General features: G+C 34.0%; 13 protein-coding genes, 1 long non-coding RNA gene and 1 pseudogene across 19 annotated transcripts in view; 10 read left to right on the top strand and 5 right to left on the bottom strand.

Annotated features, from left to right (window-relative positions):
* Positions 1-4,974, bottom strand: part of LOC103869044 — a 5,009-nt gene extending 35 nt beyond the window's left edge. Inside the window, exons 1-4 of the long non-coding RNA XR_633105.3 lie at positions 3,336-4,974; positions 3,136-3,240; positions 2,801-2,971; positions 1-2,490 (exon numbers count right to left, since the gene is read on the bottom strand). The exon at positions 1-2,490 is cut by the window's left edge and continues 35 nt beyond it. This is a non-coding gene — a long non-coding RNA (uncharacterized LOC103869044). The remainder of the gene's footprint in view (positions 2,491-2,800; positions 2,972-3,135; positions 3,241-3,335) is intronic.
* A 13,936-nt stretch (positions 4,975-18,910) lies between these two features.
* On the top strand, positions 18,911-25,564 carry LOC117134241 (annotated as a pseudogene).
* Positions 25,565-33,216: 7,652 nt separating this feature from the next.
* LOC103869043 (linoleate 9S-lipoxygenase 5) lies at positions 33,217-38,867 on the top strand. Its single transcript, XM_033291688.1, has 10 exons — positions 33,217-33,293; positions 33,324-33,670; positions 33,803-34,101; positions 35,043-35,286; positions 35,375-35,713; positions 36,419-36,504; positions 36,617-36,724; positions 36,809-37,113; positions 37,207-37,470; positions 37,870-38,867. Exons 2-10 carry the CDS (start codon positions 33,421-33,423, stop codon positions 38,636-38,638), a joined length of 2,664 nt encoding a protein of 887 aa, XP_033147579.1. The 5' UTR covers positions 33,217-33,293; positions 33,324-33,420; the 3' UTR covers positions 38,639-38,867.
* Positions 38,868-40,717: 1,850 nt separating this feature from the next.
* Positions 40,718-45,602, bottom strand: LOC103869041 (phosphatidylinositol/phosphatidylcholine transfer protein SFH4). Its single transcript, XM_009147083.3, has 7 exons — positions 43,616-45,602; positions 43,403-43,520; positions 43,211-43,299; positions 43,088-43,134; positions 42,592-42,683; positions 41,725-41,858; positions 40,718-41,579 (listed from the first exon to the last, which is right to left on the bottom strand). The coding sequence occupies exons 1-7, from the start codon at positions 43,688-43,690 to the stop codon at positions 40,929-40,931; spliced, it is 1,206 nt and encodes a 401-aa protein (XP_009145331.1). The 5' UTR covers positions 43,691-45,602; the 3' UTR covers positions 40,718-40,928.
* A 12,212-nt stretch (positions 45,603-57,814) lies between these two features.
* On the top strand, positions 57,815-63,118 carry LOC103869040. 2 transcript variants are annotated; one of them, XM_033292299.1, is made up of 2 exons: positions 57,815-58,837; positions 59,096-63,118. In XM_033292299.1, the coding sequence occupies exon 2, from the start codon at positions 59,141-59,143 to the stop codon at positions 59,348-59,350; it is 210 nt and encodes a 69-aa protein (XP_033148190.1). In that variant the 5' UTR covers positions 57,815-58,837; positions 59,096-59,140; the 3' UTR covers positions 59,351-63,118. The 2 variants fall into 2 exon arrangements, with proteins under 2 accessions (XP_033148190.1, XP_033148191.1); XM_033292300.1 differs by lacking the exon at positions 57,815-58,837 and adding an exon at positions 58,871-58,958.
* A 20,916-nt stretch (positions 63,119-84,034) lies between these two features.
* Positions 84,035-86,913, top strand: LOC103869039 (serine/threonine-protein kinase WNK2). The gene is made up of 7 exons (XM_009147082.3): positions 84,035-84,354; positions 84,435-84,472; positions 84,624-84,851; positions 84,946-85,166; positions 85,260-85,417; positions 85,651-86,017; positions 86,091-86,913. The coding sequence occupies exons 1-7, from the start codon at positions 84,280-84,282 to the stop codon at positions 86,810-86,812; spliced, it is 1,809 nt and encodes a 602-aa protein (XP_009145330.1). The 5' UTR covers positions 84,035-84,279; the 3' UTR covers positions 86,813-86,913.
* Positions 86,914-90,176: 3,263 nt separating this feature from the next.
* Positions 90,177-92,293, top strand: LOC103869038 (imidazoleglycerol-phosphate dehydratase 1, chloroplastic; the record flags this gene model as incomplete). The annotated part of the gene is made up of 8 exons (XM_009147081.3): positions 90,177-90,594; positions 90,709-90,830; positions 90,993-91,097; positions 91,206-91,298; positions 91,376-91,450; positions 91,536-91,598; positions 91,714-91,823; positions 92,014-92,293. Coding segments are annotated over 8 exons (1,014 nt in total), but the record flags the coding sequence as incomplete, so codon positions are not given.
* Positions 92,294-94,689: 2,396 nt separating this feature from the next.
* LOC103869037 lies at positions 94,690-98,863 on the top strand. The gene is made up of 3 exons (XM_009147080.3): positions 94,690-95,802; positions 97,261-97,568; positions 98,253-98,863. Exons 1-3 carry the CDS (start codon positions 94,937-94,939, stop codon positions 98,606-98,608), a joined length of 1,530 nt encoding a protein of 509 aa, XP_009145328.1. The 5' UTR covers positions 94,690-94,936; the 3' UTR covers positions 98,609-98,863.
* Positions 98,864-103,603: 4,740 nt separating this feature from the next.
* On the top strand, positions 103,604-104,527 carry LOC117134374. Its single transcript, XM_033292671.1, has one exon. It carries the CDS (start codon positions 103,604-103,606, stop codon positions 104,525-104,527), a length of 924 nt encoding a protein of 307 aa, XP_033148562.1.
* A 3,917-nt stretch (positions 104,528-108,444) lies between these two features.
* LOC103869036 (probable prefoldin subunit 2) lies at positions 108,445-109,887 on the top strand. Of its 2 annotated transcripts, none has more exons than XM_009147079.3 (2): positions 108,445-108,881; positions 109,274-109,887. In XM_009147079.3, the coding sequence occupies exon 2, from the start codon at positions 109,284-109,286 to the stop codon at positions 109,731-109,733; it is 450 nt and encodes a 149-aa protein (XP_009145327.1). In that variant the 5' UTR covers positions 108,445-108,881; positions 109,274-109,283; the 3' UTR covers positions 109,734-109,887. The 2 variants fall into 2 exon arrangements, with proteins under 2 accessions (XP_009145327.1, XP_033146774.1); XM_033290883.1 differs by having other exon boundaries at positions 108,700-108,881; positions 109,196-109,871.
* Positions 109,810-111,002, bottom strand: LOC103869035 (late embryogenesis abundant protein 31). Its single transcript, XM_009147077.3, has 3 exons — positions 110,641-111,002; positions 110,251-110,556; positions 109,810-110,168 (listed from the first exon to the last, which is right to left on the bottom strand). The coding sequence occupies exons 1-3, from the start codon at positions 110,956-110,958 to the stop codon at positions 110,004-110,006; spliced, it is 789 nt and encodes a 262-aa protein (XP_009145325.1). The 5' UTR covers positions 110,959-111,002; the 3' UTR covers positions 109,810-110,003.
* A 240-nt stretch (positions 111,003-111,242) lies between these two features.
* Positions 111,243-112,938, top strand: LOC103869034 (pre-rRNA-processing protein TSR2 homolog). 3 transcript variants are annotated; one of them, XR_633103.3, is made up of 4 exons: positions 111,243-111,828; positions 111,910-111,998; positions 112,077-112,207; positions 112,318-112,938. XR_633103.3 is itself a non-coding variant. In XM_033290884.1 (4 exons), the coding sequence occupies exons 1-3, from the start codon at positions 111,591-111,593 to the stop codon at positions 112,134-112,136; spliced, it is 387 nt and encodes a 128-aa protein (XP_033146775.1). In that variant the 5' UTR covers positions 111,243-111,590; the 3' UTR covers positions 112,137-112,176; positions 112,318-112,938. The 3 variants fall into 3 exon arrangements, 1 of the variants encoding a protein (XP_033146775.1); XR_004457913.1 differs by having other exon boundaries at positions 112,306-112,938; XM_033290884.1 differs by having other exon boundaries at positions 112,077-112,176.
* A 1,101-nt stretch (positions 112,939-114,039) lies between these two features.
* On the top strand, positions 114,040-116,978 carry LOC103869032. Of its 2 annotated transcripts, none has more exons than XM_009147074.3 (4): positions 114,040-114,280; positions 114,394-114,485; positions 114,977-115,512; positions 115,589-116,978. In XM_009147074.3, exons 2-4 carry the CDS (start codon positions 114,421-114,423, stop codon positions 116,770-116,772), a joined length of 1,785 nt encoding a protein of 594 aa, XP_009145322.1. In that variant the 5' UTR covers positions 114,040-114,280; positions 114,394-114,420; the 3' UTR covers positions 116,773-116,978. The 2 variants fall into 2 exon arrangements, with proteins under 2 accessions (XP_009145322.1, XP_018514779.1); XM_018659263.2 differs by having other exon boundaries at positions 114,046-114,280; positions 114,398-114,485.
* A 1,243-nt stretch (positions 116,979-118,221) lies between these two features.
* Positions 118,222-119,165, bottom strand: LOC103869031. The gene has a single exon (XM_009147072.3). The coding sequence runs from the start codon at positions 118,970-118,972 to the stop codon at positions 118,394-118,396; it is 579 nt and encodes a 192-aa protein (XP_009145320.1). The 5' UTR covers positions 118,973-119,165; the 3' UTR covers positions 118,222-118,393.
* Positions 119,166-132,198: 13,033 nt separating this feature from the next.
* LOC103869029 lies at positions 132,199-137,972 on the bottom strand. Its single transcript, XM_033292050.1, has one exon. The coding sequence runs from the start codon at positions 136,438-136,440 to the stop codon at positions 136,114-136,116; it is 327 nt and encodes a 108-aa protein (XP_033147941.1). The 5' UTR covers positions 136,441-137,972; the 3' UTR covers positions 132,199-136,113.
* Between the last annotated feature and the right edge of the window lie 6,207 nt (positions 137,973-144,179).

The raw sequence follows: 144,179 nt of genomic DNA, 5'->3' as shown, positions 1-144,179 counted from the left end.
TTTAGTTTTCAGATTTAAAAATGTATATTTATTTAGTTTTCAAAAAGTATAGTCACATTCAACCATATTCAAATGTGCTCTACTTTATAATCGTTTTTGTTGTTTGGTCTTAAACATGACTAATTATATATATTAGACACAGAAGTTGGACTAATTGCTTGAATGGTTTAGGCAAGCAGTTCTGTTTTCTTCTCTTACATAAATTGAAAAAAATTGAATTTAATATTACAACAAAATCAAGGTCTAATCAATGTTCCGGCAATGACCATGAAGACAATCGGCTTAAATTTAACGCCATGGTATTGGAATCAACAGAGAATATTTCAAACTCAGAAATAAATATAAATAACTACCTTAAAATTTTTTTCCAAAAATACCAAAAACTAAAACAAATACTAGAGCTAGACCCGGAAACTGTCTTTACATAGACGAGGCTGAAATGAAAAAGATAACAAATGAATTAAAAAATTAAAAAATGGAACCATACATACAAAATAAATATTATGGCCAAAACACAAAAAGAAATAAATAAGATGAACCAAAAGTTTTTTTTTTGAAACTAAGATGAACCAAAAGTTAGAAAAAAAACATTTAAAATTGGTTCAAATAAAGAATTTAGGCAACAATTAATGACAGCAACAAAATAATAAACTACAATAAATATACTCCAAAAGTTAACACCAATAATTAACACAAAAATCATATAATCACATATTAATCATTGTTGTATCAATCATTCCCACAAAATAATTACATACAATAACAACAAAAGTAACGTTAATATACAAGTGAAACATTAAACAACAACATGTATCCACAAAAAGCTGAACTATAAACACATAAAACAAGCAGTCGAAAAAGAGAGCTTGACAAATATTCTTATGTGATACATGAGAAATCAATATGCTAAGAAACAATTAACCGGCTGTTTAGAAGCGTTAATCCAACAATATATAAATGTATGTTCACAGCAAATGAAATCTTACTATCAATTACATTACATTAAAAAAAACTATCAATTACAACACATTTAAAAATGAGAAATCAAAAAAATTACTACACTTTTATAGTAGGAGCAAAATTCTACAAACAATAAGTTGTATCCTGTGGTTCAGAAGAATATGAACTTCGGAAATATAAATATCATATTTAAATACAATACATAACTGTACATGGACATTAACTTTAGAAGAAAATAAAATGTTACATTTATTGATTTCAAAAATGCATTTTCTCATATACATAAATATGTTATAGTATTCTTGCAACCAGAAACATATATTATTCAAATAAAAATAATACTCTTTGTTGAAATATATATATCCTCTTTATAAATAAGTGTATGTTCTTTATTCACCAAAAGATAAACATTTAAAACGAAAAGGATACACGAATATCTGACACATGAGAATAAAATGATTACAAATAATAATACATTGCAAACCAGTATTACAACAAAGACACACACAAAATCCAATTTAATTTACCATCTACTACATATTTTAAAACCAATCAAAAATAATGAATAAAAATTAGTATTCACCTGCAAAAGGGGGTGTGGCTTCTTTTTGTTTCCATTATAGTTAGCGCTAAATTTATATATAAATACACTTAAATCAAATATTAGTTACATGAAAATGGCTATATGTTCCATATCAAATTTCTTTTTGTATTCGCTCCTCCATGACATAAAAGATAAGCTGATTTCAATACCATCTTCAGTGTGTTCATAAAATATCGACATATCATATGACCAAAGCTAAGTGGTACATATATCAAATTTTTTAAAATTTCTAAATTTATAGAAAACAAAAACGTAGAAAAAATAATAGAAAACTGCTAAAGATACTATTAAACATTAAAATTAAATTAAATACAAAGTAAAAATATTCACATATTAATAATAATTATGAATAATATATTTAAAATTTATATTCCGCGCGTAGCGCGAACAGAGGATCTAGTAAAAATAATGAATGCAAATACTAAAAAATTCGAGCTTCTAAGACTTCATATATTATTAACTATATTTTGTCTTATATAGCAATAACAATATACTTGTGTAGAGTGACCTTAATATATAAATATTCCTTACATAATTGGCTAATTCTAAATTTCATTTCCAAGCTATACTAAGTTGTCTGAACACAAAAAAAACTGTATGAAAACAAAAAAAAGGCTATACTAAGTTGTCCAAAACTTTGTCCTCGTTAAAATACCAACCTGCATCACATTCCTTCGATTTTTACCATTTGATAAGGCTTCAAGATTTTTGTTGTTCAAAAATAAAATAGCATAAGATGGTTACCTAGTTAGTGCTTCAATCAACTAATGTACCCGAGTGCAAAGGATACAAAATTTTACAGAATTGGTGAGGAAGGAAAATAGCGAGAGAAGTGATCACCACAAAGCTCCACATCATCAATCCTCTTGTTAGTGTGAAAGTACCCAACAATACTCACACCTTAGAGCCACGTAATGCTCCACTATCTAAACACAGATAAATAGCAAAAGAATTTATGTTTTTTGCATCGAAAACACATTATATACACTAAATCTCTCTCAAACACAGCTATAGAACAATGTTGCGCTTGTGGTTAAACCCAAAAAAATCCAAGATCTAAATTTTCTATTTTAAAAAGACACACCATTTAGATTTTACTCACAATCAAACAACATACATAACATCAAGGAGACAATTTAATTTCGTAGACGAACTAAAACTCCACAATCTGTAATCCAATATCAAAGTTCAGTTTCAAAGCTGATTCAAATCATAAGATGAAGAAGAGAGATTGACCATGATGAGCAAGAACTCGAGAGGAGGATGGAGCACAAGGTTAGAGTGAAAGGTGGTGAGACGGTTGAGACGTCCTCGATTCCGCTAACAGTGAACAGAGTACCCGCCTTGAGACGGTGGTGCTGGAAGGTATTCAGATATTGACATTACGGTGGCTGGCATGAGCGTCGACTGAATCACATGTGAAAAAGAAAGCCTAATCACCAAACAGTTTCAAGATTTCTCATTCAAAAGAGTTTAAATCAATATCTGAATACAGAAGTTTGGATAATTATGAGTTAAAACGTCCATGTAGTTTAAAAATAAGCTGTTAAAGAGTTTTAAGAATGAAATACCTTATCATCGAAGAGGATTATGTCAACTCCCATCAACTCGTCACGCTTTTCAGTTTCTGAGCAGCCGCACCTTGACGACGGAAGCTCAACAGCCGAATTTCAATTCTGCAAGTAAAACGGAATTTAGTCATTATATATAGAAAGGAATTTTAGAATGCAATTGGAGTTGTGAGGATGATTCTCATGAGATGAAGTCTTACCTTTTATAATGGGAGATCCACCGCTAGGAATAGGGATACGAACCTAAGAGGAGATGAATCGAAAACAAAACGACGCCGACATAGACATAGAAATGTAACGAAAGTAATTATCTCCATGATTGCAGACGGAAGAGACTATGAAACTTGAACAACCTCTATTAGCGACTAACTTAATCACAGCTTAGAGCGAAGATGTTCGAGGAAGACGACGGCGTGAACACATCTTGCTTTTAGGTTTCAATTAAGGCTTTAGGCTGAATTAACTTGAATATATTGAGGGGTCCATATAATCTTTGAACAGAATCGTGAAATAAAGATCATAGAAGAAAACTTGAAACGGCTGAGAAGTTGGATAGAAACACTGGAAAGGCGTTGAAGAGGAAGAAGGAATCGCCATCCTAAAGTTAGATTTTTTGTTTACTAAGCTGACATGGCATCCACTGGATTGGCTTGAATTTATGATCCTACGTGGGTGGATAGGCTCAATGGAGCTTATATCCTCCTTTTAGTATAGTATAGATATGGGATTTTAGGTGGTAGCTCGAAGTTTTAACATTATCATATACTGAAAATACAGTTTTTCTCTGTGTGAGGAAATAAGACATGTAAGGAGAAAGCACAATCTCTAAGGGTTTTTATATTTTATATATATAAGGTTTTTTTATATTTACAATCAAATTACAACTGCTTCACTGATTGCAAGTATAAACCTTTTTTCAGTCTTTGCATTTGTTATATTAAAATTCTGCTCTCTAGAGACTCCTCATATCCCAGTAAGCAGACCATTATCAACCAGTTCTTTATTCTAGTTATACATAAGCATACATTAACTGATCAGCTGCTATGGCTCTGTTTAGCGGTAAATCGTTTATAAACAAGATTTAGCTATGACATGTGCTATGCATCACTAAAATGTATCTTGTTTATAAACGATTTACCGCTTATAGATACGTTAAACTGATCAGATATAAGAAAATTTCTATAGGTTTAACGTATCTATAAGCGGTAAATCGTTTATAAACAAGATTTTTTAAATAATATTTTAAAATTTTTTTATGCTGATCAGATATAAGAAAATTTCTATAGGTTTAACATATCTATAAGCGGTAAATCGTTTATAAACAAGATTTTTTAAATAATATTTTTAAAAAATCGGTATACATGTCTGTCTAAGCACTAATCTCTTTATATATTAAAAGAGAATTATTACAATATTTTAGCTATGACATGTGTCATGCATCACTAAAATGTTTTTCAAAGCCTTAAGAAAAATATGTTGGTCAACTAAACATATAAAATATGTGTAACTAAACTAACCATAAATTAATTAACATTCCAAAATTAATATTTTTTTTATTTCTTTCCTTAAATAAAAGTTATGAAATTACCAAAAGTGAATTGAATATATTTGACAATTACTGATTTTAAGAACAAAGATTTGATAACAATTTACATATCCACAATTATTTTTTTAATGTTATATTATTAAAATAAACTAAATAAACATATTATCATTTAATAAAAATTTATATTTTTTCGTATATGTTATATTTTGAATATTTAAAATTGACTATAAATTACAAAAAGTCTCACACTGAAAATTTTGTGATTAATGGTTTATTTTTATTTTTAAATTGAGAGGTTAATATTTTAATTTCAAGATTTGCGTTGAATTTTTTTGAAAGATTATAAATTATTAAAAACATTAAAAATTTTAAAATCCCGCACTAACATTATTTTTATTAATGGTTTAATTTTTTTTTTAAAATGCAAATGATAATAAAATCATATGATTAGAAAGTTTTGTTTAATAGATAGTCATATTAAAAATATTCTATATCTCCATGTTAATATTATTTATATTTAATTACATACAAAACAAAATAGAAAAACATAATTGTTTAAATTTATTTACCACAAAATGATAGTAAATAAATAAAAGTGATTTCTTTATTTATGTATTTGTATCATTTTAATTATTCATGTAACAATTAATATTTTTTCAATATATATTTATTAATTTGTTTCATAATATGTAAAAAATGTTAAGCAAATAATTATACATAAAATAATATGTATATAAAATATTCATTCCGCGCTTTTTAAACTAGTCACATATTAAACACTTAAGTATCATTTAGCTGTTTCTTGAACAAAAGTAGATACTATAAATCGACAATAGAGGAAAAAGAGCAATAGCTTTATATACTCTTAGGACCCTCTCTCTAAGCATGTATTCTTTTTATTGGTTTTAGTTTTCTAAAAGCATTTAAATTATATGAAAATCTATATTATAATGGGGTGTTTTTCAAAACCAATCCCTATTTTCAAGTCAAACCCAAAACCAACCCTTTTTTTTTGTCCATGCTATTCATCAATAAAATTTCCATACTATCCTTATGTTTTTGAATTATTCACAAAATTGCTATTTTTATTTATTTTTTTATTAATTTCGAAATTAACAAAAAACCAAATACACCCTAACCATTTCTTCTTATTTACAAAAATGCCATCATCATGAATTTTTTCAACCACCATGAACCACCATTTTTGAGCTCTAAAGCTCTAGAATTCAATTCTCAACCACTTTTTTCTCATTCTAACCCAAAAAACTTCATTTCCTCTCATCTCCTCTACATTTCCATCTAAAAAACTCTCATAACTATCATTTTCATAATCACAAACTTCATATTTTCGAGTTTCTTCATTAGTGAATCGTTAAAGATGCTTCTTTTTGCTCATATTTGGAGTTTGGACGGTTGAAAAGGTTGGAAACGAGCTTTACACATGAAAAAGGTAACAAATTTACATGGTTTTCGTTCTTTTTCAGATCTGTGTCGCGACGGTAGACTGTTTTGTATGTCTACGCCTCCGTGGAGACTTACGATGCAGTCTATTTGTCAACGCACGGGTTAGTTTTGCAATTGACCAGACAAATTTTTTTTCTAACGCAGACTTCCCCAGTAGTCTCCGTCTTTACCTTTGACAACAAAAATAAAAATTTCGGTAGACTTACTAAGAAGTCTACCTAAAAGAGGTTAGATTTTCATTTGACCGAACTTTTGACTTTTCAAAATAGACTTCAACGGAAGTCTACAAAATGTAGACTACCAACGAAGTCTATAAAATGTTAGTTTTGCATTTGACCAAAACTTTGACTTCATGGAATAGGTTAGTTTTGTGTTTGACCAAAAAGTTTAAAAAGCAATCAAAAATTTATTAAATTGTAGACTTCATATGCAATCTTCTTATCTTAAAAAAAAATGTAGACTGCATATAAAGTCTACTTTTTTTATTTTGGTCAAATGCAAAACCAACCCGTCGGATTTGAGAGTAGACTTCACAAGAAGTCTACACACCCGTAGACGTTCATTTCAATCTACTAATTTGAAGTCAAACTTGGTCAATTGCAAAACTAACCTCTTTCAAAAAAATTCAAACATGTAGACTGCATATGAAGTCTAGTTCTGAAAGTCAAATCTTGGATGAATTCTGGTCAATTGCAAAAAGTAACCTTTTTAAATTGTAGACTGAAATGAAAGTCTACATGTACAAAATCACAAATTTTATTCAACTATAGAAAGCAACCCGTAAAATGGTCAATTGCAAAAACCAACCCAAAGAGTAGACCTATTTGACAGTCTACGTCTGTAAACTGAAAAGAACGTCTACATCTTCAGAGACTGAATATTAAGTCTGCATAGAAAAAACTATAAAATGTGAATTTGTGTATTATACATTAATTTTTTTCTAGTTTTTTTGTTTGACAGTGTGTGTTAGTTAATCCTAATGGGTTTGAGTGATTTTGAAAATAAATGTTTTTATAATTATGAAGGTATAATTCATTTGATTTGACAATGTTGTTAGCTAATAATTATAGACGTATTTGTATGTCTTCGTTTATAGTTTTGCTAGTAAGGCTGAGCTTGTTTCAAAGCTGAAGTCAGTGACTGTGGAATATAAATTTACATTCTCAGCATATAAGACAACGAAAACTCTGTATTTGGCTAAGTGTCGTGTTCAAGGATGTGGTTGGAAACTTAGAGCGAGTGTGAAGCATGGGCCAAAGACATTTTGGGTGATAAAATATTCGAAAAGGATGAAGAATCGGAAAGGTTGAAGAATGTTCCTTATGCATGATGGCTGTACACATGGTAAACTTCTTGAAATAACACAAGAAGATTATGATCTGGACAACAAAATTGAGAAGATGGTGCTAACCTATTCCTTACCAAACATCATTTAAAACAAATGACTCCGAATAGGAAAATACTCCTCTTATGCCTGTCACGAATAATCGACAAGTACGGAACTTGATCGAGTTATCTAAGACATACTTTGTACGCCTTTGTGTATCAAGCATGCGCCAAAAACACTAAAAAATTTTGGATTGACTATATGTTAGATAATAAGTGTAGACGTTTTTGTAAATCTACAAATGTAGACTGCAGTTGAAGTCTACGTCGTAAATTCTATTAAAAGTGTATTTGTGTATTATTCATCATATTTTTTCATGATTTAATTATTTTACAGTGTATGTTAGTAAAATTTTAATGGTCTTGGATGAATTTCACAATTTAATGTGTTATAATTATACACTTGATACTTATTGCAAATTGTTTTGATTAGTGTTATTCTTCAAAATTTTTGGAAAAATTTTGTATAGATTTTCTTCTTCTCACATGTGTGTTAGTTATTATTTTAGCTTATGGTGGTTTTACTTGTTTGGTTGGTTAGATCTTGTGAAAAAATTGATATCTAACAAAAAATTAATAATATCATACAAGTGAAAACAACTAAAAATGAATACAATGATTATTATGCATTAAACAATTATTTAAAAATTAATATTTTATCATGAAAGTTATTACAGAGCAATATATTAAAAAGTATTCTTGAGTATGTTTGATTTTTTATAATCTTGATGCTTCAAATAAAGTCTTGGAAAAAGTACCTGCAAAATAAGATAGAGTTATGAGAAAAACATAAGATAAAAAATAAAATCATATTTTAGTAGACTTTTTATTAAGTCTACGTAAAGTTATTCTTTAGTAGACTTTAGTTGAAGTCTACACTAATGGAAAATTTTCATATTTAAAAGTGTGCATTTAGAAAATTTGAAAATATTTTGTTCTGAAAAATATTTCAAAAATGATTTTTTGTCATCCTTGTAACAAAGCAAAAAGATAATGTATGAATCTATAAATTTAGTTCATTATAAACAAAATATCTTATAATGAATATATGGAAAGCTTACATTTTTGGGAAGATGATTTGAAAACATTGGAAGAGAATACCTGCAAAATAAAATAAAATTATAAAAAATAAGATAAAAATTAAAATCATATTTGAGAAAACTTCTAATGAAATATGCTTAAAAGTCAAGGCTAGTAGACTTCATTTGAAGTCTACCAGCCGTAAGTTTTAAGTAGATTTCAAATGAAGTCTACTCTATCAAAAAAAAAATAGATCTGAAAAAAATATATTAAAAATATAAAATAAGTTTAAATCTAAAAAACTTTTAAAAATATGATTTAATAGACGAAATAGTTATAAATTAAAGACATATTAATATGAATTTTAATATGTAACTTTATTTGAATATAAATACTAGAACACATATTTTAAATCTATAGATGTAAACCTTACATTTCTAGGAGGAGAAGAGAACAACTATGGAAGAAAATACTTGAAAAATAAGATAAAATTATTAAAAAACATAGAAAAAAATTAAAGTCATATTTTTGTAGACTTCCAATGAAGTCTGCTTAAACTTTGTGGTTTAGTAAACTTCATATGAAGTCTGCAAACTTTAGTAAACTTCTTTAGTAGTCTACACTGTCTGATAATTTTCAGATCTGAAAAAATCTATATATTTTGAAATGTGAAAATAATTTAAAATCTGAAAATACTTTACATAATAGAATTTATAAGGTAAACTAGTAGCAAATTAATGTAGAGAGCTTGATCTATAAATTTATTTGAATATAAACATGTAAATATATATTTAAAATCTATTAATCTAAAACTTACATTTTTAGAGGAGATGATGAAATCCATGAGTGATAATACCTACCAGAAAAAGATAATATTGTGAGAAATAAACATAAAAATACACAGTTAAAATCTATAGATCTAAAACTTACATTTTTTAAAGGAGAAGATGAAATCCATGAATCATAATATCTAAAATGACAAGATAATATTGTGAGAAAGACTTAGAGAAAATTTTAGAGAGAAAGAAGATAATGAGAGAGATTTAGAAACAATTGAGAGAATTTTAGAGAGAAGAGAGAAAGTTTTAGAGAGAAGGGAGAGAGTTTTAAAAACTTGTGCAGCCACTTTAGAGAGAGATTGTATAAATTTTGTTTATATAGGGAGACAAAAATGTAACTAGGTTAAAATTTACGATACTGTAGACTTCGTTTGAAGTCTACTAAAATTAAAATTTTGGAGTAGATCTTACTATAACATAGTAGACCTTTTTGGAAGTCTACTATAATAATTTAATTATTGTTGTTTATTCTTTATTATTTTAATAATTTTAATATATGATTTATTAAATTTATTTCTTTATTTTTTAATAGTTATAGTATATGATTTCACTTTTTTATTCGTAAGGAACTTAACTAAGTTTAAATATAATGATTTTTTGTAAAACAAATTGAAAAATATAGACTGAAAAAGACGTCTTCAGATAAATAGACTTTATTGTAGGTCTACGAAACCCTAAATCACAAATCTCAAACCCTAAATGTTTTGCTTGATAATCAAAAAGTCTCATTTATACAAAATATAAACTACTAAACATTAATCTGCAGATTTAAGTTAATAAAACAAAAAAAAAAACAAAATCTAAAATCTAACCCTATGAAATCAACTACTAAAAGACATAACATGTTAGAACCTTTTGTTTCTAAACTATGAACATAGTCTAACACATGATAACCAAATTAGTATATATTCTTCAAAATTGTTCGATTATATGAAATTTTAATTTATTTACTTCATATTATCCATTATATTGATGATTAGTTAAAAATATCACAATAATTATTTTTATACATTTTCAAAATTAAATTATTAGATCAAATTAGAGTATAGACTACAAAACAAGTCTATAAAGTAGACTTCGTATGAAGTTTATATATATGTAGACTTCTTTTATTACGTGTAGACTTCCAAAGGATAGAAACGTAAAATACATTTCTGTTTTTTGTTTGGTCATAAGGGTTAAATAGTAGTTTCACTACTCCTTTAGGTTGGTTTTGCATTTGACTGAAAGTAGGGTACACTTTTACATTTGACTTGAATATTTGGGTTGGTTTTAGCAAATGTCCCATTATAATGGGACAGTTTAGTTTCTACTAAAGGTGTTCACGTCAGCACCTAGGAGTGAAGTGAGTCCCGCAGGAAATTTAAGTCGTGAATCCATCGTAATGTTTAACGAATGCTTAAAGGATTCATTGTTGATGTAATGTGGGCTTCAAAGGATATGTATAGCCCAGTCCGCTTTTTACTTGGACCAAATCGTGAAGAAAAAAATATCTCTTAGACCACCCACAATGGGAGTGCTGAAAGTGGGTTTCAACTGTTGAATACCATGCAATGATGGTGTTGGAATATTATGTTTATCTATGTAGATTTAATATTCGTTGGAAAATTTGAACATGTTGATAAAATTTTATGTGGGCCAGTTTTGTCATTTGGCATAAATTGATTAGATAAAAATGTTGTGTAGATTTATTTTGTTTTTATTTTCAATAACTAAAACTCATTTATCATATAATATTTTTATTTTTGAATAATAAAAATTATGTCAAAATTCATAACTTTTTACAATCTATAAATAAATACTACTCTCATTTCATTTGGACACAGAAAAACGTTATTTGTTCCTATAATTAACTATTTTATTGTTTTAAACTATTTTTGTTAAATAAATCCTAATAATAACTTTTTTAAAATTCAAAATTCTTCTTAAAAGTTACATTATTTTAGTTTTTAAGTTAATTAGAATCAAAAATATTATTTATATATAGTTATTATATTATAAAGATAAAAGTATGAATTAAAAATGGTGGGGTATAGTGTTGAAATTTTGTTAAAAATGAAGAGGATGTTTAATAAATTAGGTGGATGAAAGATAAGATGATGTTGAATGTTAAAAAGAGAAAAATAGAGTGTTGAAAATGATATGGATGTTGAAACCATTGTACATGGTCTTAGTCGCATTATCTTCCTCTCCAGTTTAGATTTAGGGTTCCTCCATCAAAGCACTACATACGTTACTCTTTCTACTTCTCAAATTATATCCATAAACTGTTTATTTTCCTCATTTATATATCTACGACGCCCTCCCACTTGGTTGGATTTCTCAGTTCACCGTATCTCACATCCTCAGCTTCTGGGATTCGCTTAACGTGAAGAAAAACGGTTAATTTATGAGAATCACCGTTCTTCTTCCTTGATGAAAAGATATCATACTCTTTACTCTCTCACGAATCACATAGTCCAAACATGTGTCATGAAAGCCTCAAAATCATGTCTGATTTTACTGTTCTGTCTTCATACCAATTAGACTAGGAAACACTCTTGCTTCGGCCACTATTCGGCCACTATTTCTGCCATCAAAGAGTTCATAAGCAGGTGGCAATACAGACTGTCTTGGCTTAAACTCATCTCCAAAGGTATGTTAATATTTGTCTAACATTTGTGGTTCTTGCAGTTTGGACAATGCAGCAACAGAGGTTTACCTTGTGTAGATACCATAGAAGGGATCAAAAAGAAATAACTTGTGTTAATTGGAAAACTAAACATGTACATCTCCAACTCTAACGACCAGATAACACTACTCAGTCTTTGAACACATATTTGCGGCTTATGTGGATAAAAAATAGAAACAGTAAATGGTTACTTTGTTGTCTCTGTTAAGACACATGTAGCTGGTTTTATTTGGGTCCTCCAAGATAATGGATGGTCATCTGTCGCTTGCACCGGATGCAGCAGGAAGTTGGACAGATCTGACACTTTCCGTTGGTGCAACAGATTTTCTTCTCCCAACGTTACGGGTATGGATGTTAATATGGGCTACCCGGGTCCGTTTAGGCCTTGTCCGATTAGACACTGCCCGTTTAGGTCTGTTTAATGTCAAGTCCATTTAGACCCGTTATCTGTTTAAACCCGTTTAATGTTAAGCCCATTTATGTTGATAGTATCCGTTTAGCCCGTTTAGACCCGTTAATTTTTTTTTTTGTGAATTCTATTTTTGTCAATAATCTTTTGTCATATCTTTGTATAATTTTAATAGTTTTTATTTGATTTTAAAACTTATAATAAATAGAAATTCCAATTAAACCAAAATTTGGAAAAAATACTTTACTTTTATTAAATATTAATCAATTCATCATATCATAAAAAACATCAACAAATTTTAGTAGGTTTTAAACACAATTATAACCTAAACTTTTTCCTAGAAAAAAAACACACAAACTATATATATTTGTTTTGTAACACAAACTTCATATAATATTACTATTTTGTTTCAAAACAAAAATTATAAAAAGTAATTTTTGAAAATATAATTTTTAAATATGATTTTTTTTTTAAAAAAAACTCATAAACGGGCTTAAACAGATACCCGTTTATTTAGCGGGTATACCCGTTAACGAGACGGGCCTAAACGGGTATAAATTATATCATAATAAACGGGTTACGGGTCCGTCCGTTTATACTAAAGCCAGTTAGGCCCGCGGGGTTATCAGGTACGAAGTGCATAATCCTGACCCATATCTAAAGGCACATCGTTCTCTACCTATACGCTCACCTAAAAGCTTTCTCTTATTCCAGGTTCTGTGTTGAACTAGAAGTTGCTGACTAAGATATGACTAAGATAACCAAGAAAGATAGCTACTCTGGCTCTTGAGCAGGTATGCTTGTCGCTCCTCAACTCCATTTGTTCTACGTTTAAAATTCTCAATGCATGCATACCTCAAACGTACTACAGATGAATGGCAGTGGAGGGCATGACCTACCCATCTGCCTTGAAAGAGCTAGCTGGAAAGGACTACGTTTTTCAAATTCGTTTCACTCCATACAATATATCACCCTCAACCACCGTACCTTTACCGTTTCTGCAGTTAGTGATGATAGCTTCTTTCTCACTTAGGCAAGTATGATTCAGATTAGCAGCAACAATCAGTCTCCAGTCATGTACGTGGAATGTGGGCAAGCGCCAGATGCGGTTGAGCCGGCTAAGATTGCAAATGAAGCTGATTAAGCAAAACCTCTCGGCTCTGAAGGCAAAGAAAAAAAGGCAAACTCCCCCGTTAGTGATAGTTTCAAGACCATCAAACCGTTAACCCAACCTTCATTTCTTGTCTTTTTATAAATGTTAAATTCCTATTTTTTTTTCCTATTTGAATTTGGGTTGTTTTTCTATTGTCTACAAACCCCCTCTCCTAAGGAGAAGAATAACCTTAATTTAAACTAAATGCATCAGTACATGTAAACATGGCCTTCACGTAAACACGACATAAATGTCGGCTCTGTAAACATAGTAAACGACAACATCGTCAACAATACCTAACGTCCCCATCACGCAACAAAAGAGGTAAGAAATGCTACACATATCAAACTAAAATCTTATTCAATTATGTGTTATTCCTAGGAAAAAAAAGAATCCCACACATTGCAGGTCAATTAAGAAGACGCAACGGAGCAACGACTAGCGGTCACCGAACACTGTTCAATCACTTTCTCCTCATAAGTGGGCTACTGGGCCCACTTTCATTCCTCCCATTTCAAACTTTACCAATGCAAAACTTTTAAACTCATATTTTTAAGCCTCATTAAGGCCCAGCAAAACCAATAACTAACCTTATAACAACTTCTAAACTTACGTTATCGGAAAATCAAAAAATATATTCCAGCGTACGGGACTACAAATTTAGTAATTTACCGATACTATACGTAGTATTTATTACAACTGATATTTATAAAGAATAATAAGAACATAAATTAAAATTATAATAACAAAATATAAGAATAAAGAAGAATTACATAACTGAGATAATTAATCTCTTTCCTTAAATTTTTAAATATCCCGTAGTGTACAGTTTCATAGCGCTCAGATTTCCATGATACAACTGCAGTATTGTTTCTGTTTACCATTACCGAAAAACAAAATCTATCGAACCTAATTTTGTATTGTACTCTCGAACACAAAAATAAAATAAAAATAAAGCATCACTATTGAACATGGAAGAATTGTTTTCTTATTTGTAAGAATTATATATAGAATGAGAAGAGCAATGACTATTATATAGTCCACTAACCAAACCTTAAGTTTTTCATAAACCAAACCGTAAACGTTGGCAATAAAATGGAGATTCTCATCATAATTATATGGATGTGCATTTAGATGTAGGTTACAAATTCAGAATCAATTTTGCTTTCATACCTTCACTGCTTCACGTTGACCCATTTAATTAGCAAATATTTTTTTTCTTTATTTTATTCAAACTTTATTTACCACAAAGTTTAAAAATAAAGACAGATAAATTAAGTAAAGACTAGACTAACAAGTCTAACTTCTTTATTAATTTTTTGACCCGTTTACCAAAATTCAAAACCTGAAATTTAGGTTCGGTCCAAATATCTTTCTTTCTCAGTATAAACAAAGTTTTAAGCTTTGCTTTATTTTTTCCATTTTATACACAATAGGACTCTCACCTCATATTTCTAATATGGATATTTTACGAATACTTCCACATTAGACTTTCATTTCTCATTCAAAACCAACTCCGATTTTGACATACAAATACACTACTCATAGTATCAAACATTTGGTTATTCCGATGAACGTCTTCATCCGAAAATTTATACCGAAAGATAATGTAAAACCATTTCGTCAAAAAAACAAGTTCCAACACTATATACCCCCTCAAACACGCACTAGGTCAACAGTCCCCACACAAAACGTACACAAGGCTAACACAGTAAACCTCTCAGCAAATCCCACCACCCCACGCCTCTTAAAATTTAAAATTCTGCAAAGCAGCAGCACAATTATAAAAACATCTAAACAAACATCAGTTTCTCCTACAGCAATATCGATTAAAAAACTATCATGGACCCAACCCCTCGCTTCCGCGGACCTCTGCCCCTAGTACTAATAATAAACTAGTTTAGAGATGTGCTCTAAGAATTAGAACATGGGTCGGGTAGAATTAGAGATGGGCTTTAAACATATATATGGCTTAGTTCGGCAGGAAAAGAGTGAAGAATTGATTTTAGTAATTGTGTTGTTTAACGCGACCGTGCGATATATGGGCTGTATTGAATTAAACCGAGCAGACGTAACAGACAATCGGGATTTTTGCTCAGAAAGCTCTTTGTTAAGAAGTCGTCATCATCATCATCATCATGTTTTGTTGACCAGGGATTAATATTAGATCATGGTGATAAGCATCCAATCTATCTAAGGGCTGTTCGTTTCACCGTCTGTCATCTTCATTTAGATAATCCATTTATATGATCTATTCAGATGACCAATTCACATTTGTGGGACTGTTTATTTGTTCATGCAGATGGTTCATCTCGATGAATCATCTAAATGAATTTTATATTTGTTTCTTTATTTTTATTTCCATCTAAATGAGTTTAGTAAACAAACTACCAAAATACTTTTATCTTGATTTAATCACACGTTAAAATTTACTCAATAATAACTTCTAATAAACAAAAAAACTGATAAACATGCATTTGAAAAAAAAAACTTTAGAGTTTCAAACTAAAAGAGTATTAATAATAAATCGACTGTAACTTCGGTTTTGGCGGAAAATGAAATTTTTTTATTTTGACGGAAAAACAAGATTTTGGCGGAAAAATAGTTTTTTTGGTTTTGGCGAGAAAATGCATTTTTGCAGTTTATGGGGGGTGGGGGGACGAGATTTTTCGGTTTAAGCGGAAAAACACGTTTTTCGGTTTTGGCGGGAAAACACGTTTTATCGGTTTTGGCGGGAAAACAAGATTTTTGGTTTTGGCAGGAAAATGATAATTTTTGGTTTTGTCGAGAAAACACCTTTTACGATTTTGGCAGGAAAACGCGTTTTTGCGTTTTTGGCGTGAAAAAATATTTTTGACGTGAAAACGCGTTTTGTAGTTTTGGCATGAAAATGTGTTTTTCGAGTTTTACGGAAAATGTTTTTTGATGGAAAAATATGTTTTTGTGGTTTTCACGGGAAAATGAAAGAGAAAAACACATGTTCATGATATTAATGCATGTTAATTCCATACCACATGTAAATTAGGGTGGAAGATCCAAACTTTTCCTAATTAAATAAATAAAATAAATATGAAGAGTAAAATATATGTTTTCGTACGAGTTGGATCTTGAATCCTCAGTAAGGGAAGTGGACTAGTGGAGTGACGGTATTGACTTATTTGTACTCTTAACGCACAAACTAGATTTTGATCCGCGTTTTGAAAGCGCGTTTTTCTTTGGATTATATACAAAATTTGTGAATTAATATTTTGAAAATGTTGTAAATTATTATGTTACAAAATTATATGATGTCAAAAAAATAATTTATTTAAATTATATAATTCATGAATTAATTTATTTAAGATTTTGTATGTATTCTTTTTTTGTTCAAATATATGTACACTCTTATATAACTCTCTCTTAGGTATGAACATTTTACCAAACCTGTAAGTTGTTAAAATGCTTTGATGAAAACACTAATTTGTTATATTTTTGTGATGAAAACACTGACTCATTTAAATAATAGATATCTATATGGTTCATTAAAGTTTTGTTATATGAGGTATAATGTTGGTTTATAATAATGTCATACCATCATTCGATACAAACATATTATATAAACATTACTAATAGAACAATGGTTCATACAAAACCTACGCACATATTTAAAAGGCTATAGGTCGACAGTTTAGATTATAATATTTAAAGTCAATAAACAGTAATATGTTTTATTTAAATGTAGGAGATTTTTATTTGGTTGCTATAAAATAGGTTGGTTATAAGATTTAGTTATATATAATAGGTTGGACTAAAAAATGAAAGAGTCCAAACAACCTTTATAAGTAGATTTATTAAGACTGCTTCCCCTTTAATAGAATAGATATGCGATAATCTATACTAATAAAAGAGATCTTCTAAGGTTCTATATAGCGTTCACATCAGCAAAAAAAAAAATTTCCTGATAGATGATATGTGACATTATTACCAAAAAAGTAAAAAAAAATTAAAAGTAAATACATATATATAAAATAATAATAAGTAAACATACAATTTAAGAAATAAAAAATACTACATTAAACATCTATCTGAAAGAATATATAATAAAATAAATAATAAGTAAATACAATATAAGAAACTTACATTAAACATATATCGTACTATTACAATCTATACTTATAAAAGGGACCTTTTGAGGCTCCATAGAGCATCCACATCAGTGAAAAAAACTTTTTCCGAAAGATGACACGTGGCATTAGGGGTGGGCGTTTGGGTACCCGTTCGGGTTCGGGTCGGGTATTTTTGATTTTTGGGTATTTCGGTATAGAGGTGTAAAAGCCGTTCGGGTATTTTTGTACTTCAGGTCGGGTTTGGGTATTTTTAGTTCGGTTTCGGTTATTTCGGATCAGGTTTGTATATTTTGATTTTGAAGAAAAAAAAATGAAAATTTTCATTTCTCAAATTTCTTGTATTTAAATATATAACTTTTACTTAACTATTTTTTTTATTTTTAATAGATTGAATGGTTAATAGATTTGTACATAACATTTTCAAACTAAAAAGACATTAATTTTGTTATTGTTTTTCAATTTGGATGTAACTTTTTGCTAATTGTTGAAATAAAAAGTTTGACATACATTTTAAGTGAATAGCAAATCATCTTCTACGTAATTGTATGTATATCATATGAATTTAAAGTATGTGTAGTATCAATATAAATATTTTATATAAAATGAAAGATGTAAACTAGAAATATAAGGTTAATTATACATATGTTCGGTTATCTTCGGATATCCATTCAGGTTCGGATATTACCAATTTTGGGTTCGGATATTTCGGATCGGGTTCGGGTGACACTTCGGATTTCGGGTAAAGTGTCCACCCCGACGTGGCATTAATACCAAAAAATCAAAAAATAATTTAATATAAATATATATAAGGAAATATACAATATGAGAAATAGAAATATTACATTAAAAATCTATCGTAATATTACAATTTTGATATAAAATCAAAACAATTAGAATAAATTATTATACTACATAAGAAAAAATAAATAATAAGTAAATATACAGTATAAGAAATAGAAATATTATATTAAACACTTATCGTATATTAGAATAAATAAATATACAATATAAGAAAAACTAAATATTAAGTAAATATATAATATAAGAAATAGAAATATTAAACTAAACATCTAGTGTAATATTATTATTTGACATAAAAGCAAAAGATTAGAATAAATAAATATACAACATAAAAAAAAATAATCAATAAGTAAATATACAATATCAGAAAAGGAAAAAATAAATTAGACATATATCTAAAAATGTATACTAAAATAAATAATAAGTAAATATAGAATATAAGAAATAAAAATAGGTGGATTTGCCAAATATGACTCAAAACTTGATTTTAAATACAAAATTATACCCAAACTTGAATCAAATGCAAAACTAACCTAAAAGCCTTGCGAAATTACAGTCAGCCCCTTTTGACCAAACAAAAAATAGAACTCATTTTTACGAATATAGCCTCGGAAAGTCGTATGAGTCTTCTGAGATACTATAAGTCTCCTGGTGTAGTTGATCTTAAAAATAATTTATAATTAAAAGAAAAAAAAATTTGACAAGTGAAAAATTAAGATCATGTAATTATAAACAGTTTTAAGTAATATAAATTAAGATATAATAAAATTGAATAGTTTTCAACATAGATGAATGAAAATAGTTAATCATGATATTTTTTGGCTTAGGGTTTGACAATATATGTTGTAGTATTGTATGTATTCTTAGGGTTAGATTTTGGAAAGCTTAAATGTTTTTTTGAAACATTAAAATTTTACCTATATGTTTTTATTTATGTGTATATTAAACACTTTTTAAGTTTAATTTGATTTTATGAAGTGTTTAGTTAGTTTATTTTGTTTAGGGGTTATGTTTAGGGTCTAGAGGACTAACATGTAAATAGGCTGGCGATTAGAAGACTTCTCTGAAAGTCTTCTAACTCCCGCTAAAAATATTTTAGTATCCCGCTAAAAATATTGAAGTCTTCTGGGTGACTTACAAGTAAGTCGTCTAGTAAGTCTTCTAATTTACTTGAAAGTCTTTTGAATCGAAAATATTTAATCTAATTGAAATTTTTGTCTTCATATATAAAGAAAAATTTAAACATTTTATCTTCTCCTCTCAAATGGCTGCAGCAAAAATGGAATGTTCCTCATTCTAAAACTCTTCAAACTCTCTATAATCTCTTTAAACTTATAAACACCAAACTTTATTTCAATTTATTGTTTTTGTCTCATATCTTTCTAACTAGTTTATCTTGTTTTGCAGGTTTTTCATCACATGGTTCTCATCTTCCACTTATTTAAAGGTAGATCTACTAATTTTAAATATGTATTTTTGTGTGGTCTATAAAGGTAGATCTATATAATCTTCCACTCATTTTCTCTGTTTTAAGCTATTTGAACGTTTTTGGATACGCATGTTTTTCAGATCTGGATTTGGATATGCAGGTTTTTTAGATCTGGAAGACTTTTGGGACGACGTTTGGGACAACTTACCTGTTAGTCGTCTAAAATATAATCCGCTAGAATACTTCCAAAACGACTTACCTGGAAGTCTTCTGACGGAGTCTTCTCACATGTCTTCCTTTCATAACAGATCTGAGTGTTTGACAAGTTTTTATATCTGATTTTTTTTTTCATTTGGTAAGTTCATGTTGCACAAAGTTCCTACATTTTTCTCAAATTAAAACTCACCAAATCCATTCTAGTCTCTTTGGCTTGAAAACACCAAACTTTATATAAATTTTTCATTTTTGTTCATGTCTTTCTCACTAATCTATCTTTTTGTTGCAGATTTTTAATGAGATGGTTCTCATCTTCCACTTGGATATATACTTTATGTGTTCTATAAAAGTATATCTATATAATTTTTCACTCATTTTCTCTGTTTTAAGCCATTTGAACATTCTTTGATATGTATGTTTTTCAGATCTGTTGTAGACTTTGGAAGATTTATGGGAAATCTTCTAAAATATAATACGCTAGAAGACTTCCGAAAAGACTTCCCATAAGTCTTCCAAAGTGTTCTAAAATATAATTTTTCTAAAAAACTTCTTCTGACAGAGTCTTCTTCCATATCAAGTGGAGTCCAAGCTTGTCTTTACAGAGAAATGATCTATAATAGTTATGTTTCTGGTCTGTTTTTTGATTTGCATGTGTACTCCTTTATTTGTGATTTTATTTGTGAATTTGAAGAGATATTAATAATTTTTTTGGTAAATATGTTCATATTCCACAATATTCCACTCATAGTAAACATCATTGATGCATATCTATCCTATACTAAAAGGAAGATATAGTGAGCAATTAGGCTGTCCACATCATCAAAAATAATCGACCAATCAGCTCATTTCGTTTTTACATATCAGATGGGCTTCAGTCACATCTAGGCTTCACGTTTTTCTTTCATTTGCAGTGGGCTGGATATGACAAACATTTACTTCCGTAGTATCTATAATAATATATAATAACTCTGCCACATGATATTTATGTAATATTGACTGTGACATATCTACGAACCTATGCATATTGTAAATTGACTGCATTTATACAATACAGATATTCTAATGTAGTCTGATAATTTGATATCATCTTTTTTCTTTCTGTCAAAATTATTTGTTTATGTTAACATCAAATAACTATGTTGGAGAAATATGTGATGTGATATGATTATATTGTAAATCTTTAACTACAAAACCGTATATAAACTTATAGAATAGAATATATTACGTAATTCTTGAATAACTAGAACCTAAAGTTTTTATCACTTAAATTTATACCGAACCAAGATATATAAAAGTATACACAATTTTATAAATATATACTTGCAAAAATAAGAAAAAAATCAAATTATTTTTAATAATATTAACCTAATTAAATCTTAAAAGCAATGTGAAACAATTTGAAAGACTTATATTTTTTAAAAAGGATTTCGAAATCGTTGTTGTACACGTCTATGCTTAAAATAATTACTCTTATGTATGAATATATTTTCAGTCTATTAATGGTTATATGTGCAAATGCAACTTGACACCCATTAACATTTATTTTAAAATTTAAAATCACAAATATAAAATCGTACATAAGTTTAGAAATATATTTACAAATTTAAAAAGACGGCAATAAATAAAGGCAATAAATAAAGGATTTATTTATAAATAAAGGAAACTTTCAAACTAAACTTTGATCCTTCCGGTACTCAAAACACAAAATTTATCAATTATGTAACTCAGATCATTCCACAAAATAACATCTTCTTCTCGCTCAGGTAAACGGTGGTTATAATTTAGTTACATGTAGATGAAGTTAAATTAAGCCAGAACATTAACTTATAATATTATCATTTTAATTTGCCAGAAAACTTTTAAACTAAACTTAGATCCTCCGGGTAATCAAAACTCCAAACTTATCAATTATGTGACTCAAATCATGCCACATAAATCTAACCACAAAACTGCCATTATCTTCTCATTTTGGACTTATCAAACCTAGCTTTCAAATAAAATTCATAACGTTGATCAGCTTGATAGATTTGTTTTAGACAAATTAATGTTTTCTAAAATGTTAAAACAATAAAGAGTTTGGAGAATTTGGGAAGTATTATTAGATGGTTCTACTAAAACCATATTAATGATGCAAATATTTTTAAATTAAAAACTCAGATACAGTTTTACTAAACTAATAAAATAGAATTCAATCATATTGTAGTATAATTACATATAGACTATAATATTGAGAATTGAATTATAGATGGGATGCAACTGGTCTCAAAAAATCCTTTAAAACTTAGTAAGGTTAGTAATCAGTTATTAAAAAACCATAAATTATTTGTAGTGGACTTATTTGTATACTATAAAAAGAACTATATTTTAGTATCTTTTTATTAACTAAATATAATAGAACCTGGAATCTCATATATGACTATTTCATTTTTTATAAGAGTTAGTATTGATAAGGAAAAAACACGTATATGGTTTGATAAAAATAAGATAATTCTTTTTTTTTAATAAGAACGTGGTAAAAAAAAACTTAAAAATCTATCTATATAGTAAACAAACTAAAACTCATATTAAAAAAAGTTAACTAACTCTACTATTAGAAGTTTTGTAGGTCAGACAACTGTGATATCATATGAACTTCTTCTTATTTGTATGAATGATAAGTGTTTTCCCTGCACATAACATAAGATAGTATATAGATATATTGTCAATTTAAAAACCATTACAATAATCTTTTTTTATAAACATAATTAATAATTAAATAAATATTAATTTTAAATATATGATAAACTTTTAAAAATATTTGTCTGCACTATTTATTACTGTATTAAATTTTATAAAAACTCACATATTATGAAATTTATCATAAAAGTGATGTATACATAAGTATTGATTTTATAGAAAGAACTGTAATTTAGTATTTTTTTTAATTAATGATTCCAAAAATTATCATAAAAGTAATTTATACATGTGTATTGATTTTATAAAAAGAACTGTATTTTAGTTATTTTTTTATTTACTACATATAATAGAAGCTGGAGTTCTCATATATTATTAAAAAGTTAACTAACTATACTATTAGAAGTTTTGTAGGTAAGACAACTATAATATCGTATGAATTTCTTCTTCTTTGTATGAATGATAGGTGTTTTGCTTGCACTCGCAGGCCTAATAATTTTCAAATAGTATATACATATATCATCAATTCAAAAACCATTAAAATAAATTATTTTTATTTTTATGAAATATTTAATAATTAGCTAAATATTAATTTTTAATATATGATAAACTTTTTTAAATAATTTTCTGCACTATCTATTACTGTATTAATTTTTTTTTAAACTCACATATTATGAATACATTATTTATTAACCGTCTATAGATATTTTACAAAGTTCTCTGAGTGGCTTCTCAAAGTCGGAGAAGGTCGTCCAGAATCAGGACAAGAAGATGAGGATGATGCCTACCATGACCAAATGATAATCGTCGACAATTCATTGGTCCAAGAGACTAAGGATGAGTCATTAAAACAAGTTCTTGATGCTGCGTTTGGTGATGTCAACAAAATAAAGGCCTCCCAGAGTTCCTACACTGATAAAGCTATACTTACACTCCGAAATGATATAGTCGATGAAATCAATGCATATACAATCTCCAAAACCGAGGGGGAGTCAAGAGACTACTACAGTTACGATAGCTTTGAGGTTTCGGAAACTCAATCTAATCAAAATGATACTTTATACGCGATTGAGTATCTCAATTCCATGGAGTTTCAAGGATTGCCTTCTCATAAACTCAATCTCAAAGTTGGGGTCCCGATTATGCTTCTGTGAAACATAAATCAGAAAAAAGGATTATATAATGGTACCCGTATGATCCTAATCCATATAGGCGAAAGAGTGCTTAAGGCAAATATAATATCTGGCTCACACATTGGAAAAGAAGTTTTGATCCCAAGAATTGTCCTCTTGCATGGTGAAACAAAGCTACCGTTCACTTTACGTCAACGACAATTCCCTATCAGATTGTGTTATGCAATGACTATCAACAAAAGCCAGGCGCAAAGCTTAAAAGAGGTTATCATATATCTACCTAGACCGGTCTTCGCACATGGTCAACTCTACGTGGCCCTCTCACGTGTAACAAGCAAAGCATGACTAAAAAATCATCAAAGACGAAGACTCACACAAACAAAAAATGAAGAACATAGTCTACAAAGAAATCTTCAACCGCCTTCGTTCACATGAAAGTAAGTAAAATTTAAACTCAGAATCTCATTGAAAGTTTCTTTAGGGGTTATCTATCTAATAATTTACATTTATCTCCTATGCAGTATTCGAGCTATCAACAGAAATGAATCAGTGTTAAAACTCATTCCCTTATGATGAATACCTCGCTACTTCCAAGTACGTCTCTATATTCTATTAGTTAAGTAAATTGATTCCTATTACTAAGTTATGTTCACTGATTTATTTCAAAATAAATTTCAGGCTCTTTAACTGAAGAAATTTCCATCACATCTGCCACCCTCTCCCTCAAAAATTCTACCATTTTATTTATAATTTCTGCTTCTTTGTTTTAAGACTTTAGCATTTGCTCTTAATAATGTTAATAACTTTACTCTGCTTCTAAATATGATTTATAACAAACTTAAATATTAAAACTGATCTACCAACTGTTTTTAAATTTACATTACTGCTTCCTATGTCAATTAAAATAAACATTGTATCATTAAGTTCCAAAAGCCATCGATAATACTTTTTTTTTCATTCAATGATTATTTTAATCCAAACATTATTTTACATTAAAACATGATTTAAACAAAAATATATTAAACTAATATAATATTCTATTTTAATATTTTCATAGAAAATAACCCGGGCGTAGCCCGGGAACTGCCCTAGTAACAATAATGATACTTAACTCATTGATATAACATATTAAGAATTATTTTAACCATTCTACTCACTCATAGCAAAAAACATCATTAATGCATATAACAATAATGATACTAAAGTCATTGATACAACATTTTTAAGAAACAAATATTTTACCCACACATAGCAATAATCATCACTGGTGCATATTTAAGAGATGAAAACAAACAATAGTAATTAGTCAAAACATATCACAATTTTTACAAGTTTGTGTTAAAAACTTAGTCAAATTTAGTAAAACAAAGACAAAAAAACATATTTAAGAATATGAGTTTTACATATCTTGACTCAGCGTAGAAAACCTTAATAAACATGTTAATATATAATATAAGAATTATAAAAACTACATTAAACATTTGAAAAACATACAGTAAAATAAATAATAAGTAAATATACAATATAAAAATATAAATATTACATTAAACATTTATACGTAATACTACCATTTGATATAAAAACAAAAAAATAGAATAAGTAAATATACAATATAAGAAAAAATAAATAATAAGTAAATATACAATATAAGAAATAGAAAAACTATATTAAAAATCTATCTGAAAATTTATTTTTTTACATTTTTATTATTTTCAAATAATCTTATAAGTAAATATATATACAATATAGGAAGAAGTAAATATACAATATAAGAAATATAAATGTTACATATTATAATAAGTAAATAAATACAAAATATAAGAAAAAATAAATAATAAGTAAATATAGTATATAAGAAACAAAAATATTACATTAAATATATAACGTAATATTATCATTGATATAAAAGCAAGAAATTTAAAATCAGTAAACATACAAGATAAGAAATGATAAACAGTAAGTAAATATACAATATAAAAATGGAAAAACTAAATTAAACATCTATCTAAAAAATGTATAGTTAAATAAATAATAATCATATATACAATATAAGAATCATAAACATTACATTAAACATTTATCGTAATATTACGATCTGATATAAGAGAAAGAAAATTATAATAATAAATATACAATATGGAGAAATTACTTAGGATAGCATTTTTTTTAGTTTTTGTTACAAAAATAACCATCAATGAGAAAAATGACCAAAAGAAATTTTATTAAAGAGTAAAAATATATTTATACCACAGGGTTAACTAATCCGGACTTAGAGTTTAGAGTTAAGGGGTGGAGTTTTGAGTATAGAATTTCAAATTTTAAAAAATAAAATAAAATTAAAATTTTAAAAATAAAAATGGCTATTTTGGTCATTTTCTTTATTGAAGGTTATTTTGACAAAAACTTTAAAATGGCTATTTGAGAGAATTGCCCTACAATATAAGAAAAATAAATAATAAGTAAATATACAATATAAAAAATGGAAAACTATATCAAACATCTATCTGAAAAATATATGGGTATGAATGGTGACCAAGGAATGATGAAGAATAATGCATTCCCTAACATTCCTATAAAAAATCATCATTCACAAGGAATAATAATTCCCTCTCATTCCTTTTTTTTGTAGAGAATTAAAGAACAAAATTATTCCTTGTTAAATTTGAGAATGAACAACCATTCATTTTCATTCCTGCTATTTTATTCCTGTATATTCATTTTCTATTCGTTCCTCTTGTTTCCCGAATGGTCACCAGTCAGACCCAGTTTTCTGGTTTTTTCTAAGGAAATATGTATTCACATAAACATACAATTCAAAATTTTGTTGTTGTTCAAAATACAACGTCCAAAAGAATAGCTATATAGTTAACATTTAAAAATCAAAATAGCCTGCACATAGCACAAATTAAATCCTAGTAATAAATATATATATAAAAAGTAGATTTTTCTCTCTTCTTATGACATGTGGATAGGGGATTTGTTGACATATGTCCTCTTTTTTTGTCTTTTTACATTTTAGATCTTTCTTCTTTTAGATTAATGTAATTTGGTTTACTATTTTCTAATTATACACTTTCTAATCCTTCTTACACTAACCATGAACATTTGAAGTTTGATAATCTATTTTAATCTATTTTATTGTTCAAAAAATTGCAAAACGAATAAAGAAATAAGTAAAAAATATAAATATAATTTAAATATTTAATTTATTCACAGCTAAAAATAACATAAACTTTTGCTATTTTATTATTTTTTACTATTTTCTATTATTTCATTTGAAACTATATATTTATCTTAATATTAATTAAACTAAAGCAGAACATGTAATCTAAACATAAAACTTCCATAATCACAGAGAAAAAAATGCCAAAGTAACACTAACTCAATAAAGGTCTAGAGCTCAAAGGCGATCAAGAACGAAAACTAACTTACCCCACTTTATCATAGAGTGTCTTGGCCAAAACAATCAAAAATCAGTAAAATGTAGAAAGATAATCTTGAGATAAAGCAATCCGTCAAACACAAATGAGTGTGATCAAGGACCAATGCAAAGAACCAAGAAAGCGGGTTAGAGGAAGAATAATCAACATAAGGCCAAAATCACCACGAAGCAGGAAGAGACATACATAACGAACGATAAGCACAACCACCAGCTAAGATGTAAGAAGCACCTCGTAAACTAAACAAGCACAAACAAGACGGCTATACCGGTGAAGCACCACAAAGCTCTGGATAAAAGGACCAAAGCTCTAATAGACTGATACTGCACACTTATACTAAAAGAAGCAAGGGAAGAGAGAACAATATGAGTGAGGGAGAACGGAAGCCAACCCCAAGAAACATGAGCCCAGACTTGAGACCATTAACAATCTTCCAAATCTACAGAGCATACTCGGAGGAGAACACTATCCAAACCTGGAGTGGCAAACATGGTGAAAGGGAGAGTCACATAGACGCAAGCAGCGATGAAAGCTGCAACGAGATGAGGGAACATAGATGGAAGGGTAGACAAAACGAAATCATCAAATTGTGGAACCGTCCTCGAGTTATAGAAGTCAGATCACCAAAAATCATATCTTGAAAACCAAGACGAGAAGAGAGTATCGATGGTAAGCCAACGACGAGGAAAACAACTTCAATGACGACTAAACTATGACTCAACCCAAAGAGATGCATTTCCTAACATCAGCTGAAATCTAAGGAAGAAGAGAAGCATCCAATATTGAATGGAGCAGCCTAAAACGACGCGAGAAACAACCGCACAACTGGGAACTCCTAAACCCGATCTACAACAAATACCAGAAATCTCAAGGTGAAGAAGGTGATAAAGAACAAGAGCAGGAGGTGAGTCTTTTTCGGTGATGATGAGAAACACCACATACCATAAAGGTAAACAAAATACATAGATGTTGAAGACTCATCAATGTTTAAATATGGGAAAAAAGCAAAAACATCTTGAAAATTATAATATGAAAAAATATGAAAAAAAGAAAATTTTGACGCTGAAAGTGTTAATCTTAGAATCAACAAATGTATAGATGCAAAGTTATTGAAATTCAATATATTTTTACTGATAGGCTCAATTCAGTACTAACAAATACTATACAGACAAAACTCAATATTGAAAGAAAAAAAGACAAAATATATTTACATATCACTATTACTACTACATAACACAATAAAAATACTAAATAACGTTCTTAATAAATAAAAGTGACCACATAATTACATTATCCAAAAAATCATAATTTTAATAACAATAAAACAATATTCCGTGCTAACCGCGGACGCTCCCTAGTAAAGTAATAATGCAAATAATATTTTTTTACATTCATTAGAAAATCATTAGAAAAAAACTTCTCTCTCTAACAAACGCTCTCGTCCATCTCTAACATCAAAGCCGTGAAACCCTAACTCCGGTCCGGCGGTGCCGGTGCCGGAGGCTCCTCCTTTCCCCTCATCTCCTTTTTCCTTTGCTCTCTTCTTTTCTGTCTTTCATCTGGTCTCCTTGCTCGTTGATTCTGGGTTAGTTGGGATTTTCCCGGCGGATCTCCGGATCCGTTGGCGTCGCATTCCGGCTCCCTCTGGAACAGCGGCGAGGCTGTGGTGGCGACGAAAGAGAAGTGGGTCGGCGTTTAGAGCTTGAGGATGAGCAAGATCTGATTTTCCCTTTACAGATCTGTGGCGATTCCTAACCGGTGGTGGCGCGTGACTCGGTGTGATGAGTTCTCCGTCATGGATCTACCTTCGCACATGGAGGTGAGACTTTCGGAGGCAAGGATTGACGGCGAGTGAAAGGTGGTTTGTCTTCTGGTTTTCGGGGATAACATGTACCGAAGGTCTGCGACGAAGGAGTGGTCGACTGGAGGAGCTTACCTTTAAGGGGTACGTGGTGGTGGTTCGACATCCCAGCGCCGGCGAAAATCAATTTAGTCGGTGGTCCGAGCCCCACACCGCTGGAAACTTGGATTCACAGTTCCGGTTCGTGCTGGCTACCAAGGCTCGATCTTTCATTCCGGATAGGTTTGTCCGGTTTTATGGCTGAGGATCAGCACGTTGAAAGCTGGTGGTACAAAACTAATGCGGGAACACGCCTAAGGTGATGATGTTGTTGGGTCAAGTTTATCACGCCGATCTTAAGGGACCAACAGCTTGGTATAATTTGTAATCTCGTTTTTAGGATTGTCTCATTAAGTTAGTAAACGTGTCTGTATCATGAGGTCTAATTAGGTGGTTTAAGAGATGGTTTGCTTCGAGTCGTGGAGCTCTCTCATCTCACTGTGGTTAAAAATACAGCATTGTACTCTAGGCTGCGCTGGATCCGAGTGAGTTTTCACCTAGTGAGTGTTCCAGAGTGTTGCTAAGATGCAGTGTTGTATATGTGGTAGAAACATTGTGTGTCAAAATGTCTTGTACCAAGTTTATGGGTGAATGAATCAGTTGAAGTTGAGCAAAAAAAAAAAAAAAAAAGTAATAATGCAAACAGCTATAAATCCACACCGCCAGTCCTTATCAAGGTGCATGTGATTCACATTTCACTTTAATCTTCATTTAACTGATAGGCATCAAAAAGGAATTCTCATTTGATTTCAATGCGATGAAGAGCGAGTACCTAAAATTTCCACGATAATTAAAAATTCAATATTCCTTTCGTGTCTTTTCAAAGTTGTTATCCATTACTATTAGCTTTCTATGTGTGTGAGCAATGAATACCATCTCTGAAGGCAAAAATAAGCATCAGCTAAACCATTTTTGTGGGATTTTCTTTATTTATATATTGGAGTATTGGACTTTTCAAACGTGTTGTGGGTGTCTTGATTCCAAACACGGTTAACACGTAAAAAGATAATATTCCCACCTAATTAAGAAGATTAATATTTAATTGATATCTACTGGAAAAAGTAAAGACGATAATCGACGATATTATAAGATACGGATGAAAATCAGGGAAATTTTCAATAATATCACAATATTTATATGTTCTTTTTTTATGATATAACTAGAAACTTCAAATTCGAATCCTTTAGCAAGGTGATCTGTCTAGATCGATTCTTTTCTTGTGTTCTTATGAGATTAGTTTTAGTTGGTCATGGTTTACAGATTACAACTGGGTTTATTGTTACATGCATCTTGATTAGTGAATTATTAGAAAAACAAAACAAACGTGAACGTATAAGCAAAAGAAACAAATAACTAATGGTCTATACCTATTTTAATTGGTTCAAAAGAATATTTCGTATACGTATATTCAGACATATCAAATACAGTGCCGTGCGAAAAGTTTTAGGGGCCTAAGGCAAGTTTTAAAAATAAATTTTTTACAACCATAATGAAAACAATTTTCTAATATGATATATTATTTTCACTAAATGCACAAGTCTAATACTGTAAAAGAATAAGTTTATAACGTAAATATGTTGTATATTATATCATATAGAAAAAAAATACATAAATTCAGAAAGTGAGTTAATTAATTTTCGTAGAAATGTTTTTTTCTTAAATAAGTCTAAACCACTAAACTAGAAATTATTTTAAATTTTGAGGCCCTAAAAACAATCATATTAATCGGGGGCCTGAAGCGAATGATTTTTTCAATACACTATAGTCACGTTCAAATATACTAATATGAAAGTAATTATGGATGAGAATCCTTTGAAACTAAAGTATAAGGGTAGTTCATAGCTTGATTCACGATGGTTACCAGTAGGATAGTCAGCTATTCATGTGCCAATATATTTCCATAACTCTATATTGTTAGCAAATGGTGCCATTGTCAACGTATAAAAATATGAAAAAAACTAAATATATATGCACATTTTTTTTCGTGGGGATCCCAAGCGGTACCCCACAAAGCTATTCCATCCAGACACGCACGGTTATAGATGGGAAGATGGCCAAGACGACTTAAACTCAGAATGGACATTCCAGCTGAAGTTCCCTTATCACTAGACCAAAAGCTCTTGGTTATATATGCACATTCTTATATATAACTATTTCATTTGAATCAGATGATTCCTCATCGTGATCCCCAGATGATCTTTCATCGTGATCCCCAGATATTCAACCAAGACGTGGTTTATAACTTTATAATAATATTATTATTGTGTCACTTTTTTCTTCGGTCCAAGCCCGAGGCCTCCTTGGTTTTAAAATAACAGTGAGCAAGGCTTGACTCATGATTTTATTGACTGAGTAGCTAAGCTGAAAACCACCACAGTACAATGCTCCCATTCCTTACAAGTTACAACCCTTGTTCAAAGTCCTTGAAATGCATGTTATTGATTTAAGAGGTGGATATATTTTTTGTTTTACATTTTTTAGAAATTTAATTTTTATATTTGTTGTGCTTTAGTCATATTTATGTTATTCTTTGTATAGTATTTGTTTTAAATGATTAATAAAATGTTTTAATAATTGTATTAAAATAGTTGAATCATACTTATATCAATTGGTTATGTTCTTTTTTTAATAGAATATAGATAAATGGTTGACAAAAAAAGATTTAAAAGCAATAATAATATTTTTAGCCGACAAAAGAGTAAAATGAGCTCAATATTTTTACAAATTAAACAATATCTTTTTCTTTTTCATAATATTTTTTAAGAAAATAATTCTATTTTAAAATTATAACCAAATCGTAAGAGAAGATTTGGGTGGCCATTTCATTATCTGCCAGGCTCTCTCCCAAATATAAAAGTTTTTCATCACGTCGAGTTTTGCAGAAAGTAGGTAAACAAGTCAATATGAACAAAGAAAATACTTTTGTAAAGGCCTTGACTTAGAGAAAAGGACATCCCCAACCTTCACAGGTAAGTCATAAGGGGTAATACTTCATAGGATTATTTTCCTCTATTATAGAAAAGGTGTGCTGATATTAAGGAGAAGAAATTGCGATGTTATTTCGCTCTAGAGGATCATGATGTTCTAAATTATGTATGATACTTATATGTGTATACATGCATTCAAAAATTGATTCCAACACCATTAGTTATATACAATATATACACTTGTTTCTCATTTGTAATTATTGTATCTTACTATCTTGTTTTCTTACTAAATTAGTCAAGGGAAAAGCCATGTAAATTCTAAAATATTTGGAGTTTAATATAAAACAAAATTCGCAACCATATATACATGAAAACTAAAATGGCTAAGACTTCAAATGCTTTTAAAATAATTATTTCCAAAAACTAATAATTATTTATCAACTTTGTATTTTACGTACATATAATTTTTTGTTTATATTTATTCTTTACAATAATAAAAATAGACTTGTAAACAAATTTGATTTCAATTAATTACTATATCCATTTTTTTTTAAAATGATGTTTTTGAAATTTTATGTTATTTAAAACTAGATGAAGTTTATTTTAATATAAATTCATAAATTTTATGTTTTATAATCATGGCATCTTTTGTTTTATTATTGGTCAAAATATGTATAGATCAAGAACTAATGATATTTTTGTTTAAAATGGTAAAAATAAATGTTCTTAAGTTATGTGTTTAATTCTAAAAGTTATAATAAAAATGGAAAGAATATTAATTTAAACAAAAGTATATTCACACGAAATCTACAGTTAATTTAAAGCTATATTTTATCTCAAAAAACGAAAGATTGACGTTGCCAATATTATTGGTTGTAATTGTTTTATTCTGAAACTAATACTGCTTGTTATTTGGATCTAGTATAAATACAAATATGACATTCGCATCAGATTTGTGTTATATACTCTTATAAATATATGCGTAAGAGATGAAAAAGAACATTCTATAATCACACATCTCTCTCTTCATTCTCCAAGCATAGAATCTCTCTCTCTCTCTCTCTCTCTCTCTCTCTCTCTCTCTCTCTCTCTCTCTCTCTCTCTCTCTCTCTCTCTCTCTCTCTCCCTTTTCTTCATTCTCACTCAGAGAAAATTCTGCAATATATAACGCCATGATCCACACCGACATCGCAGAGATCTTATGCGTGAAGCCCAAGACGGAAAAAAGGACAAAGACGATGGAGGAAGACGTCAAGAAGAAGAAGAACAAGAAAACGATGAAGATAGAAGGAGAAGTGGTTGTGATGAAGAAGAACCTTCTCGACTTCAAAGACGCCATGGCTTCTTTTCTCGATCGAGTCCATGAGCTTCTTGGTCGTCGCGTATCTCTCCACCTCGTCAGCTCTCTCCAACCCGACCCTGGTATTTCATTCTTTTAAGTTTTTCATCAGATCCACCTCGTACTACTAAGTCTGCATTTTTCACTAAAGAAACAGAGGATACTCTGTTTTATTTTAAAGATAGTAATGTTTTTTTTGTTATAATATAAATCAGCCAATGAGAAGAGAGGAAGACTTGGAAAAGCAGCACATCTGGAAAAATGGGTGACAAAAATAAAAACGTCTGTAACCGCGGAGGAAACCGCGTTTGCGGTGACATTTGATTGGGACGAGTCAATGGGACCACCGGCTGCGTTTGTGATCAAGAACCACCACCATAGCCAATTCTACCTTAAGTCCCTCACTCTCCGCAACTTCCCTGGCGGTGAAGGCGGTCCGATACACTTCGTTTGCAATTCTTGGATCTATCCAAGCCATCGGTACCGCTCTGACCGCGTTTTCTTCTCTAACAAGGTAAACGCTATTAACGAATGGAGATTAGTAGTAGTTTTTAATTTTTTACTTGTACACAAAAGATTGATGTTTTAGTTTTAGTTAATGTATTTTATTTAAAACTAAAACATACATTAAAACCTAAAAATATGAGTGGTAAAACTTTATTAAAAAGCAAATAAAAATAACAAAAACTAATAAATAAAATATGTATTAAATTTTTATTAATAGGTGTGTAAATCTTAAAACATCAATTTAAAAAAAAAAATTAGAGGGAGTATGTAACGCACCAATTTGACCGAGATACTAATTTTCTAATATCCTACTTGGCATTTTGTGTAATGATTTATAACTAATCTGGATTGATCTGATTGTCCATGTGCATAAAAGTTGTCAAAAGTAATCTTTGACCCCAGGTCATTCTTAATCTTTCAATTTTGAGATTGTAGTTTGTTTTGGTTTTGTTATTGTCTGGATAGGTAGAGGGGAGTAAGTAATACTTTCATTTTATTAATGGGTACTGATTAGTGGTTACTATATAGTACAGGAAACATATTCGTAATCCACATGACATGATCTTTATAAATGTTTATTATAGAGGGTTGGAATATTCGTGTGCGTGTTTAACACATCGTACCAAGGAATGAAACCGGACCTTGCTGTCTTCTCTTTACAAGTCGCACTCTCCCTTTATTACGATTTTTTTTTATAATTTAGAGAATCATTCTATAACTTGATAGGGACAACTATTAAAAGTTAAATTATCATTATTAATTTTTACAACAACGTTAATTTATTAAACTAGGCATTAGGTTGGACCACCTAACAGTCAAACTCAAAAAGCATAATGCATTAAACATCCTTTAGTACCTAACCCAAATTTCAACAAACGATTAATGTATAGACGGTGATTATCTACTAATTTTCAATTATTTTTCTTTTCTTTTACATAAACACAAAAGGCATATCTTCCAAATGAAACACCAGAGCTACTCAAAGAGCTAAGAAAGGAAGAGCTAAAGAATCTAAGAGACAACGAGAAAGGAGGAGAACTCAAAGAATGGGACAGAGTTTACGACTACGCTTATTACAACGACTTAGGTGTACCCGACAAAGGTCCTGACTCAGCCCGTCCGGTTCTCGGCGGTTCACCTGACTTTCCTTATCCTCGCCGCGGCAAAACCGGTCGTAAACCCACCAAATCCGGTTAGTAACCTCAACACTCAAAAAACCATCACATATATTGCAAAACTCAATGGGTTACTTGACATACACGTCACCGTTTTTTGATCAGACCCTAAGTCCGAGAGTAGGCTGGCATTACTAAACCTGAACATCTACGTGCCGAGGGACGAGCGGTTTAGCCATGTTAAGTTCTCTGATTTCCTCGCGTACGCACTCAAATCGGTGACTCAAGTGCTCGTCCCTGAAATAGCCTCAGTTTGCGACAAGACCATCAACGAGTTTGACTCGTTCGAAGACGTTTTCCATCTCTATGACGGTAGCATTAAACTCGCCAATGGTCACACCATATCTAAGCTACGTGATGTTATCCCATGGGAGATGTTTCGTGAGCTCGTTCGCAATGATGGTGAACGGTTCTTGAAGTTTCCTTTGCCTGACGTCCTCAAAGGTAAACCTAAGAGCATCCGCAACGGTGGACTCCTTCTTGGAGTCCTTATCATTATTATATTAATTTTTTTTGTTTTTTTTTTGTTTGAATAGTTAAGGACTCTAGTCAAAATAATGTGTCCAATGGTGATCCCCAATTAGGAGTTCTTAGAAATAAAAAAAATAATTTTTTAAAAAAATTGAAATTGAAATTTTATTAATTGCATGATTAAAAATAAATATACCAGAAAAGAAAAGTTTAAAAATGTATAAGTTTAAAAACTATAAGTTTTTCAATTTCAATTTTTTTTTAAAAATTATAAATTATAAGCTAAATAATTTCTATTAGTTTTTCTTATCTTATGTATAAGTTTATCTTCTTAAAACTATAGGTTTCATTTAATATAAGTGTGATAGAGTTTAAAAATGTCTATGTTTGATACAAGTTTAAAAATGTTTACAAGTCAAATGTTTACAAGTCATAGCTGCCACGTAGACAAGGATTTGATCCTTAAATTCCTTATGTAAGGATCAATCCTTGTATTATGTTACTCAAATAATAATTTTTTAATCTGATAAACATTAGATGTGGAGCTAAGGATCCTTAATGGACTCCCATTGCAGATGGTCTAAATAGTATATAATTAAATAAAGATGCAACTAGAGATTGGATTCAGAGCAAAATTTTATATAGATTTTGACATAAATGATACGTTTGTTATTACAGAAAGTAGATCGGCTTGGAGGACTGATGAAGAGTTTGCGAGAGAAATGTTGGCTGGACTCAATCCAGTGATTATAAGTCGTCTCCAGGTATAACATTCATCAAATCATTCAATTTTTGCTTTCAATTGTATAAAATGGTCCAAGTTATATATTTTATATGATTAGTCATAATGTGATTATACAAAAAACAAATTTGCAGGAGTTTCCTCCAAAGAGCAATTTAGACTCTACAAGGTATGGAAACCAACACAGTTCCATACGAGAAGAGCACATAAAACCACACATGAACGGTCTCAGTGTCCAAGAAGTAAGTATAATATACAAATCCTTGCTTAGCAAGTAACAGTTTCTTTATCATATCGTAACTTTTGTTTTGTGTTATATAAAAAAGGCTTTGGGACAGAACAAGCTATACATATTAGATCATCATGATGCATTGATGCCGTACTTGACACGGATAAACTCGACAAACACTAAAACTTATGCCACCCGAACGCTTCTGTTGCTTCAAGAAGACGGAACACTGAAGCCTCTAGCCATAGAGCTGAGTCTTCCTCACGCACAAGGTGAATCACACGGAGCGGTGAGCAAGATTTTCACACCAGCAGAGAAAGGCGTGGAGGGATCGGTTTGGCAGCTTGCTAAGGCTTACGCCGCGGTTAATGATTCCGGTTATCACCAGCTTATAAGCCACTGGTAAGAAAAAACAAAGACGTTGTTAAAACAATTAGTGTTTGGTTTAATTGGGTAGGACCTAAACATAACCGGTTATTTTCATGTCTTTTTCAGGTTGAAGACGCATGCAGTAATTGAACCGTTCATAATCGCGTCGAATAGGCAACTAAGTGTAGTCCATCCGATCTATAAGCTTCTTCATCCTCATTTCCGTGACACGATGAACATCAACGCATTGGCACGACATGTCCTTATAAACTCTGATGGAGTTTTGGAGAGAACGGTGTTCCCTGGTCGATACGCTATGGAAATGTCTTCTTCAATTTACAAGAATTGGGTTTTCACTGATCAGGCTCTCCCCAAAGATCTCCTCAAGCGGTATGCATATCAAGTCTTTTTCTTTAGAAAATACCCCTATAAATAGCAATAAAACACTTTATTGTTCCAAAATTAACACACAAATAATAAAAATAATTAAATAGCATTAGTTACAAGTTAAAGATACATTTATATTTTATAGTTAGAATAGGTTTAGTGATTAAGGTTAGTGTTTAGTATTTAAAGGATGGGATTAGGGTAAGAGAATAGGATTTGTGTACTTTAATCATTTTTATCTTTTAAGTAGTGTTAATTTAGTCATTTGTCTCAATTTCTGCTAATTTTTATCGTAATGTTTTTTGTGCTATCCAAGTCATTTTCCCTTTTCTTTAATTCGACGCACAAGTAACCTTTAAATGTCTTGTGTAACAAGTAACATTAAATCCCATGTATTCGCAGTGGAGTTGCCGTTGAAAATCCAAGCAGTGATAACGGGGTTGAGCTTCTTATCGAGGACTACCCGTTTGCAGTCGATGGTTTAGAGATATGGTCAGCGATTAAGACGTGGGTGAGAGAGTACTGCACAATCTACTACAAGAATGACAAATCTGTGCAAAACGATACAGAGATCCAAGAATGGTGGAACGAGCTTCGAACCAAAGGTCACGGCGATTTACAACATGAGTCATGGTGGCCGTCGATGCAAACCTGCGACGACCTCATCGAAGCCTGCACCATCATCATCTGGGTCGCCTCTGCTCTCCACGCAGCAGTTAACTTCGGGCAATACCCTTACGCTGGTTTTCTCCCAAACCGGCCTACCGTCAGCCGTCGGTTCATGCCTGAACCGGGTACGGAAGAGTACGCTGAGCTGGAGGAAAACGAGGAGGTGGCGTTTTTAAAGACGATCACGCCGCAGTTACAAACTCTGCTTGGTATCTCGATCATAGAGATTTTGTCTATGCATTCAACGGACGAGATTTACTTAGGGCAGAGAGACTCACCCAACTGGACGGCAGATGATGAGCCTTTAGAGGCGTTCAAGCGGTTCGGGAAGAGTTTGGAATTGATAGAGAACAATATTATACGAAGAAACAATGATAAGAAGTTCAAGAACCGGACCGGTCCGGTTAACATACCATACACTCTCTTGTACCCGAATACTACGGACTACACGAGAGAGGGTGGACTTACTGGTAAAGGGATTCCAAACAGTGTTTCTATTTAGAGATTAATACTCTTTCTTTATTTTTATTTTCTTAATTTACAATTATGTGTTTGGATTTGCGTCGTTTGTAGACTAATTAATGTTACTATCCATTGTTCATTGTTCATATGTCATATACCAATCACCTGGTAGCTCAAGGTGATTATATTTCTATTGGTTTTGTGTGCTTGTGGTAATGTACTAATTGGTATGTGGGATTCGTATTTAATATAACAACTTTATAATGTCAGGGTACAAAGTATAATATACGTTTTTATACGAAAAGGTTTATGTAGTATCTTCAAGGAATAAAATCTCACAAGATAAGATATTAAAGCTAAAATTAAAGAATCTCTACTAAAGTTCGATAAAGTTTTTTATTTTCGAGGAAAGAACATCAAATGAAGAGGACCATTCTAAGGCACACGTACGAAAAAAAAGTAGTTTTTGGTAATCATTTTTAATCGCATTTTGTTTCCAATGATTTTATCGCGTTTGAAATCTGACATGACAACTGTACAGTTCAATAATAACAATTATAGACCAAAAGCTGGGTTTGTTTAACGGCCCAAGAAACGAAACCCTTAATCGGCATCCAAAAGTATCACTAACAAAAAAAAATTGACAAAGGGCTTATCATTAACAAAGTTTTTAAATTCATTCAACAAAGAATTGCCTTACTTATCATTTGCATGGATTGTTTCCAAATTATATAATAGATCCGTCTTCCATTTCACAGAGTTTCGTTTTGACCTATTTCACACTAATTAAACAAATTATTGTTCTGTGTTAAAAAAAAAAACAAATGATTGTTTCCACAAATATATTCTTATTCAGTATATATCATTAATTAGATGATAACGACTTGAATCCAAAGAAAATTAACTTATATAGAAGGATAAGAACTTTGTCCAAAATTAAACATTGGAACCAAAAAGAGTCTCTTTATAAAACGAGAGAATAAGATATTTAATATTTTTCCATAATGTTTCTGAGTTTCAAGGCTGATATATATGTGTTCTAAAAACGCTTATTTATGCGACTCTTTACCACTTGCATCCCATTTTTTTTCTTTAACCTGTTATAACTTATAATAATGCATTTAACATATAAGAATCAACATATAAACACCAGATAAAATATGGAGTACTACTGTGCCGTACTTAGCTCGTTCCATATTTATACTGTTACCATAATTTGTTTAAATGCTAATCACATTTACTTTAAGAACTACACTGACAATTTAATAATAATATTAAGGCTTCTAGTCTGTTTTCATCAAATATACTTATCATATAAATATTGTTCGATTAGTTGTTCAACGTCACGACCACGCTGTCTTAAGAAATGCAAATGTGACAATTGACTTCGAATTCCTACAAAGGTCGCACGTGCATTTTTAGGTTTTGTATTTTCAAGTTGGGATTCTACATGAAGTTAATGATCCTTGGGACCAGAATTCAATCTATACAAAAGGGTCCTTTTTATTTTGTTTTCACATTTCCCTCTTCGCTAAAAACTCGCTTTGTCAAAATCAAGTCAATAAATGTTTTCAGTTTAAAAAAAAAATCAAGTCAATAAGGCTGAAATAGAATACATTTTGTCTCTTAGTCGGTTAGTAATTAGAGTACATATAAATGTAAGCTAATATAATTTACGAATTTTGAAGGAATTCATAACTAGTACCGATCAAGTCATTTGTAACAGAATATGAGAAATATATTAATTGGTCAAGCTTGGTTAAACAACTAATTATTATTGATGATGAACTCATACTGATACCAGCTTTCCTAGTATAAAAGAGAAGCTGTTGTCAAACATTGACTAATCAAGAAATCTAACAGTCTCTTTTCTATCTCTTTTTCTCGAGCAATTCATTCTTCTTCTTTGATAATTTTCAATTCATAGGGAGTATGGCTAATCAGAGAGTCTAGGTTTCACTAAAGTCAAGATATGCATGTTTTTTACCATATTTGACTGCCGTCATAGTTTTGCTAAGCGCTTCATAACCAAATTTCAAATCAGCTTAATATTCAATTATATCATGAATTGACACGGATTAGTGGTCTTGCTGCGTCCAGCTACATATTAATTTGGATATGAAAAACAAAAACGATTGCATGCATTTTATTAGAAAAGAGAGGATGTTAACCATCATTTTGAGATTCTAAAATAAATAGAAAAACAAGCTCGTTGAATAATAATACTCCAGTGTAATATGACTGCTACTCTACGAGAGAGTGGTCGGAACAGATAAATGTAAAACTAGTATATACACTTTGCTCTCCAATCTGGTCTTTGAACGTCATAACTAGAACCGTTGAGATAAAGATACGTGGCGACATCTTCTGTGCGAAGACACGACTGACACAAATCCACGTGGACCCCGCAGTTTAGACCTATAGGCCGTCTCATCGTACGGTCTCCGATAAAACTTCAGATACGGTACGAACGCTTCACGTGATGACTTCTCGCCTCCGCCGACATTTTTCTCCCCGCGAAAGAACATCGCCGGTGACTGAAAAAAAGACGGACGTGGAGTTTTCCGGTGCGGAACCGTTTTCGTCTTCTCCGGCAACGGCGTCGAGGGAAACAAACTCTTTCTGCATGCGGCTGGTTTCGGGTCTCTTAAACCACGCCCCGCCGGAGACGCGAAAGATAGAGAACGCACGCTGAGAGGAGATACTTTGGAAGCGGTGGAGTCGACGGCGGCGTGAAACGGTGATGTGTCGGTTAAGGAAAGGTACCACGGCTTCATTGAGTTGTGAGATACGGTGAAGGCGAATCTTGAAGAAGCTGAACCAATCTTAGCCGTTGATTTAATCGACGATGGATCGAAACGTAGGGAAGCTGATCTAAGACATGATGATGATGACACGTGGCTAAAATCTAGCTGCTCGTCGTAGTCTAGAGACGAGATTAACATAGTGACAGTAGATAGCTCCACGAAAGGACGTACACCCTGTCGAGTAGTATGAATTATGAGCTTATCCATCTTAATTATAATCGTTAAATTTAATGAGTTTAACTATAGAATCATTAAATTTAATGAGTTTAATTATAAGAATGTTAATCTTAGACTTATTAGTTGTATAATCATTATTTACCTTCCAAATGTAAGAGAAAAAGGAGGGAGGGTCGATGATAAAGGCCTTGTGAAGTCGGCATGGGTAATTATCTGCGATAATTTTTAGGGTTGCCAAAAGCAGATTTGCAAAAGCAGAGGATGATCTGAAAAAGCCTGTATTAACAAAAAACAAAAACAAAGAGAATATTAATCAAGTGGCACTAATAATTAATTGTCTAATCAGGTTTGAAAAAAAAAGTTTAAAGATATTTGCAGAGAATAATTTGTACTTCATTTTCCTTCAAAAGAATGAAAATCGTAAAAGGTGAAATTTTTAAAAACTTTGCGCAGTTAAGAGAAAAGCATAAATCTTTATAAGCGTGATGCAAAACAATATTAGTTCTTTTGTTTGTAAACGTATATACAGATTATTTATATTGTAAAAATATTGGTCTTTATAAAAGTATACTTTTAAAACAAAATGAGCAAAAAGTTAGATAATATTTTATAATCAGGCTTGAATGTTTTTTTTTTGAAACACAATCAGGCTTGAATGTTTTTTTAAATTTTAAGCAATACAATTTTAAACCGGGATATTTTCCTATTTGGTTCAACAAATTACTCAAAAATAAATTAGAAGACGAGAATCGTGATTAGTCATGATTGCCACACGATTAACGCTTTGTGGGTAGTTTAAGCTGACGTTGACACATAAAAGGGACAATTCGGACATGAAATTAAATGCATAATACATGTCCGAAACCCGGTCCCCGACACGCCTCAATCCAAAATAAGAAAACCAAAACCCAAAATACGGCGAGTAAATTACGGATTAGTACAGACCCCACTAACGAACTTGGAAGGTTATGAGGGTCAAAAATGTAAATTCGTAATAACAGTTGCTTACTTGCATCAAAGAGTAGAACAACGCTCTGTTCCGCGTTTCTCGACATGCTCGAGATCGCAGTCTCCATCGTGAACGCCACTAAACGCGTAAATCTACAAACCAAAAACACAAAGTTCAACATAAGAAACAAATATATATATAAGAAAAGAGAAAAAGACCAAAATAGCACTAAATCAAGTTTTTGTTCCCAAACTAGCACTCAAGGCCAAAAGTCACAAAAATAGCACTCAAGGAGTGGAGTTTAGGGTTTATAATTTAGGGTTTAGGGTTTAGAGTTTAGTTTTTAGGGTTTAGAGTTGAGAAGTGAGGTTTTGGGATAAAATTTCAAATTTTCAAAAATAAAAAAATTTAAATTTTTCAAAAGATAAAATGCTATTTTGGTCATTTTAGTTTTTGAATGCTATTTTTGTGATATAAATTTAGAAAGGTGATATTTTGGAGATTTGCCCATAAGAAAAGCTCAGTATATATATAAATTAAAATGATCAGAACTTACTGTTTCTGGCTACGCAGCTTCTGATAATCATGCTTGAAACGGAACATCTGTAAATAAACCTCAACTTTGTGATTATATTACTTACGTTAGGTGAAAACAAGTTGGTAGTGAAAAAAAAATTACGATAACGGGTCTGGATTCTCCGTCGTGGCCGGCGATGTAAGCTACGCCGTCGGCTAGCTCCGCCGAGAACTCCTCTGCCCCTATTCGCTCTTAAGTTATAAAAAACAAACAAAACAAACACCATAAGAGAAGTTTTTAATGTAAGAAAACAAACATATTTATATATATACATGTAAAATCGAAAATATATACCAATATCAAAGTTTTGTCTCCACGAAAGGCATGAAGTTAGCTGCTTCGCAGCTTTTTTGACGTTATCTCCTTTTCCTTTCAAGAACCTCTCCACGCAGTCTCTGTTACAGAACTTCTCCTAAACATGTACAAAGGTGGAAGCTTTATTCATGGAACATACGATAGACATGAAGATATATGTGTTTTTTGTTAAGAGATATTAACTAGACGTACTTGTTTAAGAGTGAGTGGAGTTTGTTTCCTGAGTAAACGAAGAACAGCTTCGGCTTTCTCATCTCTCTTGCCCATTTCTTGATGATGAACGAAACAGAAGATTCGATAAAGAATCAAAAAGATTGTTTTTTTGTTCTCGGAGAGGAAGGAGAAGAAGCTGACGATGATTGTAAATATGTGTGTGTACCGCAAGTTTCTTTCTTGGAGCAAAACCTTTGTATGTCTCTCTCTATAAAGAGAGAAGAAGAAACAGAGAGGGTAGTATGACGTTGTGTTATGGAAACGGTTTCTGCCAAATCCTTACAAATGTCGGGGGAGTTATTGGCCGATGACGCCGTTATGTCGTTTTGCGGACGTTGATGTGTTACAAACCGTTGGCCGCCAGTGACGGCATCTAACGCCGTTAAATGGCTCCGCTTGTGTAAATTTTTAACTTTCTCAACTTTACAAAAATTATAAAATGCATGCGCTAGTCAAATGTTTGTTTATTTCCATTTATTAGTACAAATAATTGAGCTCAAACTTTCTCATAAAGAAGGTTTAATCTTTAGAAAATATAGTTTTATTGTTTATCAAAAATAAAAAAATAGTTTTATTATAGTAAATCTCTTGCAGCAAGTTGAGTACTAACCAATTTGTTCAATCTCTTCTTTCAGAACTTTCTTTTAATTGAATTTAATTTTTATGTTACATGAATTTAGTCGGTTTCTCTAGCCTTGATCCATCATAATGTATGGAGCTCGTAGATTACTAAAATAATAATACATAGATCGTTTGTAGTCAACGTCTATATATAACCTAGCTCACGTACTTACAATGATCGACTGTGACGTTAGCCAATTAAATGCTTTTGCCGCAATAACAATTCTGATCAAATGATTCTAAAATGAACCGATATTAGTGATTTAACTGGTTTCTTATCTACAATTACGCACTAATGATTTCTATTACTCGGTAAGAAGAATGACAAAAAATTTCCATTAGAGATATCCACTGCAACTGCAAGGTAACGTTAGTAAACCTGTCATCTACTTTGACATATTGTAGAGACGGTGACTTATAATTATCTTAACATTTATATTTTCAGTTTTAAAACTGTTTTTGATTCATTCAAATTATATAATATATTTTCCAAGTGAGATTATACAGTTCCATACAATTAGATAATTTATTCAAGTCTTCATCTAGTTGAAAAACGAGAATCTCCTGTATTTTTTTCCAAATTTAAAGAGAAATTGTTGATGTGACTAAATGTTACTATTGTTTTTACTCTTACTCGATTGTAGGTGCAATGTATAGCCTGCCAGTTCCAAACTGTTGTACCATGTCTTGTTCTTTTTGAACTTATGGTACCTATCTCTTCGACTCTTCCAGGTTAAATTTCCATCCGGTAAAAATAAAGATAATTTATTTCTTTTTCTATACTAACATCTTATCTCAATAGGACTCTCAAAAACAATAAACAACAAAAGTTATCTAATAATTTATAAATACAGAATAATAAATAATATAAGAACATTTCAAAATTTGAGATTCTCATATGATTTTACATATTTTTTTTTGAAGTTTTGAACTACCGATGTATTATTCTTTGTTTATATTATTATTATTATTGCTATTATTATTTAAAACCCTATTTGAAAATTAGAAATTAAAATGCTCTAACAATTAACCAGGTTAAGTTACAAAACCACCATGTACTATAATACTTTTTGTGGTGGTTCAAAATAAAAAATAAATACTTGCGATCTCACAGAGAAGAACCACCTGGTACGTATTTGCTTTGTAAAGTTACCCATATTAGTGTTGATTACTACACCATAATTTACCCCCACTCAAACGGGTAACTTTTTTAGTTTATTGTATCCGTACAACAGCAATTGAATTTATTAGTTTAAACCTCGCAATGTTTAACTAATAGGTGGCTAATTTTACTAAACCATTTTTATTAACTCTAAACTCTAGTTTTAATGGTCAAAACCAAAAGACAATTAGTGAGAGTAAGGTAGTGATTTGCGACCACTTAAGTGCGGATTTTAATGCGGAATTGTAAAAAACGCTTTTGTTACACCAATCATGTATTTATTGTTTTCATCTGGCGTTTTTGTAAAAGATTACAGAAAACCTTGCACGGGTTTCGATACCTCACAAAAGATTACGCGAATGTGAAATCCGCTCAAGCATACAAAAAGGTGTGGTTTTCTTAAAAACGCACATACAGTATTTGTATAATGTGTATTTTAACAATAAAAAGTAAAAATGATAGTATAATAATCTACTGGATAGTTTAGACATTGAAGACAAACGTAAGAACTATCAAAGACACGTGGTCCATTTTTTTGTAATTATGCATTGCATCATATGCTTATTTATAAAATAGAGAGCACGTAATAATATTTGTGTTTTCAACGGTAGTTATTGACGAGGCTTTGTACATCTTTATAAATGTGTGGAACATATTAATGTTTAAAATTTTGTAGGTAAGTACCAAATTTAAAATATTTAAATATATAGCAAAACATACCGTACGTTGATTCTGTTACAAAAAAAAACAAAAAACAATTTGATTAAACAATCATACAATTTTAGTAACAGTTTCTTAAATATTTATTACCCAAAATACTAACCAGAATAAGAATCAAATAAATACTAACATTTTTACCAAAAAATAAAATAAATACTAAGATCACTCTTTTCAGTAAACAACCATATATTACTTTTACTTTTCCTAATTAATTTTAACATTTTGATTTGATTTCAGGTTTTCAGATTTAAAGAAATATGAACGGTTTGAGTTTTTATAAGTTTCAGTCCAATAAAAACAAATAAATATGTATATGTATATATATATATGTATTTGAATTTTTATTTTGATTTTTTTTAATATTTTAATTTTAAAATAAAATAATACTATGAGATCAGTAAACAAAAATATAACTTCTAATTCTTTTCATATATTAATTTTATATTACTTTTTTTTATCAAAACCGCACTATTTTTTTTATCAAAACCGCACTACTCTTTTTTTATCAAAACCGCATTTATCCCGTAAACCATACGGACCGCATTTACACCGTACCGCACTTTAATTCCACACCGCTTTTATTACCAAATCCGCCGTCACCATTCGGACCATAAATATTCTTGAAGAAAAGAGACCGTTGTCGTCACGGCGGCGACTAGCTCGTATCTTACGTGTTTTGTAAATTACAGAAATATCCAGTAATATATCATACTATATCCAAGTGTCAAAGGCAAGGATAATACAAAAGCGAGTTCACGTGCTCGTTTATAATGCTTTATGTCTAGTGTCCACACACCGACAAAGAAAGTCAAAAGACAATTGATGATCTCTTCTGTATTAACTACAAATGTCATATAAAATGCAACAAGAAATCTTTAAAGAATGTGACGAATAAAATAAGCTTACCTCGACAGCTAGATCTGTTATAATGATCAAAGACGACTATAAAAATTGATAGTTTCACTCTATATAGGTTCTGAAACAAATATAATATTCAGCGTATACTCTTCCTGATATATGATCTTTCAGATTAATAATTCTTCTTATTGTATCTAACTTTATATTTAAAATATATATGCCATGTATGCTTTGTTTTTTCTTTTCGAAACTACCCTGTATGCTTTGTGGTCGTTGATAATAATAATAACTAGCATTTGATCCGCGCGTCCGCGCGGATGTATATTTTTCATAAAAATTATAGTTTATACATATTAAATAATATATATAATATATTTTCTATATTACATATTTGCAGTGTTTTAAAAACCGATCGGTCGGACCGGTCAGACTGTGACTCGTTCCTAAAACCGATTCTGAGTTATGCTAAAAACAGATTTAAGTTAAACCGGCAAATATGTGCGTCCGCTAGGGTATTTGTTTATTATTCGTACCATATATTTTTTTATTATTCAGACCATTTTTTAATTGTATTGTGCTATATATTTTTCTTATTGGATGTGTGTTGCATAAGTTAGATAGTAATATTTTTTTTAAAAAAAATCTAACCATGTATTAATATGCAATGTGAATATAATTTAAAAAAAAAAGATTGTATCAATTTGAAATTGTATATATTTATTTTATATCGTATCTATGCAGTTATTTTTATGCCACATAAATTGAAAAGTCAAATATAAATTTGTACAGAAAGTAAAGTATACATAAATATTTTTATTTAAAATTTAATTTGATCAATATACACAATGTTGGTATGCTCAATCAAAACCAATCTAGACAATGTTAATTTGAGTTTATTATATTATGCTTAAGAAATCGTTGATGCGAAGATCGTTTGTCTATCATTGTTTGGCTATGAAGAAACATGAACTAATCTAAATTATAAATTACATGATCATAGGTTTACGACTGGTCATAGGTTACAGGAGTATTGGTTTCAAATAATATAAGTATGTGCCGGTCAAACTTAATTAAATAGTTTCTATACCGGACGGAATGGTTTAAAAACGATTTTTTGGCATAGGAAATTAATGGATTAACAAATATGTTAAACTATTGTATTTTCATCAGTGGCAATTTTTTGTAACTATCGAGGAAACTCCAAGACTAAGTACTAAATGTACTTATGTTATAATAGTTTAGATTTAGCATTATATTAAATAATGAAATATATTTGTTACTTAATGAAATTTTGATATAAATTTTTGAAAATATTTATTGAAATAATATTTGTAACCAATCAAGATATTTTATACACTGAATATATATTACTGACAAAAACGGAAATATTAATATTTTTATTAGAGAAAATGTGTTATCTGAACAGAAAATATATTTGATTGTTCTGGTTTGAAATGGTTATACTTGCATTTAATTAAATTAAACGTACTAATAATGTTATATTATATATGTTCACTATAGAAGAAGGCCAAAATTGTAGTCTCTCTTTTTTTCTTTGATTAAGCCTACAAAGGCAATATTGTACATAGATTGGGAATGAGCCCAATAGCTCAAAATCAAATTAAAAATAAGCCGAATGGACCAAAATGAAATTGCAAGTGAAATAAACTAAACCATTTAAATTTTGGACCGACATGTCAAGAAGCTCGTGATTAGTGGTCCACCTCTTCGACTTTTCTCCGTCGCACTTCATCACCGGACGGAAGAAACCATCGTCGCGTATCGTTATCTTGGCCATGCTTTCTAAATTTCTTCAACATCCTCTATCGATCTACACCAAAACCTTAAACATAAATCATTGTAAATATTCACTACTAAAGAGAATTTTACTCCCAACTAAACAATTAAAATGGCCCAATGACCCACAGTAATCAAGATGACGGGAAGCTTGAGTGAAGGTGATTTTACTCCCTCGCAAGAGAAACTTCGACTGATTAAATTAAACACCGCTCATAATAGATTGGCATAGAGACTTAGAATTCTGTTTCAAATCGGATTTTTTTTTTATCAAACAGAACAAAAGAACAATCAAACAGAACAAAAGAAACTCTGAGAAAAGGAACCAGACAAAAAAAAAAGAACAAAACATTAATCGGAAATGAAATCCGATGATAATTGATGAAACAAAAAAAAGAACAAACTTTTCACCGAGGAGAGGAGAGATGCCATGAAATCCGATTTATCATCATTATGTGTTAACGGTTAAGCGTAAATTTGGTTATACCATTGTGTAATTGACTAAAATGCCATTAATGATCAGTGGCATATCATGGTAATTCTTGAGGAAATATCAGGGCTATTTCAAAATTGTACTTCAGTTTTAATAGTTTAGATAATGGCACGGAACAACAGAGGAGTTGTTAGAAATAGTGACAAAGAGCAACAATGAAGCTATTAGGAATAATGACAAAAAAATCCGTATAGTCTATAGCATTCAAACAATGTAGCACTTGATGTACCACACAGCTTTTTATTGAATAAATTTAACACTCATTAAAAAAAATCAGCAATAGTGTGTAAGTCAATTTTTTTGTATTACTAATAGCAGAAGGTTTCAAAGATTTATGGCTGCTTCAAAGTTTTAAATGTTAACTCTAAATTTTAGTTCAATATTTTAAAATTAAATTAATTGGAGGTGATATATAGGATTCAAATGTTTTAATTCGCCGTGAATTGCACCGCAGTTAACAATAACAAAAATCTTTACATATACCATATATTTTTATAACTGTCAGAACCGCACCGCAGCTGTACCGCTTGTCCCGCACCGCTCAGTGCACTGCTACTATTCAGAGCCACAATTTAATTCCACTTTTAATACAAATCAGATAATTATATTCTAAAATCGTTCATTAGGATGGAAATTTTAACCTACTTTTCAAAATTCAAAATATGAATATATAATTTATTGCATTGATGGTCCTCACTATCCCATATACAATGTGGAAGTGGTGGGGAATGGGGATAATGCAAAGTGATTATGTAATCATGATGCTTAATCATAAGGAGAATTTTGGGTGCATGATGATTCGTTTTAAGAAGTTAACAAAGGTAAGATAACTTAATTTGGGAGAAACAGTAATCCTATTTTTTCTATATTTAATAAGATTAAAAATGAATATTATGATATTATTTTAACTACAATTTGAAATGATAATTCAAAAATGATTTAATTATAAGCAATAATTTGATGGCGTGATCAATTCTTGGCAAAATTTCTTTTATCAAGTTTCGTCCCAAAACATATGACCCGATAAACAAAAAATATTACCATTGATATTCTAATTTTACCGTTTGTTCTTATACTTGATCACACAAACAACAATCACACCGACCATTTCTGCGTATTGCACATTCCTTCAATCATGCATCCGTATCCCTAAATTAGAAAAGGAAAGAAAAAACTAACAATTACAAAATATACATATATAAGAGGACAATTTAACAACAAAATATATCAAAAAGCAAAGACATGAAGTTACAAGAAAAAAACGACAGCCAAGCCTTGTGGCAAAGTATGCCCATCTCTGCAAAAATTGAGCATGTTGAAATGGGATTCTGACTCCAACTTGTCACAGTGTAATAAAATGGGCCAGCCGCCAGTGAATATCCCCAATTTTTCTTAAGAAACAAAAGCAGAAACTATTTCGAATTTATAAGTGAGGTTATGTTAGTAAAAGGGTTTTCTGCAAAACAATTCTCAATGTGATTTTTTTTTCCAGTTTTATCCACAAAATGAAAAATCCACGAGTCAATTTATCAAGTGCTTTTGACACTAAGCATTAAACTAAAAAATTGAATCATAAGGGATCCGAACCTTGTAACACAAAACAAGTTAACTAGCCATTATGCCAATCAGACATATTCATTTATCTGATCAACGAAAGCGTATATATATATAAATATATTCTGTGTTTCGAGTAAATCAACATTTTTTTCCATTTTAATATTGTTTTCAACCTCAACGCCATGGCCTCTTTTTCTACTCAATTCTCTTAACGTCATGGCTGATTCTCTTATTCAATTCTCAAAGCAGAGCACATAACTGATAGAATCACCTTAAATTATTATTAATTGCCGAATCAATTGAAATTTTTTAAGGTTGAGTTGAAAGCCCCAATCCCTTACTTTAAAAACCCTAAATTGCATTATCAGAATCTCAAAGACTTGTTATTTTCGGTTGAAAACATTAAAATGGAAAAATGTGATGTTTTAATGGAACCTAGAGTATATATATTTTTCGTTTATTAAATAAATGAATACTAGGTTAAGATCCGCACCTTGCGCGGAATGAACATTATATATATAAATTATTTTATGTATTATATATTTTTATATATTCTAAAATAATAAATATATATTTAATAATTAAAATTAAATAAATATTACATACATAACTAAATTGGTGCGAACATATAAATCAATTTTATTAATAAAAAAATATTTTTTTTCTATTTGATAGGATATGTAATTAAATTTAAATGATATTAACATACGTAGTATATTTTTAATATTAATATCTATTAAATGATGCTTTCTACTCATATGGTTTTTTGATCATTTGTATATTTAATAGCAAAAACTTTAAATTACTAATAACAAAAATTTCATTGTGGGATTAATAGTTTTAGTAATTTATAATTTTTAAAAAATTAAGTTGTCAATGTTCGTTCAAAGATTTTATCAAAAAAATTGTTCAAAGTAAATTTTGAAATTGAAATATTTATTATATGGTTTATAGTTTAATTTGAAATGATATATATATATATAATTTTAATAATTAATTAAATTAGACTTTTTACTTTATGATTTTGCAGTTTTACTAATTTATAGTCGTTTTTAAAAGTTCAAAATTTAACATATACATAAAAATCTAAAATTTTATCATATGTTTTTTCTGTGAGCATTATATGTTCATGGTGGTTGTTTCGTTTATTTTAATAGTTCAAAATTTAAAAAATATGATAGAAGCTACACTAATTTTTATCAAATCTTTATTATTCAAAAACATTAATTGTCATATATATTTTAGCCACATTAGGTAATTCTGTAACTTTTATTTAAGGAAATAATAAAGAACATTAATAATAAATTTATGGTTAGTTTAATTAAAAGCTTATTATACAATTAGATGAACCAACTTATTTCTCTAATGATTTTAAGAATCATCCTAATGATAACATGTGCTACAAAAAAAAGTTGTAATCTTTCTCAATTAATATATAAGAGATGTCTGATTTACCTTATGGTTAGGTAGCTTGTTAATTTGTTTGATGGTGCAAGGTTCGAATCCTTTAGAATTCAAATTTTTAGTTTAATGCTTAATATCAAAACAACGTAATTTTGATTTTAAAAAGTAAACGGTTGCCACGTCATCAATACACAAATGGTTTATAATGCGGTTTGACTAGAGCTCTTGGTGGATTTTTTTTTTTTTTTTTGTCATCAGAGCACTCAGTGGACTAATTTGTGAATTTTTGATTTCATGGGTTAAATTGCAAAAAAGAAAAAAACACATTGAGGTTTTTTCGCAGAAAATAGTAAAATGGAGCTTTTCATTTGGTTGTGTAGTAAAGTGAAAGTTGGAAAAAGGTTTAATAATGCGATGCCTTGGTAAAATTGAACTCTTGTTTTTCTTTCATATACAAGGTTCTTTGATTAACAAAAAGACCTCAAACCAATCATGGCAGCTTGCCGCAACGTAGGATTCGACCAAGTCACATTTTGTGCTATGAAAGAAACCCCTCTATCCAGGAAAAAAATATATGCCGATAACAGATTTCTACTCCAAATCTGTCCAAACCTTAGTAAAACTGAAAGCACTCATGTTTTTTTGTCACAAATGATATAATTTAACGTTGACAGAAAAAGAGAGAGAGAATTTTTTACTTAGTTAGGCCTTTACTGGGCCTGCTTATGGCATTATATATATTCTTGAGAGACACACTATAGCCGAACTCAGGCCGAACCCTCACAATCCTATAAAATATAAATTACTAGGTTTGGACAGTTACACAAACAAAAAAAGTTAAGGTGTTTTGGCTAAACTCATTTAATATTTTGGCTGAAATTTCATTTGAGTTAGGACCAGTCGAAAAATTCAAATATTCATGTATATCTTTAGATGATAAAATATTTCATTAATCGATAATAAAACTAGAGGTATTGATATGTTTTTAATATTTTAATCCACACACGTAAAATAAATATGAAAATTGTGAATATATTTTGCTCTTTGATCATTACAAAATTTACATTCCAAATTCGACAAATGTGTTTCATATAGAACATGTACCTTTTACAAAAAGCCCAAAATAATGGATGTTTGACTGTGTTTAACCTAAAATTTATTCTTTTTTATCTCTTATATATTTAATTTTAGTTTACAAAAATTGATTATTCAATTCTTATTATAATTGGTTTGCTTTTGCTTAATAAGATTTCAAAGCTTATAAGAAACACAGTCTGGACAACGAAAAATAAAATAAATTAACCTTATAGTACGGAATCCTAATTAGTTGGTAATGTTTTTTTTTTTGACAGAGACATACACAGACTCATATAGACTCTGCAAACCAAACTGATAGCTCTACATCCATATGGACAACAAACGACGGTTGTTTTCTTGCACTGCCCGCCCTTGAGTTCTGCACCCTTGGTATATGAATGATCTCTGAGCTGTTCAAACTTGTCTTCAAATTCTTTATATCTTCCAAATAATTTGCAAACGCTGGCCAAATAATTAGTTTTTTATAAAATATTTTCTCCTTAATAAATATAGTTTGAACTATTTTAATCTTGTTACATATATAGTAAAAGTTCCACAAACTAACAAATTTGAGATTATAATAAATTTATCATTTCAAAGAAAATTTTAGTTTTCGATATATATTTATAAAATATTTTTCCAATTTTTAAAAGAAAGAAATTTGACTTCTCGATATTATATACTAATTAAGTTTTATATATTTAGAATTTTCTCTTTTAGTTAGATTAATTGATTATATTTTAAGTAGCGAAGTTACATTTTCTAGAAATGTATTACACTATAATAATAAATTACTATTTATATTTTTATTTGAAAATTCTTACGTACTATTTTTGAAATTTATTTGTACACTATATTTCATAGTTATAAACAAATCTTGGAAATCACTCAATATTCTCTTTTCAATTATACAAAATTAAGAATTTTATTTTATTAATATTATAGAGATGTGTTTTATGTTTTTTAATTTTTTCATTAAAATATATTTTCAGATAACATCACAATATATAGAATTTGTTATATTTCTTATTTTAATATATATATATTTTAGATTTGGATATCTCTTACTATTATTAATTTTAATCTCTTATCTAACCATAAAAAATCATAAAATTTTAAATTTATTTTTATTTTGTGGCTGATTTTTTATTTTTATTCATTAATTGTATAAACGATTAACCACTCTAAATTTTAATCTTGAGAGTTCGAACGTGTAAAATCAACTCGCAAATAATAGTATATATTGTTGTAGAAATATTTTAATTTTTCATTTATTTTTTATAACTAATTGATATACATTTATAACGTCAATTATTCAAGGCCAAATTTATAGCAAATTTTAAAGTTTTACGGTTATATTCTAACCAAATCATTCACGATATAACAACTCTTCAAAAGAACTCACAATGTTAAGATAAATATACTTGTTAATCCTCTAAACCCATCTAATCAATTGTAGGTTAAGTACTCCTCAATCGAAAGAAGAGAGGAAGGATATCAGAACTATTATGCAAAAACCGTATTATCTTTAGAATATACAAAGAATTATCATATACGTGTATGTGTGTATAGAAATGGTGATATTGGTGAGATTGATTTTGAACGAAGGAAAGAAAAAGCAGATTGACGACTTCTAAGGCACCCTAACATAACCACAGCTATATCTCCACGTTTGTCATTTCCTTCCATTTGCATATTTACTCTTTCTTCATTTTCATTTCAATTACTCCTAAGTAAAATATAATCATCTTTAGATGTTGGTCCAAACTCCACACTGGTGTATCTTGAACAGGAATCTACAATTATGTAGTCTACTTACTGAGATTGGCTCACGCACTTATTTTGCGGGGTCGAAGACCATATTAATTAAAATAAATACATTTGATATCAATTCTTCATTCACCATTATATCTTATATATTAAAACAGAAGTCACAACTTTTTTCATGTGTTATTTTTTAAAATTGGACCATCTTTAAAAAATTTATTAGATGTATATTTATGTTATTCTAACAATCAAACTAATTCCTACTAATTATCATAAAATATTCCATATATCACAATTAAAAGATTTTTCACTTCCTACTTTAACTGCACCAAATATTTACTTACTACCGATGCTCCATATACGAATATTTTTATATGACTTAAGAAAACAAGATTATAATTGCTTTATCATAACTATATTATTAAAATTAAGCATTTATAGCTAGATTCATACGTAGATATGTACAATATCATTTTATTAAGATTATACTAAGTTTAAACCAAACCTATGCCAACCACGTATGGATTATCGTATCTGTATGCATTGCACGAATGGATTAGAAAAACCATACTAGAACCCTCAGTTTACCAAACTATATTTCTTTAGTTTATACGAGAATTTTGAAATGGATCATTATCACAATTTCATTATTTATTAAGATATTCTAAATTGCATTCTGCATAAAAATCTTGATGATTCTAACAACTATTTAACTGAAATCCTATATTTCATTTTACTAACTACTCTTTCATTGAAAATATCTGTGATTTTATAAAAAATCTCAGTGATTCTAACAACTTTAATAAATCGTAATTCCTATATCTTTATATTTTCAAGATATACCTCTAAATATTACATACTAATTCCTTTTTGAAATAACTAACTTAATTAGGATTAATAGTGTGTCTCGCTTTTTAATAAATTTTAATTTGAATATTCATTATTTATAAATACAGATAAATAACTAAAATAATATAATAATTTTATGAAAACCATATATAACTATAATAGGATTTTGCGAGTTGTTCCATCAAACTTATAAATTACTAGGTAACTGCTTTATTTTCATAAACATAAAACTATATTCATTTTAAATAACATAAAATTTGGTATACCATATTATATAAAAAAGTAAAATTTATAATATATTTAAAAATTAAATATAGTTATATATGAATTAAAATCGGTAATCATATTATATAATTATACTATTAAAAAAACCCTGATAGAAATGATATAATTTTATTTTCTACACTGAAAGAAAACTATCTACGCATCTCAAATTTTTATTTCCGAAAATATATTTCTATACAAAGTAGAAAACAAAGGAAAAAATTAAAAATAATATGTATTAATAACATGTTAGTAAACTATATAATAAATTTATACAAAAACTAAAGCTGATAACACATTTCAAGCTTTTATATCTATAAACAAATTTTTTTGAATAGAACCAAACATAATAAAATTTCAAAACTTAATTATGCATTTTGAAAGAAAAGGTCAAAAAATAATAAGCTTAGATTTAAATTAATTGTTAAAACATACAAATTATTAACACAATACTAAATTAATAAAATTAAAAAATTTGTCAAATAAAATATATCATTTTGATTGGTTTAAATGTTATTATATCAAAATGAAAAATACCCGTATGCACGCATTTTCTACATATTTTCTATTTACATTCGTAGCAACCTATATCCTAAAAGTACGAACCATCTCATCTATAAATAACCAAGTGTGTATCATCCACTTCACGAGAATCAGATATAAAAAAAAAAATTAAAGAGAAGAGAGAAACATGTACTTGATCTAATATGTTTTTTTTTTCACTTTTTCTCAGGACAACCACTGTTGTTTTTTAATTCCTGCAAGATGCTTTTAGTTTTTTTTTTAGTTGTATATAAGGCGTTAGAGCTTTTCCAATGGCAGTAGAAACTTCTTTAATGTTCCAAGGATTCACAAGAAGTTCTCTAACACCAAGCGACTGTCCAACACCCGCAAATTGGCAACTTCATACAAAAATTATTGGTATATTAGATTTAAAAATTAATTTCAGACAATAAAAAGAAGAAATTTTAACTGTTGTATCAAAATAATTTACCTCACTTAGAATTAGTTTAATATTCAAAACAAACCCCAAAAAATAATTATGTAATAAGACGTTACAAATACAAGTGACAACGTAAAACTGGTTTAGGAAGATAAATATATACACTATAACATTGTTTAAATAAATAAAAACATAAATATATTTGATATGGCTAATGTTTAATAAATATACCACTAATTATGTAAATTTTTTTTGACATACATATAACTCAAAACCAACACCCGCGCGGTTACGCGGATCAAGGTCTAGTTCACATTTATTATGAAAAGAAAAGAAAATTTAGTACTATTTATTCAAGAATTTGATAATGGTTATATGGTTTTATGCCCTTTATGTACTGAAAGTATATTGTTTAAACTGATATATTTAAAATACTGGTGACTGAGCAAATGACATATTCAACATCATAGATCATGTACCTGAATAGACGTTTCAGTGAATAAAAATAAATGATTTTATAACAAATACACCTTCACAAAAATGTTCATCTCAATTAATTACATTCATATACATGCAACTACACATCAAATTTAAATTGTTTTTTTTTTGAAAAAATCAAATTTAAATTGTTTCTCTTTGCATTCTTACAAAAGGTACACTAAGAAAGTCTACACTGATAAAAATGATATTTCTCCAAGAAATTTCCAAACTTAGAATTGAGATGGAAAACCCAAATATTCATAGAAAATAATTGTTCTTCTCGAATTAATTGGTATGAAGCTCATCATATATTAAGGACATAAAATTTGGAGAAATTTACCCTGTTTTTTTTTTGTAACTGAACCCTTTTTGGTCGGCCAACTCTTGTTTATTTACTTAAACAAAGTAAAATATATATTACATTTAGACAAACACATGGATATAGAAATTAAGAAAAATATGGTACCCAAAATCACTAGAGAAAACAAAATTATTACAATATTAAACATGCATGCGTATATATAATTAATGAAGCCTAATTCAATGAGAAAATATAAGGTGGCAAATCCATGTATGTTAAAATACATCTAGAAAGAAGAAGTGTGAAGAGAAAACATGATAGGTGAAATGGGATTGTTCTTGAGGCACAAGTGAGCTTAAAAAAGATATAGAAAGAGAAAGATGTTTGACAAACACCTAATACCAAAGAGACCCCATCACAATAAAACATTAAGTTACAGGTTCATCATTCTTCCTCGATATTGCGTTATACTTCATCAAAACTGAAGAACAGAAATCTAATAAACTACTATATTTAATCAAGCTGGTATCCATGTGTCATGGTTAAAAGTATTGTGAAACTTATTTAACAATAAATTTGTATGGTGAAATAAAAAGAAAAAGAGAAAAAAGATAGATGTAGAAGGAGATGGTGGCTTGGGCCATACTTAAAAAAATAACATATAAAACACGTTGATGTGGCTGCCTTCATTCTCCACTATCCAAGGTGGCTGTGATTGGTTGTTTCTTGATTTGGGTCCATATATGTTATACATATATCTATAGAACTATATATATAAAGATAGTATCATTAATATTCATAATTTGCAAGAGCCTCCTCAGGCACTGTATGAGAAATGGGGTGGCTCAATTCTTTCTTCTCTCCCTTGAAGAAACTATGGTTTCGCGTCAATTCTACTCAAAAGAAAAGTATGGCCTCTCTTTCCCTCTCTATCTCTTTCTCTCTACCCATTCTATATATATTTTCCAGCATTATATTTAAATTCATACACACATATACATCTTTATAATTAATGACCCAGTAGATCAGGTATACTTCTTTTTTTTTTTGTGGATCATATATACTCTCTGTATGAAACTATGAAAATGAGTTTTGTTTGCATCATGAACCTATGTATATGTGTGCATGCGGTATTTTGTTAAAGTAGAAAGATGGATAATGTGCAGGAAGAGGAATATACATATTATACGAGGACGTGAAGTCATGTCCATATGAAGATGTGCATGTTTTGTGGTCTATACTCGTGGAGTCTCACCCACACACTTTGCAACCCAAACAATAAAACCTCCATTGTGCATAGCTCTCGTTTTGGTTCAGAGTTCATATATGGAATGTTCATGCTCAAGGACGAAACAAAGGAGAAAATTGTTGGCGAATCATTCATATATATGTGTTACTCTCACTTGTACATAACAATATAAATACACAGAGATTCTAATTCCTTATGGTTTTGTACATTTTCTCTCTCGCGACTATATTGGTATATGGAATGTTCAGAGAGTTCATATTCTCTCTCGTGACTATATTGGTGTATACGGTTCTCTTGAGGTCGTATATGCATACTTAAAATATTGGTATATAGATTGCATTATTAGGAGAAATACTTTAGATATGACTTAAAAGCATATGATTGTGTATATGAAAATGTGCTGTATATAATAGTCTGCGTGACAAGAAAGCAAGTGAAGATGTACCATATGTTCTTATAATTGGTAGACATGAAAAGTTAAAGGTTGATGGCGAAAGGAGAGTGAATAGAAGTTGAATTGTCATGGAGATTGTTGGCTTGTGTCGGTTGATGACGTTAATTAGTTGGACTTTGGAAATTTGCGGTTGAATTTATTTTGCGTTTCCTATTCGTGCTTATAAGTTTTTTTCTTGAGGTAAAATTTATACATATAAGTTGAAAGTTAAGCTAGCATTCTTTAAAGAAAAAAAAATTGAGGGAAGCCAAAAAAGAATGTTATGATTTAGTTATTATTATTGTTATTATTTTTGTTTGGTTGAAATAACCAAATGAAACCAGACCACTTTTCTGGCATAAATGCCACCACATTAAATTCAATGTTATTCGAATATAAATTTTAAAAATGACAAATTCAATGTTATTCGAATATAAATTTTAAAAATTCATTTAAAATTCGCTGTTACTGAATTTGATATTCCGTAAAATACTATGAAATTCGCTGTTATTGAAAATATTTAAAGTTGTTAAGTTTTAAAATTTTCAAGTGATTTTAGAGTGAGTGATTTTAGAGTGTTTGGATGAACTTTTTTAGTTAGAATATTTAAATTCAAATCTCATAGTTTTAGGTGATATTTTAGAGTAGTTTAACAAAAATCACCTTAAACTCTACAATTCACTGAAATTATCTAAAACCTCATTAAAAATCAAATCATCTCAAACTTTAGATTGAATACACCCTTTAATATATATAGTTATGTGACAATAACAATTAGATTTAAGTGACTTATTTATGGAGCTAGGGATGTGTTTTGGTAATTTGATTCAAAAGAATTTCGTAGGATGAGTTTTCTCGATTGCACCAAACACGAGCATGCTTTGGCAGGATGCGTTAAATTTTACTGAGGTTACATGTTTCTAAGAGCGATGAAGAGTGTTATGATTAGAAATTAAGAACCTAACGATTCTACAGAAACATGAGTTGAACGTATCAAGACCAAACATGTTGTGGAAAATGTGAAACACGAAACAAAGCGTCGGCAAGTAAAAGAAATGTTTCTTGAAGACGAATATACCCACGTCAATCATATATGGAGACACAACCGGCACATCTTTAAACTAAGATATGATAAGAGTAAAAGGAAAAAAAATATAGGTCGATCCAAAGTTAGAACAGTACATTGAGGGGCGTTGCCGACACAAAAAGTTAGTTATAGCAGGAACATGAAGATAGTCGCCAGAACAGATTGAAGTTTGGTCGTCACTGGCCAGTGGAACATTCTAACTATGGTTAATCTTCATCTCTTTCAGTACTAATTTTTCTAGGGACAATTACAATATTTGAGATTCATAAAGCTTTTTTCTTTTGAAAGAGTACTGTATATAAAAAGTACAGTCGATTGAAGAAGATCGCATCAATATTTTGCTGGATGTAGACAAATTCTTTCTCAATCTTCAAAAGAAAAATGAGATAACATGAGTCCACAAAAGAATACTAGATGAGCTTTAAAATTGCAACGAAATATAATATGATACAATTACAAATTCCACGTATGGTCGATGAAAATTTTATAGATCTCGACATCTCTATTTTATTTAACAATTAAAATCTGCAAAATTTTAGAACTATAAAGTACTAAACTTTTATTTATTTATTACTATGATGAAGTCGGTTGGTCATTTGCTTTTTAGACAGTCAACAATTTAGGAAACCCACTTTTCTTTTGTAAGACAATTTCGTTTACATTTTTACAGATATATTTTCCAAAACATTTTTGTTTATAATTTTCCCTCTTCAAGATTTTTAATACAAATAATAAAATAGACTTTTGGAAATTTTTAGATAAAATTATATATATATATTGTTGCAAAAATTCATTTAGGAACACAATTCGGATACAAGGAACAATCATATATCGCGTCTAAGAACATCGACCTTAGTTTCACTTGCATCCAAAGTTTCTGTCACATGACAACTGTTTAACATATACGTTCCAAAATTGTATATAATGTTATTGATAACTGCCGCTGGAAAACAACCTTAACGACCTTAACTCACTCCAGTATGTTAATTAATTAGATCACTCAACTTATTATTTCGGCCTTGTGCTGAATTGTTTTTTTTTTTATTTTTTACAAACCTTCTTGGTATATACTATAAATTTTTAACCTGGCCGTGACTACAAGTTTTACAAAACCTAGGCCCTTTTAAGCTAAAAATATGAAACATTTGGGTCACGGGTGTAAATGCGTTGTGGTGGAAACACTCTTAAAACCAGGCGTACTCAGTGTTTGGGGTTATACTATTTTACTCGACTCCGGTCATGATGATTGGGCATACTATGGAAGACATGAACCAGTAGCATAATTTGACATTGGCAGGGTCTGAAGAGGTTCCAAAAGAAGTTTACCCGAAATGGAATCAGATTTCTTCTAACGACGAATTGATCCCAGCAAAACGTTTTGGTAAGTATGAACGCAGGGAGATGTTGTCTCTGACATAAGGCCAGAGCATCTTATTAGCGTAAAACGTGATGTGTATACTCACGCATTTATGCATGCATAATTTACATTTTTAACCGGATCTATTAGAGCATCCACATTAGTAAATCTTCTTTTGGGGTTCATAGAAATTTTTAAATATTTTTTGGTGGGACCATGAATAGTGATGAACTTCTATCTATTGTGCTCCTGCATTAGTGAACCTGAAAAAGGAATTTATAGGAATAAAATAATATTATATTATTTTTTTAACTTTTTAATATATTAACAAGACATGAATAAAATAAAATAATTTTAAAAATATTTTAAAAGTTTTTATTCAATCCATTAAGAATAGATTACATGAACCAAATATTTTTTTAAATTTTTTTATTCAATACATTGAAAATTCATGAACATAGAAAGAATATTCATCTACATTACTAAACTTTTGCCATACATTTTCCATTAAATCAGCTTTCAAACGATCATGTTTCTCTGAATCTCGAACTTCATTGCGAATGCCTAACATATTACCGACATGAATACTTGTTCTCCTTTTCACCTTGGAACTTCTGCTTGACTCCCCTGACTCGAACTCAGATGTATCAATTTGAGTGTACCTGTGTCGTTCGTTCTCTACTATCATATTGTGCAATATGACACAAGTTCTCATTATCTTTCCAATCTTTTCCTTGTCAACGTCTATTGGTGGACTGCTCTGCGAAGCTAATAGGTTAACAAACCCGGCAGAGTTAAAGGAGAAAGGTCTCATTTTCGTTTAGGTTTGGTTTGGTGTTTATATGTTAGTGTGTTTTTAGTTGTGGATTTGCTATGTTTATAAACTAGTTTTTCGTATGATAGGATAGAACAATTAAACAAAGTCTACCTACCAAACATTCATTAGAAAAGTTTTTAACAGAACAAGTAGTTCACATAGAGCAGTGAATACACATCAAATCAATCGCAAATATTAACTACAGCTAAGTACAATCGCAAATTGATCATAGCAACCAACAACCAACTGAGAATTAATTATAGTTTTTTTTAAGTTGTAGTTAGACTACTAGTTCTCGTTGTAGTTTACTTGGCTTGTAGTTGTAGTTATAGTTGTAGTTATCTTAAGCTTTCATTAAGTTTTCTCACACGGTTAGCTTTGTATTAAACAAGTTGAACTACCTCTACTTTTAAAAAAACATTAACATTATCGAACACACATATAGCAATCAAGAATTTCTAACATACATTTACGAACTACCTCTACAGGTTTGTTGAGTCTTACCTTTGCTTTTCAATCAAAGCTGACCTTCTCCAGCGTAGCCACCTGCACGGTGAGGTAATCTACCTGCCCACAGAGGATTTTAACCTGTTTCTGGACATGGAAACATCAAAGAAAAACTGTTAGTCACGCAAAAAACTACAAAACTATAATGTATATGGAATGAAAGAGCAAAGAAAGTTGACTAACCTCCAGTGTCTCAATCTGTTTACTGAGATTCAACGTCCCCAACATCACTTGTTCAGCCTCCTCCAGCCGCTTAGTCAACCTTTCGATCTCCTCCTGCACACCTATCACCCAAGGCTGACGATAATGGAACCCATCAGCCTTGGTTACAACATAAACAAATATCAAAGAATTGTCGATTCGTAATCCCATAAACGATAATCAAAGCGTGTAAAATCTAACTTACCTCGTAGTTCTTGCAGGTGAAGAACCGCTTCCCCGGAAGAGTGTCTTAGTCGTCCTTCCGGCGAACCTCATCAATGATTCTCCCCCCACATGGACACCTTCTAGGAATCCCGTACTCTGAATCGGCCACAGACCCTAACCTGTTGATGTAATCGTTTTGCCTCTTTGAATGTCTTCTCTCCTCTGCCGGATCCATCTGTGCCACTAATCAAAATTATTAGCACATAATAACGATATAATATGATTAAATGAGCCCTCAATCGAACTCCCATATCGATTAAGAACCCTAAAAAAAAAAAATCCCCAAATCGATTTTAAATCACCCAAATCGCAAATCCCTTTCGAACACACAATCGACGCTAACACACCGTGAATCTACTCGATACTGACTTAAGAGCGTCGAGAAGAGATAACAGAATCGATTTGATGGAGAAAACCTCCGGAAATCGCCATCGCACGGAATATCGCCTCGGAGAAAAGAAACCCTTTGTTTTTCAGAGAGGAGAGAAATGAAACGAGTTACGCGGAAACCCTATTTTCGTCGTCGTCAACGCAGAAAGGAGAAGCCAGTCAGTGATCGACGCGTGGCTTGAACTGGCCTCTTACGGGTTCACTCGTAAGGCCCGATTCATCGAATTAAACCCATTTTTGATTTTCTTTTTATCTTTCGGGCCTAAGAACTCGAGCCCACGAACCCGGTTAAAACCTCTAATGCGGATGGTCTTAGGGTTCCCTCCGTTGGAAGCAATGAATGGGTTGGCCCAGAATCCAACAAAGAAAATAAAAAATGTTAGGATAGAGCAGTTCTCTCGGCGGAAAACAACCATATGAAACTTGATTTTCTAGCTAGACAAAAGAAAAACATATCTTACTTTTACTTAAGCAATTAAGCTATACGTGAAGTCCATGTCAAGCATGCAGCCATCGCATACCTAAATGGGAATCCTTAAGGGGGAATCCTTAAGGGGGAGTCCTTAGGAAAAAAATAATTAAATAATCGATGGATCCCACCAAAAGCTAAGGATTCAGTCCATAAAATTCCTAAATAAGGACTCTTTCTTAGTGAATCCTTGCACTATTTGCGGATCCCGACGACATGTGGTGACCCGCGATTGGTTGATATTTATTTTTCTTATCTAAAAAAGAAAAAAATAATAATAATACTTAAAAAATCAAAATACACTTTTTCTAAGGACTCTTCTTTGGATAACACCATTGTGGGTGCTCTAACTATGATGTCCGGGTCCGTATGAACAAGATTTCTAAATACAATTTAAGAATCAATATTAATTATGACTTAGTACATGTTAGAGCAAGTGAGCAACCTTATTGCTTGGTATCTCAAAACAAATATTTCAACAATTTAACAGTATTATTTTACTACATTTTGTTTCTATAATAAAATTTTAAATTTTTTTATAAAAATTAATTCATTAATAGATTAGCAATAAGTGGATAAATAGCATTAGATTTACTAATAGATTTCTCATTTGAGAACCCCATTTCATATTTTTACTATGAGATATTCACTTACATATTCATGATGAAAATGCTCTAAGAATAATCTACCAGTTTTTCTAAAAGTTGTTATATTTGATGAAAATAAAAAAAATGTACATAAAGGAAAAGATATAAGTTGCCACACATGGATAGTTTAGTGGTAGGCGAATTCCAGTGAACTAAGCGACTAAGGCTCGAAGCAATTTCACGACACTAAACATGTGTGGTCACGCGGATATAAACTATATTTTAAGTCTCATTTGAATACTGGAAGAGAGGGTTCATCTGTAGATTGCACATTCCCTTAAAGATTAGTCTGAGCATTTTCAGAGATCTTGGATATCTCCATATTAATTAAAATAAAAACATAAGGTTATATATATTGTGTTTAAATATATCATAATATTAGAACATATATTAATGTCAAAACTAAAAATAAAAAATATGGATAAACTCGCTCAAATAAGAAAAAAATAGAAAGATAATATAACTAGTTGGAAGATATAAACAAGTAGGCGAATATAAACTAGTATTCCGACTAATACGCGAAGTCAAGATGTGAGGGGTTCAAGAAAGACAGAAGTGTTTCTAGAGTGACCAATTTAAATACTCCAAAAAGATAGAATCCCGCTAATTACTAATTCCAACAAGAAGTTTCGATAATACATATGAGTAGCCTGGGCGTTCGGGTGGAATTGTTTTGGATATCAGTTCTATTTTGTAACCTCCTAGGTCTCATTTTAATAAATTCTTAAGTACGGATCGAGATCGGATATACAACATCGGGTTTGGTTTTTGGGTTCGAATTATACTGAAGTAACCGTATATCATTTGGGTTTAATTTTATCTGTATCGGTTCGGATTTTACTGAATTAAAATACAAATGAAAACAATAGAAACATAAGACATGTAACTTAATCAAAAAGTTTAAAACGGGTTCAATCAGCACATATTCACATTCATATTTTCAATCTCTTTATCATGAACGTAGCTAGTTGTATTTCTAAGTTCTCTCACACACTCATTCAGTTGCAACCAACAATAGCAACACAAATAAACATAAGAAACATGTCACTTAAACTTAGTTGAGAGGTTTTCAACAGCACACAAATACCGATAATAGCAATACAAAGTTTTAAAATAAAAGACAAACTGAAGATGAGTGAAAGTTTTAATGTGAAACCGAAAAAAGAAACAGAACAAAACAACATAAAAACTAAAATACTTAAACTAGAACCAGCTTGTAGCGAGGGAACTTGGAAGAATTATGTGGTCATATTATGGAACAACTTACTCCTGAGAAACCACAAATTCTTCTGATCCAAAGACAAAGAGAGACAGATCAATAAACAAACCAAATTTTAATCAAATATGTTACAATTAAGATGACATACCTCTTTTAATTTTTTCTTGCTCTTCAATGTCCTCAAGGATTTATTCATTTGTAAGCACCCTTGACTCATAATGAATGCCTTGCTTTAACCATTGCTCAGTACACATCTGTACCTCAGCCATGAAGTGAGTAAGGTAGCTTCTAAATGGGTCTATGATCCTTCCACCTGTACTGAAAGCACTCTCGTATGCAATAGAAGATACCTGCATTGCAAGGACATCCTTTGCAATCTGTGACAGTATTGGAAACTTGGTACAATTTCTCTTCCAGAATAAAAGGACATCATACTCTACACCAGCCATCAAGTCTGGATTCTCAACTCATTCTTTCAAGTATACATCCAGTTCATCCCGCTTTTCTTTCACTCCAATCTCTTAGGATTGACTTGTACCTTCGGTCAATCCTCTTATAACCTATATCATCATCAACTAACTCCGACATTATCATGGACATTTCTCGAGAACACTCAGATGATTGAGTGTTACTGGTTTTAGCTTGATCGCTTTTCCCACCTGATGCTCTCCCATGTCTTTCACTTCACTCCTTAAACAAACTATGAAACACACTCACCACAGACTCATACATTTATTTTCCTTCCAAGTTGTCCTCCATATAAAGCTCTTCAAAACACATGTTTCCAGCACCATCTTCTTGGTTGGATCAAAAACTAGAGCCACAATTAACATATTGTCAATGTTCTTCAGTTCATCCTAGTAATTTTCAAACTTCTTAAACATCTCCACTGCCTTTTCCTTCAGTTCATGATCCGTGCTTTGGCTCAACGCGATCAGGTTTGTGGCTATGCTTACAATCTCTTTGTAACACCTGTAAGCGTTGAGAGATGTATATGCAGACACAACTAGAGTGGAGTTGTAGAAGATCACTACAAACTTGCATAATCTTTCTACTGATTTCCAGTTACTGTACTGTGGAGGTCCTTCCCTATTTTTTTCTTTCTCCACCTCTAAAAATGATCGTTGTAAAGTTTATCTTCTTCCTCCATCTTATCAAACGCAACTCTGAACTTCAACGCTAAATTCAACATCAGATAAAGGCAAGCTTCCCCTAGCCAGTCTACTTGAATCAACTTTCTGCTTAAATGATGTCAACATATTCCCTGAAGCTCTAACATAGACGATTGCATTACGAACTGCAGTCACATTCTCATCTCCATCAGCCATCCCATCCTTCATAGTCAAGTTAATGTTGTGTGCACTACATCTCAAATGCATGAATTCTCCATTTAAAACTAAAGTATCTTAAGACTGTGAAAAGAATTCACTCTGAAACCTTCTCAATGCAGATGAATTCTCAGTAGCATTGTCGACAGTAACACAAATTTTTTTACTGAGTCCCCAGTTAGTTAAGACCTCTAAAAGAACTCTAGAGATTGTCTGACCTTTGTGATCGATGACATGTTTGAACCCGATGATAAGCTTCTTCAGTCGCCAAGAAGCATCAATGTAATGTGCAGTCACCACCATGTAACTTGCACATGTGAACAATAAAAAACACATTAAGATCAATTCAAAATTTTATAATAATACTAATACATACTCATTGAATATTGAAGAACTTACGGGTTACTTGAGCCACCCAAATATCAGTGATGGATACTCTTTGCTTGTTTGCTTTAAAGTACTTCTTCATAGCAGCCTTCTTATGCAAATACATCTTCAAAATGTTTCTGGTTGATGTTTTCCTTGACACATGCTTCCATAATTTCATCTACACAAATAAAATATAATGCCAGATACTAATTAACATAACTATTGTGGGAACCGAAATTCACACTGTCGATTTCCGTTTAAATAAGGAAACTAGGAAAACCCTAATTTCCCAGAGGACCCGGATATCTGTTAATTACCACACGTCAAGCAATCAGAACACGAGAATAACAACGATAAAAATAAGAAATCGAAAAGAGAGCAAAGTAGATCTTATTCCGAATCTGCGTATGAGCGTTACAACAAGGTATAAGCCTGGGCTCGAGAGCTGTCGGCGAGATTCCTAGTTCTAGCAACCCTAAGACGGCTAAACCTAATTGAATCGCAGCTCGAAATAACAAAAACGGAAAATTGCCTAAATTGCTTTAAGTGCTAAGTTTGCTCTGAAAAGGTTCTCCCCTTTGCTCCTCGCCTAGGACTCCTTATATACTAGCTCCAAGGTCGGTTTACGCTTTTACTCTTCTGCCCTTAAGCCGTCATAGCATAAAAATGGAGATATTCCATTTTTCCCGATCTTCACAATTATCTTCGAAACTTCCGTATTTATCCGCGGAAACTTGACATTATCCTTCTTCGTGAGCCAAGCATGAACCATGCTGTGGTTCACGGGCTTTTGGTTAGGAAAAATCGTAGGATGGGCCTCGAGTCGTGTTTTAGGTCCCTTTGGGCCGTCTTCCGACTCGACACGTTTACTACGAGTTTTCCGCGGTTTCTAATCCGCGAAGTTTGATCGATGAATTAGAATAGCGGGAAACATGGACTGAGCTCGCTACGGTCTTCGGGAGATAGCATTCGAAGGTTTGACGAGAATGCAAGGACTAGTATCGTATCGATGTTCGGAAAGGTTCAATCGCTACACGACGACCGAACTTTGGCTCGAGCCCGGTCGCTACGTAGCGACCGAGCTTTGGCTTGAGCTCGGTCGCTACGTAGCGACCGAGCGGGACGATCGCTCGGTCGCTACGTAGCGACCGAGCTTTGGCTCGAGCTCGGTCGCTACGTAGCGACCGAGCGGGACGATCGCTCGGTCGCGACGTAGCGACCGAGCGGGACGATCGCTCGGTCGCTACGTAGCAACCGAGCTTTGGCTCGAGCTCGGTCGCTACGTAGCGACCGAGCGGGACGATCGCTCGGTCACTGCGTAGCGACCGAGCTTGGCTCGGGTTTGGTTGCTACGTAGCGACCGGACGGCGTGTATACGTAGCGACCGAGCTTGGTTTGCTTGGTTTGAATCCCAAAGGATACTTCTTCGTAAAAACTTCGTATAGGTTATTTTTACGAAAATTACATCTCTTCTTTTACTAACTCTTTCGGAAATACGATCTCCGAGGATATTCGGGTGGTAATTCCGTCGTAACCGTTTTTGACCCCAACAGTTAGCCCCCCAGCCCGTTAGGATCATGCATCGTAGGATCCTAGCGTGCGGTTAGGCATGTTTGGCAAGTTAGGCGTGATGGATGGAATTAATATCCGAAAGTCCGAGCTTGAATAGTAAATCCTCATGTCTTATAAGAAGAGAGGTAACTTGTTCCATAATTTTTTCACTTTCTTGTTTTTCTCTAAGATCTTTCAAAAAAACTTTCTATCTTTCTCTCCACCCTTTTCCTCTATTCTCTCAAGAGAAGTGTAAAGATGTCGAGCAAGAAAAAGATTGCGAAAAAGGGTCTTCGTCCGCGAGTCCTTATGAAGAGCTCGTCGTTCCGAAGATGGAGTTCGTGCCTCACTCGGTGCATCCTGCCGAGAACGAGGCATGGTGGGTTGCTCATTATGGCTCGTTGACCCCTCCCAAGGAGAAGCCGTTCCCGGTCCTGGTCCATCGTGGAGTCGAGGAAGAGGATGCAAGCAGGACTACTGACGAGTTTCTCGCGACGATGCGATCGTTCTACCACATCCCGGATGCTGTGGAGTTCCGGGTTCCCTGCCGCGGGGAATGTGCTAACAACCCCCCGGAGGGTTACTTTACTTGTTATGAGGCGTTCGTAGTGCGTTGTCGCCTCTGGTTCCCCATACCCAAATTCTCGTCCGAGTGTTGGACCGTTTCGAAGTTGCGATAAGTCAGTTGACACCCCTTGCCATTCAGCACCTTATTGGGATCCTGATCCTAAGCTACGAGCATGGCCTTTCCCTTTCCGTCGATCATTATGAAGCGCTTTTGAGGCTTCAACTTGTCAGGGGTACGGATAAGCATAGGTTGGTCCCTCGGAAATTTATGTCAGTGGTTAAGAAGTTTATTTCGAACTTCAACTCGTGGAAGAAGTTCTTTTTCTTTGTCCGTATAGACGCTGCATCCGTCGAAGAGAGTTGCATTCCATTGTTCCGGAGGTTGCCGAATGATCGTCCCTTCATCAACCCTTTTGCTCCGTTCCCCGAGGACATCATTTCGGTGAGGGATCTTCTCAGGAATGGTCCCTTCTTCTGGACTTCTTTTACGCCGAAGAGGGTTCGGAAGGCACTGAGATTCGTGCAACCCGGTCCTGCTTTGGATGCGGACACGGGAAGCGACTCCGAACCCGACGACCAGAATCCCGTCGAAGCTCCGACAGCTGCGCCGGAGTCGAGCTCTTGGAAGGGAAAAGATGTCGATCTTGGCGACATAGAGTTTTCGATGGATGACTCTATGCTTCCAGGATGGGATCCGAACCTTGCTTACGGCGACGGGAGCGGTTCGAGCGAGGCCCCTATTCCGGATTTCGATGATTTCTTTGCTGGGCTGCCATCGGGTTTCGATGCTCCTCCTCCTACGAAAGAATCGGCGAGGCCGAGAGTCGTTGCGGAAGGATCTCGCATCATCAATGGGGTTAGTTTTTTTTTGAGAATTTTTTGGTGATTGTCCTATGTATATATTTATAACATGCCAATCGATTTTGCAGGGCCTGAGCTTGCTGGGCTCGGCCATTGAGGCGGGCCATAGAGAAGCCATGGTCTACCGCTTCAAGGCGGAGAAAGCGGAGCGGGATCTTGCTCGCGTGCAAGGCGAGATGCTGGAGCGAGAGGCGCAGCTTACTCGTGATCATGCGCGGGCTGTTCGTAAAGCGGAGAGGAAAGGCAAAAGAGAAATCGTCGAGGTGATGAAGACTCGTGCATCTCAGTTCCAGGTTGAGTACGGGAACCTCAAGAATGCCTTTACCTCGGTGGGTGACTTTCGCGAGTGCCGTGGTTCGGTCGGAAGTCTTTGGAGGACGCGAGCCGATGACTATGTGTTTGAAGAGGAAATGAGCTTGATGAAGAGTGGGATGAGTGACCGTGCCCACGCTGAGGCGCTTATCCCTCCGATTGACGAGAGGATTCAAGGGTTCTGGGATTCCATCCCGGTTTCCCCTGATACCGAGGAGGTTCCGACCGGTTTTCCCGATGGTGGCGAGGAAGTGGATCGTCCCGCGGATGCGTTTGGTGCTTCGTTGTCCGGGGACTTTGACTTTGGATCATGAGGGATGGATCAGTTATCCTTGTTTTCGGCCGAGTGTGGCCCTTTGAATTTGGATTTCGTTTAGGCCTAGATGGCCGTATTTTATTTCCGGGACTGGCCGTTGGTGGCTTTGAATCCCTTGCCGCTTTACGCGGTTTATTTATATATAAATGTTTTGTTTCGAGTTTTCCTGAGTAGGGTTGAAGTAAATACGAGTTGTCGTCTCGTATGTAGTTCTGATTAGACGTTCAATCTGTTGGTTCGTTCGTGATTTTCGTAAAAATTTACTTATCTTTACGATTTTCGAGAACATTGAGATACGAACGGAGAGACATGGTTTATGATCTCGTATCTTTTAGATATCATGCCTTGAGATGTTTGGACCAGAGCGTTGGGTTTAGGGCAAGACCTAGGTTTACTTTCGGTTAAGGTTTGTGCGGTGACTAGCCGGCTATCGTTTTTCCTGTTGCGATTTCTTCCTGATCGCACCGATTTAAAGTCCGCGATATGTTCTCGGCTTATATGACTTGTATGGTACGAATCGAGCATCTTCTCAGAATCAACTGGAAGTGCTAAACCAAAATTTCGGATTTTTGTTGTAGCGCGCTTTTGTCCTTGTGCTGGACGTTTTTAAAGATCAAAAGAGTGATCGGATTGCGTTTGTTTAAGACGGCTGGCGTGTTCGTCGGGGCCAATCGACGAACGGGGTGTAAGGTTTTTGGTGGTCGCGTTCGGACAATTTGTTAGCATTGTCCTCGAATTTTAACTTTTGCGACGTCTCGCAGTTATTTCGAGGATTATGCGTGTATTTTTGCGTGTTTGAAAGATGATAATCTTTACGATTTTTGGGCCGGAAGGGGCCGCAGACAAGAGTCTTAACGTTTTCAGGCGTGTCCTGAAAGTTTCTTTTGTGTTTTACTGAAGCGTAAACGTTTTCGATAAGAAAGGACAACGTATATTGTAGTAAAGTTTTTGAAGTTTCTAAAAACTCGATTACAATAATGAAGATTTTTCTAAGTGGGAGTATACGAGTATACGCACCCACTCCCCCCCCCCTTTTAGAGAGGGGGATAGCTGAACTCGTCTTTTGACGAGCTGCCTACGTACCCCTTTCGAGGATCAAGCCATCTCGTAGTTCTGTTTCATGCCGCGAGTGTTCTTACTCGGCGGTAGATGTCGCGATGTCCGCCTTGACCGTGTCGATCGTGGCTGGGTCGACGCTATTTTCCGGATGTTCCGGTTGAGTTGTTGCGTGGGCTTCGGATTTATGTCGAGCCTCGACGTCCGATGCGTTTGCGTTGATAGACGATTTTACTTCGTCTTCTCCCGGGGGCTTTTGGCTGAAGATCGATCTATCTTCGCGCGTTTGCCGTTTGTGGAAGCCGTGATTTGCCTTAACTTATGCTCCGCGAGGAAGCATAGTCGCGACTGTTTTTGGCATCTCCAGATGGCCGCGACTCCGCTCGGCGTTGGGAACTTAAGACCCAGGTGGTAGGTTGATGGAACTGCCTGCATGGCGTTGAGCCATGGGGTTCCCATGATTACGTTGTAGATAGCGGGATGATCGACTACCGCGAATTCGACGATTTTTGTGATCTCTTTGGCCATGACTGGCAATTGGATTGATCCGAGAGTCATCGACACTTCGCCTGAAAAACCCGTGAACGGTTTTGGCGTCGGGATTACTTCTCCGAGTTCGATACTCATCCGCTTGGAGTGTCGCGGAAGATTACGTTGACCGTGCTTCCCGTGTCGACGAGTACCCTTCCGACTTCTAAATCTCGTATGACAAGATCTATGACGAGCGGGTCGCAGTGAGGTTGGTCGATACCGCCGGGTTCTTCCTCCGTGAAGGTGATCGAGCAACTTTGGCCGTCTCGAGGAGGAGACCATGTAGGCCAATTTGCACTTGACTCTGCCTTCCGTTGGTAAGCCTTGATGGCCGACACGGTATCGCCGCAGTATTGTGATCCTCCGATGATCATATTGACTCTGCGACGATTGTTATCGTTCCCTTTGTCATCCGGCCTCCTACCGCGTTTATCCCCAGGATGGTTTCGTTGAGGGGATTTTTCAGCGGGCGGATTTCTATCCGTCTTTGGAGGCCGATCAGAATCGAGGATGAGATCCTTGACGCTAGTTACTTCCGAAAGCTCTCCAGCGAGTAGCTTCGCGGCCAGTCTTGCTCCCAAGACTTTGCAATTGGTCGTGGAGTGTCCTCGGGATTGGTGGAACTCGCAGAAGGTGTTTTCGTCATACCCTTGATTGCGAGTCCATGTGTTGCCCGTGGTCCGGCCTTGATCCGAACTGATCGCATAGTTATGCGCCCCTTGGAGATCTTCCCCCTCGTGATGGACGTACTTGTCGTTACGAGAGTTCTTCTTTTTCCCCTTCGGATCTGCGTCTTTCGAGGATGGTCTTGCCGGCTTATGTTTTTGCGATAAGACTTTAGTTTCTTCCTCGACTATGATGTAGTCCGTTGCTTTGTGGAGGGCGTCCTGGATCGTTCGCGGTTTGTCGAGAGTTATCCATTTTCTGAATTTCGACTTGTACCAGAGCGTCTTTCTCAGCGCGTCGATGGCCACTTTGTCGCTTATCCCGCTGACCCTGGACATTATCAGCTTGAACCGACTGATAAATTCGCGGAGGGGTTCGTCTTCCCTCTGGGAGAGACTCCAGAGGTCAACATCGGAGGTTTCCCTGTCTATGAATACAGAGTACTGTTTGAGGAATTCCGATGCGAGCTGTCGAAAACTCCCGATGGTGTTGCGACGAAGGCGTGCGAACCATTCGAGCGCTGCTCCTTCGAGATTTTCGACGAACAGGCGGCAATAGCCGGCATCTTTTTCGCCGTCCTTCAGTCTTGCTCTTCCCATCGCGATGTGGAAAGCCTGAAGGTGCGCTTTTGGATCGGCCGTACCATCGTACTTCGGTACTTTGATCTTTCCCGGATCGGACACCCTCATGTCCGAAATGCGACTGGTAAAGGGGGTCTTTCGAGCTCCTTCCAGCAGTCGATCGATCTCGGGGGCAGCACTAGTAGCATGATGGATTTGAGACTTTACGGCTCTCACTTCTGCCGCAGTCTTAGTGATGTAGTCGCGAAGATCGCGGATATCCGATGTCTCGTCAGTGGATTTCCGAACCTGTCGGCGTTTACTGCGAGTGAGCTCGGTTTGCCTTTCGGCCAGCTCCTCTTGTTCGTTCCAATAGGCGACTTCTTCTTCTTCCGTCATTGGTTTTTCGAACGGGGAGCCTTCCCGAGCGGATCGGCTTCTGGTCCTTCTTGGATGTCTGTCGACATCCTCGTCGGTGTCGTTGGAGACATCGCTAGGATCCAGGTCAATGTGTTCGGCTTCGTTATCCTCCGAGTCCTTTGCAGGGGGCGGAAGATTTTCAGGGTTCCCCTTTTCGACGGGAGATTTCTCGCTAGGGTTTTGACCGGAAGGTCGTTCCCGCGCGAGTCCTGTTCTATCGAGTGGGGTGGCAAAGTCGAGCCTTTTCCCGCGGATTTTGGTGGTTCCGCGGGGACGGATAGCTTGGGTCCTTGCCGTTAAGGTTTCAACCTGTTTGGTCAAGGTATTCACGAGCTTATCCTGTTCTTCCGACCTTTTCTCATAGGTGGCGAACATCTTTTTGAACTCCTCGAGCGTCGCGGCGTTGGCTTGCGCGTTGGCCGCGGATACGTCTGCTACTGGAGTGTGGAGATCGGTGCCGCTGCCTCCATTAAGAGGAGTTTGCATGTTATCCGCGTCGTTGGTTGACATGTCAGATTGTGTGTGGCTTTTGCGGGTTAGATTGATCCGTAAGTCCCCCTCCTTCTAGCGCCAAACTGTGGGAACCGAAATTCACACTGTCGATTTCCGTTTAAATAAGGAAACTAGAAAAACCCTAATTTCCCAGAGGACCCGGATATCTGTTAATTACCACACGTCAAGCAATCAGAACACGAGAATAACAACGATAAAAATAAGAAATCGAAAAGAGAGCAAAGTAGATCTTATTCCGAATCTGCGTATGAGCATTACAACAAGGTATAAGCCTGGGCTCGAGAGCTGTCGGCGAGATTCCTAGTTCTAGCAACCCTAAGACGGCTAAACCTAATTGAGTCGCAGCTCGAAATAACAAAAACGGAAAATTGCCTAAATTGCTCTAAGTGCTAAGTTTGCTCTGAAAAGGTTCTCCCCTTTGCTCCTCGCCTAGGACTCCTTATATACTAGCTCCAAGGTCGGTTTACGCTTTTACTCTTCTGCCCTTAAGCCGTCATAGCATAAAAATGGAGATATTCCATTTTTCCCGATCTTCACAATTATCTTCGAAACTTCCGTATTTATCCGCGGAAACTTGACATTTATCCTTCTTCGTGGGCCAAGCGTGAACCATGCTGTGGTTCACGGGCTTTTGGTTAGGAAAAATCGTAGGATGGGCCTTGAGTCGTGTTTTAGGTCCCTTTGGGCCGTCTTCCGACTCGACACGTTTACTACGAGTTTTCCGCGGTTTCTAATCCGCGAAGTTTGATCGATGAATTAGAATAGCGGGAAACATGGACTGAGCTCGCAACGGTCTTCGGGAGATAGCATTCGAAGGTTTGACGAGAATGCAAGGACTGGTATCGTATCGATGTTCGGAAAGGTTCAATCGCTACACGACGACCGAACTTTGGCTCGAGCCCGGTCGCTACGTAGCGACCGAGCGAGACAAGTGCTCGGTCGCTACGTAGCGACCGGCTTTGGCTTGAGCTCGGTCGCTACGTAGCGACCGAGCGGGACGATCGCTCGGTCGCTACGTAGCGACCGAGCTTGGCTGAGCTTGGTCGCTACGTAGCGACCGAGCGGGACGATCGCTACGTAGCGACCGAGCGGGACGATCGCTCGGTCGCTATGTAGCGACCGAGCTTGGCTGAGCTCGGTCGCTACGTAGCGACCGAGCGGGACGATCGCTCGGTCGCTACATAGCGACCGAGCTTTGGCTCGAGCTCGGTCGCTACGTAGCGACCGAGCTTGGCTGAGCTCGGTCTCTACGTAGCGACCGAGCTTGGCTGAGCTCGGTCGCTACGTAGCGACCAAGCGGGACGATCGCTCGGTCGCTACGTAGCGACCGAGCTTTGGCTCGAGCTCGGTCGCTACGTAGCGACCGAGCTTGGCTGAACTCGGTCGCTACGTAGCGACCGAGCGGGACGATCGCTCGGTCGCTACGTAGCGACCGAGCTTTGGCTCGAGCTCGGTCGCTGCGTAGCGACCGAGCTTGGCTCGGGTTTGGTTGCTACGTAGCGACCGGACGGCGTGTATACGTAGCGACCGAGCTTGGTTTGCTTGGTTTGAATCCCAAAGGATACTTCTTCGTAAAAACCTCGTATAGGTTATTTTTACGAAAATTACATCTCTTCTTTTACTAACTCTTTCGGAAATACGATCTCCGAGGATTTTCGGGTGGTAATTCCGTCGTAACCGTTTTTGACCCCAACAACTATGTCCAAGTTAGATAAGAGAAGAGTAGAGTCTCATACCATGTTACATAAGTGTTTCCACGCTATACCTTCTATCTATGCTAATGGTAACTCCCCTATCACCATCATCTTATTGGTTGCTTCTCTGAAATTGTCTTCACTGACCTTTGCTTTCCCCATATTGCAGTATTCATCAATGACATGCTGAGTAGAACTTTGGCCATCTGAATGTGCAAAGTATTGTTTGCATACGGTGAGATGCTTCAACAAGTTTGATGTTCCTGATTTTGATGCACAACAAAACTTCTTTTTACAGTAATGGCAAAGACATTTGTCACGATTTTACTTTGTCCTTGTAATGGTTCCAAATTTTAGACCTCGGAGGAAGAATCCTTACAACTTTATTTCCATCTTGCGTTGCTCCACTAGCTCTAGGGGATTCTTTACGCTTACCTCCACTATCAGGAGTAGGAAATTCTTGTTCATCATTGTCAAGATGAACTTGGTTAAGAGTTGATGATGAATCCATCTGAGACAAGTTAATAATAATAAGTTATCAATTCAACAAAGCTAAAACTGTAATCCTAAAACTCCTATCAAATTGTTTCTTAAAAAAGACTGAATCCTAAAACGCTTAATCAACATAAATCTAATCCTAACATAGATTGTATGAGATTGGAACAAGTCACAAACATGCATCAATTATTGATATGAACACAAAAGACTCGGATAGATTTCTCAAAATCAAGTTGTTACCTCAGATCGATTTCTCGAAATCAAAGATGGTGGAGGAGATAGAGAGAATTCCCAGTTTGTGATTTTGAACATATCACTCTTCAATCAAACACCTTTGATTATAATAAGGGCTTAGGTTTTCAAAAATAGGAAGAAGAGGGATCACCCTTACAAGTTATGATGAAAGTAAACTTGGAAATAACAAAGCATGGTTTGTGTCTTGGTAATTGCCAAAATCTTATAATACATGTATATACTTATCTACATAATACATATATTCGATTATTTTGAATTCTAATTCAGGTTTCGGATTAAACCAAACCATACCTGATAACCAAAGTATCAACATATCAAAACCGATCGGATATTTTGATGGATCCGTAACATGTCGGGTTCAGGTTCGGTTCCAGATTATGGATAATATGCCCATGCCTACATATTAGAATGATAATTTGTTTTGGTGGTTGCACCCAGAAGTGCAAATGACCAATGAATTTAGACTTAAATTTTACTTTTTGTCTTTTTTTTTAGTTAAAACACTTTATTAATCTTCTCGAAAGGGCGTAAGTAGTTAATACAAAGATGATTCAGATAAAATCTGTACGATGTAAGACTACCCAGTAACACTACAAAAGGATATACAGTCAGGTTACTTCACAAACTCCGGACCCAAAGGACACATAGCCAAGTCACTTGTCGTAACCTCAGACATGATATGATCACCAACTGGTCATCGGTTAATCAGAGCGGGAGTACGTAGCCTCCGCTTCCTCCTCACTATTCAATCCACTGCCATCATTTAAGACCATACTAACTAACAACACAAAACATATACGATGACAAAACCACAAAGAACAACAACATGAACAACAACAAGAACAAACAACAATAATAACTCCAACATCACAACCAAGCACGAACATAACGAAACATAAAAAACTGATTCTGGAAGCAAATGCAAAGATGTTCAACTAAACTTTTGTACCTCCACAAAGAAGCGAAATAAAATTGCCAACATAGATCAATTGGCCCGCGGTTGGCACTGGGAAGTATTACAACATAGGCTGTCACCACAAAACACGCAAAAGCCGTAGACCACCTCGGCCATCTTGTGTCAACGCCCTATGCTGCCTCCGATAACCAGAGGTCGGACCAACTTGATGCTGTAAACTTTGCCTCTGGTGACAACGAAGACAAACATATGAACGCTCGAGCCAAAACCTTAGGAGGGAGCCGCCACTGCCGCTTAAGCAAAGGTCAAAAACAAAACCCGGCAAGGGATGAAAACTAGTGAAGAAGGCGGAACAAGCATTTGACAAGGAAGCCATAGACGACTCCACGCCTATGATGCTTTGATGACCTTCACACGCCAAAATCAGGTCGAGAGCACCACCACACGATAATAGCCCCACACCTGCATGTGCCTCCGAGTTTAGGGAACCTTTGGAGCTAACCATGATGTTGATTGAGAAGTCTTCTGAGCCAGGACGCCCTAGAACCAAGCCGAAACTACAAATATGCGCCTCTCTGTCCAAATATGACGAGGCAGAGGACCAACCCCAACTTCACAACCTGAGCCGTGAAGAGCAGATCCGCACCACACACAACCAGATCTGGAAGAGTACCTCTCCTTCCCCTTCTGTTCTACCAAGGAACGCCGCCGAGAACCAAAATGCAATGAACCCACAAACCCTAAAAGCCGGCATTTTTCAGACCTCTGCCTTACCACCCTCTCCGAGTCTCCATAATGGAAGCCTGCCGACGGATCTGGTGGCCTCTCGAGCGGGACCGTAGCAGACGATGAACCAAATCTCAGAGCAGTCACGCATATCTAATGAAAGGCAAGGAGATGGGATAATGGGCAAAGGAAAAAGGAGAGAAGAGAAAGAGGAGACTCCTCCGGCGCCGACACTCACGATCCGAGAAGTTGCCTCTAACATAAAGCAGAAGAAACATCTATTTTAGCATGAAACATAGTGATATCGTGTATACATGTATTATTAATTCATGCATGCATTATTCACCATCTAGCTATGACCAGATCTATTTATCCTTTTCAATGCTTCAACGAAATGGTTCAGGTAAAATCATACAAAAATAAGAACAAAATCCATTAGGATGAAGCTGGAACTAATTCTGAACAAAGACAAAAGGGGTCAAAAAAATCTAGAAAAGATCTCCTCTATTTTTAATTTAAAAATAACTTAAAAATAAATAAAAACAAGAGAGGAAATACCATAGGACCTAAGGACTTAAGCATATTTACTAACTTATGCCATTACTATCCTACTCAGATCCGATCCGGATCCAGACCAAGAATCCGACCCAAGTTTAACCCTAATCTTCTTCTTCTTCTTCTTCTTCTTCTTCTTCTTCTTAAACAAAATTAAAAAAAATCTTCAAACATCCACCAAATTTCTCTTTCTTATCCCAAATCGATCATCCATAGTCATATTTAATCAACTATATCTTATCTAGAATCAGATTTCATCTTTTATGTAAGAGATTCAAGACAAAGAAGAACACATAGTATTACTAGTACAACTAGTAAAATTTCAACTATAACAACTCAAATTAGTATACCTAGTACAAGTACAACGAGTATCAGATTTCATCTTTTATGTAAGAGATTCAAGACAAAGAAGAACACATAGTATTACTAGTACAACTAGTAAAATTTCAACTATAACAACTCAAATTAGTATACCTAGTACAAGTACAACGAGTATAACTAGTATAAATAGATTGAGTATAAGCATTATAACTGATACAAGTAAAACATGTAAAACTAGTACAACTTTACAATTATTATGGTGATTTTTTATATATTTTTTTTCTTTTCAGCGGATAAAGATGATAGAAAAAAGGATGATGTAGAACCAATAAGACATGTTCTTTTAGTCTTTTCCCGCCTGTATGTATCAAATACATGAATAATATATTTTTAATAATATTGATTTGGATAATGATTTGTTTATAAGTTATACTAGTTACACTAGTTGTACCATTTTCGGAAAAATATCATCTAAATATTTTTGCTCTTGAGGCCAAAAAATAGATGCGGAGCCAGAAAAATATTCAACCATTGTTTCAAAAAACACGAGTCACTTGAAAAAGAAGAAGGATGGAGCGTCAGTGATGAGTAAAAGTGACTCACCCGCGATGTACAAAAAGAAGGACTCTACTGTGAAGAAGAGAGATGTCCCAACAAAGAAGAATAAGAAAGACGCATTGAAGAAGAAGAGAGATGCGGAAAACAAGAGTGAAGTCATGGCGAAGAAGAGGAAGCTCGACCGTGGTGTTCACGGTGGTCCTCGTCAAATCCAACCAAGCATGCTCGAAACCGTGAGAGAGAAACACATCTCCATTTGGTAAATAAAACATAGTCGTACCAGTTATACTAGTATAACATGTATTTTTTTCATACTGATATGAATATTCCAGTTAACAAACCTTAAATATAAGGTATATAATATAAGACATGACTTATTAGTCGTGTCAGTTACATAAGTTACATATTATACATAAATTCTATAATTTGTATACCAATTATATCAGTTATATTAGATTTATCATTTGTGAACATGTTTAGTTGTACGAGTTATAATGCGAGTTATACACATCCAAATGAGAGAAATTGTGTGGCCGTGATCGAACAAGGGATCCTATGGTTGAGAAAAAGAGGAAGTGGGACCCAGCCGAAAGAGAAATGAAGTGGACAAAGATCGTGTGGTTCTGATTAAAGGAGATGTATGATGGTATAATGGTTGGGAAGCACTTTCATGAAGGGTAGTATAGTTATTTACACTAAATAAAATAACAATTAGTTGTACTAATTTTCTAGTTGTACCGGCTGTACATAGTTGTACTAGTTTTTGAGTTGTACCAGTTTGTGTATAGTTGTACTTTGGCAGTGAAATCGAAAAATATTAGTTGTACCATATAATAAATATAGTTACCTCAGATGTACCACCTATTTATGTTTACATGCATTTGCCCGGTTACAATGAAATCATCAATTTTGTAAAAATACATTTCATGAATGTTGGAATTCCAACAATTAAGTGGACAAACAAGTTAACAAACCTTAAAAGTATAAGGTAGACAATGTAAAATTACGGAGGTGTAATAATTTCCAAAAATTTTTCTAAAACTTCAAATAAATTAAGTGAAACTTCTGAGTACATACCAATTAAGATATTTGATTGTTTTTCTCATATGGAAAACTGAATTGGTTTTGTTAATTTTCTGAAATGTCAAAGTTGTACATGTTTTACCAGTAATACTCGCATATGTCTAGTTTTAGGGGATGTACCAATATTTTACATCATAGGTTTGTAAAAATATGTTCGATGTTTGTTTATCAGAATAATATGGCTAATATATTTAACAAACCTTTAATGTATAAAGTATATAATGTAAAATTAAGAGTATAATGTAGTAATTTAACAACAGTTTGAATATCTTAAATAAAAATGATGAAATTTTGTCATCATATACTAATTATGATATTTTACTTGTTTGTTATATATGTAAAACATGATTTATTAGTTGTGTCTAGTAGCTATTATATATAAATTATAATATTTATATATCATTTATACCAATTATATAATTTCTTAACATGTTTAGTTGTACGAGTTATACTAGTTATACTCAGTTGAATGAGAGAATGTAATAAGAAGATGTGAGCCTGTAAGTTGTTCACGTGGTTGAGATAAAGAAAGAGAAGGAGAAAGAAGGAGACATAAATGTGAATTTGATTGCCAAGATTAAAATACATATATAAGATCTAATGGCTAAGATTAAGCCATCATTATCATTAATGGTAAAATCGTCATTTACACAATCTGTGTCCTATGTAGATTAATTTAGGTAGCTGAAAATTTCTTTTAATCCATTTGTTCAATAAGAGATTAAAGTCCAGCTGATCACTTAGCAGAAAACAATGAACAAATCTATGCGAAACTTAACGTTCTAGGCTCTAGCTATACTAAAGGATGAAAATGCAGTATAGAGGACTCGTGGAATTGGTAGCACATGTATTTCCCCGCTAGAAAGTAGCCATACCTAATCTTGGTTACTTTGGTATTAACACAAAAAAAAAAAGATAATTCAACAATCAATATAGACTACCACATATTAAAAGTTAGAACAATCGACAATCGACAAGCTACACTAATAATTCATATATTCTGATAAGCTTTTCAATCCATCTGGTTTCACAAAACTGATGATTACAAACTTTAATATATATTTTTTGAACTTCAAACTTTAATATTTACACAACTTATTTTTCCTTTTCAATTCTTTTACGAAACAATATTTATATCTTTCTAAAGCATGTATATTTTATTAGTTCGTATTCGTTTATATCTTTCATCTTTTGTAAACTGAATTAACACAAAGAGAAAAAGATGAATTTTCACGTAAAATATTACGTGAATGTGAACAAAAGATAGTAATTAATACAAAAAGTGGGTTATGATTGGTCCATATGTGTCTTACTATCTTAAACACCATCACCAAAAAAGGACACACTTCTATGTGTCGCCGTGACTCAGTCCCATGTGCTTTCTCTCGATCCGTGACATTAACTGCTCTACTATACGACAAAAATCCTTTTAGCTTTTACACACAAGTGTCGATAAACCAACGACTTCATTAGTTTTTGGTCAATTCCTTCCGGTTATCGAATTCCGTACCGGTTTTTGGAATTTATCTTACCAAACCAATCAACCTTTTGCAGAAACGCAAAGCGTATTTATTATTATTTATATTTGGTCTTAAGACCTCTGTTTAGATTCTTCTACACCTCTCAAGTTGAATAATCTTCCCCTTGCTCAAAAGAAAAAAAAAAGAATAATGTTCCCCATTGTCAACCAAACAAGTCTCAATTTTATGTTTCTTCCTTAAATTAGCTGACCGAAAAATCAAAATTTGCCGAATATTCTAATTGAAATGACGAATTTTGCATAGCTCGTACTAATGTTAGCTGAATGCAGTTTTCAAATAATTCTACGATAGTACAATTTGGTACTTATTGGTTGGTTAAACCGAAGAAACCCACTCGGTTTACTAAAACGTAAACGGACGCGTGGTATTGTGAAAAGGTGATTGGGTGAGAAGCCTAACTGGCTGTCTCTCGGCTGTGTCACTACTAGGTGGGCATCTAAAGAAAAAACCACTTGTTTCCTCATATTCTCTCTTTTTTTATAAAAAAATTATTTTTTTCTTCTTTTATCATCTCCAAAAACTCCAACATCTCTCGCTCAAAAAGAAGGAGCCATGAATGGTGAAGAAAGCTTCGTTGAAGATTGCTCTGAGTTTATTGAAGTTGATCCTTCAGGAAGATATGGAAGAGTATGATTCTTCTGAACTTAATAGTTCATACTTCGTTATAATCGATTTGATTTTTTTTTTTTTTTTTTGGTTTTGGACAGTACGAGGAAGTACTTGGCAAGGGAGCTTCCAAGACAGTGTAATCGCATTCATCTTCTCTCTTTGTCTTTCTTTAGAACAACCTTTTTTTTTGTTTGGTCGGGAACGTTCTCTCGTAACGTCACAAACTTTATTTATTATTTAATTAATTATTAATTTAATACAATCCAAAAATTTATTCTTCTATGCAGATACAGAGCTTTTGATGAGTACGAAGGGATAGAAGTGGCATGGAACCAAGTCAAGCTTCGAAATTTCACTAGGAATCCTGAGGAGTTAGAGAAATTCTTTAGAGAGATTCATCTGCTCAAGACCTTGAATCATCAGAACATCATGAGATTCTACACTTCTTGGGTTGATACTGACAATTTATCAATCAACTTTGTCACTGAACTCTTCACCTCCGGCACTCTCAGACAGTAATCAACTTGTGTCTTTGTTATCTATTTATCATTAATCTGAAATGGGTTCTTCAAAGTTTTAAGTCTTTTTTATGTCTTTGTGATATTATAGGTATAGGTTGAGACATAGAAGAGTCAACATTAAAGCAGTGAAGCAATGGTGTAAGCAGATTCTAAAAGGGCTTCTCTATCTCCATAGCCGCTCTCCTCCAATCATCCATAGAGATCTCAAATGTGATAACATCTTCATCAATGGAAACCAGGGAGAAGTCAAGATTGGTGACCTTGGACTCGCTGCCATTCTTTGTAAATCACATGCTGTTCGCTGCGTTGGTACTTTCGAAAACTTCACCTTTATTGGCTTTTTAATAATGTCTTTGAAACATAACTGGACCTACCTACTTATGTTTGTGTGTGTGTTTTAAGGAACCCCTGAGTTTATGGCACCAGAAGTGTATGATGAGGAGTACAATGAGCTGGTTGATGTATATGCTTTTGGAATGTGTGTATTAGAGATGGTCACTTTCGATTACCCTTACAGTGAATGCACTCACCCTGCACAAATCTACAAGAAAGTTACCTCGGTAAATAATCTTAAACATCAAACTTTTTATGTTATGCCTAGACCGGATTTGGGCACAGCCCAGTGAATTATTAGCATTGGCCCCAAATAAATTTTAATTTTTTTTAAAATAGAGATAGATCCAAAATTATTTGATTTTTTTTAATTAAAGTTATTAAAAAATGTTTATAGCCCTCAAAATCTCAGATCCTTATATGTTGTCATGTCTTGGTTTAACATTCTTCATTACTTCAGGGGAAGAAGCCTGAAGCTTTCTACTTAGTGAAGGATCCTGAGGTTCGTGCCTTCGTTGAGAAATGTTTAGCCACCGTGACGTCTAGGCTTACTGCTTTGGAGCTTTTGCAAGACCCTTTCTTACAAGAAGATGTTAATGGATTTGATCTGAGACCTACTGATTACTACAACGGTTATGATGAACCTGGTGTGTTCCTTAGACAACCTCTCATAGATCCTCCTGATCAGCTTGAGCCACAGATATGTGAGATCAATCTTTTCGCTCAAGACGATGAGGAAGACTCTGACCATGTAGACATTTCGATCAAAGGGAAGAGAAACGGTAATGATGGGATCTTCTTGAGATTCAGAATCTCTGATGCAGAAGGTATTATTAAGATCACACACAAAGTTTCAATCTTTACGATGCTTATAAGATAATAGAACCTAATGTGTTACAGGACGTATAAGGAACATATACTTCCCGTTTGAGACGGCTATAGACACAGCGTGGAGTGTAGCAGAAGAGATGGTGTCTGAACTCGACATAACGAATCAAGACGTTGTGAAAATCGCGGAGATGATCGATGCGGAGATTGCTGCTTTGGTTCCTGACTGGAAGACTGATGATCACAACGTTACAGAAGGTGAAAAAAATGGAGGATTCTGTGGGAACTGTGCTACGAATGGGTATATACAAGAGACAGTATCATCAAACAGTGAACTCTCAGGGGAGAAACCTCACAACCATCATCATCAATTTGATGAGAGAAGCTGTTCTTCGGTACACGGTAGGTTCGAGGAGATAAGTTACCAAGTGGAAGGAGAAGAACAGCACGGAGATGGTGGTGATGTTGTTGTTGTTGTGTCTGGAGAAAGTAATAATAATAATAACAGGATTCACTACGCGGATATTTGGGGACTGAGAGATTCACGTTCTGATGAAGGAGAAGAAGAGCAGGGTACGTCGGTGAGTTTGAGTTTGAGTTTGAGTAGGAGGAAGAAGGTGAGAGGTGAGTGGTGGTCGGAGAATGAGATAAGGAGAGAGTTGAGATGGCTTAAGGCAAGGCATAAGATTCAGCTTGATCATCAACGGGTATGTTGTGAGAAACCGACGGAGTCAGCATCACAGCCTCTTCTTTACAGGGCGATCTCGCTTCCCGTCGACGCCGTTGATATATGAGATTGTATAAAGTCTAATTAAATGAGAACATCTAACCAAATGGCTTAAGAGCATGATTAACGGTAAAACCGTTTATGGGATCCTTAATTTTTTTTTGATTTTTTTTTTGTTCTAAAAAAAAAAAAATTATGGACCGCCACGTGTCGGTGAAACCCGTAAACAGTAAAAAAACTGGTCCAAGAGTGATACTTAATTCGCGACTTTGGGGACCGTTTTTTTTTTAAATGGGGCCCACACATTAGAAAAACACAGAAACCGGTTTTGAAGACCGCGATAATCATGCTCTAAGGGTTCAAATACATTACTGTCTCACATTTTAAATCTTTTGGTTTCAAACTCTGGTTTGGCCTAAGAGTTTGGCCTGGACCGTTTACACTGGAGTAGTTAAAAAGAAAACTGAAATTATGTTGTCCCAATAAAGTTAGAAGTTTTTATTATTTCATGGATTTGTAATAGAAAATGAACATTTAATTCTTTAACTTGCAATTAATATTAAAAAAAGTCTTCTGAAGAATAAGTATTAAAAAATAAAAAATAAACTTCCTTTTTTCCACTCTAAAAAGATCGTTTATGTTTTGTTTTTATCATGTCGCTCTTGCATGTCGTTCAGTACGAGCACCAGATCCGGTCTCACCTCCTTTCAAGGATTCCATCTCAATAAGCTTCCTCCTCCTCTTGCTCTCTGTCATGGATCTAAAACCACCATTAGAAAACATAATCGTCATCTTTCAAGCAATAACTCCTTTTCCTCGATGTCTACTCATCCCACAAACACTCCAGAACTTCGTTGGCCATCTAAGTCTCGCTGGTCAATGGAGTCTCCATTGCAAAAAAAATCGATAAGTATGATCTCGCATGAAGAAACTATAGCCGATTCAGAGCTGTCGTCTACATGTCCGACATTGAGCGATGTCAATGAAGATATAGAATATCAAATAGATTTTATCGACCAAGGATTCAAGTGAAACCCAAACAATGGAAACAAAATGGAGGAAAGCGATTCTATTGTTTAACTAGTACTAGAGGCGGTCGGAGGTAATGTCACCTCTTGAGAGATCATTAGCCAACTGGAAAACGAAGATGATAGGTACACTTCTACACTCGATGTCACTTCAATCTATTGACCTCCCTCCGCTAACTACTACTTCTCCAGAGATGCCAATTGATTCTCCAATAGCTACTTTTATTCCTTTGATTGGAGTCTGGCTAAACCACTTGTTCTTATACCACCTACAACTCTTCCAACGCATGCAACACCAAGTGGTTTCGATCTTCAGTATCTTAACAATCTCTTTGACTCTTTCTGGCCAACACTGACTAATGCACTTGGACTAAACCAGAAGGAAAAAGACTACCCAAGTGTTGTAAGAGAGTTTCATTGTACGCCGGTTCAGAAGATTCCGGTCGCTGAGCTTAAAGAGGATGAAACATTCAGATTTTCATGGGCAGCCAGAATGGACCCTGCTACCAAAAACCTCTATGGGGCGGCCAAACCAATTTTTTTTTACTTGATAGAACACCTCAGATAACAATTTCTTCTCAGGTTCTTCGATTAGGACCACTGGACCAGAGAATAAAAAGGAATATATCATTGGACACTTTCATTGTTACTCTCTTCCTCCTGGGGATTTAATCCATGATCTGGTGAATAAGTTGTAGGGTAAAAACTATGGAATATGATGAAGTTGAGTGACTCCTCTTACATGTTTCATATACCTCATGATTCAACTCAGTAATTCAAAGAGGTGTATGGCATGTTGATGACTGTTTGTAATCTGTTTCGCCTTGAAAATCAGTTAACTCATTCAAAATCCTTGAAGTATCAACAATTTCAGTGTGAGTAAATCTAAAAAATATTCCGGATAGTTGCTAATCATGATTGGGTCTCAGCATGTAGCGTTCGGACCTGTTGAGTCTATGCAAATACATAAACCTTGACTTGATCCGACTTGTTTGGGAGAAGCAAAGTTGTTGGTTGAAGTATAACTTGACAAATCTTTTCTAAAGCAAATTGCCTTAGATGACAAACAATGTGACATTTTCTTGGTGGATGTTGAGTATACATGGATTTTAAGTGTTTGCGGCAGATGAGGACATTTGGAACAATAAGAGAAAATATTTCTATTTCTAACTGTCCAATTAAATGTGGGAATCCCACGCATGAGGATTATCCGCTGATGAACCTCATGGTGAAATGGAAAATGTACTAGCTCAGTCTACTGTTTCATCAAATCAATTGGTGTTACAAGCTGAAAATTCGGAGTCGATTTTGGTCTCAACTAAAGAAGCACAAGATAAACTTGCTGAACAGACTTTAAAACCTACTTAAAAAGTGGTATTGAACATTTGCAATCACAACTGAGTGTTGAGCTGAAAGATCTCTCTATTCCAGTAAATAACCTCATTTACTCTAAGGTATATATAGCCAAGGGCTCCGGCTCTCTTTTCAATTTATCACCATTAGCAGACTACTGCTCCAACTAAAACTATTATTATGGAAGAAATTACATCCTTTGTTATTGTTCTCGAGGCCAACTTGGTTTCAACGGATAATTTTTTGATCTCTCTATACTCTCCTGCACATGGCAGCTTTCATGTCACTCAAATTGATTGAAATGAACAAAATGATGAAATATGGTATATGAATGATTCTACGGAAAAAAAATTAAAATTACTCTAAAAATTTCAAGATATGGAATGTAAAACGGTAAGAAAAAAGGGTAAAAGGGATTGTCTCTTCATATCTTCTCAAATTTGATGGTTATTTCAAATTGTATGTGTTTTTAGTATTTTAATTTGAAAGCTTTTTTACAAAAAAAAAACTTGCAGTTAATATTTATCTATTATTTGTACATATTTTATTTTTTGGCTCTAGTTACGATTGACAATGCAATACTGATTTAATATGTCTACCATTAAAAAGAGACAATTCTCTCGAATAGTCATTTTTAAGTTTTTGTTACAAAAATAGTCCTCGAGAAAAAATGATCAAAATAGCCCTCTTTTATTTTGAAATTTTAATATTTTTTTTTTATTTTTTAAAATTTGAAATCATATCCCAAAACCCCATCTCTTAACTCTAAACCCTAAGTCTAGATTAGTTAACTCTAGGGTAAAATCATTTTTATCCTTTAATAAAACTTATTTTGGTCATTTTTTTCTTTCAGAGCTATTTTGTGGCAAAAACTTAAAAAAAATATATCTTAAGAAATTTCTCTTAAAAAAAAACTAATTTTCATTTTGATTATTTAGCAATTGATTTTTTAATCATTAAATTTACGCAGTCAGTTATAATTTGATAAATTATTCTGCAAAAAAGGTAGTTGAACTGCTGATTACAAATAAATAGAGAATTAAATTATGATTTATCGGTAATGCCCACTTACCTACTTTACCGGTAGCGAGTTATCTGATTTCAGTGTACCGGTTCGGTCCATTAATATCTGAATTGGCTCATGGAGAGCTGAAGCGTCGTCGTTTGGGGGATTCGAACAAGAAAGGTATACAATACAGAGTGGTCGTCTTGCTCTCTCTGTCTCTCTTGTTATTTCCGCTGTCGTCTGCGTCCGCCATGTTTAGTCAATCCTCCGCCCAGCTTGTGCGACCTAACCTCGTCGGGTTTACGCTTTCTCCTCCTGGAAAAGCATCGATCGCTTCTTCTTCGCTTCCCCGATTTTTAAGGATGGAATCCCAATCTCAGCCTCTCCAATCTATCTCCTGCGCTTCTTCACCAAGCAATAACCTCTCTCAGGCTACTCCTTCTTCTTCCCTAATCGAATCAGGTCAGCTTTGAGACTTGACATGGAATCTCATTTCATCATTGATTCTCCTCTTGATGGTATCATCAAGTTTTTTTGTTTTTTGTTTCACTCTAAATCATCTTTTTAAGCTATCAGCTCGAATAGGAGAAGTGAAGAGAGTGACAAAGGAGACTAATGTGTCAGTGAAGATAAACTTGGATGGCACTGGAGTTGCTGATAGTTCCACTGGAATCCCTTTCCTTGACCATATGTTAGATGTAAGTGTTTTGTCTTTCTTCCTTGCATCTATTGTGTTCTGTAATGATTTGAATCTCCCCTTGGAAGAGAGCTTAGCCCGACAGTTTCAATGAAAGGATCATGTCTGATTCACTATTAGAATAATGTTGAGTAATGTTTGTCTTTTCACTTTCTTTGGTTAGCAACTTGCTTCACATGGCTTGTTTGATGTGCACGTAAGAGCTACTGGTGATGTTCACATCGATGACCATCACTCTAACGAAGATATAGCTCTTGCCATTGGAACTGTAAGTTACTGACACTTCATCATTAGAACCTGCGAGAGCAATGGTTGTGATGTGTGCTGTAATGAAATCTCTGCGTCTTTGTTCTTTTTTTCTTTTCTTTTTCTGTAGGCTTTGTTAAAGGCACTTGGTGAGCGTAAAGGGATTAATCGGTTTGGTGACTTCACAGCTCCTCTAGATGAAGCGCTTATACATGTTTCCCTGGTATGAAACTTTTCGGTTGCACATCTGTGTTTGTTCTGTCCATTAGTGCTTATAATGAAACAAAAACCTCTTTGCAGGACTTGTCTGGTAGACCATATCTTGGTTACAACTTGGAGATTCCAACCCAGAGAGTTGGAAACTATGACACTCAGGTTCTTCAATCTTTCTATTTTAGTTATTTCTTTCGCGGTTTGTTTGATGTTTAGTTATAAATTTTGTAAACCTTTCTATTTGTAGTTGGTGGAGCACTTTTTCCAGTCTTTGGTGAATACTTCCGGTATGACACTTCACATCCGTCAGGTACTGTGTTTCCAATTTTTTCCAATGGCAAACGATTTCATGAAATTTTCTTCTGTAATCTGCTTTGACAACCTTTTTCAAGACAATGTATAATTGGAAGTTTTTGTTACAACAGCTTGCTGGTGAAAACTCTCATCACATAATAGAGGCCACCTTTAAGGCCTTTGCCAGGGCTCTACGACAAGCAACGGAGAATGATCCTCGCCGTGGTGGGACCATTCCAAGGTTTGACTTATCCTCCATTACATTCTATTACACAAGCTTAGATAGGATAAATATCATAGACTATGCAAGACTCATTACGTCGTATAAGCATATACTCTTTGTGATCCTGAGGATATTTTTTTGTCTTGAGGAGAGGTTACTGTTAGAAAACGTGTTTGAATGTGATTGATTTGCTTTTGGGAATATGCAGTTCAAAAGGAGTATTGTCACGGTCCTGAGAGCTGAGCAATCAGAAGGAGAACTCCCAGATTCACTCTTTATTATCGAGTTCATCATGAGTTAGAAAGTAAATTGGGTGAAGATCACTCACTCTATCAGATGGCTTCAAATCTCTATAATTAATCTGTCGATCAAAGAGTGTTTTGTATCTCTACATTCTGAAAAATCTCTTACCATTTCTGTATCGAACTCATAAACTTACTGCAACTTCAAAGAACCGACCAATTTGCTAGGAAAATATCTTGAAACTAGGTGTACCCCCGTACTGCGTACGGGAAAATAAAATAATAAAATTATTATGTTAAAATAGTATGTTTTTTTTTTTTTTGTAACTTAATTAAAATAGTTTAGTGAATGGTAAATTTGGTGATACTCAACGTATTCCAATATTGTTTTCTTTTACGTATTGCGATATTTGTAGACATCATATACTTGACGTTCTATTAGAACAATAATACTATTCTCTTTTTTTGGACGGACAAAGTGATAATAATGTTTTGCTCAAATTCAGTTTTTTTTTAAAATATATTACTTGGTTGCAAGTTTTGTGTAACTTTTTTATAATGGCTCTCTTAAACACTTAGAGATTTAATGCTCGTGAACATTATGATCAAATATACAGGAACTGACTCATGCATTGTTAGTGTGTAATTACATATGCACGAAAAAAATAAAGAAAACAAAAACTCGACTTTCCACAGATTATCTTCTTATTTTATAAATACACAATCTACCTGGAATTCATTTGAGCTCTTGTGCAGAAATTCATAATATAAGTATGGAAAACCCATTTGACTTCAACTCTGTTTGGGGTGTAAAAATTTCGTATAACTTCAATTTTATTAGAGCTCACTAAGGAAGCTGATTCTAGTTACTCTACTTATACATAATTTAAAAATATATTAATTTGGTAAATAAACAAAGAATTACATACTTGTTATTAAAGTAACCTTTCAACATAAAACACAAAATAATGAACTTATAGATGCTTTTTTTTTTTTGTAAACTAAACTTATAGATGTTATCATCATGACTTTATTTTATTTTTGGTGCCATAACAAATAAAAAAAATATCAGTCTGAAAGAAACAATACAAAATACCATACTTTCTTGATGATAAAAAGTTAGTGAAATACAATACTTATACCTGGATTTCGATTTTGGTGGTCTTTTCGTTAGACTGTTAAATTTATTTACTCTTTACACATCTTTTGAAGTTTAACAACAATGGCTTCTTCTGAGATATCAGGATGCATGATGGAGGTTTGTAGAATAGAAATTTAAAAATTGTTTTTAGAGAAAAAAGTGTTTTCTATTGAAAGGCAGTCGTATTGTAACATGGAACAACTATAAATGCAAAAATTGTAGTAGCTATCAGGAGATTGGTGGTTAGTGGTGATCATGGAGGTGTGGTGACTGGTGATCGTGGCGAGTGGCGGGATAGACATGAAATATATTTGATTTTTTCCTGTAAATATCTAAACGTACATAATGTGCAAGGTTTTGTTTTTTTTTATTCATTTTGTATTTAAACAATTCTGTTTTTGTTTTTAAATGATGTGGCATGATATAATATTATAATTGGTTGGGTGACTTGTGCTTTAGTATATAAAAGATTACAACGTTTTGAGTTTTGTCGGTAACCGTTAAGCCTGGGCTAGGAGCGTGAAAAATTTATACTATCCATATTCTGTTCTGTTTTAAATGAATACTTGAATTTTTGATCCGCACTTTTATTTTTTAAAATTAATTAAAAATAGATATACTAATTTGTTAAATGTATGATTATGAGTTCTAAATTATTTGTCATCTAATAAAAATGTTTATTTGAGTTAGAAGATGTCTATGTTTGTAAAATAGACATAGGCTTTGATACATATAATTTGACAATATTTGTATCTGAGAGCATCAAGATCATTTAGTAAAATATCAAAAAGATTGTATCTCTAAATCTATGATCACTTATCTATGGATAGCTACCAATCCGTTAATTATATATAAATAACATTTAAATTAAATAAATAAATTTTCATAATATGAATTTAAAATAAAAATAATAATATCATACAAACAAACTAACATCTTTAACATAATTGTAATGCAAAACAGAAAAAAAATTGAATAATAATTATCTATCTATGTTGTTCCAAAACAAAATTATATATCTATGAATATATGGATCTGATCTGATATTCCGTATTTTAAAAATTAATATTTGTGATTTTTTTTGTTTGATATGGTAATTACATTTGAGAAATTCTTTCAAATAGATTTTTTAAAAGTTTTTTGTCACAAAAATAGATTCTAAAAACTAAAATGGTCAAAATAACATTTTTTATTTATTTATTTTAACTTTTAAAATTCAAAATCCTATTCTAAAATTTCTCTCCTCAGTTCTAAACCCTAAATTCTAAACCATAAATCTTAAACCATAAATCCCACTTCTTAACTTTAAATTCTAATATCTAAATTAATTAATCTTAAAGGTATAAATTTATATTTACTTCTTTTTTCTTTTGATATTATATTTAAGTCTATTTTAATCTTTTTTATTTTTAAAATCTATATTTATGACTAAAACTTTTTAATGTTTATCATAGGGAATTTCTGATTTTTGCTATTTATTTTGATTCGAACTTTTACATATATCTAAAAGGGGCAAAAAAATATATGCCCAGCTCTAACCGCTACCAGCGCAAAAAAATGTTTCCATCTCTCTCCGCTTCATTCACCGTCTAAATTCACGGAAAACCCCAACCCTAATTTAAAATCCTCGCGTCACGTTTCTTCTTTCCATAGAAGATCAGATTGAAGCTAACCTCAGCGAGAATTGCTCAAGGTAGAATCACGATCACGAAGATCGAAAAACCTCCTCGTCTTCACAGCAATTGAGGATGGTCGGAGGCAATAACGACAAGTCAACGCCTCAAAAGCCTCCAACAACCTCCGCCGCAGCTTCTTCTTCCCATCACCGTAAATCTCGTTGGGGCTCAAACAACAACGATGGTGGTAGCAGTAAGACTAACACAACCACCACCAACAACAACAAGCAGACGACGGGTGGCCAGAAAATCGCCGATAAGAAACCTTCTTCTAACCTAGCTCCGATCCCGAGCCAATCCCGTCCTAACCACCCCAATCCAACACCCTCTTCATCATCATCGCGTTCTGCTCTACCCGCGGCGCAATTCGCTTTCCCAGATCCGTCGGCGGCGCTTGGTGCTCCTCCTGCGCCGACTTACGGGTTCCATATGCTCGAGCGTCGCACCATCGTCCTCAATGACGGAAGCGTCCGATCATACTTCGCCCTTCCTCCTAATTACCGTGATTTCCCTCCCAAGCCCCGTCTCCCTGATCCGGCGGCTAATAGATTTATGGGCGGTAGATTCCCTCCGGAGGAGTTTAGAGATCAGATGCAGTTTTATGATCGCCCCGAAGGAGGGTCGCTGAAACGGAAACATCCAGGCGAGGAAGAGATTGATAGAGGTGAATTGCTGAGACAAAGGCAGCAGTTTATGCAGTATGCGAATCCTGATGATCCCTCGCTTATGGCTGGTACCAGTAGGAGGGATGCTGGGGAAGATGCTAGAGCCGCTAAGCACATGCGGGTAGGATCAAGCAGGAATGAGAGTGGAGGTCAGGTTGCGTTAAAGAAAGCGTTTTTGGATTTGGTTAAGCGGATTTATGAGGACCCGTTGGAGAAGAAGAACTACTTGGAGAACGGGAGGAAAGGGCGGCTTCAGTGTCTCGTCTGCGGCAGGTTTGATGAGTTTCAATCTGTTTCTTGTGTTTCTTCTTTGCTTAGGTGCAGTTTGCTTTTGCTGGAGACCCTTATTGCCTTGTTCTTTATGGTTTCTTTAATTGGTCAGTTGTGTCGTAGATGGATCTATGAGTATGAACAAAAGTAAGAGAGAACGCTAAAGTACCTTGAACACATTTGTTACTTTTGTTTGATTAGTATGGTAACTTTTTCTTAATATTGTTCCTATCTTGACATGGTTTAGTGGTTGTGATGTTAGCTAAATCTGTAGCATTCCTGAGTAGCTTAACGTTGTCTGCTTCTCGTTTATCTTGTTCCTTGTTTGCTAATGTAGTTAATGAAATGTTTGCTCTAAAGCCGCAGCGGTAACTTGCATATACTTATATTGATTACTCATATAGTACGATGCTTTGGGTTTTCTATCTATTGAATTGCCTCTTAGATAATTCAGTTGAGCTATTTTACTTTGATATTAGGTGTTATTTAACTTAGTTGTTATCTCCTTCGTACCTAATACTCCTTGGACTGCTCTTTTGTATCTCATTTGTTTAAAATTTAATCTTTGTTCTACATCATATTAGTTGTCTCTGGGTATCTATCGGCTCAAGTTATTAGTCCTTGCCTTTTTGTAGGCTTATTTTTTATACTTGATCCAGTATAATGGTAGTTTTCTTGCAGCTGTTTAAAATCAGGGTGCTGATATGTCGATGTTAACTGGTTTTTATAGGCACCCGCATTAGTTATTATTTTTCTCAGGATTATTTATATTTCACATAGGGTATCAAATAATATGAAGCTCTTATTGATAGTGACCCCGTAAATCAGCTTTCTATTATCAGTAAAGAATGTGCTTACTCTCCCTTACTGCTGTTCGTGATTTATCAATCCAGCATGTTAAGCTGTCCGACTTCGTATTCTTAACTTTTTAGGTAATGTAGATATTGTAACTATAGGCACCTCCATCTAAATTTGTTCCAGCTTGATAACTAGATGGAGTTTGTCAACTAATTTGGTATGTTGAATGCATGGTCGCTTAGATGGCCGTTCCAATTAGTGTCAGTGATCATCAAATGTCACAGAATAAGCTTCTTTGGATGTAAAAGCTTACGATGAATTTCTCTAAAGCCTTTTATAGTTATCTTTGATTTTCCAACCCTTCAGCTATGTTATGATGGTACTCCAGAGGTTTATGTGTGGTTTATGTATGTTATGTGTTTTCCTTGCATCACTTATAACCCTATTCTATAGCTTAGGTTTATCATTGGCTTATTCAATACACATTTTCGTATTACATAAACTGATTTGTGGATGTTGTTTTACACATTTAATCAGATGTGTATTTTCAATAGTTTTGGTGATTCTGATTTTCCTGAGTTTAAATTCTCAGACTATTGTATGCAGAACTTTTTTTGGTGAATCTGAATGAGTGTTTCCAATTCGACTTCTGCTTAAACACAGGTGTCCTAAAGACGTCCAGGATACACATGGTTTGGTAATGCACACGTACTATTGCGATGATGCTAGCTCACGTGTGCATCACTTAGGCCTACACAAAGCTCTATGTGTATTGATGGGATGGAATTTTTCAAAGCCCCCTGATAACTCGAAGGCTTACCAGAATCTACCTGCGGAAATGGTAGCAATCAATCAAGACGAGCTGATTCTATGGCCACCTCACATTATTGTTCACAATACTAGTACAGGGAAGGGTAAAGATGGGCGTATGGAAGGTCTTGGAAGCAAAAGAATGGATGACAGAATTAGAGGTACAACATGCGGCAATGTTTATGAATCTTGCGTTGGTTAATCTGCACCTTAGGATCCTCTTCGCTTTTGGTCTCCTTCATTTTACGTAGAGTAGGTTATCTCCATCAATTGGACTTATAGATGAATCCCGTTAATCTTAATGATTTGGCATATCTGATTGTCATCTCAGATCTGTGCCACCAAAAATCATTTCCTTGATCTTTCAGAAGAAAGTTCAGGGTCCAAATCCCTCTCTTTGTTTTTGCTAACACTAAAGGATGCCCCAATAGGTGTTCTTAAGTAGAAAGTCTTGCAACTAACCGTAGTTTATTATCATCTTAACATTCATTCTCCTTCCTCGGATCCCTTTTGAATTGGAATCTGTTATTGCTTGCAGTAGAATAATGTCAATCTCTGGTCTGTTATTTCTTTCACTACCTTCTCATATCAGAATCTAGTAAATTGTGGTCTAAGAAGTATATAAGCTTTTTAAACAGAACTTTGACGTCACTATTTTCCCTAGGAAATGTCAGCATCTAGTTTTGGAACTGACGCTGTTTCACACGAGGTTCCATAATGTGCAATGTGAATAGGCTAATGAATAAGGTTTGGTGTGCACAAACCAGTATGGCAGTATCTAGTTATTGGTCTTATCGATGGTACATTTTTACTGCCTTGGTTTTGATGTCTATCTGTATTTACAGAACTAAAATTCAACGTTGGGAAATCAAGGGCACTGTATGGAAGAGACGGTCATCTAGGAATTACCCTCTTTAAATTTGCGGGAGATGATTCAGGGCTCAGGGAAGCTTTGAGAATTGCCGAATACTTTGAGAAAATGAACCGTGGGCGCAAAAGTTGGGCCGGGTTACAACCATTCACTCCAAGCAAAGATGATGAGAACAACCCTAGTCTTATGGAGGTTGATGGTAAGACAGGTGAGAAAAGGAGGGTCCTTTATGGGTATCTGGCGACCGTAAAAGACTTGGACAAAGTCGATATGGAGACAAAGAAGAAGACCACAATTGAGAGCCTAAGAGAACTCGCAGGGTCAAAGTGAATGTCTCTTTCTGAAGGTACACTTTAATTTCAGGGTATTTATTGCCTATTGAATCTGTATGTTTTAGTCATGAGCAAAGTTTTAGTTTTTTTTTTATATAATTGAATAAAATTTCTTGGTTTTCTTGATCCTTTGATTCAGTGATCACATTGCATATAGACTAATATGGGTGTGGGCTGATATATTATACGAGCTTCTGTTTTACAACATCCTTGGAAGTAAATTGTGATATAGTGTTTGATGCTTTTGAGTTTTCATGTCCGTGTTAATTTTTTATATTATTCTTTCTTCCCCTTTTGGTTGTCATCTTGTTCGTTTGGCTTTAGTCAGCCAATAAAATCTAACACCTATACATATTCGTAGACTATGATGGTTGCGTACCTTTTCTCTGCTAAAATGGAGAAATAAAGAGATGTGATTGTTGAACCAAACAATGGTGTCTTGGTGCATTTTGTATATGTATTTGATATATATATATGACATTGTGTTGGTGTTGTCCTGCTTTTTAAATTGGTACCTAAGATTGGCGACAGCAGTTGTTGTGGTGCCTAGCTAGGTAATAATAGCTTCTTTGTGTTTAAAACTTTATCAATTGAGATGAAAATAAAAAGCAGATAAGAAGAAGCATTGTATCCTCTGGGGGTGCTTTGCTTTAGCCACCAAAATATGTATATGAATCTTGATTCTCCTTTTCACTTTATTTATGTCTCTGATTAATTGACAAGTTAGGTATAAAAGGGGTTAATTATTTTTACTCTACTTTCTTGTGCTGACTTCACATAATCCGTTGAATCATAGTGACTCTTGACCGAACTTTCTTTCCTGTTTTCATTGGTCGACTCCGACTACATCATTTGCCGTGATTAGAAAGGCATCTCTAACATCTAAAACTAATTTTCAGACCTGTGACTTGTATTATATAAAGTGAGTGTGTTAGAGAAAGGTATCAATTCGTCTCATATATTGATGACGAAAGATATATCTCATTAGCATTATTATATTAAATTCATATAGATGAATATTAAGTGTTCACCATTTGATTGATTTATTTCAAGTTTGCCAATAATTCATGTTTATTAACGTACATAGTATCATATTGTGGCCACTGCCCACCATCATAACAACTAGCCGGCCGGATATGATTTTATAAATTTACAATATCTAGGACAAAATACTTTGGTTAGTGGGTAAGAGTTAACAGCATATTATAATCAGACTTTCTAACGAGTACATATTAAAAAAGACTAGAGATGGTGCAATGTGTGTCTTAATCATGTTACTACAAGACTAGCTAGACTAGTGTCAATTCAGTGCATGCATTTAGAACATTATCCATTATGCATATGATATCTCTCTACAACATTTTCATAATTCTCTCCTTTTTTTCTGTAAAGTGTAAACAGTAAACGGCGGTTGATTTGTAGACATCCATTGCGGACCCATTTAATTATATAGTCAGTTTCATATTCTGTCTCATTCTAATTGTGTTTTGTCGCTTTAATTTACATCTATATTATTAAAACTGAAGTACCTTTAGTACTGTTTGGAAACAAGGATAAAAAAATAAATGAGAATTGTTTGGAAACATGGATAGCAGATTTATTACTTTATTTTATTTACACATTTAATCCTTGTTCGAAAACGCGGTTAACGCGGCCGGAAACGCGGCGGTTATACGCTATACGGGAACATACCGTGGCGATTATGCTTAATTTGGTTGATTGTACGAAACTGTTTTAAAACTTGAATTTTTTTGGATATTTTGAAGTCCAGAATCCTTTAATATAGTGTAGATCTATAGCTTCAAGGTGTAAACAACAATTAAAAAGCAAAAAAAATAAAGGATTTTACTAATTTTTTTGTTGCGGCAGCTAAATATTGCAGAAACAGCTAACCCTTAATATTTGGGACAGAGGAAGACGATGAGAATACTACCATATTGCCACTCCTAAAAAAAAAATAGCAAAATTGAAGTGTTCAGGCGCCGAACTCAAGACCTGATGGAAATATCTCACAACAGCTCCCACTAGGCTACACACAATCTTTCTGTTTTCACGTACGCTACTAAACTATATCCAAAATTAATCGCCGATTAACCTTGGATTAATCTCCGCTTTTCTCGTTACACGCTAGGCCCAACCCGAGCGCACGCGTAACGCCTAGCGAGTTTCAGAACAAGGCATTTAATCATTGCATTTATAATAAATGACATATTTCCTTTTTATTTTTTTATTTACAGATTATGCCACTACATTTAAAATCAATTTAAATTAATTAATTAAAATGGTTGTTGTTTCTTTATAGTGAAAATAAAAACACAACTGAAATATATAGTATATATTATATAAAAGAATTTTAAATATAGCATTACTTTATTTAGTTTAATCAAATATAAAAAATTTGAGAGTTCAATTTTCAAGAAAATAAAATATCATAAAATTAAAGATAATTCATAGAAAACTAATGCAAAAATTAAAATTTTAGGTATTTTTTTTCTTTTGAAAATAAATTCACAAAAAAAAACAGATCAATATATGAATAGTACAATTACATCAAATTGCATTAAGTTATAAAAAATAATATAATATTATGTATAAATAAAAAAATATTATCAAACATCTATATTATAAAATAATATAATATATTCTATATGTATGAATTTTTTTTATCAAACCAGTGGTTTATGATTTTATGTTAAACAAAAATTAAATCAAGCACCCCGCGCGGAGCCGCGGGTCAAGTTCTAGTATTAGTTAAAATGATAATATATAACCAAACAGACGAAATGAGTAAGGATGTTTCAATAGTTGTTCATGTCATTGTCCCGTTTTTTTTTTCCGTCAAATAGTTTATTATTATTGAACTGTTTTTACAAAGTCCAAATGGAGGAGATTTGATACATGTAAAGGAACATAATAATGAAAAAAGAAATCTTGATCATTCGGAATATGCATTTTAGCTAACTTATCAGCCACCATATTTCCTTTTCGACTTGTTCACATGAACTCCACGCCTTCAAATTTCTGCATCCATCTTATTTCACGAACTCAATTGTACATTTCAAAGTGAAGCATCTGCTTATTCATGATGTCAATGATTTTCTTACTATCACCTTCGAAATCTATTCTAGTAAAACCTAGACTCCATGCGTGTTGTATAGCAATGATGAGACCTTGGAACTCAGCTTCAAGTGCATTCTTAACCTTCCGTCTCTTAGCTTGACCTGCTCCTTTATAATAACCATCTGTGTCAGGATAGACTGAAACATTTTGATTTCTGCCAAAACCGAGAAATCTCATTTTTCCACCAAAACCATAAAATCTTATTTTTCTGCCAAAACCTAAAAATCTCATTTTTCCATCAAAACCAGAAAAACTTATTTTCCTGCCAAAACCAAAAATTGTTTTTTCTACTAAAACTGAAATATTCATTTTTTTTGTCAAAACTGGAAATTTTGTTTTCCGGCCAAAATAGGAAAATCGCGTTTTTCTGTTGGAATCAAAATTTATGATCTCACCAAAACCGGAAATCGCGTTTTTCCGCCCGTAACTAGAAATCGTGTTTTCCTGACCAAAACCAGAAAATTGCATTATCCACAAAAAATACAAAATTAGTTTTAGATATATTTAATTGAATATTATAATCAGTTTATTATTAATACTCTTTTTAGTTTGAAACTTTAAATATTTGTAAGTATATGTTTATCAAACTTTTTATTTATTAGAAGTTATTATTGTAGTAAATTTTTAATACAATTCTAAATAAAATTTTATAAATTTTTATGAAATAATAATTTATGAATGCCAAACTGCTAATTTTAAAATAATTTCAATGTAAATATATTTTAGACTAAATAATAAAAGTTAATATAGTTAACATTAACCTCAAATATATGAGTAAATCAAAACAATTGTATTTTAGTAATTTGTTTACTAAACTCATCTGGATCGAAATGAAGATAAAGAAATAAACATAATATTTATTTAGATGATTCATCTGGATGGACAAACAAACAGTCCCGCATAGTATTCATTAACTAATATGTTTTTGTTAAATATTAATTATCTATTAGGAAAGTGATAAGTTCAGAAAAAGATAATGCTTATCATATTTTGTTTTGTCTTCTTGTCTAAGTCGGTCTAATCACACCGACTTGTATCTCCTATATAAAGACCTTTGTACGTGATGAATAAAATGAACAGCAACAAGTCTTTCGACTCTCTCTTTTGTAATCCATATATTTCTTATACAAATCAACACTTCATATCCCTCTCTCTCCATCGATCATCAAATATTTACATATAAAGAAAATAAACAATAGAAGATCTTTATTATACAACACATTATCAGCACGAGGCTCTGACCAACTGAAGTTTATCAATCCAAAAGTTCTTAAACCAGCCGAGGTAATGTTTAAATTTATATATTTTAATACACTTAATTTATTTAAATTTTATTATTGTTTCGGAGTGAGAGGCTGGACCTTCTCCGTTCGGGATGATAGGCGCTGCCTTCCCCGATTGATCGTTATGGTAGGCTATGCCTTCACGATCAGAGAAACACGTGGTAGGCTTTGCCTCCGTGAATAAAAAGGTCAAAAATGGTAGACTAAATCTCCTCGGACCTTAAAATAAATAAAGTCAAAATAGTAGACCATGTCTCCTCGGACTTTGAAAAATGATCAATATGGTAGTCTATGACTCCTCGGATCATGTGGTAGGCTGAGCCTCCCGATTTTATTTATGCTATTCAAATTCCTGCAATTTAAATTTCTGCAATTTAAATTTCTGTAATTTAAATTTCTGCAATTTAAGTTTATGCTTTTATTTTATGCCTTTAATTTCTGCATTTAAATTATGCCTTTAAATTCCCGTTTTTATTATATTTATATATTATTCTATGAATACAGTTATCATGTCGAATTTGACAAAGCTCGAAATTAATGCCCTGGATATTACGGGAAATAATTATATGACCTGGGCAGTGGGTGCAAAAATGCACCTGAGAGGAAACGGGCTTTTGGAAACCATCGATAGTTCAAAAACGGTGTCGGATGAGAAAAAGGCTAAAGCCATGATATTTTTACGACACCACATCCATGATGGTTTAAAGGATGAATATATTACGAAAGAGGATCCTTGTGACCTCTGGAAATCTTTAAAAGAGAGGTTTGATCACCAGAAATATGTGATCTTACCGAAAGCTAAACACGAGTGGATCCATCTCCGGTTCCAGGATTACAAAAGTGTTAGTGAGTTTAATTCCGCGATGTTCGGAATTACTTCGAGGATGATGTTATGTGGAGAGAAAATAAGTGATTATGATATGATCGAGAAAACTCTCTCCACGTTCCATCCTGAAAATGTAATCCTGCAGCAACAGTACCGGATGAGTGGATATACCCGTTACTCGGAGTTGATGCAAGTCCTCCTTGTAGCGGAGCAGAATAATCAACTCGTGACTTTAAACCATCAAGCTCGTCCCACTGGATCTGCTCCATTCCCAGAAGCGAATGTTGCATCAACCAGTTATGATAATAGGAGAGGACGAGGTCGTGGACATGGTGGAAACCGTTATCATGGTCGTGGAAGAGGACGAGGAAGAAGATTCCGTCCCTATGATGAAAGAAATAATAAAGACTTCCACGAAAATGAAAGGAATGAAAAGGGCCAGGATGATAAAAGGCAAACGGGAAAGGTTTGCTACAGATGCGGCATGAAAGATCATTGGGTACGTAACTGTCGTACGCCAAAACATTTAGCCGATCTGTATAGAGAATCCCAAAAGGGAAAAGAGAAAGGAAGAGGTGAAACTAACTTCATCTCTGATGAACCTGGGCCATCCTTTCATGGTTTAAACGATGATACTCATCTCGACGTATCAGACTTTCTGGTTGAACCAGAGAGTATCGATGAGTGATATAAATTGATGTGATATAAGTAGACTGCATTATAGTATCTATATCTTTTGTTGTAAGATATATGTTATGTTTGTTATGTTTAATGTTTAATAATATATGTTTTATGAATATTTTAAATTCAGAAAGAATGCCAAACTTTGAGACTATGGATGGAGATTTGTGTTTGGCAGATAGTGCGTCAACGCACACGATAATCAAAGATAAGAAATATTTCTCCAGTCTCAAAATAAGAGATTACGCTGGAAGCGTAAGTACAATATCTGGTAATGCAAAGATTATTATGGGCTCTGGAAGAGTGAAATTTTCAATGCCAGGGGGAACGATATTTGAAATAAGTTATGCATTGTATTCCCCCAAGTCTCATAGAAACTTGTTAAGTTTTAAGGATATCCGAAGAAATGGATATCATATTGAGACTATGAATAAAAATGGCATTGAATTTCTTTGCATTAAGTCCGAGAGAAAACATATACTTGAAGAGTTAAGAATGTTATCCTCTGGACTATATTGTACAAAAATAACCATGGCTGAGTCCTATGCCGTGGTAAACATGAAGTTTACTGATACATTTAAAATATGGCATGAAAGGCTAGGACATCCTGGTTCAGTCATGATGAGAAAGATAGTGCAAATTCGAATGGCCATCCGTTGAAAAACGGAAAAATTTTGCAAACGGGCGAGTTTACATGTAATGCATGTTCTCAAGGAAAGCTTATAACTCGGCCATCACCAGCAAAAGTAGGCAATGAATCACCAATGTTTTTAGAAAGAATACATGGTGATATATGTGGGCCGATCCACCCACCGTGCGGGCCGTTTAAGTATTTCATGGTATTGATTGACGCATCTAGTAGATGGTCAAGTGTGTCTCTTTTGACGACACGAAATACGGCTTTCGCAAAATTCATTTCCCAGATAATAAAGCTGAGAACGCAGTTCCCAGAGTATGTCATTAAGAAAGTAAGGCTTGATAATGCTGGTGAGTTTACATCGCAAGCCTTTGATGATTATTGTATGTCAATGGGGATTGATGTGGAACATCCAGTTCCCCATGTGCATACACAAAATGGCATGGCCGAGTCATTGATAAAACGGTTGCAGTTGATTGCAAGACCGTTAGTCTTGAGAACAAAGCTCCCAATTTCTGTATGGGGTCATGCTATATTGCATGCGGCTGCACTGGTTCGGTTAAGACTAAGTGCATATCATAAGTACTCCCCTTTACAATTGGCATCTGGGCAAGAGCCAGATGTATCCCATCTCCGTGTCTTTGGGTGTGCGGTCTATGTTCCGATAGCTCTGCCACAAAGAACAAAAATGGGCCCACAAAGGAGATTGGGAATTTATGTGGGTTAAACGTCACCAAGTATAATAAGGTATCTGGAACCAGTAACTGGTGATATGTTTACGGCAAGATTTGCCGATTGCCATTTTAATGAGGATGAATTTCCAGCATTAGGGGGAGGAATTAGAGAAATTCCTAAAGAGCTTACTTGGTGTACACCGTCGTTGTTACACCTTGATCCCCCTACGAATCAAAGAGAGCTGGAAGTTCAGAAAATTGTGCATTTGCATAATTTGGCAAACCAGTTACCAGATGCGTTCACAGATACGAAAAGGGTGACGAAATCATGTATACCCGCTGAAAATGTTCCATCAAGAGTTGATGTTCCTAAAGAACAAATTGATGGAAATAAAATGAATGAACCTAGGGTTCAGTTAAAGAGGGGGAGGCCAGCGGGTTCTAAAGATAAAAATCCCCGAAAGAAAAAGAAATTGGATGAACAAATTAAGGTTCTAGAAGAACCTGATAGTGAAAAATGTCTGAAAGAAGGCATAGATAAAGATGATCCAGATGACGATAAGAGAACAGAAAAGTATGAGATTTCCATCAACTACGCCCGAGATGAAAAGATATGGATCAGAAATAAGATAAAAGATGTTGATGGAATGTTCTCCTTTTCTGTGTCCAAAAAGATCGATCATGAAAATGATGATCCCGATCCAAGGTCCATTTTAGAATGTCAGAAAAGACATGATTGGGAGGAGTGGAAGAAGGCCATTCAAATTGAATTACTCTCCCTGAATAAAAGAAATGTCTTTGGACCTATAGTCATAACGCCTGAGAATATAAATCCTGTTGGGTATAAGTGGGTATTCGTGAGAAAAGTAAATGAAAAGAATGAAGTAACACGATATAAAGCCCGATTAGTTGCCCAAGGTTTTTCTCAGAGACCGGGAATTGATTTTGAGGAAACATATTCCCCGGTAATGGATGCAATTACGTTTAGATTTTTGATGAGCCTAACAGCGTCTAAAAATCTTGAAATGCATCTCATGGACGTTGTGACTGCATATTTGTATGGATCATTGGATAACGATATATATATGAAACTCCCTGAGGGATTGAAAATGCCAGGGGTATTGAAAGAAAAATCCAGGGAGATTTGTTCGGTCAAGTTACAGCGATCACTTTACGGATTAAAGCAATCCGGACGCATGTGGTACAATCGCTTAAGTAAATATCTTTTGAGTAAAGGATATGTTAATAATGCGATATGTCCATGCGTTTTTATAAAGAAATCGTCATCTGGCTTTGTGATCATTGCTGTATATGTAGATGACCTGAACATAATTGGAACTCAAAAGGAGGTTGATGATGCTCGAACTCATATGAAAGAGGAGTTTGAAATGAAAGATCTCGGCAAGACAAAGTTTTGTCTTGGGCTCCAGATAGAGCATCTCCGAGAAGGAATATTTGTGCATCAATCAAACTATACGAAAAGGTTATTGAAACGATTTCGTATGGACAAAGCGACTCTTTTGAGTACTCCAATGATTGGTAGATCTCTCAATGTTGAGAGTGATCCTTTTAGGCCCTGCGAAGATAGCGAGAAGATATTAGGTCCAGAAGTACCTTATATGAGTGCTATCGGTGGGCTGTTATATCTTGCAAACTGTACCAGACCAGATATAGCTTTTGCTACTAATCTACTTGCGAGATATAGTTCTGCTCCTACTCGCAGACATTGGGACGGAATAAAGCACTTATTCCGTTACCTTCAAGGTACAGTTGATTTAGGGTTAATGTATTTAAGAAAACCCGAGTTTGGTATGGTTGGTTTTGCAGATGCGGGATACTTATCAGATCCTCATAAAGCTCGATCGCAAACCGGCTATGTTTTTACAATTGGTGGAACCGCGATCTCTTGGCGGTCCCAGAAACAAACTCTGGTTGCAACTTCTTCGAATCACGCAGAAACTATTGCGCTTCACGAAGCATGTCGAGAATGTGTGTGGCTTCGGTCAATGAGTCACCACATACAAGAATCAAGCGGAATAGTCAACGAGAAAGAGCCGACGAAAATATTTGAAGATAATTCGGCTTGTATTGCTCAACTTAAGGAAGGCTATATTAAGAGCGACAGAACAAAACACATCCCTCCAAGATTTTTCTCGTACATAAAGGAGCTTGAGAAAAATAAAGAGATGGACATCGAGTATGTACGGTCATGCGAAAATCCGGCTGACTTGTTCACTAAAGCTCTTCCGACTACAATATTCCGAAAACACGTCTACGGTATTGGGATGAGGCATTTGCGTGACCTATGAAGAAAAAGCTATGTCCATTATTCTCAGGAGGAGATTACGGCAGTGTACTCTTTTTCCCTTTTTCACGGTTTTTATCCCACAGGGTTTTTCCGTGATTAGGTTTTTAACGAGGCACTACGTAATACAAAATAGATAATTAAGGGGGAGTGTTAAATATTAATTATCTATTAGGAAAGTGATAAGTTCAGAAAGAGATAATGCTTATCATATTTTGTTTTGTCTTCTTGTCTAAGTCGGTCTAATCACACCGACTTGTATCTCCTATATAAAGACCTTTGTACGTGAGGAATAAAATGAACAGCAACAAGTCTTTCGACTCTCTCTTTTGTAATCCATATATTTCTTATACAAATCAACACTTCATATCCCTCTCTCTCCATCGATCATCAAATATTTACATATAAAGAAAATAAACAATAGAAGATCTTTATTATACAACAGTTTTCACATTTTCAAAATGAATGATTATTAATTTTCCTTTTATTTTTGAAACAAATGATTATTAATTATACCATGTTCTCAACGTTCAAAAGGCCTTGTCATTCATTAACCGGTTTGCTTAAGCATAGTATCACAAAACCGGTACGATTTTAAGTCTTAAAACCGGTTCAATTTATGTAGTAAACCCAGCCCGGGCTTGTTCTTCTTCTTCCTTACTCTCTGCGCCGCCTTCTCTCTCGATCTGCTCTTCCCTTTAGCAAAGCTTCTACGATCTTCCTCCTGTGGTTTCGTTTATAAAAGGTAAGTTTCCTGTTATCTTTTTCTTTTAACTTTCTAGTGCCGACAAGGTCTGTGTCTGATATCGATCTCAAAAGTAAACCAGGATCTAGTTCAAATATCAAGCTTCTTCGATGTTCCCAGAAAATGAAACCTAGACTAGTCGAACCAAACAGCTCCTAGATATGGAATCCAGTTGAAATCAGTGGCGTCGAAACCCTAGTTTCGAGCCATATGTATTTTATTATTTGGATGTAGATTGCTTCTGTTTGCATAAAATAAATTTTAGATGCTTTCTTATGGATTTATTGTGTGCATATGATTTGAGTTCGATGCAGATGCATTAGAAGTATTACTTGTCATGTTCTTGAACTGATTCCAATTAAGATGGTGTGATCTTGATTTTGATATAATAGTAGTGAAGCAATGGCGAGCGTGAGAGAACCACCGAACGAGCAAGCAGTTCTGAACATCTACGAGGCCATGAGATCAGAGCTAAGCCAGATCTATTCCAACATTACGGATCTCGAGATGCAAGTCAGCGAGCACTCTCTCGTCATCAACGCCATCCAGCCTCTCGACCAATCTAGGAAATGCTTCCGCATGATAGGAGGCGTTCTCGTGGAGAGAACCGTCAGAGAGGTGCTCCCTGCTGTCCAGCGCAACAAGGAAGGCCTCGAGGAGGTTGTGAGGAAGCTTTACGAGACGTTGGAGAAGAAGAAGAAAGATATGACTGAGTTTGAAGCTAAGTATCAGATCAGGCTTAGGAAGCAGGATGATCCTAATAAGGAAGAAGGTGATAAGAAAAAGGAAGGTAATGCTCAAGGTGTTCTTGTTGGCGCTGCTGCTGCTGCTGCTGCCAGTTCCAGCCAGTGAAAGTTTCTCCCTTTACTCTTTGTATCTTCTTTTAATGGTGTTTTGCTACGTTTCTCTGGAGAACAATGTTTTGGCATGTTGCAAAACTCAGTAGACTGGAGAAGTGCCATTTATAGATCAGTTTTTGCTTATATAGATTTCGAGTTATAGACAAGCTTTAGTTTCAACATGAAAGTCGGAACCCTTTAACATTATCTTTGAACAACAGAACCAAAACATAATTTTACATCACAAGTTTCCCAAGAGAAGCTTTATTAAAAACCATCTTTATCATATATCCGCCTTCTCGTTAAGCCTAGCTGCAGCGGTGACAGAAGCAGCCACACCACCTGGATGAGTAGTCAAGTTAGGGTTGTTCCTCAGCTCAGCGCTCACCACACCTTCTGCATCCTGCCTCGTCACAGCTTTATCCGCCTGTAGCTTCCCCGTAGCACCCTACAAATCCACCTCAAAAAACATTAACACACTGTTTAAGAAACATAGACGCTGTAAAATGTTTTGAAGATTGGTGTTTAACCGCCAAAACATCAACGAGCTTGATTTTCTCCTCGTCACGGTCCACAGTAGCATTGTGATTCGCTGCGGATTGAGCTGAAGCAGCGATACCACCGGGAGCAATGACGCTGGTTCCAGAAGCTCTAACCTCAGCCGCTTGGATCGCTGCTGCATCGCTCTGGTCCACCGGTTTGTTTCCAGCGGTTTGTACAGCTGCCTCCAATGCTTCTCCTATTGTTATCGCACTTTGCAAATTCAATCCCAACGTTTCAGCGTCTGTAGCCGCAGTAGTCCCCACAGGCATCGGCTCCACGAATTGTCCAACGACCTAACAATAATAAACAATCTTCATCGTCACATAAGATAAATGAAAAAAAAAAATATAATAGTCCTGAAAATGATCCCTTGTGACCTGTCCACCGACGAATTCTGTAGTGACACGTGCACCAGGGACGTCTGTTTGCGCCACGGTGACGCCATGTTCAGCCGCGACGTCGGTTGCGTCACCTTGTTGGACGAAGCCACCACGTTTGTTGGCAGTGGCTGCAGACTGCATGACGGCGGCTGTACCGCCTTTTTGAGTGTGTCCGAAGACGCGCGTCTCGGCTGCTTGCATCATGTTTGCATCCTCAGGCGCTACGGTCTTATCTGCTAGTTCCCCGGAGACTTCGAAAACGTCGCCGTATTTCACCGGCTCTTGTGGCCTACGTGGTTGCTCTTGTTGGCTCATCTCTCTCTGATCTTTTGTTTGTGTGCTACAAGTTACAACAGCTTGTTGAGAGAAGGGAGTTTAAAAAGAGGCACATGAGTTGTGGGACCAACACTGTAAGGCTTTGACACTTGTCAATGACAAGCCTATGGGATATACGTGTCAAATTTCCAAGTTTATAGCATGATGATAAAGCATAGATGAAGAATCAGACCGATTGAGAACTACTATAACCTTTTTTTTTGTGACACTACTATAACCTATTCTTGCAATCTTCCAACATTATTAACAAGTGTGTCGTCCAGGAACGGACACGTTGTCCGATTGAAGACAAGATCACAACAAGAAAAGGTTGAAACAGAAGTCAACCAATATGTCTGAAGTCAAAAAACAAATATTTGTCGGTTTGGCAAACTCAAACAACTCTCCCTAGCTTGTCGGATCTCTCTCCTTTTTTGGTCTTTTCCATTTTAGGAAAACATCTATACAACAACACAACGTTTCATTAGACTTTTCAATTTTCTTTCTCTTTGGGTTCCCATAAGCAAAATCTTCCGGCATCTGTTCTCCGCTAAACACGGAGCAATAAGGCGGAAGAACCATTTGTCTTCGGCCGGAAAGATTTTACCCTTTTTGGTTCTCCGGCCAGAGATATGGGAGCCGGTGGAAAAACGTTCAACGCTCACGTGCTCTCGGCCACGTATCATCACAAGCACGTGCGTCCTATGGCCTGCGAGGAGGACTCTGATCTCCGGAGAGGCATCGGAGAGCTTCTTTCGCGGTGGGGCGGGCTTCAGATGGCCGTGAAGAATAAGTGGGGAGGCCATGATTCTCTCGAGAAATCTCAAGAGCTTGCGCACGATCTTTTTCATCTCTTGTCTCAAACAAATGGTTCGTATTTGATTTTCCTTCTTTAGATTATTCTTGAAATGGTCGAGGTATTGATATAAGTTATGATCATGATGAGCGCAGTGATAACGGTGGATGAGATAGAGAGTTTTCTACATGAGAGCTTGCTTCTTTCTTTCAACACAGAGATGGAAGATGGCAGCATTGAAGAGGTCCCTATATTCATTTGTTATATTTAAAATTGTGATTATTTACTTGTAAACTTAATTTGTGATCGTGTGATTGGTTAGGTAGCTGAACAATTGATGATACTTCATGAAGAGATCTGTTTGCGTGGGAGTCATCATTAAGCCAAAGATATCTACAGTTTGAATGGATTAATTAGTTTGGGTGGACTATTTGATCGTCCTTTTTGTATAATGTATGATACAAATATGAAAATTAATCAGACATTATAGAATATATGAATCCAAGTTTATGTTTACTTGAAATGTAAGCATTCGTAATTCTGATAAACAGTTTTGGTTCCAGGTAAACCGATATGACGCACCATCTGGTTCCCATCGCATCCGCAAGAGTTTTCCAATGGTTCCCGTGTTTCTTTTGATGCTCTTTGACGAGTTCCAAATCCTCTTTACTCCTATTGTTGCTTGCTTGTGATATCCAAGTCAGTCGTTTGATTGTTTTGTTGTCAAGGCATGTAAGACTATAGTTGAGTTTACTCATGTAATTACTGAATCATCAAAGGAGGCATTATACACATGGTTGACTATTTTTGGAGTCAGATTAGACTCACTAGATACATGAACTGAAATATGAAAAGAGACAGAGACAATCGATAACTTCTATCAATTGCGCTCATGGTCATAACTTCTATCAATATTGCCATCTTCCATCTCTGTAAATTGATCAATATTGTCTTCTATCAATTGATCAATATTGCCATAAAAATTGATCAATATTGCCATAAAATTGATGGAAGATGGCAATATTTATCATGAGGTATATGTGTCCTCTAAATTTGATCCAAAAAAAGAGACTAAATTTGAGATGACAGACTAAACTTGAGATGACAGTAGTGTCATTTTCTGAAGCAACTAAATAATTAGAGGACACATATACCTCAGCTAGGACAGCCTCAATGGTGGAATATGTAGAAATAACTTGGAGGCAAGATCATGGACATGAACCTCTGAAGATTTCAAGTAAATTCTTATCTAGAATGTAATATATATTATCCTTTTTATCATCTACAACATTTTTATAGTGTGTTTTATCCAACTCAATTTCAACCTTGACCTTGGCTTCACACACAAACTACTTTTTTTTTGTTAATCTGTGAGCATGGATTCTCCGAATACTAAATCAGTATGCATCATTCCTAGTACAGAGTTAAGGCGGGTTTAAATGTCTTAAAAGACCATCCAAACTGGAACAGTTAAACTTTCTGGAAGAGAAGTGGCTGGTGGACTCTAAAAAAGAAATAAGCATCAAACAAATCATCCACATGCATGCCATATGCCGTGTTGAAGAACTCAAGTACACGTTGATTCATCATCCAGAATGTGGAATATGTAAGACATTCACCTAGTATGCAGCTGATTCACTTGAATTTTTTAAGACAGAAGAATCTTCAGATAAGGGATCGGAAGAAAGCGCAAGAGATGGATCTCTCAGCTGATTCTCACCAGAAAGAAGCTCAGCAGTGGATCACCGATGGTGGTAAGAAGGGATAATGAAATTAGGTTTGTATTATCTAGAGTTGTGTTTGTGTATGAATAACAACTCTCTTTCTTCATCATGATTTTTACGTTATTTTTCTATAACATTATAGCCATTGAAGGTGTTTGAATATACTTATTCTAAATATGCATAGATCTATATAGAAAAAAAAGAACTAAATACTCTCTCTGGCCAACTAATAATTCTTATAAATTTTGGAAACAAATCTGAAACTAATAGAACGTCTTGTATTTTTGGATGATACCTATAGCATTTATCATCATCTGACTGGACAAGAAAATGGCCTATTTTTTGTTTTTTTTTTCCTTCAAAGAAATGGCATATTAATTAACCCATAATGATCCATATTCATATAACTCATCTATTTACACACCCATTCAGCAAAAAATGGTTTCGTTTATTTATTTTTAATAAAGCTATAAAGTTTTCTTCGTTGTATCTTTTTCTAAAAAAAAGAAAAAAGACTTTTGTCTTTGGCACTAGAAACGGTACAAACAGAAGACTTGAAAACCTGACCAAAGAAACTGGGTGCAATGCCTTACCATAGTTGACATCAAAGGCAAAGATTTTTTTCACTTTCGAGAAAAGGACAGAACCCACATCAATGGCATAATTGTCAATTCCCCTTGATTATTAGTTGCAGTTCAGTTTGAAGACTAAACCACATCTCTCCTCTCCATGGTGAAAAGATAAATCAGAGGAAACGGAGACAGAGAGACCGAGATAAGCTTTAGATCTGCCTCTAAAAAACGTACGTTCTTCTTTACAACCACACAAAGCTCTTAACTTTCATGCTTCCATCGTAAATTTTCATTCTGAATTTTCTTTTTTTTCTTAACTGGGTTGGGTGTATCTCTTGTGCAGGAAGGAAATTAGGGTTTAGAGGTGGGCATGTCTGCTCCGTTTTATTCTTCGATTGATATTCATCAACAACAGATCGGTCAAACTCCTCCTGGGTAATTCTCTTCTTTATAACCAACTTATAATTAGCGGTTCTGTTTTTTCTTTGTTTTGTTATCTCTTGTATGTAAATCTCTGAGCTAGTTCCTTGAACAAACAAGAATCTTGTACTGAGTTATGTCGGAAATTTAAACCAGTCTCCCTCTTTTAGACCAAATATCTATCTATCTATAACAATTCCGTTATTGTGTTTAGACTATCAAAGATTATAGTCTGTTGAACAATGTTGTCTCTGAGAATGTTGTGAAACTTGGGATTGAGCAAAAGTTAGGGTTTTTATACTAAATGCTGCTACAAATAGAAAGGTTGTGTCTTTAGGGTTGACCGATTGTGTGTGTGTGTGTGTCTAGAGAGTCTCTATAGTAGATTTGTTCCTTATCATATATAGTTTGAGAAGGCTAATTATGTGTGGTTTTTTTGAGGTCTGCTTGATTTAGAGCCATGTGCTTGTTTTTATCACACTTATCTTCAGCTACTTTACATGCAGGTTTGATGCCGAACCAGTCCCAGTCAGTACCTACCAAGACACTGAACCTGTCCCACTCTCAACCTACCGAGAAGCCGAACCTGACCCATTCCACGCCACTCAGCAAGAGAAGGACGACTTCTGGAACAACGGTTTCAACAGAGAAGAGCCAGAGTCCTTTCAGCGCAAGGAAAATGGAAAGAGAAGCGTAGACCACAACAGCTCCTTCACTCATGGGGAAACCGATCTCAACCAACTTCCAGCTATCCCGCAGTTTTCAACTGGTCAAGGTCTGCCTTACGCCCCTGTTGATTGGCCAAGCTCTGGTGATGTTTGGACTTGGAGAGTTGGGAGGAGAGTGACTGCTACTGGGTTTCATCAAGACAGGTTCTTGATTCTCCCTCAGAGGCTTCAACAGAAGAATGTGCCAAAGTCTTTCGCAAGCAAACCCACTCTCGCTCGTTACATCCAAACGAGTTTCCCTGGTATGGATGCTGATGGGTTCTTTGCGTCGTTTAGCTGGAAGATCCCTGCTCTCTTCCAGCCTGCCAACAAAGGTAAGATACTGCTATTCTTGATCAGCAAATCAAGTTCATGTTTGAACAACTCAGAATACTTTTCAATTTGTTGTAGTTGACGCTGCATCTCTTTTTGAAGAGACACCGAAGGAAGTACAGACTGAAGCTGCCCTTAATGATGAGAATGCTAAAGAAGGAAACTCCAGGTACAGTCAGAGGAAGAGGAATCCAATGCCTACGTATGACCCTGTGGAAGAACCTAAACCTAAACCAACTCCACGAGGTAGTGGCAACAAGAAGAAGAAAGGAGCCACAACTCCCGCCACTGGAACTCAATCCTCCACCAAACCAAAACCATCTCGTCAATCCGGAAGACGCTCTGCAAACCACCAGAACGGTGGCGCTGTGGACTTAAACAACCTCAACGAGGAAGGTGAACCAAACACTAGTGGTGGTAGGAGAAAGAAACGCAGAGCTAACTTTGAGGAAGAAGAAGATGTTTCTATCCCTCACATCTACGTCTCTCCTATGAACGGTGTCCTCGCGGTCTCTCACGAGCCTATCGATGTTGACCCTGTAGAGTTCGACAGCTACCTAAACTCTCTTGAGAACCTTCTTCATGAGAGTCAAGAAGATGCTGCGAGAGAGTCTTCTTCCTCTGTTCTCGTCACTGCAAGCTCTCCAATGAGAGAGTACGAATGGGCTGAAGCTAGAATGAAGATCTCATCTCTCCTTGAGAAAGACCTCCCCACTTTGTTTGGCTCCAAGGACGCTGCGGAGATAGCAGCGTTAGCAACTAAGCTGAGGAAAGATCCAAACCTCTCCGCTGAAGAGATAGTGAGGTTGAAGCTTATAGAAGAGATTTCAAAGTTCAGTGAAGTCTTCCAGGAGAACAAGAGTGTGATTGAAGAAGCAGACGTGTTCTTCTCTGCGCTTGAGCTCAACAAAGCTAAAGTAGCGTCGCTTAAATACGAGTACAGCGATCTGAGGCACAAACTAGGGAGTATACAGATGGAAGTAGATGAAAACTCTGAGGCGATTCGCCAGATTGATGACCAGATCTCACAGCTTCAAGCTAGGAGGAATGAGCTGAAGCGGTACACAGGGAGCAAGGAGAAAGAGAAGGTTGATCTTAGCTATGGGCAGAAGATGGTGGCGAACTCGATACCTAAAGTGGTGCAGGAAGTTCAGTCAGCTAACTCGAAGAAGCATGAATGGGAATGTAAGAAGGATAATGCACTTAAGCGTGAAGAAGAGATCCTCTCTAAGTTCACTCCTCTTAAAGGCTTCTTCCTCTGATGAAATCAAATCTGGCCTCAAGTGTAACCCTTTCGACTATCTTACCTTTAAGCCTGTCTTGTTGTATTGTTATGTAGCGGCTTTTTCTAATTTAATCCTGAACCTGTTTTAGGCTGGGAGTTTTAGTCTTATGTATGCTTATGTTGAATGTACTGTGGAAAGAGCGATTTAGGCCGCTTAAGCGCCTGCCTGCCTGCCCTGTGTTAGTAAGGAAGAGAAGCTTGCTGCTTTATACTACAACACGGAGTGAGATTTTGTTTTTGACTAAAATTGAGCCCAAGAATGTCAATGGAGCAAGCTCCTGACACTGGATTTGGGACCAGAGTCACCAGACAGTCCCATTTTAGTTTTTAAATAAGTTTCTTTACTAACTAGTCGGAGAAAGTCGCCATGTTTTTGAAAAAGATTGCAATGATGATGGTGAAATGTTGAGCAAATTTTTTTAACATTATTGGAAGGGCTGGAGACGTTAGACAAGTGGACGTCGGAGAAACTCTTTGCGGAAGGCTTGTGTGCTCTTACTAGGGGTGTTCAATCCGGATATCGGTTCGGTTTCGGTTCAGTTTTTTTTGGTTTTCGGTATTTCGGTTAGTAAAATATAACTACCATTTTAAATCCATATTTACTTCGGTTCGGTTTATATACCGCCGGTTTTCGGTTTATTCTGTTTTATACCAAAAAACATAATTATTTAGTTTGAGATCATATTATATGAATTTTAGAGTCATATTATCAACACAATCATTTTTCCACTCTTCCATATTTAGTGTTCATTAAAGTCATAATTTTTCAATTGAAAATTTTCCATTAATTATTGTCCATAAAATTTATAATTTTCATATTAATTTAGTGAAGACTAAAATAAAGCAAAAAAATCAAAAAAAAACTTAGAAAATAAGATGTCTGAATTGCGATGTATTGTTACTTAATTATAATTATAGTTCAAGTGTTTTACAAACTAAAGTTCTTTATTACTATAAAATTATGGTAATAGTTATTAACACAAATTTAACTTATGTAACAAATAGATTTTCATGTATTGTTATAAAATAGATACATATTTACATGTTTCTACTTTTAATCGGTTTTGTTCGGTTTATTTGGTTTAGTCGGTTATATACCAAACTATATCCAAATCTTACAGTTTTTATAAAATTATATTCATTCGGTTTATATGGTATATACCAAAACCAAAACATATTGTCTATTTCGGTTCGGTTTTACCATATTAAACAGCCCTAGCTCTTACGTCCCAAGTCGGATGCAAATCAAGCAAACCTGCAAGAGGCACAATGTACCAATACCTTTTTTATCCATTGAATGACACAAAACGTTTCAACAAGTCTCTCGTTTCTGTTATTTACAGAGTATCTTCCTTCACTATACGTTTCCTTAAAGTCTACAATATTGAACTTCTCTTCAAGTTGGAGGTTACATTGCACAGAATAATGATAGAGATCAACCAAGTCTCAACCTGTCTTTTTTTTTTATTTCAACTAAATTGCCAACAAAAAAGTAAGGCTAACAACAATATATGAAAGAAACGAAAAGCAAATCTTTTAAAAGACATCATAATCATATCATTACACAACCAAACTGTAAATTTTTTTGTTCCAAAGCATTACTGAACAAGAACAAGCCTCCCACTTGCCATACCTTGTCCAAAACCACCATCTTCCTCCTCTGGAACCATCTTGGGGACGGTAACAATCAAAATCCCATCAACACAAACCACCGTAACAAGCTCAGGCCTGGTCGTCTCCGGAAGCCTAAAACGCCACATGTCGAGCTCCAACTCGTCCAGCGACAACCCCAAAGACAACCCATTTGTCCTCACAACGATCTTGGTTATACCCGGATGGATATCCACCACGTAAGCCCTCATCTCCCCGCCGTCGCAGAGACCCTCCGTCTCCGCCACGAATCTGAAACAATCGTGTTTCTCCTCCACGGCAACATCTGCTTCGGACCTTAACGGAAGCTCAAGAACGCGGCTGAAGATGTGCGGTAAACGACGCAGATTCTTTCCGGGTTCTCGGGTCGGGTTACGATGATGGTGGTGGTGGATCAAGGTGTTGTTAAGGTTTCTGGGGATTGGGTGGACTCTCATGGCTTCCGGGTCGGGTTTCTCGATTGTTAGAATGATGAGAAGCGAGAGGATCAGACTCGGGAATGATCGATTCCAAGGAATCAAAACCATAAAAGAAGAGATTACGAAACCCTCCTCCAAGATGAATTAAAGGTTCGGTTTTTATGAATCGAATCTTTGCGATTGAATGATACAGATTTTAATTAGAAAGTGGAGAAGAGGAGAGAAGGAAACCTCTAAGATACAGAGCAAAGATTGCGTCTCTCTCTCTTTTATGAATAGGCAGGCGGTAGCAAGAAAGGAGGATCTGAAATGAGATAAGGGAGTTTCTTTATTTACCAAACTACCCTTGTCTTAACTGTATAGTGGAAATATTAATAACAGAGTTTTATTATGCGGTTCATTTTTATTACTCTATAAAAAAGGTTTTGAAACATTTTTGTGATATTTACTTTTAATAAGAATCTGGTTAGTAACATATAATTTTCATTTATAATAGTTAAGATAAACTAATTTTTCCAATTAAAACTTTTTTCCATCAACTTATAAGATTTTGTATATTTTGACAAATTAAATATAGAAATGCCAAAGCCTAAAACATCAAATCTAACCTAATATTATCCTTCAGTTGTTTATAAAAAATGGTTATAAATTATGAGATGTATAATGATTAGTAAAAATTTAAACGTAAATATTGTTGATATGATCTATTGTGTTAATGGTTTTTTTGGTAGTTATATAACTGAAATAGTTTCTTATTGGACAGAGCAATTACCATTTTATTTTATGATGAAATAGAAATTTCAACATTAAAATTCATTAAATATGGCTAAATATTTGAAGTTGAAGGATTAGATTAAAACAAATTAAGGATACAGTTTGGGTTGGACATTAGTGAATTAGTAGAATCAAGTATTTGGTATTTTTATGATGAAAGACTTGTTCTCATGTTGAACTGAATAATAGATTTCAAAATAAATTTTAATTTTATGTTTTAAACTTTTACGTATCTTAATAATTTTGTATGTGGTTTGTTGTATCTTACGAGGCTGTGTTTTGGTTTAAACTTCCTTATTGATTTTTTTTTAAATTGCATTGTAAATCAATAAACCAACCTTTTGTTACTGTTAATATATGAGTTGACATAAAGTTCTCATTCTTGTATTATGTTTCAAATATACAGTTTTAGTTAGATGTTGTGTGAAGGTTTATAATTAGTTTAGAAATTGATAACAAACGCACGGTTAATATAAATTAATAAATTTTATCCCACTTAAAAACTTATCTCTTTAGAATAAATAGATGATTCATATTGAATGAAAAGCACCAAATGATTAATGTGTCTCAATGTAGTTAAATGAGAGCCGTGCAAATTTATAAGTTAGCTAGAGATGTTAATTAATAAAAATTTGATGGTGAATCTAATGCAATGCAGACGTACGGAAGACAGAGACACAAGTGTTTGGTAGCAAATACATGTGGAAAAAGACACGCAACGAAACTTCTTTGGTCTTTCTGAATGAGAAGAAGATTTGAAAGAACATATTTATTTTTTTAACCAAAGAGATTCTTTTTTTTTATACAAATGTAAAGATATTATTATCCGATTTTTAAAATTTTGACAGAATTACAAAATTGACGTCAAAAAAAAAGAATAGAATTACAAAGTATAACAAGAAACGGACAACCGAAAATAAAGTTTAAACACATGCTCTATCTAGTCTACACAAGGGCAAACACAACAACCCAAAACCAAAAATCAGAGGCTCATCTAACTCCGCACCATCCGCTTACCGCAAAAGAATAAACCAAGTTCAACCTAGAGCCGGAATCCAGTAATATTGGCCTTTCTGATGATCTGTTTTTAAAGATAATGGTCCACCCGAGAACAGCTCGCTAAAGACTTCAATAGCTCCTGCCCACACGAATAAACAGCAAGGGAGAGGCTACACCCACCGTGTCAACCAGACCGAGCGATTATTTGATCCGGGCACAACCGGGAAGCCGCACCTAGAAAAAAAAAGAAACAAGCTCTGAACTTGCACAAAGACAGGTTTGAGATGGAAGCTGTTCTGGAATCCTTGAGACTCTAATAACCTACACAAACTGAAAAGGAAACCGCTACCAACAAAGCAACATGTCAATGTTGATACAGGGATGCAATTACCCTAACAAATGGAGCCACCGAGGAACTGAGTATCCGGAGATCAACCCGACTACGCCAGCTCAACGCCATAAGCCTGTCTCTGAGAGCCGAAGCACAGATCAGAACTGTGACTGAGATAAGCCACTTCCGGTGCCAAACGAAGAGGAAAGAAGGATGAGCGCAAGAGTCAATCATCTCAGAGGAAGTCGCCACTTCCAGGAAGGCGAGAAGGACACCAAAACACTGGCATAAAGAGAAGAAGAGAGGACATATGAGAAGCTTAGCTCGCCTAGCTATAGACGACAAGGCAAAATGAAGCTTGACAGCCTGTCACACGCCGGAACCAAAGACCACGCGCCACCACAGAGCAACACACAATCCTGCACACACCACCGAGTAGAAGAACCTCTGGTACACCCTTAGACGAAGCGAGCCAACATCCGCCGACCCAAGACACCACATAACAACTGCAACATCTACCCCTTTGTCACTCTTCTCAACCGCAACAAGAAACCCAGAACCCATAATAGGGTCAAGGCTGAAGACACTAGCGCAAAGACCTTGGAAGAGACAGAGCAACATGACGTCGCCACTTGCTTCCGTCAAGGACCAGACCTGAAAAGTAAAATAGATCTGGGCACGAAATCCTAAAAGCCGACTCCACACTCCAACGCCATCAAACCACCTCGTCGTGGCTCCAGGGAAGGACCTCGTCACCGGCTCTGCAATCCTCTCGAGCGGAGCAGGAGGCCGTCGACTAATCCCTTCGCCATAGTCAAGAGCATATCCGAGGTAGAGAACATAAGAGGGTAAAGCTGAAACTAGAAGAAAGAGGAGGAGCGCCTACGGTACCGGCTCAAGACACCAGTCACCGGAGCTCAGCAAGGTTCTTTGAGTTTGTGGTCGAGATCTGTTTTGATTTTCAGAGAGATGGGAGAGGATAAGAGAGAGAGAGAGAGATATATATATCTATAAATGTAATAACTAGATCTTGATCCGTGCATCAACACGAAATATATATATATATATATTAATATTAATAAAAATATTTTAAAATTTTAAATGTTAGGATAACATGTTTAGAGGTGCAAGTGTGAACATATGGTATTTTCTAGTTTTAGTTGAAGGTAGATATATAATTTTATTTTATGTTTTATGAATATATGGTGATATCTTGATAAATTTTAATTTTTTTAAATGGTTTCAGTTAATAGGATATATACTATTGTAGTATATGTTAAGAATTTCTAGGCAGCAAATGATTTGTTAGAAATTAAACTTATTTTTATATCTTATGTTATGTATAATACATGAATGTTAAAAAAAGATACAGTGACATAAGAACAACATAATTTAAAGTCAAAGACATTCAACGAATCAGTAAATATGTCAACGTCTCGTATAGTTTGGTTATTATACTTCTAAAATGCCTGCAAGAAGACATACTTCTACTCTATTAAATTTAACTTTTTCCGTGGCATATTATTTTTTGGAGTAACTAGGTAATAATCCGCGTCTTGCACAGAATGTGATTATTAATTTCTTTATTTTTAATAAAAAGACATTAAATCTTTTTTATCTCGATATTGGTTCAGTTTTAAGTTTTTTTTTTTGGTTTTTAATCTTCTAAAATAAAACTATTATTTTAAATTAATATTCATTTTAGTTTATTCGACTAAAATGTTTGATTTTTTGGATTTTTTCGAGTAAAAATCCAAAAATTAATATTATTTATTTTCATGTTATGAATTTTAGATGGTCGTTATGTCGAACTAATATTTTCATATTATAGTTTCTAAACAGATAATAGTTTAAGAAAAAGAAAAGAAAATTGTTAAGACAAATCATTTAACTACAATTTGGTCGGTAGTGAAAGAAACATTAAGAAGAAATATTTCAACTTTCAAAAAAATTAGATACTTCACTTGTGGTGAATACTTAGTTATAAGGTGCTCACATCAAGTTGCACATGTATGTGTATGTAAAAAGTATATAAAAATAGTTGACAAATATATAAATATATTGTTAATTAATATTAAATAACATTTTTTCAAAATAATACATGAAAGATAAAATTAAAATTAATTTAAAATAAAAAGGCTTTGACATTAGTCATTTTTCATATAAAGAAAATAAAATTGTATCCGTAAAGAGGGTGGATACAGATCGAATATTTGGGTATTTGGAAGCATTCATGTCGATTCGATCTTTAGCCACCTAGATATTCGGTGACTCGAATATCCGAAATGTTTTAGAATTTTAAAGAATATCCGATTTGATCCATAAATAAAAAAATTATTAAAAATTATTAAAAATTTATTAATAACATTTGATTGCAAAAATAAAATATTATATGACTTTTTAAATTCTAGTACCTAATACAATAAATTAATTTATAAAAATATTGTAAAACTGATATAAAGTATAATATATATATAAAGTATATATATAATTCTTTACATATATATATACATATGCATATAACATATCGAATTAGAGATCTGTTCTTAAAAATATTTGATTCTTTTTTAGATATTGTATTTTAGTATTTGATTTGTTTCGTAGAGTTACGATATCCAGATTTTTATGTTAAAATCAAAACGGATAACGAATTGAATTAAAATTTATGAATATTTTTCTCAACTTTATCCGTAAACAATAAAAATAATATTCCCTTCGTTCCCGAAAGTAATATTTTCTAGAGTTTATTCTTGTTCCAAATAAATAGATTTTATATATTTTTAAGGTACTTTTATATTCTTTTGAGAAACATTAATTGTGAATATTTGAGTTGGTTAAATTTCATTAGTGGATAGTTATTGGAAAGTGTATTGAAAAATAAATTTTAAATTAAATAGTAAACATTTATTGGATTCTTAATAAACGTGAAAAATCTAAAAAATCTTACTTTCGGGAATAGAGGAAGTATATATATATATAGTTTGGGTTTTGATTCGTTATCTATTTTTATTCGAACCGAAAAATTCAGAGTTTTATTGAAACCATGTATGTGAATTTTATATTTAAAGAAAACGCAAAGTACATAGTGTGAACACATTTATGAATATAGTGTGAACGCGTTAACATACTTATTATCAAATCAATGTGAGGCTGCCACGTGTCTATTATATGTAAATGCATTTATTACAATGCTTCTCTTTTAATATATAAGGGATGTTGTGACCAAATGTATATACACTTCAAAATAATTTATATAGAAGTCTAATAATTTTATTTTAATTTATCTTTTACTGTCATCAACGCAGTCATTTTCATCTTCTTCCTCTCTTTCTCATTTTCGCCGTTATTCCCATGATTTGTTGCTAAATTGAGATTTTTCATATGTATTGATCTAAAGATTGTTAACGATTAAGTTAGAGATATACACTGTGATTTTGTGTGTTTGTGACCACACACCGGAACCAGAGACCACACGCCACCACACAGCAACACACAATCCTGCATGAGCCACCGAGTAGAAGAACCTCCAGTGCACCCTTAGACGAAGCGAGTAAACATCCGCCGACCCAAGACGCCACAGAACGACTGCAACATCAACCCCATCGTCACTCTTCTCAACAGCAACAAGAAACCCAGAACCCATAAGAGGGTCAAGGCTGAAGACACTAGCGCAAAGACCTTGGAAGAGACAGAGCAACATGACGCCGCCGCTTGCTTTCGTCAAGGACCAGACCTGAGAAGGAAAATAGATCTGGACACGAAATCCTAAAAGCCGACTCCACACTCCAACGCCGTCAAACCACCTTGTCGTGTCTCCAGGAAAGGACCTCGTCACCGGCTCTGCAATACTCTCCAGCGGAGCAGGAGGCCGTCGACTAATCCCTTCGCCAGAGTCAAGAGCATGTCCGAAGTAGAGAACATACGAGGGTAAAGCTGAAATTAGAAGAAAGAGGAGGAGCGCCTCCGGTACCGGCTCAAGACACCGGCCACCGGAGCTCAGCAAGGTTCTTTAAATTTGTGGTCGAGATCTGTTTTGATATTTAGAGAGATGGGAGAGGATAAGAGAGAGAGAGATATATCTATAAATGTAATAACTAGATCTTCATTTGTGCATTAACATAAAATTTATATATATAAATATTAATATTAATAAAAATATTTAAAATTTTAAATGTTAGGATAACGTGTGTTTAGAGGTGCAAGTGTGAACATATGGTATTTTCTAGTTTTAGTTGAAGGCAGATATATAATTTTATTTTATGTTTTATGAATATATGGTGATATCTTTATAAATTTTAATTTTTAAATGGTTTCAGTTAATAGGATATATATTATTGTAGTATATGTTTAGAATTTCTAAACAGCAAATGATTTGTTAGAAATTAAACTTATTTTTATATCTTATGTTATGTATAATACAAGAATGTTAAAAAAAAGTACAATGACATAAGATCAATATAATTTAAAGTCAAAAACATTCAACGAATCAGTAAATATGTCAACGTCTCATATAGTTTGGTTATTACACTGCTAAAATACCTGCAAGAAGACATACTTTTACTCTATTAAAATAGAGTCCTATTTAACTTTTTCTGTGGCATAGTTTTTTTTTGACTTATTAAGTAATGTTGTGACCAAATGTATACACACTTCAAAATGATTGATATAGAAGTCTAATAATTTTATTTTAATTTATCTTTTACTGTCATCAACGTTGTTCCCATGATTTGTTGCTAAATTGAGATTTTTTGTATGTATTGATCTAAAGATTGTTAAAGATTGAACTAGAGATGTACACTGTGATTTTGTGTGTTTGTGAAACTAAGAAGAGTTGTTCAATGGAGATGCTGGGTATTGGTTTGAGATTAGTAGGCATCGATCTAAATATCAAAATTGGTGATTAACAATTGTTTTAAGAGCTGTTTTTAGAATGATGTTGGCTGTGAATTTTTGCTTTGTTACAGGATGGAGCAATCACTTTGTGTCGAAGAAGGGCATCAACCGTCTGAGATACCCTACGACCATTTGGAGGTTCATCAATCCTTTATTTATTTACAATCTCTCAGCCATCACTCACTTTGCCCATCGCCTGAATCCTTTTCCGTTCTCTCTCACACAAATTTGCTTATACAGACTCGGAGGAGCTCACATCAACCTCAAGGTCAAGGGTCATGTAAATTCTTTCTGTGCTAAGATTTAGGTTTTCTATTTCAGTGTGGTGTGTATGTGTGATAAGGCTTTTGTACTACCTGTACCGGCGTCTGATGAGGGTCTTGCCTTTTTGTTTTAGATCCAAAACCCACTGATATTTACGAAACCGGAGCAGAGTATCCTCCTTATGTTTAGTGTTTAATTACACGTTTGCTTCACTTTGCTAATTCTTTATCAAAATTTTGAAACCTTACCTATTCTCGTAGCTCTTAAGTTTTTATAAAGCTGTTGGTTGTTGTTCCTGTTCAAAGGTTTTTACACCTTTATAAGGATAATGTAAAACTTTTTGATGTTCATACGGTTGTAGACTATGATGTAAAATAAAGTTGAATCCATTTAGTATGTGACAACTTTCATTGCGAACATGAGTATCAATCTAATGAATTATCTGTGATGCATTTGCAGTCCGTTTCCGAATAGTTTCCCCGTATAAAAACATTTTTTAAATAGTTTGTGCTCCACTTTACGACTTTTACAATTTTAGTTTTTTTTTTTTAATTTTGTCTCTAACCTATATTGACAATGCATTGATGCTCAAGATCAGACTCATTGTTTCTTTTTGTAAAAGTGCTTTATGTTTACAGGATGGAAACGAGGTGTTTTATAGGATCAAGAGTAGCACCCAGCTGAAGAAGTTGATGGATGCTTATGATTTCAGAGAGCATAAACAATGCAGACAGATCAAAATGTTTTCCAGTACTACAGAGAATGAGAGAAATTAGTGAAGGGCATTTCTAGTCATCAAAGATCTCTTGCGGTTTATGCTTACAAGTTATAAGCAAGACTCATGCTCCTCAAAAGAATAAGTTTCACGCTACTTCTCCTCCTCTCGCTACTGATTTTCCTCAGCAGAAAAGATCAAACAAGTTTATGTATGAAGCAAAAGCATGTCATAGGAATGAGTTGAAACAACAGTTATAGTATTGTGGCAGCTAATTGGGAAGTATAAGTCTGTGAATTTCAGTGAAATCTAACCACCATAAACTATAGTATATTGTATATATATATATATATATATATATATATATATATTTTTGTTTTTTTTTTGTTTTTTGAAACACTTAATTTTTGGGTTGAATTTTCCAATGTTTTGAAAACCCAATATAATATTATATTGTATAAATTTTTAAAAACTTCTTATGAGTTATCCCAATAATGTTGCTGCTCTAAGCACCCAAAGTTTTATTTAAGTACATAACAGCTGATGTGAGCACCATAAACTATAGTATGAAACAATGTTTTTATTGATAAAAAAAACAATGTTTTTATATTGAAACACTTTATAGTTGTTTTTTTGTCAAAATTTCTAGTTGTTATTATATTTATTAATGAAATAAATACACAAAATATTATTGGCTGAATAATATATATATATATATATATATAGTAAATTTTATACATTATAATCTTATGCTAGAAAAAATGTACCTACTCCTAAATCTTTAACAAAAATAAAATATTATTTTTTGATAATTTAAAAGGTTAACTATTATTAATTTGAAAAGAAAAGGAATATTCGTGCACAGTGTAGACCAAACTTTAAATCAAGAAAATATAAAATAAAAATATAGCTACCTAAATCAAAATCAAAATCAGAAATTATATATCTCTATTCAGATTTACGCATTAGAATTGAAGATTAAATTTTATTGGCTTCCTAACATTACTCTGTGAACCAAACCCAAATTTTTTTTAAAAAAAAACAAAACTAAATCCAAACCAGACCCAAATTCATAAATAACCGAACGATTTTTATATTTTTGGAATCGAAAACCAAAACTCACTACCAAACAAGAACCAAACCGAAAACCAAAACATTACAATTCACACAAACCAAATTATAAAATATTATCAAATTATAAAATATTATCAAATTTAAAATTTAAATTTAGAAATATAAATTATATATATACAATCCCGCGCAACCGCGCGGATCGGAATCTAGTAGACATTATTTCTGAAACCTTCAGAGAAACAATGGTTTACTTTCCATGGTGCTTAGAAAAACATTTGAGGATGATACGTTTTCATGTTTCAGATGTTATTGTAATAGGAGTTAAAACTTATATTATAACGTTGCAATAATAGTTGTAATCTAAACCTTCACAGAAGCAATAGTTTACTTTCCATGGTGCTCAGAAAGAACATTTGAGGATGATACTTTTTCATGTTTCAGATCTTATGTTATTGTAATAGGAGTTAAAACTTATATTATAATATAATAGTAATAATTGCAACCTTTTTTTTTTTGAGTTACCAATAATAATTGTAATCTATAAACGTCAAATGGAGTCTAAAAGATTATTTCCTCGTAAATATTATGTTCAGTATTATGTATTCAATAAGGATAATCCAGTAATATGATAGATATGTGTTAGGGTATAAAATAAATGGATAAGACAATTTAGTAGGACCATTAAAACTTAAGTGACAAACTTTTATCGATTGATAAAAAATAAGAATCTATTTTAATAGAGTAGATCGTATCATCCATTCGTTTCTATGTTTGGCCGCGTAAGTTTGGTTTACCATTTTTAATTAAAATATGCTATTATTCAATTTATAATTTCTAAATATTAGTTAAATAATGTTGTTATTCGACAAATTTATTAGATCTAGATGATACATCTTTTTTTTTCATGATACATCATCTTTTTAACCATATGCAAAACTGAATTATTTTACATTTTTGATTTTATAATTGACATAAAGGTAGTGTTAATTAATTAATAAATATAAATATGCACTATTACTATTATGATAATATAATTAATGATGTGATGTATTGTTAAGATAATATAATCAATCAAATTGTTAAATGACTGAAATATGGAAAGACAATTAATGTAATTGTATTAATGAAATTGTTATAATTTTTTATAATGATATCCATGTTTTCAAATAATTCTCATTTATACTGATATTCTTGTTTCCAAACAGTACTAAAATGTACTTCAGTTTTAATAATTTAGATATTAATATATACATACACATAATAAATGTTGGACCCAATTTCGGTCAGGTTTCGAGTTGGACCGAAGAAGAGATGGGTCATACGACTTTGAACAAAGAAAAGGCTCAACCCGTGTCAACGAGTTTAAATGGAGCAACACCGAAGTCCCGAGATCGCGAAAGAGGTTGAGAAGAATCCAAGGTTAATCGACTATAAGAGGAAGACAAGATCAAGAGAAAAAGACACGTAAAAAACCCTAGAGAGAGCCTACTACACACATCAACCTCGTTTTAGCTCATATTAACACTTTTCTTTTATCGATCTATCTTTATTGTATCCGATCTCATTCCTTATGGTATTCAACCTTGTTTATTCAATAAAGTCCATTTTCGTCAACCGGAATATGATTATATCGTTGTGTTCTAAGGATATTGTTACCCACAACCGTTTTCTTCCTTAGATTTAACATTCAATCACTACAAAAAACTTAGTGTAGATTTTAGGATCTAAATTTTGGCGCCGTCTGTGGGGAAGATAAACGAAAAACATCCTTCCTAAGGACCCGATCCATGATTTCTAAGCACAACTATTGACCCCAGTCAATCCGAAATTTCTCAACCGAGAACCACCGACATCGATCCCACTAGATCTGATCATAAGAACGAAACACTGTCCACCGGAAAAATAAATGCCGGTGGAGTCGACGATCCAACCGAGATGCAGCAAGCTCCTCCAACAGGAACCTCGGTTCCAGATCGAGCTGGAGCGCGAGTTTGGACTCGCGCCGGAGAATGGCAGTTTGTCGATAGTCCGTTGACTAGGGCTCAATCAACATGACCAGTATCTCCTACGCCCCTTTAGCTCAGACAAGAGAAGAAGTAACTGAACTCCACGGCATGGTCTCGACGCTCATTGATAAATCTCGAGATCAAAATCCGCCTATCGAACCATCACAAACCGATTAGATTAAACCGAGAAAGAACTCGCCGAACATCGAGCTAACGTCCGAGAAGGAACCAGATCCCGATCTGACCTATTGAATTGGACTCCGATTTCTCAAAACGCCGGGGTCTTCGTAACCCCTGACTTTCCAAGTGCCCGGTCTGGGCGCTACGTTGGATAAAACTCACAGCCCAGCATGGCCTATCGAAGTCTGAACTATAATGGTTTAGACGAAGTGACTATCGGAACACAAGGACCACAACGCCCGCAGGCAGACCTGAAGGGTCTCAAGCCGAGATCTCACCGACGGGTCATCGAGCTCCCGAAAATCGGGATCCACACACTGAAGCAACCTTTCATCAAACTGAGTACGCTAATCAAGCAAGACAAAATTGGGGACATTTCTCCTACGGGTTCACCAACGAAAAACTCAGATATCCATCTTTATTGTATATACGTCATTGTATCAATATCCCCAACATTACGTCAAAATCCATTTTCAAAAAAGCTGTATTGTTTATTAAGATATTTCAAAGAAGAATAAAGCTTCCCGAACTCAAACGATTAACCGTAATGCTGGACCGTAATCAAGTCTCCGGATATAGTTGATCCCGCCAGAAACGCAGCAAATTACATTAGTAAAATATTTTACTACACCGACTAGACATCGATACAATATCTACTAAATTCAACCCACAACCTCGAAAGAAACTGGCCAAAACTCAAAACAAAAAAAAAATAACTTAACAACCCAAAAAAATCATAGTTCTCTATCTTTATAAAAGCAAAAACAAACAAATCAAAAAGTAAAAAAAAAAAAAACACAAAGCACGATCCTTCAAAGCCGCTCCTCGTCATCGAACTCGCCGTCCTCATACTGACCATCCGAACGCCTCGAATCACCACCCGGTTCGGTCGCCCAAAAGGGACCTTCACGAAGAACTCCTCCGGGATATCCTCCGAAATCGATCTTACCAACAGAGAAATCCGATACCGCTGTCACATCGAGCTCGGCCCCAAGCTCGACCTCCTTTGCCCAAAGACGCGATAGTTCATCTGAAGCTAGCAAATTGATATCAATTATTTCCTTAAGAAGATCGATGTTGGACAAAACTTCTTGGAGACGTGTTTCACGGTTAGCCACCGCCTTCTTCTTCTCCCACTTCTCCTTCAAAGACATCAAGACGTCTAGATAGTCATCGGCCAAGACCTTTTTTGCTTCGTAAGTTACGCAGGGAAGGTCGTCAGCATATATATATTCGCAGAAGATTCGATCTGCGCCTCCATAAAAAGAAACCTGCTCAAGAGCCGTCTTCCTTTCATTTCCTATAACTCGAAGACGAGCTTCAAGTGAGGCAGCTTGGTTCCCTTGTTTCTCAGCACCATCGAGCTGAGCGGCCATGGCACACTCTCGATCTTGGGCCATCTTCAAGCTAAGTTGTAGCTCCGAACGACCTTCTTGATCTCGTAAAGCTCTTCAGATAGAGGAACATCCTGCAAGCGTTTCTCCATGGTTGCTACGAACTCGTTGTTAGCCTCCATGGCCTAAAACACGACAAATCAACATGGAAACCAATAATTCGAAAGATCGAATCCCCACATGCTAGCGACCTAGCCTTGGCATGAGCAACATCCATCTTCACGTAAGCATCACGTTCCGTCATATTTCGCAAAGAAGGAAGCGGACACCCGGCCAGTTTGAAATGCCTGACAAAATGTGCCAATAGAACGGTTTCGCAACAGCGCCATCACTCGCAACTCCGGATCGATGATCGACACCAGTCATCTTTTCCTTTTTCGGAGGACGATCCCGTCCTTCTGAACCAGTCGGGCTGGTCGAGCTTGCACGAGCCGCCATTTTCTTGCCGCCAAGATTTTTTCACTCCAATTGAGCTGAGGTACGAGGAAGCCGAGTATCTTCACGAAGAACCTCTATGAGCGCTTCACTCACATCAGACTCACGAGAATTCACCCTCCTTGACGCCATGCCGCTTTTGCAGAGAGGAAAAGAAATTCTCGGTACACGAAATTAAAACGAAACGAGGTAATTTTTTATATAGCCAAAGACGCCGAAGTATCTCAACAGAAAAGAGAATAGAATCTCAAAGATTCAGAGAAGAAAGATATTGCGGAACTCACACTTATCCGTTCAAAATATTTGAAAACAACAGAGATCAAGATTACGAAGGATCCGCAAGATCGCAAAAGCAACACATAAGTTCGGAATAAAGATTAAAAGAAAGAAAACAAAAAAAATCTTCAACAAGAGCCAGCCTCATCGCCAACCGACAACTCCCCAATTCGATTATCGGCCGTTGAGTTCGGAGATTTGGGGAAGATGGAGACTTGAAATAGACCAGTCTGGGACAGCAGCAAAATTGACAATGTCTTTGCAGTCTTTTTCCATTTCTTTCAGTCAAGCGAGCTCATCTTCCACGACCAACCCCCCCGTCCTTAATCTCGTTCAACAGATCGATATTTGCAATCACTTCGTGAAGCTGGATCTTGGCGGCTACTTCCTTCCTCTTATTGGCCCATCTTTTCTCCAAATAGATCGGAATCTCCCAATAGCTATCAACGACCTCACGACGCACGATGCAGGAGCTTCGACGGATGTCTCGGTCTCGATCGGCCTCAAGATCCGCGATCTTAGTCTTTTGAGTAGTGACCTCGTACTCAAAAATAATCCTCTCTTGGCAAGCTCTTTTCCATTCATCCTTTAGAACCAATGTCTCCCAGTCATCCTCATGGCTTTCTCTTTAGTGATTCGAAGCTCTTATGTGAGCCTTCAAACCTCCACCTTTTCCTCCTCCACCCCCTTCTCACCTCGAAGAGCGTGCATGCAATCTTTCATCGCGATGGTAAACTCGTTAAAAACCTCCATAACCTAAAAAAACCAAAAAGGGGGGGGGGAGGGAAGAAAAGCCTTGAAATAAAAGTACTACCCTTTTTCTGATGAAATACGTAAAGAATTTTGACATAGATGAACCTTGGAGTTTGCAACAGCTACCTTAGCGTAAGCCTCTTTCTCGTCCGAGGAAGCAAGAGATGGAAGGCGGCAACCACTGGACCTAGCACAATGTGCGAGGCAAACGAGATCCTCCCGGGTCCCAGATAGGGGATCATCGCCCACATGAACAAACGTTTTTTCAACCCTCTATTTCCATGCCCGGGTCGAGATAGACCAGACTTAACGGCCTTGGATGATCGAAGTCACTTGCGCCCACAAGCGGCGAGAAGATTCTGAGAGCCAAGACGTAGAGAGATAGGAGACTTTTGTGCCCCGGCTTCGTCATCTTCTTTGGAGTCAAAAATCGGGATCAAAGGCGACTCCCCGACAGATTTATTTTCTGGTGTCGATCGAGAGGTCCAAAACGACGACCTCCTCGAAAGTTTTCTGTCCAACATACTTGATGACAACGAATTTGTAGAAGGAGTCGCAACTTCCTCCTGATCTAGCAAACGACCCACCTCATTCTCGGTGGTATCTTTGATCACTAGAGGCCTACCCTCTCCGCTTGGGAGTAAGAAGGCAGCTCGAATCCGAGATTGATCAAAAGACGACCAATGGGGATGACCCCGCCGAAGGACTTCAATCAGGCCCTAAAGCTCATCAGACATTAGAGATCTACCAAAGTGAACTAGAGCAAAAGAAAGCCAATATCATTACTTAAAAGTTGTCAAAAAAAGCACTAGGGGAAAAAGCCTACCTATGTCTTCGGAACAATTACGAGGAAGTTTCGAGAAGTCAAAACTCCCCATGGACGCTTGATCGACCTTGAAGACAAAGAACTGTTCTCGCCACTTCTCTTCATGATACGGAACTCCTTCTATGATCTGAAGACCTGGGCGGGGAGACATGATAAAAGTCCCAGGATTCTGGTTGTTTTGCTTCATTAAACATACTTCGCGAAGCTCTTTGAGACCAAATCGCAAACCCTCCTCACGAGTCCTGACCAGAAGCGCTAGGAGATGCCTCAGAAAATTAGGGCACATCTAGGTGAATGATAAGTCGAGCTCCGCCAATATATCAAGGATAGGTTCTGGAATCGGGAAAAAGAGACCGCAAGTCTCAAAGAAAGAGAGGTACGCCCCCACAGTACCCGTCCCAAACGGCTTCAGGGGTCTCGAGCATGGAAGACAAGTCGAGAACGACATCGCGATCTACACTGTGCATCTTGTACAAGTTCTCAAGATGACGGCCGTAGTTGTCGCGAGAGGGAAAGATAATGATGTAGTCATCTCCGTAAAGATTTGGTGATCTAAGAATCGTGAATTGCAGAGGAAGACGATGGAAGACGATGGAAATTGAAATAAGGAATATCCCCTTGCATATTTAAAGCCAACCTAACGACTTTATCGCTACTATCAAGAGAAGTAATGAAAGGCTAGGGTTCGCCCTAGGACGTCACATATAGTCGTTGCATCTAGAAGAGTAAAAGCGCGCGAAGCAACGGTTAGGAAAAAGTTCAAAAATCAAATCTAACTTGAACCGAGTTCTACGACGAAATTAAGAGTTATTGAATCACCTCTTCCCTATTCGCCAAGGGAAAGAGACTGGGGGACAAATGTTGGACTCAATTTCGGTCAGGTTTCGCGTTGGGCCATACGACTTTGAACAAAGAAAAGGCACAACCCATGTCAACGAGTTCAAATGGAGCGACACCGAAGTCCCGAGATCACGGAAGAGGTTGAGAAGAATCCGAGTGAATTGACTATAAGAGGAAGACAAGACCAAGAGAAAAGGACACGTAAAAAATCTAGAGAGAGCCTACTACACACATCGACCTCGTTTTAGATCGCATTAACACTTCGTTTATCGATCTCTCTTTATTGTATCCGATCTCATTCCTTATCGTATTCAACCTCGTTTATTCAATAAAGTTCATGTTCATCAACCGGAATCTGATTATATCGTTGTGTTCTAAGGATATTGTTGTCCACAACTTTTTTTTTCCTAGATTTAATATTCAATCACTACAAAATACTTAGTGTAGATTTTGGGATCTACAATATATACACATATAAAGTATATGTTTAGAATTCTAATAGGCATAACCTCTATTGGAAGTGCTCAGAAGTATTTCCAAAAAAGTATCTTCCAATGTTTGAAGTCCATTTAGACGAGTTTCTTGGGTTTTTTTTGTGATTATATATATAACATACATTGGTTCAGTTGAAGCCAAAGCCCATTATCAGCTCAACTTAAAGTAGGGCTAACCCGTCAAGATTATATTCGTACTCCTGATGGTTTGAGTTCCATTGAGATTCTGTAGCAGAAAAGAGATGTTATCATGTGAAATACAATGATCCAGAAGTTGAAAATCTCGATCATTGTGGAAGCAGAATTAACACTTCAGTTCCATCTAAAGTTCTTTTTAATCTAATTACTATTACTATCGATATGACCCTGTACATAAATGGGCTACATATGACCAAATTGAAGAGAAAGCCTTTGTGTGTGCGTGAGTGTGAGCATCTCCAAGAAGCACTAAATATATCTTTGTTTTCAGATTAAGAATGTGATAACTTGTGTGGAGCAAGAGACGGCTCCAAGAGCCTACTAATGAGTGTAATATCTGACTAAGAAAGATAGAACACTAAGGTTATGGGTATTCGAAGTCACGAGTTCGATTACTGGCAAAGTCAAAAGAACTAACTTGACATGTTTGTTTTTGTTTTCCGACCTGGGGTAATTATGAACCTACACTCATAACTTATTAGTAGCCGAAATATAACTTTTGTATCTTCTTGAAAATGTTGATCTCATTTCAATGAACTGAAAATTAGGCATTGTGGTTACATCCTGGAACTTTTTTAGCCAAATTGTTATTAGCTTAAGAGAAGAACCAATGTCAATAGAGATCAAAACTAGATAAACTAAATTGACAAATCTGAATATAATCAACTGATCAGTTATAGCATCACCGACCATCATTTATGACAGTTAAACAAAAAAATACATAAAATATTATACATAATTTTTTATTATTATTATTATACATTAATTAATTAACAAAACAAGAAAAAGATCATTATTTAGTACAACTTGGTGGAGTTAGATCTGCCAAATTTCTTGGAAGCAGAGGAAGTCAGGTCGCCGGATCTCCTCCTTAGCATCTGCCTCATACCGTCGGCCACAAGAACAGCCGGATTATCTTTAAACTTCCCACAAAACGACACATGGGCCCTAACAGCTTCATCAACAGTAGTCATCTTCCGGCGACTGACTTCGTCTCTCACGGCTTCTGAGCAAAGACCACAGAGCCATTTGTTGTCGAAGTTGGATTTGACTTCACTAATGTAATCTTGTGTACACTCTTCCATCAATCCACAACACTCACATCTCACAGATTCAATCTCCATAGTCACCAAAGAAAAAAGAAAAAAAAACTTATAGCTTAACAAGAAAAGTGTTCTTGGGGTTGATAAAATGGTTTTCGTGTTGTGTGTATTGAGAGCACCTAAGTTAACTGCTTTATATGACTACTCCTATGTTGCATTCGTTGGCCGGCTCTCAACACTTTCAAGTTTCAACAATTAATATTATATTACACTCTAGAGCGATGAATATAATTGGGCAAATATAGTAATTAATAGTAGTCTTACGGTTACATTGGATTTTTAATAATTAATGTGTATGTATGCATCTGCTTGTGTATATATATTCAGTAAAAAATTATATGAATCATTGATCTTTCAGTAGATTTCTAAACAGAGTTATTAACACTCAAAAACAGTTTTAAGTTTTTTATAACACAATAAGACAGTTTCTACTCCTATGACACTTTTTCTTAATTTTTTTAACATATTCCATTCATTACTAACTAAAGTATAACTAAAGCATAATCTGTAAGATCCACTAATTTATTATCTTCTTTCGCTTTTCTTTTTTCTTAGATCTTGTTTTCTTTTTTGTTTTAGTTCACAAAATAAAAACACAATCTCATCTTTTCTGTTTTCACAGCTCATCTTCACTGTGCTTCCTGGTCCTCATCTGTAACTCCGATAAACCTCAGCCCAGTTCAATTGCGGGTTATCTTTTCCTTCGCCATGAATCAACATGACCAAGCTTCCTCCACGTCGTGCTCTGCAACTCATCCGCCTCGTGGTCAGAATCCACTACTGTGTTGTACGGTGAAGCTCGGGCAACAATGGAGTTTTTTCTCATATTTTTACATTTGGTCCTTTATTTTTTATGTTATTATCAGTTTGACCCAAACTATCAAATTTGATACATCCTTTTCAATTGTCCAAAAACTTTTAATTGCTCAATCCAATCCCTACAATATGTAGATATAAATTTAAAATGTAATATAACATATTTCTATACATATATGTACATAAAAGTATTAAATATTATAATTTGATAAATGTACAAATGAATCGGTGTACATGTATCATTTCGGAGAATATGGTACACGTGGACAGTAGAATATATGTGTACACATTGAAGATATTTGACACACTGAGTAGCTTTAAAGTATCATTCAAAAGGTGATTTTGGGTTTTTAACCAGACAATTTGATTTGCGATTTTAGTGAAGAGGCATGATTGTACGGTACATTGCTTTAATGATATACAATGTACACAAGTGAAGATGGATACATACACATGTACACATATACACATATAAACATATACAAATTTACACATATATGCATTCCACAAACTGTCTTATGCAATTATGTATGCAACTACAATATTAACAACTAAATGCTACTTAAATAATCTAAATTAACTAATTAAGATACAATAATATTTAAATGCTCATATTGTATATGTACATCTATTTCATGGTGTACATATGTACATCAACTTCAAAGTGTACATGTGTACAATTCATATGTTCTTTATATATAAACAAACCGCACCACAATTGCATACAAGATCACAATTAAAACAATCATAATTAGATTCGTATTTCTCCACTAAAACCGCAAATCACATTGTCTGGTTAAAACCCAAAAACCCAAAATCACATTTTGAATGATACTTGAAAGGTACTCAGTGTGTCAAATATCAGCAACGTGTACATATATATTCTACTGTCCATGTGTACAATATTATACGAAATGATACATGTACACATATTCATTTGTACATTTCTCAAATTATGATATTTAATAATCATTAATGATTCTGAGTATAGTTGTTAAAAAGATGTATTTAGAGGGTTTTGGTACATTTAGTTCTTCATTTCATTCGATAGGGTCTAAAATGCAAATTTAGAAGTTTTAGGTTAACTGAAGAGGACTTATTTGCAAATCCGAAAGTTTTAAGATAGTAGTGGAAATATTTAAAATTACAAGGATCACATATGAAAATTAAGGAAACTTAATTTCAAGGTTTAACAATGGCGATATAATCTCGGATGCGGTGGCGACTTCCCTTTACGGTCCACCAGAGGCACGAAGAGAGGCTGAGATCACCACGAAGACCTCTTGGGACACCGTGGAAGAGAGGCTGAGGGCACGAGGTTGAGGCTTCCCATCAAACTTGAGATATTGCAGAAGAGAAGATATGTATAGAAGAAAAGAGATGGTAGTGGAGCTCTTCGTACCTATCAATTGCGGTGGAAAACTTGTCAACTTATATCAATCATGATATTTGTGGTCTGTGATGTAAATCAGTCACTATGAGTTCAATTAGTGGCTCAATCTGAATTTTGCAGAGATAATCTTTTGAAAAAAAAAGATTGGAAATCAAAGATTTTAAAATGAAGAAGATAAGAAAGTTTCAGAGAAAAATAAATAAAAGAGAAATGAAAGTGGATCAAGAAGATAAGAGAGATGAAAGTGGGTCATACTATTTATAATATAATTTTGTTTTAAATTGAACAACTGAACGATAGTTGATAAAGCTAGAGTAAAGTGTGTATGTAGCATAAACTGCTTTATTGTGTCATAAATAACTTAAAACCGCCTTTGAGTGTAATTCTTTCTTTCTAAACAATCACCGTTGTTGTCAGAGGAATTAATCGTGGGTTCATGTTACAAAAAAAAACCGTGGGTTCAGTAGCCAATAGCGTAGCCATCTTATGACATTATGGTATTTAAATTGTAACAAAGAATAACCTATTTATCCAAAAAACAAATATGTGAGGGTTATTTTTAGCAAGTTTTTAAGCTTTTTAAAAAAAAAAAATTTGTTCAATTAGTAATCTGCGGATATTCCAGATCTATAAAAATAACTAACTATCAAACGAAGATGCAATTCACAGATAAACACTATCTATGGATATTTAAATGAAAACTAATATGGTCATATATATGTGTAGGCGGACATTTAATGTCATGATGTTATTTTGAATCCAAAGTTCCATGAAGAAGCTACACAGATTTAGAAGAATTCTCTTTATTTTCTGAAAGTTGTACATGTGTAGTTGGCAGATCTCCTATATATTAATTCAGAAACATTTTGAAAGAGCAATGATTAAATGTCGTCACCACAATTCTTCTCACCAGAAATGTTTATGTGTCGCCTTAAAATGATTCTTATTAAAAATGCTCACATCTCGTCATCATATGCACTCTCACAAAATACATTAAATAGCCTTCATTTTTCTTAAATAAAAAATACGGAATTGTCTAATATGAATTCAAATATATATTGTAACTAATGATACTAAATAATAAAAAAATTATAACAATTTATTTCCTCTATCATTTTTATTTAATGTTATATTACTAAAATAAATTAAATAATCACAATAACCATATAATAAAAATAATTTTTATATTTTGAATTTTAAAAATAATTATAAATTATTTAAAATGTTAAATATCTCAAATTGAAAATTTTGTGATCATTAGTTTGTAACTTTTATTATAAAAATATATAAATGGTCATTAATCATATGAGTAGAAAACCTTATTTAATAGATATGTAAATTATAAATCTGTATATATATATATAATATAATTTACATTAGATAACATTTGAGTTGATGACAAAAAAAAAAAAATTAGATAACATTTGAGAATCTATAACTATTTCAATTTCAAAATTTCACAAACAATATCATACTTGAATTAAATTGAGTTTACAATTAATGAAATTATTAAATTATATGTAAATATCTTATTTTATTTTAAAATATTATAAAGTATAAATTATTTGTTTAATAAATATTTTATAAAATATGTCATTCTGCGTATGGCGCATGTTATTACCTAGTTATTTTACTATAAGTCTACATTCTATACGTACTAATTTTACTAAAAGTCTACATTATAATGTAGAGTATTTATTTGGCTCATATAATATGTATATAAAATGTTAAGAGTTTATTTGTTTCTAACATCAACTTTGTGTGTTTTGCCGACAGTCTACTAAAAAGATACGATATAACTTATAAAGTATATAATCAATATTAAATGACTATAACATAATGTTTTTTTTTGCAACGGAAAATATTATATTGAATAGATAAACCAACAAAAATCAAATACATAGAAAAGATAGTTCATATCTAACTAATAAATCAACAATCATATTATGAACCCAAGGTATATAGAAACGCTTGAATTATTGAAATCTTCTTTGCATTACTGCTATCTCCGCTGAAAAGCTTGGCATGGCTGAAGATCCTTAATTTTGCGAATAAGTCCTTGCAATCCGAACCAAAATCCTGACATGTATAATAATTAGCACATTTTTCATTATCCAATAAAGTGCTTCTAGCTCCGAATGTAAACAAGATACTTGTCTCTTTTATTTTTCCATATCCATAAGTTGGATTTTTCTAAACATATAGTTTTAAACTCATCCACAACAATTGTATTGTGATGTAATAGTTCATGAACCGTCATTAAACATACGATTTATGGAAATTTTATATCTGATGGTTGCATCTCTATAGTGGGTGTTGTATTTGCTGCATACCAAACTTGGCATTCTCTTTTCGCAGGTATGATCAGATCAAGTGGATGTCAATTGATTCTTCTGAATAATTTATCATTCTGAGGTTTCCGAAGATACCAAATTATACATGAATAAGGACTTTTATCCCCCTATAGATTGTCAATTCTATCTTCAACCAGAAATTATCATCTAGATTAGTGTAGACATTCAAAACCAAAAAAATATGTTCAGACTAGAAGGCGTCAACGATAATTCTCATGTTTGTAAAGATAGTGGACATCAAAGATTACATGGGTCACAAATTCATCAAGTTTTCCACATCTAACGCAATAATTATCACATCGGATATGACAATGTGTTAGATTCATTATTACAAGTATATGTCATTTTACAATCTGCCATATTAGATGGCGCATATTCTGAGGTGCATTTTTGTCCAAGCGAAGGCTTGAAGCTTAGTGATACTTGGCTCTGAGTATACAATCTCATAATCTTGCTTTAGGATCTTCCTCGCGACTCAATATTCCGACTTAACATTGTACATACTACTCTTCATAGAGCTAAACAAAAAATAAATTATAAAATTAAAAACATAAAAAAATAAAATTACATTATATATAATATTAAAATGTAAATCATATATTTAAAATGTTTATGATTATATTAAAGCTATTCATTTATAAATGTAATTTTATCCGAACGGACATATGGGTCAAGCTCTAGTATTATTGTTTAAAAATTAAGTAGTTATTACCAGAAATATATAAATATAAGAAAAATTCTAAATAATTAAAAGAAAAATAAGATGGAGGATGGAGACGAGTTGCCATAATTTGCTCCATGTTCTAAGGGACATGGGAAGGTGGAAATAGAGACAAAGGTGGTTGGGTTAATAGGAGGGTCCATCACCCACCCAATTGTTATACATCCACACACACATATATGCATATATTATCAACACGAATCACACGATATATGGAGAAACTATCTAGATGCATTAGTTGTCTTCTTCTGGTTTCATCATCTATTATTTAACAAAGTAACAATATGAATTGACTTGTTTTTTTGTCATCAACTTAAACATATTCATATTGACTCTGTAAACCACACCGGTAACTATGCATCTATGTGAGCAACGAAAGACAGTTGCTTTCTAAAACTTCGTGCTAGATTATCCGCCCTCAAATTCTACGTTTGTGATATATGAATGATCTCTTAGTTGAGAAAACTTTTTTGTAGAGTCTTGATGTTTTCCAAATAACTTGAAAAAACAATGCATTATTGCGTCTATTTAGACAGAGTCTTTTTACATACATAATATTTACATGAAATTCAAGTAATGCTCTTAAATTTTAAAAGATGAGTCGAGTTGAAGCCAAACGTACTCGTTTCCATCAGAATAAACAATAATTAAGGTCTACGAGTATTCTATAGCCACACACACAGAAAACGATGTTCTCGAAGCTAATAATGTACTATTATCATCACAATTTACCAAAGGAAAAATAGATCTAAATTTAATCTATTTTTTTTTGTAACTGTAAAAGATTAAACCCGGATCTATTAAAAACACAGACCTAATCTCCAGATAAAAAGTGCAACCCACGGATGGATCTTCTTCCGGATATTCAAATGGGCCGTAAACATGGGTCCATATCCGCGTGGCCACATGTGGAGCTAATAATTTCGTACTAAAAGAGAATCGATTCCTGGTCTGGACCAACAGGGCAACTCCTTTTCTAGTGAAAACTACTAGACCACCACGATGTGGTTTAATCTGCCTATTTTCATCACACTTTCTCTAATTTACCATTATTTAGGGCCTAAAAAACGTACGAAGCTCCTTTATAATTTACTTGATGTTAAATACATTTTATATAACCTTAAATTAAATTATATGATCATTTAAAAATACAGAAGATAATCTGCAGTTAAAGGTTGTGTCTTGGTATTACTAAACTATGAAGTATAGAAAAGAAAACTAGTTCAGTGTCATACCTCGAGGCATAAACTCTTGTGGGCGGTTTGTAAGTAAACAAAAAAAAGAAAATTAGAAATTGAATGCAACGTATGGTTAGTTAATTTCAGTTACCCTATATGGCTATATGTCATGTCTCTCTCGACAGTTTCTTTACTTCGGTTGTGAGTTGTGACTATCTTTCAGCCATAGATTTTTCTACATTAGCCACGTCATCGAGCATTAGTCGTATACATTACATTACAGTTACACACATCACATAGTGCATATGTTGAATTTTGTTAATTTGCATGCAACATTATTAACTTCTTAATTGGCATTAAACCACGAAACATTTAGTGATACTTATTATATATTTAACCTTTTGTTAGTTTCCTTCGTGATAAGAAAAAACTTTTGTTAATTTCCAAACACGAGCATGAGCTTTACTTCCCACAATGCTGACAGCATTTTTTTTTTGTAACACAGAACAATTTGTTTTTGGTAAAATGTTAAATTTTATACCAAATTTTTAATTGTAATAGAAATTACAGTGAAAACAAGTAAGGCATTACATAAATTAAACTAAACACAAGCTTAATGCGGACAAGAGCCGAACTTGGAGAAGATTGCGGAGCAAAGTTTAAACCTAGCTAAGCAGCGAAACGGGTTCAGACCAAAGAAAACCGAAATAATCGAGGACGAGAGCCAGGCACCACAAGCTACCGGAGAGAAAAGCACTTTCAAACCTTGAAACAACGGCTCTTACAGCTTCCGACGTCCCTTTCCAAATTAGGACCGGACCAAGAATCCAAACAGGAGCAAACCCAAAAACATCCGACAGAAGATACTTTCGATGGCACGAGAGAGAACCACTGATCGACGATGTCGTCGTTCGTAGAGATGAGCTGAAGATTGCCGTCCCATCCAAACACAGAACAATTTCTCTGACTGCTTTTCTAAATGCTTTATTTTTTAATAAATTATTATCCTAAAGATAAATCAAAAATCTTTTTTCTTTTTTAAGTGGTTGGAGACTTAGAGTTGGACAATGAATAAAAGGTTTTAAACTATGTAATTCTCAACCAAAATAGTAATAATAATAATAATAATAATAATAATAATAATAATAAATATATGTGGTGCATTGGGATAGTAGCTTACTTTAGTGTTTGGATTTAGTTTTGTTGTGCCCATAATCGATTTCCATCAGGAATGATGTTAGGCCAAGTCCAACCACACGGTAAAAACAGCAAAATAATGTGTTGATTTGATGTTTCCT

Source organism: Brassica rapa, chromosome A05, assembly GCF_000309985.2.
Source record: "Brassica rapa cultivar Chiifu-401-42 chromosome A05, CAAS_Brap_v3.01, whole genome shotgun sequence".
NCBI lineage: Eukaryota > Viridiplantae > Streptophyta > Magnoliopsida > Brassicales > Brassicaceae > Brassica > Brassica rapa.
Note: the sequence above shows the minus strand (reverse complement) of the source record. Positions and strands in the feature narration are given on the sequence as shown.

Bases quoted from the DNA above. Each gene is read 5' to 3' on its own strand.
- LOC103869034 (XM_033290884.1), top strand. From the start codon at position 111,591: ATGGGAGCCGGTGGAAAAACGTTCAACGCTCACGTGCTCTCGGCCACG. The intron at 111,829-111,909 runs GTTCGTATTTGA...TGATGAGCGCAG, and splicing joins TCTCTTGTCTCAAACAAATG to TGATAACGGTGGATGAGATA. The intron at 111,999-112,076 runs GTCCCTATATTC...GTGATTGGTTAG, and splicing joins AAGATGGCAGCATTGAAGAG to GTAGCTGAACAATTGATGAT.
- LOC103869035 (XM_009147077.3), bottom strand. From the start codon at position 110,958: ATGAGCCAACAAGAGCAACCACGTAGGCCACAAGAGCCGGTGAAATAC. The intron at 110,557-110,640 runs GTCACAAGGGAT...TATTATTGTTAG, and splicing joins CAGAATTCGTCGGTGGACAG to GTCGTTGGACAATTCGTGGA. The intron at 110,169-110,250 runs GTTAAACACCAA...GTGGATTTGTAG, and splicing joins AGCTCGTTGATGTTTTGGCG to GGTGCTACGGGGAAGCTACA.
- LOC103869031 (XM_009147072.3), bottom strand. From the start codon at position 118,972: ATGGTTTTGATTCCTTGGAATCGATCATTCCCGAGTCTGATCCTCTCG.
- LOC103869029 (XM_033292050.1), bottom strand. From the start codon at position 136,440: ATGGAGATTGAATCTGTGAGATGTGAGTGTTGTGGATTGATGGAAGAG.
- LOC103869041 (XM_009147083.3), bottom strand. From the start codon at position 43,690: ATGGGCAAGAGAGATGAGAAAGCCGAAGCTGTTCTTCGTTTACTCAGG. The intron at 42,684-43,087 runs GTAAGTTCTGAT...TTTGGTTTGTAG, and splicing joins AAGCTGCGTAGCCAGAAACA to ATTTACGCGTTTAGTGGCGT. The intron at 41,580-41,724 runs GTAAATAATGAT...ACTACTCGACAG, and splicing joins TTTTCTCTTACATTTGGAAG to GGTGTACGTCCTTTCGTGGA.
- LOC103869032 (XM_009147074.3), top strand. From the start codon at position 114,421: ATGTCTGCTCCGTTTTATTCTTCGATTGATATTCATCAACAACAGATC. The intron at 114,486-114,976 runs GTAATTCTCTTC...CTTTACATGCAG, and splicing joins ATCGGTCAAACTCCTCCTGG to GTTTGATGCCGAACCAGTCC. The intron at 115,513-115,588 runs GTAAGATACTGC...AATTTGTTGTAG, and splicing joins CTTCCAGCCTGCCAACAAAG to TTGACGCTGCATCTCTTTTT.
- LOC103869043 (XM_033291688.1), top strand. From the start codon at position 33,421: ATGATCCACACCGACATCGCAGAGATCTTATGCGTGAAGCCCAAGACG. The intron at 34,102-35,042 runs GTAAACGCTATT...TAAACACAAAAG, and splicing joins GCGTTTTCTTCTCTAACAAG to GCATATCTTCCAAATGAAAC. The intron at 36,505-36,616 runs GTATAACATTCA...ACAAATTTGCAG, and splicing joins TGATTATAAGTCGTCTCCAG to GAGTTTCCTCCAAAGAGCAA.
- LOC103869037 (XM_009147080.3), top strand. From the start codon at position 94,937: ATGGTCGGAGGCAATAACGACAAGTCAACGCCTCAAAAGCCTCCAACA. The intron at 95,803-97,260 runs GTTTGATGAGTT...GCTTAAACACAG, and splicing joins CAGTGTCTCGTCTGCGGCAG to GTGTCCTAAAGACGTCCAGG. The intron at 97,569-98,252 runs GTACAACATGCG...CTGTATTTACAG, and splicing joins AATGGATGACAGAATTAGAG to AACTAAAATTCAACGTTGGG.
- LOC103869040 (XM_033292299.1), top strand. From the start codon at position 59,141: ATGAAGATGTGCATGTTTTGTGGTCTATACTCGTGGAGTCTCACCCAC.
- LOC103869036 (XM_009147079.3), top strand. From the start codon at position 109,284: ATGGCGAGCGTGAGAGAACCACCGAACGAGCAAGCAGTTCTGAACATC.
- LOC117134374 (XM_033292671.1), top strand. From the start codon at position 103,604: ATGCACCTGAGAGGAAACGGGCTTTTGGAAACCATCGATAGTTCAAAA.
- LOC103869039 (XM_009147082.3), top strand. From the start codon at position 84,280: ATGAATGGTGAAGAAAGCTTCGTTGAAGATTGCTCTGAGTTTATTGAA. The intron at 85,418-85,650 runs GTAAATAATCTT...TCATTACTTCAG, and splicing joins TCTACAAGAAAGTTACCTCG to GGGAAGAAGCCTGAAGCTTT. The intron at 86,018-86,090 runs GTATTATTAAGA...AATGTGTTACAG, and splicing joins CAGAATCTCTGATGCAGAAG to GACGTATAAGGAACATATAC.